The sequence below is a fragment of the Lissotriton vulgaris genome, chromosome 6, assembly GCF_964263255.1.
Source record: "Lissotriton vulgaris chromosome 6, aLisVul1.2, whole genome shotgun sequence".
In the NCBI taxonomy this organism is placed as follows: domain Eukaryota; kingdom Metazoa; phylum Chordata; class Amphibia; order Caudata; family Salamandridae; genus Lissotriton; species Lissotriton vulgaris.
This window is the reverse complement of record NC_141694.1, coordinates 402514530-402658708: the sequence shown is the minus strand read 5'-3', so window position 1 is coordinate 402658708 and position 144179 is coordinate 402514530.

Sequence of the window (144179 nt, the reverse complement as noted above, 5' to 3'; positions counted from 1 at the left end):
GGTGTGTATTTGTTGGTAGAAGGTCAGTTCAAATTGTGTGTTGATCAAGTCATTTTTAAATATAGTTACAACAAATTAGAAGGAAATAAAATGCCAGCTAGAGCCGCACATAACAATTTACAGTTGGTACTTATTCCTGAAGACCTGCCAGATTTAAATACCTATGAGTCTATTTTTATTCAGTCTGTGCACCCAGTTCAGGCCATAGTTCGTGTGGAGCCTAAAACAAGTAAACTGCCACCAAAGGATTTACAAAAAGGGCTGAAAGGAATAGTTGTCTACTTACCTTTAGCTTTTAAGAAAAACATTGAAACTGTTGTTGTAGACAGAGAAGAAAATGAGCCAGTAGTTATTGTAGTAAATTGTGTACCAACAAAGAGTCGAATAATCTGGCAAGAGTTTGTAGATGCTCGTAAACTTAAAAAGGCTACAGTATACTTGAGACACAATACCATTTATTATAAGAACGTGAATGTTGATGAAGACGTAATATACTTACAAGATGAAACAGTAATTTCAGCTGGACAAATTGAAAAAGTGGAAAAGTGCAGAAATGAAGAGATTTATGAACATCATACAATACATCCTCTGCAATCAAAAGAAATAATTGGGAACAGTATTGAATTATTTCAAATGAAAATGGCAAAGGGAAGTCCCATGAGTGTATGGGAAAAAAGTGTAATAGCTCGTTGTTTTCCCCAGCTGTTTAACACTAGAGAAAGTGGACAATTTGATGAGTGACATGTACAGATTGCAACTTCAGAATACAGATCAACAAGAATATTTTGTGAAGATGCAAGATTTCTGTAGTGTATTCCATATATCTTCTGTTTCAAAGGGATTTGTCTGTACTTTCATATGCAGTGAACCACATATTGAAAACAGGACTCCTTTTCAACATGTTTCCGCAAAAGAGTTCATGGACAGAGAGGAGTTGGCCTAACGGCTAAGGTGGTCAACCTCGAATCTGCTGAACTAGGTTTGAGCCTTGGCAATAACGCTGAACATCCCGTGATTATGGGCAAATCACTCAATCTCCTGGTGCCTAACAAAAACATTAAATGTGCCCTCATGTAATGCAACTGGTGGAATGGAAAGCGCTATGATACCCATTACCTTCGGGTCAAGTTTGAGCTATATAAAACAGAGATGAAAATTAAAAATCTCAGTTAATCATTTTGATGGCTTGCCAACATGGTACCAATGAGTATTGGTATCGTCATCATGGAGAACTTAAATGCATGTTAAGAAACTTAGGTACTCCTACATGGTTTATAACACATAGCTGTGCTGAGTATGCGTATGAAGATTTACTGGACTTTCTACAAGAAGCAATTTCAAATGTTAAAAATATTGAATTGAAGACAACTGGAGAACTGTGTTCCTTGGATCCTATAAAAGTGTGCAGACATTTTATTCATAGGTTTCAAGCTATGATGTCATTTATATGCAATAAAAACAATCCACCTCTTGGAGAGGTAACATATTTTTGGGGGGGAAAAGGAGTACCAAGCCAGAGGTGCTTGTCATATACGCATGCTAATATGGATAAAGAGTGCATCAACATTTGGAAATGATACTGATGAAACCGTTTTGTCTTTTATTGAACAGTATGTCACATGTGCCATTCCAAGAGATGGAGGAGTAAAGAGCTTCAAACAACACATTTTTTGGTTTCAAAGTCATCAATGTGGTAAATACTGTAAAGGGAAATTTTATTTAAAAAATAGTTTTGGAGTCCCGAGCCGTTTAATTTCTAAAGGAAGATAAAATAGTGTTTTTTTCAGCAACTACTCGTAAATATCCCAAGAAGACATCCAACTTAAAAAGAACAGAAGCTTCAAAGTACATTAATGACTACAATCCAGTTTTTCTGAAAATGTGGAATGCAAACATGGATATCCAGTATGTTGCAGATAATTCAATTGCTATATCTCACTATGTTACATCATGTATAACCAAATCTGAAAAGACAGAGATGAAAGAAATGTGGGTAGACATTTCACAAGAGAAAAGTCTTAGCAAAATATTGTACAGCCTCAGTTTGAAAATGCTTTCCCATTGGGAGATTGGATCCTATGAATGTTCGGATCACTTGAGGTCAGCCAGTTTATATTCAAAATCACGAGGAATCTTTTGGGTAAGTCTAGGTCTCGCTGTCACATGAAGTAGAGTGTTAAAATATTTACAAGAAATTGAATACTTAGCACAGAATGAACTAAAAAGTACAGATATTGTTATAACTAATATGTCGGATATACACTATCCTAATAGGAGTGCACATCTCAAAGACCTATGTCTGTATGAAATACGTCAACACTGCAGCTTTAAAAGAAAGTTACAAAAAATATAAAAATATGCAGTAATTGGATGTGACAGATGTTTGGTAAAACATGCCAAAGGTAAATATTATTAACCACCTTTTTGTAGTGAAATGGAATTACCTGGAGATTTCGAGTGCTATGAAGATTTTTTTAATGCAAGTGAAGATATTATTCAGTGCACAATGTTCCCTACATATGTACAAATGTTAAATGATGAGATTGAACAAGAAAGTACAACTGCAGCTGAAATAGCTAGAGAAAGTCTCAAGCTAGTCAAAGTTCTTGTCCACTGAGTCATGCTCTACTTGGACAACCAATTATCGAAAAGGAAGCAGCAATAGCCACAAATGAGGTAGAAACTGCAATGCAACAAGTACAACAGAATATTATTCAGTTAGAAAAGTTAGAAGAACAACTAAATATATCTACATGTCAAAGAACAGATTCAACATGGTTTGCTGTATGAAAAAAAGAAATACCATTGTTCGTCATTTAAACCTATCCTAACGTACATCAGCGGTCAAGCTGGAAAAGGAAATGTTTCTTAATTAAAGTTTTGACCCGCTATCTACATAAAACTAGAGAATCACAATTATCTTGTGTTGTAACAGCTCCATCTGGATTAGCAGCACAAAACATGATAGGGATTACTTTACATTAATTACCTATGCTACCACTTGAACATGACAGTAAATTGAAATATCAGAAGCTATCTGGAGAAACTTGTTGTGAAGTCTCAAGAGTACTGGAAAAAATGAAACTTTTAATTATTGATGAGGTGAGCATGGTCTCAAACATAGGGCCCTATTACTATGGCAGGAGGACACAATAACGGTGAACGGGACTGTCCGCCATAGGTGCGGCAGTCCCAATGTGGCGCTTAGGATGCTCACAGCACCGCCCACCACAATGCTGTAAATGCAATTTGTGCATTGGCATGTGCAAGGTGACAGGCACCACGTGGTGCCTGCCACCTTGTCCATGCCAAAGTAAGGGGGTACCATAGGTATTCCCCCAAGTGCACCGCCACCCCCATACTCGGGGGGCCCACATATGGCCCCCGCAAGCAGAAACTGCATGCCTTTCCATAATAATGTATTATATTTATATTATACATTCTGTAATATATTATCATTAAATAACAGTTTTTCTTCTTTATAGTAGCTACTGTTGAAGTTTGAAAAGAGTTTTAATGCTGTTTAAGACACTACTACTCTAAATTATTTCTACTGAGTAATGTATCTAAATTTCTTTAAAGTTAAGAATACATAATATCATATGCATGATAACGTGAAAAAATGTTTAAAGTTTAATCATATGTTATTTGTTTTTAATATAAATAAGGTCGATCCTTTACACTATTTGAAAACAATCATGATGTTGCTTATCATCAGGCAGGCAGTCTTCCTTTCACGTAGACAATACCCATGCACTCATCCATTCTGTCAAGCACAACTCTTGCACTAATAGGATAACCCAGGCATTATCCTTGGAATCTTCCTTTCACAAAGGCACTACCCGTGCACTCATCCAATCACCCAGGTACTAGCCTGCACTCATGCAATCACCCAGGCACTACCCATGCACTCATACCATCACTCAGGCACTACTTTTGCACTCAACCATTTACTCAGGCAGTACCCATTCACTCATCCATTCACTCAGGCACTACCTATGCACTCATCCAATGACTTAGTCGTTACCATTGCACCCATCCTTCCACTCAAGCACTACCCATAGCCTCATCCAATCACCCAGGTTCTACCCCTGCACTCATGCAATCACTTAGGGACTACTCCTGCACTCAAACATTCAATCAAGGACTACCTGTGCACTCATCCAATGATCCGGGCATTAGCTTGCACTCATACTTTCACTCAGGTACTTCCCATGCATTCATACTCATTTTAACTCATTTTCTCTCTTTCTCCATCACTTTTATTTGCTTCTGTACCATACTTGCGTTTTTTTACAACTGTTTGCTATTCTTGCACTTCTTTTTCCTCTTTTTGCACCTATCTTTTTTCTTTTTGTTCATCTGTTGCTTCTTTCTGCATTTCTTAAATTTGTTGAGTATTTCATTTTGCTGTTTGTGAGCCTTTTATTTCCTTTCTCCTTTTGGCTGTGTGACCACCTATTCTTGTTTTTTTGCAGATGTGTTGCTCATTTTTATAATTTCTCTTTTTATGAGATATAAATTCAATAAAAATATAATTGTAATTTTGCATTTAGTTGTTATTTTCAAAGTTGAAATATAATTAATTTTGAAATTTTAATTAAGTACTAAAATAATTCAACTAATATTTGTTTTTTAGGAAGATATTTTATTTGGATTAGAAATAAAAGATGGCAAGACAACATGAAAAAAGAAGAGAACAAAGGAAACAGAAGTACTTAATGAAAATTAAAAGGAGTGGAGTAGAAAAACACCAAAAAGATAATGAGGTTAAAGTGGCTTCTGGTAAAAGAACTAAACAATGTGTTTCAAAAATTGAGGAGAGATTGAACCATCAAAATACTAATCAAAGGAGAAAAGACATTTATCAAAGAAAGGTGAAGCAAATTGTTAGATATGGGGTTCTCTAGTTGGCAGAGGTAGGTACCTTTGACCAAGTAGGGACTCTTGCGTCTAGTAAGGATAATGGGGTACACTCCTACAATAAACCCTGCTCACCCCTTGGTAGCTTGGCACGAGCAGACAGGCTTATCTCAGAGGCAGTCTGAATACATACAGTAACCCAGTGGCAATACTACAGATGGACACCACACAAGTTGTAGTATAAAAAATACGTATTTTTATATAGACTTAACACAAGACCAGAAACGACAAAAATTCACAATACAGTACTTTAAAAATGGGAGAATTAGCTTAGTACTCTTAAGATGTCAAATGCAACACTTTGAGTTCAATGTACCTTTAGATGCCTAATGCTGTACAACGAAAGTGTTGCAGGGAAGTAGATGCATCAGTTCCTTACACGAAAGAACGGTGATGCGTTGGGTCCCTACTGATGCGATGGGGATGTGTTGGTTCTTTTCGGTGTGGGGAGGACATACTTCGGTTTCTTACTGCGCTTCCGTGGCGATGCGACCAGCAACACCGTGACGTGATGAAGATCCGAGGCAATGCGACAAAAATGGCATCTTCTCCATGATACAACATGATGCGTGCACGCCCGACAGCCGCGCGGTGACTTAATGATTCTCCTGAGCCACGACAGGCCCTGCGACATTCTTCCTGGTGATTTGCAGTGTCTGATGCAACGTTGATCCTCTTCTCTGGTGATGCGAGGCACTTCGGCGACGATATAGCAGCAGCGGCACGCTTTCCCAGCGATGCGAGGACAGTGACTGTGGCAGCAACATGCTTCTCCGATGATGCAGTGGCGTCTGGTGCAACGTTGATCCTTTTCTCCGGTGATGCGAGGCGCTTCTGCATTGTAAAGCGACAGCAGTAGCAGCGGCAACACGATTCTTCTTCGTAAGTCGCGCTTCCATCTATTTGCGAAACACAGTCCCTCAGAATGCCCAACACCACTGCAGGCACTTCCAAAGAACTCTTGGGGAGCTTGTTGGGTAAGTCTGTTGTGCCTCCAACAGATTTACTAAAAGGTCTGAAAGGAAGAGTTGTGTACTTACCTTTAGATTTAAAAACAATATATATTTAAACTGTTGGTATAGAGGGAGAGGAAATTGAGCCTGTAGATATTCTAGTTAATGGTATACCAACAAAGAGTCGGAAAATATGGCAAGAGTTAGTAGATGACAGCAAATAGAAAAAGCAGACAAGAGCAGGAGTGAAGAGATTTACGAACACTACAGTATACATCTTTTACATTCAAAAGAAGTAAATGGAGACACTATTGAATTATTTCAAATGAAGAAAGCAAAGGGAACTCCCATGGGTGTATTGGAAAAAAGTTTAGAAGCTTCTTGTTTTCCACAACTGTTTTCCACTGGAGGATGTGGACGATATGCTGAATGAGAAGTACAGATTCCAGCTTCAGAATACCGGACAACCAGATTGTACACAGAAGATCCTGGATTTCAAAAGTGTATTCCATATATATTTCATCTTTTATTTGAAAGTGACTTGTCTGGACTATCATATGCAGTGAATACAATATTTACAACAGGAGTACATCTTACACATGTTTCTGCAACGGAATTTATGGACAAAGTTCAACAAAGAGATGACCATTTGGAATCTAAGGTAATTAATTTGATGGTGTGTCAACGTGGTATTGGTATTGTCATCACAGCAAACTTGAATGTATGTTAAGAAACTTAGGTTATCCTTTGTACAAAAAAAGCAGCAGCGGACCTTAACCCTTTCGATGCTGATGACGAGCTCAGCTCGTCATCACCCACGGGTGTCGTGTGCTGATGACGAGCTGAGCTCGTCATGAATAACTGACATCCTGAATTTTTCAGCACAGGACGGGAAAACTGCCAGCAGCCATGTGGTTAAAGTGCCGCACCTAAACTCCAGTTCCAATAAATCAGTATTTAAATATATTTTTCTCTGTGCTGTCAACCCCGACACCAGCTGCTGTTTGGCGTCGCTGTGCTCTCCAGATCAGTTAAACAATTTTTTTAATGCTCTTGGGGGCGCACCAAAATAGAAGTCCAAGAAAAAATAAGTAGAAAAAATGTTCTTTATTTATTTTTGTCCGTTTAAAATACACATCATCAGTAAAATATGCAACGAGTTCAGCCAACGCGTTTTACTCCCTACCAAGGAGTTTCTTCAGGGCTTAAGTTCATGCAGTTTCTGTCTTCCCTTATTTTTTCACGTTTTCAAAAGCTTGATATATCTTGCCCATAGGTCGATTCAGGTGGTCCACTGTTTTTCCATCCCTGGCCGTATTAGTGCAAGGTTATTGTGGTACTGTATTATTAGACATTCGGTGTCAGCGTATCGGCATGGCTGGTCCCAAAAAATGTAGGTTATCCTGCCTGGTTTCTAACACTTAGCTATGCTGAATATGCTTGGAATGATTTACTTGAATTTCTTCGACAAGCAAATTCAAATCTCAAGAAAATTGAATTGAACACAGCTGGAAAATGGTGTTCTTTAAATCCTGTGAATGTGTGCAGATATTTTAATCAAAGGTTTTAAGCTATGATGTCTGTTAACTGCAATAAAAATAATCCACCTCTTGTAGAAGTTACTGATTTCTTTTGGAGAAAGGAGTACCAAGCCAGAGGTGCTTCTCATATACGCATGTTATTATGGATCAAGGATGCCCCTAAATTTGGAACTGATTCTAATAAGACTGTTTTGTCTTTTATTGAAGAGTATGTTACCTCTGCCATTCCAAAAAAAGGAGATAGAGCATAAGAGAACAAGTTTTAAACTAGTTCAGGTATCAACTGCTATGATAATATAATTGTAATTTTGTTTCTTTTTTCTAGAGGATCTTCATCATGAAATTTTGAAAATCGAGAAAAAAGATTCTGACCTATATTGCATTTTTTTTTTAAAGTTGGTAACTGATAGAACTAAAATCCATACTGCTTCTGGCATTCTGCATCTTTTGGATATATGTACTGGATCATTTAAGTTTACATTGAATGTACAACAAGATGCACAAGAATTTCTTATGTTTATGCTTGGAGTATTGGAAGATGAAGGAATAGAAATTTAACATTTATTTGGATTAAGTTACAAATGGGATCATAAATGTGAAGTGTGTTCATTTTCTTCTACTACTGAAAAAAACAATGAACAATTCATATACTTGACAATACCAGATTGCAAATCAGTGTCTTTTAACAAATTAGTAAAAACAGCAAATCAGGATATGAAATGTTCTCGTTGTAAATCAGACATATTGTCAACATTACTTAGAGACATATATGTAAAATATGTCATTCTAATGCTACAATGTTGTTGAGCAAATGGAACAATATTGGAAATCAAAATTAAATGTTTTGTGGCAAGTCAAGTATCAATGATAGGAAGAACTTTAAAACGGTGGCTATTATTTTCCATGATGGACCTACTACAACATTTGGACACGATATTGTGTATTTAAAGTGCAATAAAGTATGGACATACTGCAATGATGCTCATTTGAAATTCAAATGTAGGCTGCCTTATGAATTACCAAATTCATATCTCATATTTTTGATGCCAAAGTATTGAAAACATCATTCAGCCTATTGGGAAGATGTGAACACAAATTAACGACTTTCTGTTGGATATTTTCAACTCAAATAGATTTGGAAACATTATTCAGACTATTAGGAGGATATGAACAATTTGTGTTTGGATTATTGTTTGTGCTAATTCATATTGCACTTGAAAAAGACTTAATGTGGTTGAAGAATGTAATTCAGAAGCTGTGGATAGGTAAACAGATAGTGATACTTGTACTAAATAACGTTCTTCACTGATTTTTTTTCCAATCTCATTGATTGTTTTTTTCCCTTGCACTCCTTCAATCATGAAGGCAGTATTCATTCACTCTTCCAATAACCCGGACATTACCCCTCCGCAGATGCAATCACCAAGGATTACTCATGCACTTCTACAAACACTTAGGTAGGACCTATGCCTTTTTACAATCAGCTACACATCATCTCTGTACTCATGCAATCACCCAGGCATTATCCATGCACTCCTAGAATTACCAAGTCACTACCCATACACTTATATAGTCACCCAGGCACTACCTCTGGAGAGTACTCTTTTGCAGAATATGTATGTGACCTTTCTTGCATTTACCTTCTTCTCACCCTGCGGCAAAGTGAAGAAGTCCCAAACAACACATTCTTTCCTTTTCTTGACTAGATCCACTAGATCATCTTCCTCATCAAGTGGGTCTTGATCTGGATGACTGGATGCCATTTTTTGATAAAAACGTCAACAAACACACTAAAATCAAAAATTGAAGAAAGATACAACAAACAGGTCTTGCCAGGAAGACAGACAAAAAAGTAAGAGGAATAAAACAAGTGTTGGATCCTCCCTCTACAGAATGAAAATGTTTTAAACCAATCAGAAGCTTACTTTTCAGGTCACATGGAGTTGTGTAGGGTCCAGGCACCCGTGTGCACACGTCGCGTTCCTGCAAAATTGTGTATACATTAATATAAAGTATAAATAGGTGTTCATAAAATATGTACACCATCAGGGTTCGCGCACCCACCCATTGAGTAGGTTTGTGTAGGGTGCACAACTCTTTGAAAAAATACATATTTTTAAAGAAAAAAGGAAGCATAACAATACAATAAAACAACTTAAAAATCATTTATCAGCAGAATTTGTGCTGAGTGCACTTTTCCAATCACCCAGGCAGTAATACTACAGTCATGCAACTACCTAGACATTAATCCTGCACTCATATAAGTGGAAAGACATTACTTACGCACTCCTCCAAATTACCAACACATTACCCCTGCACTCATGCAATCACGTAGTCATTACCCATGCACTCCTCCATTTACCCAAACATTACCCCTGCACTCATGTAATCATCAAGCTATTTACCCATGCAGTCCTTCAATCACGCAGACACTACTTATACAATCATCCATGCAGTCTAGCTCTACCCATGTACTCATCCAATCACTAAGGCAGTACCCATACAGTCATCCAATCACTCATGCACTACTATTATACACATCCATTCCCTTAAACACTAGCCATGCACTCATCCATGCATTCAGGCACTAGCCAAGCATTCCTTCATTCACCCTGACTGTATCCATGCACCCATCTATGCACTCATTTAATCCCTCAGACACTACTGTTGCATTCATCCATTCCATCAAACACTATGCATGAACTCATTCATTCACGCAGGCAGTATACAGGCCCTACTGATGCACTCCTTGATGCATCTACGTATTACCCATGCACTCTTCCAATCAGCCATGCTCAAACCATGCACTCATCCAATCACCCCAACACTACCCCTGTAGTCATATAATTAACCAGACAATACCTATGCACTTATAAAATCACAGACGCACTACCTCTACACTCATGCAATCAGCTAGTCATTACCCCTAGACTCATGCAATTAGCTAGGCATTACATATGTATTCCTCTAATCCCTCAGATAATACCTCTGAACCCATGGAATCACCAGTGCATTAGCTAGACATTGATTCAATCACCCAGGCACTACTCTTGCACTCCTCCAATCACTCAAGCAACCATTGAAAATCACTGAAAAAAACACTGGTTTCAGAGATGTTACAGTTAGAAATTAGCATTTAAAAAACCTATGAAATTCACTGAAAATACTGTATTTTCAGGGACGTTAAAGTTAGAAAGGAGCATTTAAAAAACATTTGAAATGAACTGAAAAAAACATAGGTTTCAGGGTCTTCATAGTTAGGAATTACCATTTAAAAAAAAATTTGAAATTCAAATTAGTTGGACATTTCACTCATACAAAAGGAGAGAAATTTGGCCGTTTCAGTTGGTTGAGCTAACTATAACTCACACCCCACAATGCACTGTTGATGACATCATATATGACATCACATATTACATAACTCATGACATGATCAGTGATGTCACTGATGACAACTCAAATGACATCACTGATGATATCACTGATGACATCATTCACGTGGTAATCTGATGCACCTCCTCACACCCCAATATAACCTTTGATACACCCACTCTAAAATACAGACCGCCATTCTCAAAACCATGGACACACCAATGCCAATTACTACATACCCACTCCCTGATTCCTAGGTCTACACACACACCCACTCACTCACCCATACAGTCAGTCATAAATGCAGTCACTCATCAATACACCCACTATCATGTGCACTCATACACCTATAAAGACACTCACACACCGCCACTCTCCTATAGAGTTACTCACACAACTAACCATTCATGCAGAGAATCAATCACATTCCCATTTACTCACCTATACAGTGATACACACACCACCTCACTTATTCATACAGATATTAAAACACATACTTACTGTCTTATACAATCACTGACACAAGCACACATTCATCCACGCAGCCACTCCACAATCACTCACTCTCACATATAGTCATTTATATACTCCAATACTCACATATACTGCCTTTCACATATGAAGTTATTCACACATGTACTACTGAGACATCCATTATCTCACCAACACAGCCATATACATACTCACACACCCATACAGCCCCTAATAGACACAATCTTGAACCCATACACCCAGTGAATCACCCACTCACACATCCATGTAGGGAGTCACATACATCCCACCCATCCACAGACACTCATTCACCCATACAGATACTCAGACAACCAATTAATAACTCATATATAAACTCATGTAGCTACTCACCAACCCATGCAACCGCTTACATAGTAACTGACTTATACAGACATTCAATCAGTTTAGTCACTAACCCATGCATTCAGTAAGACACATTGTTATGAAAGAGGTCTCTAGTTCGCAAGGGCTTGCACCATTGTCGAAGTAGGAACCCTTCTTCCTAGTCAGGATCAGGAATTTATACTCCTAAAATAACCCCTGTTCACCCTCTTGGTAGCTTGGCACGAGTAGTCAGGCTTATCAGAGGCAGTGTGTAAAGCATTTGCACATAAACAACAGTAATACAGTGTAAGCACTACAAAAGGACACCAAACCAGTTTAGAAAAATATTCAATATTTTTATATACTTAAAACAAGACCAAATACAATAAAAATCCACAATACAGTACTTTAAAAATAGTTAAATCGCAAGATGTCTTTAAACTGCAAAAATAAGTTGGAAAAAACAGTTCGTACTAGTCAGTAGCTCGGTTCAAGTCTACCACGATAATGAAAACAGTCTTGCAATTCCAAAAGTGTGAACAGACTCGTTAACAGTACCTTTCGTAGTGCAGCTCACACGGAGGTGCGAGTCGGTCTTGGCATCCATCGCGGTTGCTTTGCAAAGTGGAAGCCGTGCACGTGCGTAGTCCTCTCAATGCAGTGCAAGCAGAGACTCGGTGAAGATCGTCCAGACGGCGTCGGTAAGAACTGCGGTGCATGGTAAGACGGTGCTCGATGCAGTGCTGGCAGGTTGCGGTGCAGGTTACTTGATTCCAGCGAGTTCTAAAGTCTTGAGGTCTGGGCCCCAATATTTATACCAGCAATTTCTTTGTCCTCTGAAGGCAGAGAGCCCTGTACCTAGTCCAAAATAGGTCTGGTAAGTCTTGGGGCACTTTGTTTACAAGACTCCTGCTTTTCCTTTGACACTATTGGCCAGGGACATCAGACACACCACAGGAAGTGGAGCCAGCATTGTGGGAGGCAGGTAAAACACTATTCAGACCCAGGTGCTACACCTCCCACCCATCTATGTGCAGATAGGTCTATTCAGCCCTGTGCTGACTCACCCTGTCACTTGGAGTCTCCCTCAGCCCCTGTCACTCCCAAACCAGACAGACAATACATAACCTTGCAGAGGCAGGCTGGCTGGTTAGGCAAGAAAATACCTACTTTCTAAAAGTGGTATTTTCAAACACAGAATGTTAAAACCAACTTCACTAAAAGATGTAGTTTATCATTCTGAGCCCAGGAACACTAAACTCGAATTTCTACCATGCTCCCTGAGTCACTTAGGATTATAGGATTTTATAATCAAACTGCCCACACTGGCCTATGGGGAACAGGTAGCCTTGCAATAGTGAAAAATGAAGTAGGCTGTAATTCACTATCAGGACATGCCATACACACTAGGGCCTTTCCTACCTTCCACATACAATGCACCCTGTCCAAGGGGGTACCTTGGGCCTACCTTAGGGGTGACTCACATGTGGAAAATGGAAGGTTTAGGTATTGGCAATTGTGTGCTCTTGTCAAGTCAACCTGGCAGCCCCAGGCTGCACACAGTCTCTGCAAAGGCAGGCCGAGATTACCCTTCATGGTTGTTTGCATGGGTGGCACTTTCCAGTGCTGCAGTCCACCAACAGCGTTTGATTTATAGGCCCTGGCACTCACAGTGCACTTTACTAGGGACCGACACATAAATAAAATAAGTCAATCGTGGAAATACCAAGTCATAACACATTTTACACAGAAGCACTTGCACTTTACCACTGAAATAGAGTCAAAACCAGGAGGTCAGGAAGCAAAAACTCTGGGGAAACACGCCAAAAGATGCCAAGTCTAACAAATTTCCCCTCCAGCTAAAAGTAGTGAGAACTACCCAACCTCTCAGGAGTCCCCCCTGCTAAGCAGAAAAACCTGGACAGACCATCTGCCTTTGCGTGTTCTGTGCCAGGGCGGTGTTCCACTGTAAAGTCCATTCCCAGTAGGAAGATGGACCACCTCAGCAGTTTTGGATTCTCAACCCTCATTAGCATCAACCATCTGAGGGGCCTGTGGTCTGTCTGAACCCAGAAGTGAGTCCCAAACAGGTATGGTCTCAGCTTCTTTAGTGCCCATACCACAGCAAAACCATACCTTTCTATGGCAAATTCCTTGGAGAAGTTGAGTGGCTTGAGCACGGGCCCCGTGCACATGGCTGCCTTCAGGGCATCAAAAGCTTTCTGGCAGGACTCAGTCCAAATCACCTTCCTGGGCTGCTTCCTGGAAGTCAGCTCTGTTAAGGGAGCAACAATGATGCTATAGCCCTTAACAAATCTCCTATAGTAGCTGGTGAGACCTAAGAAGACTGTCACCTCTATCTTGGTCTTGGGGGGCTTCCAAGCCAAAATGGTGTCAATCTTGGGTTGTAGGGGCACCACCTGACCGCTTCCTACCTTGTGTCTCAAGTACTCCAGAACCCTGCCCGATCTGGCACTTACTGGACTGGATCATGAGGCCTGCCCCTTGCAGAGCCCTCAACACTTTACCGAGCTGCTATAAATGCTCTTCCCAGCTGGAACTGAACACAGTAATGTCATTCAAGTAGGTAGCACTGCAATCCTCCAGTCCAGCCAACACCTGGCTGACCAACCTCTGAAAGGTGGCAGGGGCATTCTTCAACCCAAAGGGCATCACACGGAACTGGTAATGACCTTCTGTGGTCGAGAATGCTGACCTCTCCTTGGCCCCATCAGTTAAGGCAATCTGCCAGTACCCAGATGTTAAGTCAAACATGCTGAGGATCTGGACAGCTCCCAATGAGCTCATCAGCTCTGGGGACGGGGTGTGTGTCAGTCTTGGTGATGGCATTGAGCCCAAGGTAGTCCACACAAAACCGCAGTTCTGGAGTGACACCGGGTACAGCAGCCTTTGGGACCAAGACTACTGGGCTGGCCCAAGGACTGTTGGAGGGCTCAATCGCCCCTAATGCCAACATCTTAGAGACCTCCTCCTTGATGCTGGCCCTGACCCAGTCAGTCAACCTGTAATTCTTGTGTTTCACAGGAGGGCTGATCCCTGTGTTCACGTCATAGGTGCACCAGTGAGTAACCCCTGGAGTCAGAGAGAACCGTAGGGCGAACTGTCCCAACAACTGCTGACAGTCTCACTGCTGCTCTGGACTCATTGTAGGGGAGAGGATCTCACCCTCCACTGGTCCATTGTGCTCCTTGGTAGACAGGAGGTCAGGGAGAGGCTCACTCTCCTCTTCCACCCCATTATCTGTTGCCAAGAGCATACTCACTTCGGACCTCTCGAAGTGGGGCTTGAGGCGGTTCACATTGAGGACCCTCAAATGATTCCTTGGAGTCTGCAAATCCACCAAGTAGGTGACATTACGTTTGTGCTCCACTACCTCAAATGGTCCAGGCCACTTGTCCTGCAAGGCACAAAGTTCCAATGGGGTCATGATACACACTTTTTGCCCAGGTTGAAATTTGACCAGAGTGGCATTCTGGTCATTCCAACCCTTGATTTCTTTATGGCTTGCTTCTAGGTTCGCCTGAGTGAGTTTTCTGAAGTGGGCAGTTTGGTTTCGGAAGGCCAGCATGAAACTAAACACATCCTGGGGAGATTTCCTGGGAGCTGCCTCCCAGCCTTCATTTATCAAACTCAGAGGTCCTCTGACAGGGTAGTCATACAGGAGCTCAAAGGGGCTTTACCCACTTCTGAGGCACCTCCCTGTATCCAAAGAAAAGGCATGGCAAGAGGACAGCCCACTTACATCTCATAGGTTCTGTTAGACCCTTGATCATATATTTTAAGGTCTGGTTAAGGAGCAGTGAACTTGTAAGTTACACCACACTCCTTCCACAGGGATGTTATATACTTGGATATGAAATTGGTCCCCCTGTCAGAAACCACCTCTCTGGGGAATCCCACGAGGGGAAAAGATCCCCATTAATGCCCAGCCCACCACTGGCGCCATTGTTGTCCTGAGGCATGGTCCACCAAGACCAGGATGTACATGTTGCCCATGGCTGTCTTGGGATCCAGTGGCCCCACAACATCCATCCCTACCCTTTCAAAGGGTGTTATAACAACAGGAAAAGATGTGAGAGGAGCTTTGACCTTCCTCCCACTCTTGCCACTTGCCTGTCAAGTTTGGCAAGACCTGCAGTGTGCATCTGACTCCCTTCACATTTGGGACCGAAAAAGTGGGTGACAAGCCTGTCAAAGGTCTTGTCCTGCCCCAAATGTCCTGCCAAAGGCACGTCATGAGCCAGACACAGTAGGAATGTCCTGAGGCACTGGGTTACCACCAACAAACAGGCTGTTCCGCGCTCAGCAACTTTAGGCTCACTGTATAGGAGACCATTCTCCCAGTAGATCAGATGTGACCGGGAATGATCACCAGCTGCCTGGTTTGCAGGCTGCCGCCGCAGACCCTCTTTCTGCTACTTACAGAATTCCTCCCTGGTGGGATCCCCTTTTTGCTGCCAATGGGTCAGCTCAGAGATATCCCCCAGTTTGACGACCTGCTCCCCTGTATGCACCAGCGCATCCCCTCAAGGTCAGCCTCCTCCCGTTCCAAGGAAACTTCAGGGGCTGTTTTCGCACGCCCCCTGCCCTCTCTCCTGGCAGGGACTTGGGCCACTGTTTTAGCTCCAAGACCTCTTGATCACCCTTTCTGGCTGCCATTGACCGTGTAGACACGCATGCTCACCCGTCAACCCAGGCATCTCCAAGTGAGACCTGAGCTCAACCTCCTTTCATAAGGACTGCTCCAGGTCGTTACCTAGCAGACAATCTACAGGCATGGTAGAGCTCACAACCACCCTCAAGGGACCTGAGACCTCCATTCAAAGGGAACCTATTGCACCTTACACTGGTGCTCACAGTTATTGATAGCAACTACTTGGTGGAATGCCCCTGTGATGACCTGCTTCTCAGAGACCAGGTGACACCAGACAGGTATCACAATGGCTCCAGTATCTCTGAGAGCCTCTACCCTTTTCCCATTGATGGTCACCCAGGTGCTGTATTTCTTTGATTTAGGGGGCACCTGGTTTCCTGGGACCATTTCACTGTCCCTCAGTGAGACGAGGGTCATTTCTGTAGGATCCCCACCCTCCTGTGGGTACCCCTCTTCCCCAAGTGCTACACTAACCAACACCTTGGCGTGTCCACCGGTGGGTGGCTGTGTCCCCTTTGTGCACTTGGGTTCCCCCTTCAAGTGACCCACCTGGTCACAAGCAAATTACTTGCAGTGCCGGTCTCAGCAGGCTTTCCTGTAGAAACCCCTTTCTTCTTATCACCTGGGGAATGGGAACCTTTACCCTGGGTACTAGTTTAGGGCCCTTTAGAGAACTCCTGTGCTTTGCCCTTTCCCCTCTACTTTTCAGCTGGGGACCCTGACTGTGCCCACCTTTGGCTGAGTCTCCCCGATACGCTTTCTTGTGGACCCTGATACTCACCCAGCAGTCTACCTCAATAGCAAGCTTTCTGGGGTCATTCAGCTTACTATCAACTAGGTGCTGGCGCAGATCTGCAAAACAGAGACTAGAGAAGTGCTCCCATGCAATCAAATTGTAGAGCCCCTGAAAAGCTGATACATTACTGCCCTTCACCCAGACATCCAGCGACCTACAGAACATATCTACACATTCCAACCAAGTGTTGGCCAAAGAATTTTTACTGGACCTAAACTGATCACTTTGCTTTTCAAGAATGAGCTCATACCCAGTGAGGAGAGCATCTTTCATGTCAGCATAGGTGAGGTCCTACCCCCTACCGAAAGTTATCAGAGTATCCCTAGCTTCTTCCGGGAAGAGAGGCCAAAACCCTGCCCCCAGTTCCTCTTGGGGACCCTATTCATATGAAAAGACAACTCATACCCTTGAAACCCCCTTTGTATGTCATCCCCCTTTTTGTACTCTTTACTTACGTTCTTGGGGATGTGCACAATCCTGTCTGTGTGTGCTGAAGAGTTGCTGCAACCATCTGAGCTGGTTCTACTCTTTAGCTCCAGCTCCTTGAAAATTCTCTCATGATCTAATATCATCTTCCTTTCCTCCATTGCTATTCTTTTGTCTTCCTTCTCACGTTCTATTCTGAGTTTCTCCACCTCAAACTCACCTTTTGTAGCTCATCCTTCCTGGTGAGGACTCTGAGCTGGACTTTCAGGTTTTTGCAAATGGTTTTCAATTCCTATAGGTTGTAGGATTCCAACCTATCCTCCACAAAGGCAATTTCCATTGATGAAATTGATGATGCTCTAGAGTAGCAAGTTCAAACTAGAAGGATCAAAAATAGGCCAAAAGAAAAAAAGAACAAGTATGTGGTACGTAATGGTCTGTGATATGGTAGTTGTGCACACCAATCACTGTAAGCCAAGTGCAAACACAAGTACTATCCTCACCGCTGACAACCAATGTTAGAAAGGGGTCTCTAGTTGGCGTGCACCGTTGTCCAAGTAAGGACTCTTCTTCCTAGTCAGGATAAGGGAGTTACACTCCTAAAACAGAGTCAGTTGCGGTTTCCTCTTCTCTGTGGCAACTGAAACAGCGGTTCCAGGAGCGGTACCCAGAGGTTAGTGAAGTCTTTGCAGTCCCTGAGACTACTTAACAGGAGGCCAGCTCCATTTCAGGCCCTTGGAGCAGGTCAGCAGAAGTAGAAAAAGTTCAGTCCAGTCCTTTCACTGCCCAAGGCAGAAGCAGCAGCTGCAGGCCAACACAACAAAGCAACAACACAGAAAAGGGGCAGTACTACTCCTGGCAGCTCTTCCTGGTCTTCTTCTTGGCAGGTTCCTTGATTCCAGCAAGTTCTAAAGTCTTGGGGTCTGGACCCCAATATTTATACCAGTAATTCCTTTGTCCTCTGAAATCAGTTGGTCCTGTACCTCGTCAAAACAGTTCTGGTCAGTCTTGGAGCACTTTGTTTACAAGACACCTGCTTTTCCTTAGACGTGTAGGCTAGGGATATCAGACGCACCACAAGAGGTGGAGCCAGCATTGTGGGCGGCAGGCACAGCCCTATTCAGATCCAGGTGCTACTCCTCCTACCCATCTATGTGCAGATAGGTCTAATCAGCTCTGTGCTGACTCACCCTGTGTCCTGAGCATTTGATGTATAGGCCCGTCCATGGCCGTCGTAGCCCAGAAGAGACCGGGCTGGGCCACCTCCCTAACTCTTGCTGCAACCCAGTGAAGACTGTAAGACTGTTTTTATTTATTGTTGGGACATTAATTGTCTATTGTGTGGTCATTTGATCATTTATTTAGAGGCCATCTACCTGTGTTTAACCCCCAAGCAATGAGTAAGAGGAAGGTTGGGGACAGGGTGGTGGGCACACTGGATGCATTTTTGAATCGTGCAGACATGGTCCTGATCCACGAGATCCAGGCCGCCGTGCGCAGGGTCTCATTGGAGCCTGCAGCTTTGCTGCCCTGTGGTCAGCCCCCTGTAGCAGTAGTTAGTACTGATGGGAATTGCATTAGTGACAGTAGCCTGCCTGACCCTTTGGGTGTATCCCAATTGCCAGGCAATTCTGATGTCTCCCTGTTAATGGGCAGCCCACATATTCCAGCTAGGGTCACAACAAGGGGGAGAAAGGCCTTCAAAGGGACAGTTCTGGAACCACCAAATAAGAAAAGGAATGCAAATGGTCCCCACGGTTGCACCCGGCTCTAAGGGGGTCCACGCTTCTGGGAATGTTACTACCCCTAAGGGTAAACCCCCATTGTGCTCTGCTGTTCCTCTTAGTTTGGAAAATCTGTGTATGACCCTCAGGGACCAGTTTGTAGCTCTCCTAGATCCCGTCCTGGCAAGGTTTAACCGAGTAGTAGAAAGGCTCAGTAATATTGAAGCTAATCTTAATGGTAGCAGGCAACCTACTGAAGCTCCAGTAGTTCAGTCTAGTGGGGATTCGCTAAGCAATCGTGCCTCAGTGGATTTCCATGCTAGAAACAATGTATCACCACAGGCCACAGTAGGTACTATTCAGGCCCCCGTAGTTATGAATGTATGTCCAAAAGCTAGCTCGGGCCCCAATTCAGCCAACAGGGTACCACCACAGCAGCAGATGGAAGTATTAGGTAGCAGGTTGGGGTCAGAGGAGGGGGCGGTGGGAGTCATGATATGCTACCCAGCTTGCACCTCCCTCCGGAAGCCACTCGATACACAGTGATATTAGCAAATGTCCCCCCTGTATCCGATGGGTCCAGAGAGCACGGGTCTAACCTAAAAAATAAAGCCTTGCATTGCCTTGGGAAAGGAATTGGTAATAGTAGGGCATTGTTTGACGAATTTAAAATGGTAAGGCGCATCAACTGCATTGGTCACTCCCACAAGTCCCTGGCTGGGGATTGTGTGGTGTTGAGCTTTAGGTCCCCATCTTTTGTTGAACACATTCTAGAGTTAGCCTCCCATCAGGCCCCTGTATCCAATGAGGTTAAAATGTTATCCTTGGGGTTTTTTTACAAACCGGGGAGGGTTTCGCATTTTAGGGAAAATTGGGATGTGCCAAGAGCTTTTACCCGGGCCAAACAGCCCATAGTGACTAGTAACCGATTTGACCTCTTATCTACCTTGGTGGACAATGATTGACTGGGTGTTGGTAATGCCCCTCCTTGGATAGAGGTATCGGGGGACTTGGCAAAAGCTGGTCAGGAGGTCCTGGTCCAGAATGCATTGTTGGGCAGTGGAGAAATCCCTATGCAGGCAATAACCCCCATAATTGTTGGTTCGTCCGGAGCACCCCTAGTTCCTCATCTCAATTCTATCAAAAGCGTGGTTTGTCCAGTGGCAAGACCACGTACTAGTAGCCCCTTTTTACGTCTCCTCTTGGAATATTACAGGGCTAGAGGCAAAGTTACATCTACCAGACTCAGTAAGCTTCATAGACCAATCAGATATATGGATTTTTCAAGAAACCTCGGCGGTTGAAGTGTTGTTTCACACAGGTTACTTGAATTTTTTTAAATCAGCAGCTAAGGGCCCAAGGGGTAGTCCGGCTGGTGGCCTGACCATTTGGGTACGTCAGTGTGAGGGTGTCTCTGTGGTCGAAGTCCCAATTTACAGTCCCAATATTATGGCTATGAGGGTCAGTTCCTCCAAGGGCCTTAATATCCTGATTGTTTACATCTATGCGAGGGGTCTTCCGGGTTTGAGGTGTTCCCCAAAAATTTCATGTTTGGAGTGCCTCCTCAGTCTAATGGTGAATGCTGGCCATAAGGTAGTGGCTGGGGACTTTAACACCACTTTCGAGCCCTTGGATGAGGATGATGGAAAGCTTACTGAGGCTGAGGATGCTTTGTGGGGCCTTCCACAGTTGGAGTTAAAACCAATAAGGAAATGGACACAGGCGGCCCTGCAAGTGAAGGGGTTATGCCTAGACAAGGGTATGAGGGCAATAAATGGCAGATCAAAGTCTGATAGGCTAGGTGTAATGACATTCGACAAAGGCAGAGTTGGGAGTCGAATTGACAATATCCTAGCTAGCGTTGAGATGTGGTCGACCATTATAGATATGGTGGTGGTGAAAAGGCCGGAAAGTGACTACAACCCCCTAACCCTGACCATATCTGATAACAGCTTTATTAGCTCTCCTATAGCTGAAGGTGCCCTTATACAGGAGATTGTTACCCTAACTAATGATGAAAGAAGGGTTCGGTGGCCAAAGGTTGCCACCAATGAAAGATCACGGGCTGCCATTAGAGACATGGTTAGCAGCTCTATGGACAAAATTTCTAACTGCGAGTCCCAGGATGTGCTTGATGTTAAAATGTTGGGCATCCATGATGATTTATTTTTGGAGCTCAAGTTGCTTTTTATTAAAAACATACCAAAATCCAAGGGGAATAAAGTACAGAGCCCATGTTCCTGGTACGATAATGACTGTAGACAGGCCCAAAGATCCCTGATAACTGCCATTAAATCTAGACTACCCGATGCTATTCAAAGCTGTAGGGCCACATATAAAGCTGTACAAATAAAAGCCAAGAAAAACTGGGATGAGGACCACTGGAGAAAGCTACTTCAGGCCTCTGAGGGACAAAATATGACTCATTTTCGGAATATTCTCAAGTTATTAAAATAATCCCAAGTGGTAAAGCGCCTGGTCCTGACTGGATCCCCGCGGACCTATTTAAGCAAGAAAAAGCATTGTGGGTGCCTTATTTAACAACTCTGGCCAATGCCCTTGCTAGAGGATCACCGTCCCCGATTCTTGGTTTGGGGCAGAGATATTGCCAATCTATAAGAAAGGCGATCGCTCTGCCCCGGCCAACTATCGGCTGATAACTCTCCGATGCAGTTCAAAAGATCATCGCTCGCCTGGTATTGGGTCGTATTCAGTGCTGGAAGTCCGAAACTGACATTTTAACGCCCTTCCAGGCGGGTTTTCGGCCATATATTGGGACCTTGGACCAAGCACTGAGATTTGTGCTCCTGTATTGGAAGGAAGTATTCCTGGGGGGTGGTATGCTCTTTGCGGCCTTTGCGGATTTAAGATCTGCATTTGATCTTGTGCCCAGGGCTAAACTATGGGAAGTTCTGCTGAGGATGGGTATGCCGACGGTGGCGTTTTTGGTTAATCTCCACGAACATACATATGCCCAAATTCGTTTGGGTAAAACAGGGGAGGTAACATCAGGAATTGAAGTGTCTAAAGGGGTTATACAAGGGTGTATATTGGCCCCCACCCTGTTTTCTTTGTTTATTAACGGGGTGGTTAATTATTTTTCTAACCATCCGACAGACGCACCAACCCTAGCTGGTATGAAAGTGCCCCTGCTCATGTTCGCTGACAACACTCTTTTAATATCTAAGACGAGACAGGGATTGAGTTGATTTTTAGCAAACATGAGCTGGAGGTCAACGTGGGGTAGACCAAGTTTATGGTTCTCCACGGCACACGACCAGTTAGGGCAAGAGTTCATATGGGAGGAGCCACCTTGAAACAGACATCTGTCTTCACATATTTGGGGGTTACCTTCAGCGATAAGCTGGGTTGGAAACCCCAGATAGATTTGCTTGCCTTGAAACATTCCCAACTAGGTGGAGCTCTGCTTAAAGAACATAAGCTCTCCCTAACTAAACCATTGGCCCTCCTGGTTAAAATGTATGACCTAAAAATCCTCCCTGCCATCTTGTAAAGTCAGAATTGTGGGGTTTTAGTAACTTGGCCCCATTAAAGGTCACTCAGAATAAATTCCTTAGGTCTGTGGTAGGGCTTCCCCAATCTATCCCACATATACCCCTATTGTATGACCTCGGCTGCCAACCTGTTGAGGATGTAGTAAGGTTTAGATCACTGGCATTTTGGCGGCGCGTGTGGACTACGCCGGAACTCTCCTTATATGCCAAGGCTGTGCTAGAATTCAAGGGTACAGGGTGTTCTCATAGGATCTCATGGTTGACTGAAATTAAATCAATATTAGCTGATATGGGGATGGAGGAGCTATGGGTTAACCCCGACACTGCTGTATTTCCCCCTAAAAAGATCTTTAGGGATATATACTGGGCGAGGGTTAAAGCCAAGAGACACGAATCCTTGATAAGTGGTACTATGACTGCAGCTTTTCTTGTGATCAAGGATGTTTCATTCTTGGAAAAATACTGGGATACAATAACAAAGCCTCTAGAGCGTAAATTGTACCACCAGCTTAGAGTAGGTTCCCTGCCGTTACAAGGGCTAACAAGCAGATGGAACCCCTCAGGCAGTGACAAATGTCCTTTTTGTGTGGATCAGGTCGAGACGGTTGACCACTTCCTGTTTGTCTGCCCGACGTATCAACATCCCAGACGGCTGTGGTTAAGTCCTGTTCGTCGAGCAATGGGCACTAGATCTGCGCTGGTCGCAAGTAGAATCTTGAAATCAGATACCACTACTCTAATGGTAATAGGTGTAGCCAAATATATGAGTTGGGCATGGGTACTCCGGACAAGTAAGATTAGCCCCTAATTATGAGGTGTACATGACAATATTGACCGCTCCTGGTGTTGGAGGTATCACCCATGGGTCTCGGGATTTGATTGGAGCTTACCCCTTTCCTTTTCTTTCTCTTTTCTCTTTTCTGTTTTTAGAGGACTAATTCTAGATGTCTAAGTCTTTTGCTAATTGCACATTTAATACCTTTTAGTATTGGTTTACGCATCCTTTTATCTATTTATATTTTTAAGTGCATACATACTGTGATACACAATTTTACTTTGTATGAAATGGTTGTCACGTTGGATTTTTCTATTGTATAATATGTATTTTATGATGACAATTCGCAAGAAAGACTTATCGACTCGATATATATATATATATATATATATATATATATATATATATATATATATATATATATATATATATTTTCACTGAAAAAACCATAGGTTTCACACCAGTTATAGTTAGGAATTAGCATTTTAAAAACCTATGACATTCACAGAAAAAACCATAGGTTTCACACCAGTTATAGTTAGGAATTAGCATTTAAAAAACCTATTAAATTCACTGAAAATACCATAGGTTTCACACAAGTTATGATTAGCTGGAAATTTTACTGACATAAAACCATTGAAATTCCCACGTTATAGTTAGTTGGACTCACTATAACTTGCACGCCTGCAATGCACTGCTGATGACGTCACATATTACATCACTCATGACATGGACAAAAGAAATAATGAAGGAGTGAGCATGAGGAAAGGGGACAGAGAGAGTGGTGTTAAGAGGAAGAGAGCTAGAGGGAGGAACACAGAGGGACTGTGTAATAGATACTAAGACAGAGAAAAGGTGTTACAGGAAGTAACTGAGAAAAGGAAAATGAATAAGGGAGCGAAAGAAGAGAAGAAAGAGGAAGAAGACTAAAGCAGAGGTACTGAGAGAATGTGAGTGGGTGATGAAAGTAAAAGGAAGGCGAGTAAAGGATGGGGAATGAGGGGTAGTGATGGAACCAGAGAAAAGGAACAGCGGTGAGGGAGGGTAAGAAAAGAGCAGTGAGTGTAAGTAAAGAGGGGTGAAAGAGGGTGGATAAAAGTGAATAAGGGTAAGACATGGGGAGTGACAGAGAGAAAGGACAGAGAGAGTAAATGAAAGAGTGACAGAAAGGGACTGTGTAAACCAGAAAAGAAAGGTAAGTGAGGGGAGTGTGGGTGAGCAGGGGGACTGAAAGAAGTTGAATGTGGTAGGAAAGTAAAGAAAAGAGAAGTAAACATGGAGGATTAGAATAAGTGAGGGAAGCAGAGTAAGGAAACAGGGGTGAGTTAGGGTGAGAGAAAAGTAGTGAGGTTAAAGCAAAGGGTGATGACAAACTGCATTTGTTTAGTCACACTTACCATATAGTTAATGTAAACTTCATTACATATTTTTTCTAAACTTTGTATCTGTGAAAGAGAGAAGAAAAATAAGTTATAATTAGTAAAATATATATTTTAAAATAGAAGAGACAGGTTAAGAGGTAAACAATCATAAAAGGGTTCTAAGAAATAAAGCAAGAGTGAAGGATACAGAAAGGGAAATAAAGTAATGTAGAAGGACAAAAAGAGGGAAAAAGAAATATAAGGATAGCAAATTACTAAGAGTAAGGCAGATAAATTCAGTGACAGAGAGGAAGAGAAGAAGAGAGAAATGAACTGAAGGTAAGTAAGATACTAAAAGAATGTGAGTTAGCAAAACTAAATCAGGAAAGAGGAGTAAGTAAAAGGGGAATGAGTGGGAGGGAAAGGAGTCTGATTGAGGATCCATTTACAAGAAAGAGGAATGGAAGATGACTGAGAGTGAGTGAAGGGGAGTAACAGAGTGAAGGGATGAAGGAAGGGAGTGAGGATAATATAGAAGGATAAAGGGAAAAGGAGTGAGGAAGTAAGTACACAGAGGGACTAAGGGAAGTACTGAGTGAAATGAAGTACAATGAGTGAGGAAAGGAAAATGAGTAAGGGAGCAAAAGAAGGAAAGAGAGGGGAAGAGGACTAAAGCAGTGGTACTGAGAGAATGTGATTCGGTGATGAAAGTAAAGAGAGGGACAGTGAAAGATAGGAAATGCGGGGTAGTAATGGAACTGGAGTAAAAGAACTGGGGTGAGGAATGATGAGAGAGGAGCAGTGAAGTTGTTGTAAGAGAAATGATAGAAGGTAGATAAACACAAGTGAGCATAACACAAGGAGAGTGAGGGACTGAGGACATAGAGGTAGTGAACAAAAAAAGAGGACAAAAGAAAGAAGCAAAGAAAGATAAGTGAGGGAGAATGGGTGAGTTATAGTGACAGAGTGCGACAAAAGAGGTGAGTGAGTAAAGAGGAATTAGTAAAAGTGTAAAGGAGTAAAAGACAGAAAAAGGAAGTAAAGTAGAGAGACTAAAAGCTGAAAAGTGGTGCAAGGGACAGAGGGGATGCAGACAGTTGAAATGGGATTGAGGTGTTGTGAAAGAAGTGGAGTAAAGGAACGGGGATGAAACAGAGTAAGAGAAAGGCAGTGTGAGTGAGTAAAGAGAGCTGAAAAAGGGTGGAAAAAGGAAAGTGAGTGTGAGACAATGGGAATACAATATAAATGACACAATACAAACTATAGAATAACTTGTACAACATGTTAGATGTTCTCAGAATATATTGAATTTCACTAAAAACAGTGAGTTCAAACTATTCATCATATGACAGCGGGAAAAAAAACACAATCTAAAAGATTGTGTTTAAAAAAAAACATATAAACTTACAAATCATATATGTACACTAATCTTTGATTCACTTACTTTTCCTTGAGGCCAAATTGGAGATCGTGAAGGTCCTTTTCGTTGGAAAATACTCTGCTGTTCTCTAAAACCTCCATTTCATCGACTTTCTATAAAAAAAGCTCTTAGAACATCTGAAATATATCTCAACGTTTTCATTTCCTCCTTGTGTTAAGTCATGACTCTTTTCTCATTCCTTCACCTTTCCTTACGACCAAATAGTGTCATATATATTAGTATGTTTTCAAATTATTCAAATCAAACTCTGAAATTACCGTTTATCCGATGTTCTAAAAGAAAAGCTCATGCAGCATTTTCACAATGTTTAAATATTCATATTCCCATCTTTGGATCATTCATGTTCAACATTTCCTATAATACTAATATCACTTACTATGAGATCCACTTACAGTACTTATATGAAAACTGGATTTTTTATATTATGTTCATCACATTTACTCACAATATAATTTTAAACAGTAGACTAACTTTTATTAACTGATACCGTCTTTACTTAAATTTTGGTTCTAAAAATACTAGGTAAGAATTTTTTAAGTCAAAAGGCAAACGTTGTTTGAAAGTCAAATGAGTATCATTGCAGTAAGACCAACCTTTTAGACATTTTAAATAAGCTGTATAATGCCCTGATGTTGTCGAAGGACCGTCTTGATAAATAATAGCTACAGTTGCAAAGGTTCTTCTTGAAATTGATAACTGAGAAGCCACGAAATTTTTAATACAAGTTCTCAATTTAGTTCCATCAGGTCTACATCATTGGAACATTAAAATGACATACTTACCATATGTTTGTATAAATAATGTGGACAGCATTGGACACTTACATTGGGTACACGCCATATTATGATCAGCTGCTTTAACCCTTTCGATGCTCATGACGAGCTCAGCTCGTCATGATGCACAGTTGAGCTGTGCTGATGACGAGCTGAGCTCGTCATGAATAAAGTAATAAAGCATTTTCCAGCACAGGGGGGGAAAACGCCTAGCAGCCAAGGTGTTAACTAGATTATTAAAAGACACTGATTTGCAGTCTGGTAAAGTTAAATATATAAATCTTTCAGTGTCTATTCTAGTACTACTTGATAAACTACAATTGTCGCAGTCATGCTGCCATTGATAAGAAAGGCTAAAAAGATTTTCTACATCTACACCTTCATCTTCCAAAACACCAAACATATACATTAAAAATTCCTGACAATCCTGCTGAATGTTCTGTGAAATTTTTTTTGACCAGAACATATGTCTAAAAGATTTCGAATTTCTGTAACACTTTCTATTCTTGCTCTATCACTACTACATTTCTCAAACACAGAATTCAATAAACCGCAGAATCTTTGATCCCGATTTTCAACAATCTGTTCTTGTAAAGTTTCAAGAAAAAAACAACATTAACCACTACATTAGCATAGCAGGTGACACCAGAACTGTTTTCAAACTGAAATTCAACAACATCTTCAACAGAATCCTTTATATTTCTACTTACAATTACAGTTTCATCTACTTTTTGTCTTTTTGCTACTACCTCACTGCAATTATTCTCATTTCTTATTTTTGGGTTTTTGGGCCTTCCACACGTTTTTCAAACAGAGGATATTGAAGCAAATGTGGAGCATACTCTCTTCTTAACCTATTGTATTCTTTAACACAATCTAGGTCTGCACAAATCTTTGTCTCATCACACTTAATCAAGTACAATCCTGATAATGCCACATATGCCATACCCTCTTTAAACACAGGACTTCCAATGTTCACCAAAGCACTATCTACACTTAAACCTTGAGATTTATGAATTGTCACTGCATATGCCAAACAAACAGGAAACTGTTTTCGGCGAACATATAAGTCTTTTACAGCAAAAATCTAGCAGAACAACGACTGATTTGTTGTACTTGCTCAATGCCATCAAATTTAATTTTTAAAAATTCAATTCCATCTCTATTTCTATAATTCACAAAATCAACAACATGACCCATTGCTCCATTTACCAGACCTCTTTCAACATTTAAATTTCTTCTCAAAATGATACGACTATTTAAACACACATTCAGAGTCTTTTCAAAACCAGCAATTTTAGATATACTCTTATCTAATGAATCCAATTTTGATTTCAAATTTTCTGACAAAATAAGTGTTGCTCCCATATGCTCTATTTTATCTATTGCTTCCAGTTTCACAATCTCTTCATTTTCTAACTTTAACATTTTGTTGTTGAAGATGGAACATTCTTGCAGAGTTGGCATCAAACATATCCCAGATTTCTTCTCTGTAATTTTCTCAAAAATATTCTCTGGAAGAATGTTTTCATTTGGATACAAATTTGAAATTTAATCGTGCCTGTAAATCTTCTTTCCCATGCTCACTTACTTTTCCGATTCTTACATCTTGTAGAATATTTTTATATTCTTCATCCTTTGCCTGTCGCATATTTTGAAGCAGTTCTGCATATTTGAAATTTAACCGTATATTAATGTTTCTAATGCTTCCTAGGGACTTCCTGGTATCTTCATGTGTGAGCATTTTAAACACTGGTTGTCCTTTTACTGGAGTCAACTGCAGTAGATCTCCAAAAACAATGATGTGTTTCCCTCCAAATAACACATCATTGTCTGTTCTAAGAAATTCTTGCATTCTCAAATGCAGAAAAGCAAGCATTAGATTTGAGACCATGCTTACTTCATCAATGATAAGAAGTTTCATTTTCTTCAGGACTCTGGAAACTTCAGAACACGCATCTCAAGATAGCTTGTTGTAATGCAATTTATTATCATGCTCAACTGGTAGCATCAGTAAACGATGTAGAGTAATCTCTTTAATGTTATGTGCTGCCAGTCCAGTTGGAGCGGTTACAACACAAGACAGCGGTGATTCAGTCCTTTTCTGCCGGTAAGTAGCAATTGCTTTAATCAGAAAACTTTTTCCAGTTTCCGCTTCTCCACTTACGTACAATCGGACAGGCTTAAATGATGTATATGAGCACTCTTTTTTCTCATTACTAAATCCATGTTCAATCTGTTCTGTGACTTCGTCCTATATCTTTTTCTGCTCAATGTTTAGTTGCTTCACCAAATCTTCTACATAACTACATCCTCTTGAGCTTGTTCCATAGCTCTTTCCACCTCATCCATGGCAGTGGCGGCTTCATTTTGGATAATTGGTCCTCCTAGTGGATCCTGACTCAATGAAGTTGAACTCTGACTGTCTTGAGATCTGTTTTTAGCAATCTCTTCAGCAATTGTTGCTTCTTACTCTATTTCTTCGTTCAACATTTGCAGATAATTTGGAAAAACAGGACATTCTATGGTATCCTTGGTTGCAATAAAAGAATCTTCGTAACAGAGGAAATCTCCAAGTAGTTCCTTTTCTGTACGCCATGGCTTAAAGAGTTGCAAAAGAGCTAAATAGTAAAATTCCCTTTTGTCTGGAGATTCGCAACTCAATTTTCGATGATTAATCAAATGGCATTTTCTCTGCTTCACTAGACATCCTTCATACCCAATGACAGCATATTTTCCAATATTGATATCTTCTGTGATGTTCCTCTTATAACTATAGTTTTGCAGAACTTCATACAAACAAGTGTTCTCAAGATGACTACTTCTATTTGGATAGTATGTATCCAACATGTTTGTCTTCAAAATATCTGTACTGTTTGGTTCTTTCTCCACCAAATACTCAATTTCTTGTACAGATTTCAAAACTCAGTTTCGTGTTGCAGCAAGACCTAGACTCACCCAAACGATTGTTCTAGATTTGGCATAGAGACTTGCTGATAATTACCGATCAGAACATTCATATGCTCCAATTTCTCGATGTGACAACATCTTCAGAGTGAAACTGTATAATTTTTTACTTATACTCTTTTCATGTGAAATGTCCTCCCACATTTCCTTCGGTTCTGTCTTTTCTTTTTTTGTGATGTAAGACGTCACATATCGAACCACAGCAATAGAGTTGTCAGCAACGAACTGAATATCCATGTTAGCATTCCACATGGACAAAATCACTGGGTTGTAGTCGTTGATGTACTTGGACTCTTCGTTTCTTTTTAAATTGTATGTATTTTTTGGTGATTTCCTCGTCACAGTATGTCGCAGAGAAGACATCAAATTATTTACTCTTCCTTTAGAAATCACTGGTCGTGGAGACGCGAAACGACATTTTGTGTAGAACCTGTCCTTGTTTCTGAATTTTCGACGACAGTACTTTCCACAACGATGGGATTGAAAGCATAAAACTTGTTGCCGTAAACTGTTTTCTTCAGTAGTTTTTGGAACAGCACATGTTGAATACTCTTCAATGAAACTCATCACTGTGTCATCCGAATCAGTTCCAAATTTGGGTGCATCTTTAATCCATAACAACATATGTATGTGAGGAGCACCTCTCGCTTGATACTCCTTCCTCCAAAAGAAATCCAAAACCTCTCCAAGGGGAGGATTTTTTTTGTTGGTAATAAAAGACATCATAGCCTCAAATCTATGATTAAAATATCTGCATACATTCACTGGATCCAAAGAACACAGTTCTCCAGGTGTTTTGATTTCTATATTTTGTATGTTTCCATTTGCCTCTCGTAGAAATTGAAGTAAGCCGTCCCATGCATACTCAGCACAGCTAAGAGTGAGGAACCATGTAGGAGTTCCTAAGTTTCTTAGCATACATTTCAATTCCCCATGACAACGGTACCAATGCTCATTTGTACCACGCTGACATGCCATGAGATTGATTAGCTGAGATTCCAAAATACTGTTTTGCAGATTGACTTTCTCCATAAAGTTCCTCGCCGAAACATTTTGCAGATGTGCTCCACTTTTCAGTATATGATTAACTGCATAAGAAAGCCCAGACAAGTCACTTTCATACAGTAGATGAAACAAATACGGAATGCATTGACGAAACCTTGGATCTTCAGCATATAATCTTAAAGTCCAGTATTCAGCTGCAGGAATTTGAACTGGTCGATCGTCATATCGTCCACCTCGACCTGTTGGAAATAACTGTGGAAAAGAACGAGCTTCCAAACTTTCTTCCCATACACTAATAGGACTTCCTTTTGCTGCTTTCATTTGAAACAAGTCAATTGCATTCCCCATTACTTCTTTCGAATGCAAAGGATGAACAGTATAATGTTCATATATTTCTTCACTTCTAGACACATCAACTTTTTCAATTTGGCCGGCTGAACAATCACTGTCTTCTTCTGTAGCCATTTCCTCTGCTCCAACACATACATGTTTGTAGTACTCATTGTTTTTGACCAAATACAACGTTGCCTTTTTGACTTTCCTAACATCCACTAAATCTTGCCAGATTTTCTTACTCTTTGTCGGAAACCCCATTAACTAGAATAACCAGAGGATCCTCTTCTACTCTTTCTACACCAATTGTATCAATATTTTTCTTGAAATCTAGAGGCAAATAAACAACTCTTCCCTTTAATCCTCTTTGTAAATCTGAAGGAGGCAATTTCCCTATCTTAGGCTCCATGCGAACAATAGCCTGAAAAGGATGGACACATTGAATCAAAATAGATTCATAAGTATTTAAATCCATCAATTCAGAAGGGATATCTACCAACTCAAGATTATTATGAACAGCTCTAGCAGGCATTCTGTTTTCATTTAATTTTTTAAAACAATATTTACAAATACGCTGATCAGAACTCAAATCAAAAGAATTCTCCACCAATAAATAGTTACAAAATCCTTCCATTCACTATTAATTTCCATTTCACTTTTTGCATATAAATCAACTAACCTAGTCTGAATCTAATAATGAGTCCGTCGACAACACACACAAGTAAAATTAGGCCTTTCACTTGATTTCACCTTAAACTTGGTAATTTCCTCGTCAAACTTTTCTATACTTGAAATCTGTACATTGTCGTCCACATTACCATCTATTACTATATCAATTTCTACACTGTCCTCTTTGTCCCCAAAATAACAAAACTCAATTTCTTCACAAATGCTCATCACATCTAAATCAGATCCATGCAAAAGAGTACTGTTTAACTGTTTAAGCTTAAGTGCTGGACTTTTTGCATAATACAGCCTTCTCACTAATTTCCTCACTTTATTATGATGCACTGCTAACATCCTAAAATGGTGAAAAACACTCTGACATACTTTTCTAGAAAGACAAGCCAGTGAATGCCCATGCAAACTTGTGTTTTCTCTCACTCTGTAAGGATCTAAGTCTTGCAACATCTTCATTTTTTGTTTTAGACTTTTCTTACTATATGTACGTAAGAAATTACGAAGCAAATCGATTGAATCCTGTCGCACACTACAAATACTACTACACTTCCATGTGTACACTGGACCCTTAGTACGTCTCCCTAAAACTTCATCAGCTAACACCTCTTCTGCATCTCTAGACACAAGTTTCTCTTTTTCCATCGGACAACCATCTTTCACCTCATATGCTCGACCACTGGTATCAACTGCATGCACCAAAACATTCTCCTGGAAGTAACTCTCCTCATAAAAAAATGGCTCAGAACTTGAACTATGCATCCATTCTCCAGAAACAACTTCACAAAAATTAGTCTGATTAATTATTCTTTTCCATCTACTGTTCGATTTGAAAACATCAATTGCCTTGTTTAGTATCCTAATTCTATTGATTACTAAAAAAATTTCAACTTTGAAAGCCTGATCAACAATCTTCTCTACACTTTTCTTTTTCATGTACAAAGCAGCTCTCTGTTTACCTTTCTTTACATTTTTTAACAAATTTAAAACTACCCTATTGTGAAACATTCGTCTATGAATGTCCCTAAATTGGTTTTGCCTTCTATTGCTATACATACTGTTCTCTCGTGGTCCAGTAGTAACATTTTTGGGGGCCTCTCCTTCCTTTTCAAAATTTCTCTCTCCTTCTGTATATTCACATTCACATTAACATTTTTTTTTGGTCTACATATATTCCGAAAAAAAGACTTAGTTTTCTTACCAGGAGCTTTTTTTGTGTTTTTTGAAGTACTCATTGTAGGGGAGTGCTTTAATTCCGCTGCTGTTTTTGATTTGTTCATATGGCATCTTTCCTTCTCCTCTGCCTTGAGGGCATATTTCCTTACTTTTGAATTGTTGATTTCAATCTTTGGTAAAGAAAGTAATATCACATTATAGACCACTATTCGCAAACAACAAAGGAATGACAATAAGCAAACACTAGTTTACAACATATCTAAGTTTATACCACAGCAACTATATAACTAGGAGTAAGACAGAGAAAAACAGCTAGACGGAGTAACACAAAGAGACAGAGAGAGTCAGACAAAGAAACAGGTAGAGGGAGTAAAACATAGAGAAGGAGTAAGACAGAGAGAGTGTATAATATGTTGTAAGACAGAGAAAGGATGTAATAGGGAGAGGGAGTAAGTCAAAGAAAGGGAGAAAAAGAGTAAGTCAGAAAAAGGGTGTAACAGGGTGTAAAACAGAGAAAGGGTGTAAAAGGGTGTAAGACAGAGACAGGTTGTTAGAAGGGAAGAGGATGTAAAAGAGACTTAAACAGAGAGAGCCTGTAAAAGGAAAAGAGAGAGAGTAAGTTTGAGAGAGGGTGTAAGAGGAAGTAAAAAAAGAGAGAGGATATAACAAGAAGTAGGTCAGACAGAGGATGTAACAGGAAGAATGGAAGAGAATAAAAAAGTCAGAAAGAGGGAGAGAGGGTGTAAAACCCACAAAAAGTCTATTAGGGAGTAAGACAGGGAGAGAATGTTACAAAGAGAAATGTTGTAAGACGGAGTAAATCAGGAAGAAGATGTAAGACAGAGTATGATTTAGAATTTGCTGAAAAAAAACCAAAGAGAGAGAGGGAATAAATCAGAGACAGGGTGTAACAGAAAGTAAGTCAAAGAGAGAGTGTAAGAGAGTGTAACACAGAGTCAGGATGTGAAAAGGAATAAGTCAGAAAGAGGGTGTTAGAAGGGGACAGGCGTAAAAATAATAATAATGCTTGGTAAAGAAATGTTGATGCATAAAGGAATTGTATTTTGAAAATAAGTGACGTTTCAGTAGTGTAATAAAATGCTTGTACATATGACCTATGCTCTGTTTTTTTTAACTTTATTTAAAAAAAGATTTCTGGCACATGAATTGGTTTTACATTATTGACAAAGATTAGATAGTATCTGCATGATTAAAAAAATATTTTAGCACATTTCACAATCATGTCACCTGTGTTTCCTCAGATTAGTAAACAGATTGTGCAGATGAGGTGAGGCCTATCCAGGGGTGCAGAGGAGCTGAGGACTGTGTCCAATAGTGCAATGGACAGGACTCACCTCCTCTGACCCTTGGGCAAGCCTCACCTCCTCTGTGCCCCCTGGACAGGCCTCAATGTATTGGGTATAATTGATGGTGACAGGGTGCAGATGAGGTGTGGCCTGACCAGGAGTGCAGATGAGGTGATGCCTGTCCAGGAGAACAGAGGAGGTGAGGCCTGTGTCCAAGTGTGCAGTGGACAGGACTTCATAAAGCCTCTCCCCCACTGCACTCTTAGACATAGGCCTCACCTCCTCAGCACCTTTCACAATCATAAAAAACATTTGCGTTTTCCTCACCTTCTCTGCACCTTTCACAATCATGTCAGGTGTATTAGGAATCAGATTGTGTTTTTTTATTGTTGCTTTCTGTTATGTTTTTTGTTAATGCTTGATCAATTTTTTTACTGTATTGAGAAATTGTATTTTGTAAAAAACAGAGGTTTCAGTGGTGAAATGGATTGCTTGTAAATATGACCTGTACTCAGTTTTTCTTAATGTTAATTTAAAAATGATTAAGGGGCAAATGAATGGCTTTAGCATTTTTCAAAAGGATTAGAAAGTGTCTGCATGATTAAATGAATATATTTTCACTTTTCACAAACATGTCAGCTGTGTTTCCTAAGATTAGCAAGCAGATTAAGCTTTTTTATTCTTCCTTTGTGTCATATTTCTTGATAATACTTGGTAAAGAAATGTTAGTGCATAGAGGAATTGTATTTTGTAAAAAAGTGAGGTTTCAGTAGTGTAATGAAATGCTTGTACATATGACCTGTGCTCTGTTTTTTAAATGTTATGTAAAAATTGATTTACAGCACATGAATTGGTTTTACCTTATTCACAAGATTTAGATACTGTGTACATGATTGCACATTTCACCTGTGTTTCCTCAGATTAGGAAGCAGATTGTGCAGATGAGGTGAGGCATGTCCAGGGGTGCAGAGGAGGTGAGGCCTGTCCAGCAGTCAGAGAAAATCAGTCCTGTTCAAGGTTGTAGAAGAGGTGATGCTTGTGATCAAGAGTGTAGTGGGAGAGAGGCTTATCCAAGGATGTAGATGAGGTGAGGCCTGTCCAGGGGTGCAGAGGTGGTGAGGCCTGTCTCTAAGAATTCAGTGGACTGGACTTCATGAAGCCTCTCCCTTACTGCAATCTTAGACACAGGCCTCACCTCCTTTGCACCCCTGGACAGGCTTCTCTCCCACTACACACTTGAACACAGGCCTCGCCTCCTCTGTACCCCTGTACAAGCCTCACCTCATCTGCAACCCTGAACAGGCCTCACCTCATCTGCACCCCTGGACAGGCCTCACCTCATCTACACCCCTGGACAGGCCTCACCTCATCTACACTATTTATTCCTTCTCAAAAATGTAAAAGCCATTCATTTGCCCCAAAATCGATTTTTCGGATCACATTTAAGAAACACAGCATAGGTCCTATGTACAAGCATACAATTTCACTACTAAAACCTCACTATTTCACAAAAGACAATTCATCTATCTTGCATATGTTGATATCAAGCATTTCCAAAAAACATGCCACAAACCAACAAGAAAGAACCTCAAAATGCTTCCTAATCTGAGGTAACGCAGGTGACATCATTCTAAAAGGTTCAAATATATTTATTTGATGAGACAGACACTAATTATTCCTTCTCAAAAATATAAAAGCCGTTTTTTACCCCAAAATCGTTTTTTAAATAACATTTTAGAAACACAGCACAAGTCCTATGTACAAGCATTCCATGTCACTACTGAAACTTCTCATTTTTAAATAATACAATTCCTCTACGCAGCAAAATCTTTTTACCAAGCATTATCAAAAAACATGACACAAACCAACAAGAAAGAAGCTCAATCTGCTTCCTAATCTGAGGTAACACAGGTGACATCATTGTGAAAGGTTCAAATATATTTATTTAATGACGCAGACACTATTAATTCCTTCTCAAAAATGTAAAAGCCATTCATTTACCCCAAATCGTTTTTTAAATAACATTTTAGAAACACAGCACACGTCCTATGTACAAGCATTCCATGTGACTACTGAAACATCTCAATTTTACATAATACAATTCCTCTATGCAGCAAAATCTTTTTACCAAGCATTATCAAAAAAACATGACACAAACCAACAAGAAAGAAGCTCAATCTGCTTCCTAATCTGAGGTAATGCAGGTGACATCATTGTGAAAGGTTGAAATATACTTATTTAATGATGCAGACACTATTAATTCCTTCTCAAAAATATAAAAGCCATTCATTTACCCCTAAATTGTTTTTTAAATAACATTTTAGAAACACAGCACAGGTCCTATGTACAAGCATTCCATGTCACTACTGAAACTTCTCAATTTTACATAATACAATTCCTCTATGCAGCAAAATCTTTTTACCAAGCATTATCAAAAAACATGACACAAACCAACAAGAAAGAAGCTCAATCTGCTTTCTAATCTGAGGTAACGCAGGTGACATCATTGTGAAAGGTTGAAATATATTTATTTAATGAGGCAGACACTATTAATTCCTTCTCAAAAATATAAAAGCCATTCATTTACCCCAAAATTGTTTTTTAAATAACATTTTAGAAACACAGCACATGTCCTATGTACAGGCATTCAATTTCACTACTGAAATCTCACTATTTCACAAAAGACAATTCCTCTATGCAGCAAAATCTTTTTACCAAGCATTATCAAAAACATGACACAAAGCAACATTAAAAAAATACAATCTGCTTCCAAATCTTCTCCATAAAGCATACAAGTATCTATCTACATTAAATGAATCGTTACTCACCTTTACAAATGCTTTGGGAGATTGAGAACAGTGTCAGACACACACACCAATTTTTCATTAGCAGAACAAAAGGTATGCACTCCAGACACTGCAACCATGACTGTCACAGAAAACCTCTAATTCTACACATATATGCCTCATTTCAACCAATTAAAACTCTTCCCTCACTATTTTCAAACCAACACCCTTCCCCCCTAAGCCCTTTCAACCTGTTACCATAGTAACTCTCTCCTCACTGAACTCTCAGGTTCAAAAGTTTATTCTACAATGTTGCAAATGAACTCAGCAAGGATGTTTGGCCCCTTAATACACCAGCTTATCCGGTGCAATGTTTCTTTAAATGACTTTTTCTTAACCATACAAATTGCTTCTTTCACAGAACACAACCATGCACCCTAACTTTCAGTTTTCAACTATCTGAATCCACCAATCATTGCTTGTGATTCAAGAGCAGTGAAACTTCACAGTTATTTTCTTCTAAACTCCTACTGTTCCAACTGCCATTTCATTCCCACACTTCATCTGACTGCACCAGAACCTACTCTCACCATGTATTCTGTCTGGATTATTGGACATAGCTACATCCACTGGGCTCAAAGGTATGCAGCTATCAGAAATTTTCACAACCTTGATTTACCAAATATGGACATCAAGTGGATTGGCCAGAGAGGATTGAGATGTCACCGATTGATACCATTGGTGAAAACCTTTTTGCATCTGCCACACCCTGACCTCTTAATTGTGCACTGTGGTGGAAATGACTTGGGCACTCTGGGGTAGGTCTGGAAATTCTTTTAAAGGACACCTTTGGTCAATTTATGGCACTTTTTCCACAAACTACCTTGGTATATTCCAATATATGTCAAAGACAGAAATTGAAGTGGTCCAACCAATTTTGTCCACAATTTGAGAAATCACGGAAACATGTGAATAAAACTGTTTCTGCTTACATGAGAGACTATGGAATGGGTTCAATATACAACAATAACTTGCGTTACAACATGCAAGATATCTGCAGAGGAGATGGTGTGCACTTCTCAGATGAGGGGAATAGAATATTCCTCCTGAACTTAAAACTGTGCATTGGAACATACTTGTAGGTACCTAAGTCAGCCACAGAACCCAAAAGCTCTTTTCAGGGCTACCCTACCTCTGATCACTCAAAGTTATTATCTTTTTCTAACTTTTTCCACTATTTTTCACCAAAGTACGCTCCCCGGTGCGCGTACCGGGCGCACCCCGCAATTTTTTTTGTTTTTGGCATATATGTACCTCCTTAACTCCCCTCAGAAAACCTAGAGGGTCAGGGTGTGTCTACCGTGCCCCCTTTTACCCATTCACAATGTTGTTTGTCCTCGATCTTGTGTCTCAATTCTACCAAAATGGCGGACACCCGTAGCGCTCCCGGTGCTCGTACCAGAGCGCGCACCGGTAAGCGCTCCCAAAAAAATGTGGGAAGTTAATTTACATAAAAACCACTGTAGACACTTTCACCAAATATAGAATAGGCCCTACTACATAGCAGTCCCTACCATTTTCCCAAATTTGGTGGTATTCCATTGAGCCATTTAGGCTGTAGCCCTGTCTAAATATCCTGAGGTAAATTACATGACAAAAACACATATGAAAGTGTTAGAATTTACAACCAATTAAAATGTTACTTACATTTTGTACTTTTATGTACTGGCATTTGATTGTTTATGTACATGAATATATATGAAAAATGAGAGGGAAACACAGCCATTTTGACTACTACTACCTGAGGTACATTTGAAAAGGATTTTCACTGAAAACTTCAACTACTTTGACAAAGGTAAGTTGTTAGTTTGGAAGGGGAACTATGTTGTGCACTTTAAGTTAATTTGGGAAAACGTTTTCTGATAGTTATATACTGTCCCTCTGTAATAGGTATAGATTGAGATAGGCTTCTCTGTTATAGTTATGGATTGAGTTAGGCTTCTTTGGTATAATTATGAATTTACTTAGGCTTCATCTCATCCACTTTTTAATAGTTCTTCTTCCTGCCTGAAACCATACACTGCCCAAAAATTACTTCACTGCTAAAAACTCAGAAGTACCTGTCTGAACTTAAACCCAAAAGTACCCTAACTCTACTGATATAGTTATTTTTTATGCAATTTACAGAAAAAAATGGAAGGAAAACAACAATCCAATGTTATTTCTTTCGAAGTAAAGGTTGAAAATCCAGAAGAAAAAAAAGATGAGTTGGATTTCATGGATGACTCTGTGGACCAACAATTAATAGACTGCTTGGAACAAATTGAATCATGCAATGATAATTATGAGGAAATTCCGGACAATATAATGTTAGAAGTTTTATTAAATTTAGAAAAATAATCAGAAGAATAAATGTATATTTAATAATCAAAAACTGTTTGAGACATTATTCATTTTTATATATAATTCATGAAGTAGTACCAAAATGATTATAATATAAAGTGAGACTTATAGTATACTGTGCAACTTTTTTGTGTTACATAGTAAGTTTGCTCATAGTTACTTAGTTTCTCCCACTATATTATCTCCAATGTGTATTTTACATCTCTTTTTCATCATAAGGGAGCAGGATAGACTATCAATGATCCCCTAGGCCTTCTCAGGGAGTGCTTAAAGTATCTGTTTCTGCTTTCCTGACAGACTATGGTATGGATTCCATATACCACAATAAGTTCTGTAACAACATACAAAATATCTACAGAGGAGACGGTGTACATTAAATGTAAGTCCCTGCATTGGTACCTACATGTAGGTACTTAAATAAAAAAAATAAAAAAACAACAAAAAGAACATTTTTTTTTTAAAAACAACAAAAAGAACAATTTTTTTTAAACTGTCATTTTTTACCCCCAGGGTACGCTCCCCGGTACGCTCCCCGGTGCGCGTACCGGGCGCTCCCCTGGCGCAAATCAAAAAAATATATATGTTTTGCCCCGCGGGGCCCTTTTATGGCCCCCACATCAAACCTAAGGGGTCAGGGGGGGTCTACTCTGCCCCCTTTTGGTCATTTCCCCTTTTTGTTTTTGCAACCTCTTGTGTCTCGATCCTACCGAGACACAAGATGGTGGCTGCTCCGGACTGTTTGGAATGTTAACAGACACCCGAGAGCCAATCAGGTTTCCGCGCGCGAACTCGCGTAGCGCGCTGGTTCGCGCCCCGGTGCGCGTACGAGGGAGCGCTTATAGATATATATATTTTTTTTAACCTAAATTACTCAAAATCCACTGGAGCACATATCTTGAGACATAGCAAAGGCACATCGGGCTACCAGTCCCTACAATTTTGCCAAGTTTGGTGGAAATCCATTCAGCCGTTCGGGCTTTAAGTGAGGTCGACTGCCCTATGGAAATTAACATGGGGAAAACACGTTTTGGGATCCCCCTGTTTTCTCCGCCCCCGCTTGACGAACCCCCCCAAACTTTCAGGGAAGGACCGGAGCGCCGCGAGGCAAAATTGAGGAAATTTTCAACCGGCGCCAAAGTTATTCACAATAGAATGTTGCGATTTCCCTATTAAAAATAATCCTAACTATAACTACCTACTGGCGACCGCCAGTAGGTAATATATATATATATTCACTGAAAAAACCATAGGTTTCACACCAGTTATAGTTAGCTGGAAATTTTACTGATATAAAACCATTGAAATTCCCACGTTATAGTTAGTCGGACTCACTATAACTTGCGCGTGCAATGCACTGCTGATGACATCACATATTACATCACTCATGACATGGTCAGTGACATCACTCATGACATCACTGATGACAACATCCTTGTGACACAGTGACAGACCTCCTTTCACTGTAAAGTAACCTTTGAAACACATATTCAAAAATAGAAACTAACATTAACAAAAAAGTGGATATACCCATACCAGTTACAACAACCAATTCAGTAATTTCACCATCTATATACAAATTCACACATTCACCAACAGTTTTATGTATTCACTCATACATATACTCACTCATCATATGTAGTGATACCCCTATTCATTCTGTTACACACCGACAGTCATCAAAAACTTACTCATACATATACTCACACATGCAAATAAACTAATAAACATCCATTTATTTGCATATACAACTATACACACATTAGCACATTACTTCTAAGGAAACTTGCACATACTTACTCTCTTAAACAATCACTTATAGAAACACATACTTATTTAAACAGGAACTCTTTCAATCTCTCACTCTCACATATACTCACTTATATACATCAATTCTCATATATACAAGATTAAAACATATGTAGTTACTCATAAAGACACTAGTGAGAGAGGCATTCACTCTCTAACACACACATATACACACTCATCCACCCATACAATCCTACACAAATGCTGTCTTCAAAACACATACAAACAGTGAGTCAGTCATTGATGCATCTATGTGCTAAGTAACAGCCCCACCAAACCATACAGACACTCATACTGATACTAAAAAAGCATCTAATAACCCATATACACACACATGTAGCTACTCACCAACCCATGCAGCCACTTATACACAAAGTAAAACACTGATACATATATTTAAATATTTAAACATTACTCGCTAATATATGTATTCACTAAGATACACTTAATAAGCCAGTTAACCAATCAATTTTTTTTAAAAAAACATCCATTTAGACACTTATTTAAACATTTATTCTTCCATCGACCTTAACATATACATATATAAAATATATTTATTTTTCAGAAAGACACACATTCACTGGACGATGTCATGAGTGATGTCATTTGAGATGTCATCAGTGATGTCATGAGTGATGTCACTGACCATGTCATGAGTGATGTAATATGTGATGTCATCAGCAGTGCATTGCACGCTCAAGTTATAGTGAGTCCGACTAACTATAACGTGGGAATTTCAATGGTTTTATATCAGTAAAATTTCCAGCTAACTATAACTGGTGTGAAACCTATGGTTTTTTCAGTGAATTTAATAGGTTTTTTAAATGCTAATTCCTAACTATAACTGGTGTAAAACCTATGGTTTTTTCAGTGAATTTCATAGGTTTTTTTAATGCTAATTCCTAACTATAACTGGTGTGAAACCTATGGTTTTTTCAGTGAATTTCATAGGTTTTTTTAATGCTAATTCCTAACTATAACTGGTGTGAAACCTATGGTTTTTTCAGTGAATTTCATAGGTTTTTTTAATGCTAATTCCTAACTTTTTATACAGACTCATACCTATGTGTTTTTTAGTGAATTGCTAAAGTATGTTTTTGTAAAAATGAACACTATAATGTATATTGAGATAATATTTTTAATTTAAAATATTTTTTTTTTATATTTCACTTTGGTGCGCTTTCGGTGCGCGCACCGGTGCGCGTACCGTCAGCGCACTTATAAAAAAAAAGAAAAAAAAATAATGAAGGAGGGACTGTGTAATAGATAGTAAGACAGATAAAAAGTGTAAAAGGAAGTAACTAAGAAAAGAAAAATGAATAAGGGAGCAAAAGAAAGAAGAAATAGGAAGAACACTAAAGTAGAGGTTAAGGGAGAATATAAATGGATATTGAAAGTAAAAAGAAGGACAGTTAAGTATGAGAATGACAGGTAGTGACGGAATCAGAGGAAAAGAATAGCAGTGATTGAGGGAAAGTAAATATCAGTGAATATAAGTAAAGAGGGGTGAAAGAGGGTACATATAAGTGAATAAGGGCAACACATGGGGAGTAATAGAGAGAAAGAAGAGAGAGAGTAAAAGAAAGACACAAGGAAGAACTAACTGAACTACAGTACAATGAGTGTGAAAGAAAAAAAAATGGAGAAAGAGAAAGAGGGTTAGGACACTAAAGCAGTGGTACTGTGAGAATATAAAAAAGATAAAAAGTGGTGGAAGGAACTGAGGAAATGCAGATAGACCCTATTAGATTAAGAAGTTGTGAATGAAGTACAGTAAAGAAACAGCAATGAAAAAAGAGTGTAAATTAGTAAAGAGAGGTAAATAAGGGTGAAAAAGAAAATGAGTGCATAACAATGTGAACACAATATAAATTACATAATGCAAACTACACAATAACTTCTACAATATGTTACATTATTTATTTTTGCTGTTCTCAGAATATATTGAATTCCACTTAAATTAGTGAGTTCAAAGTCTTCATCATATAACAGCGGGAAAAAAAAAAACACAATCTAAAAGATTGTGTTTAAAAAAAACCATTCAAACATACATCTCATATATGTACACTAATCTTTGATTCACTTACTTTTCCATGAGGCCAAGTAGAAGATAGTGAAGGTCCTTTTGGTAGAAAAAAAGTCTGCTGTTCCTTATAAGTTCCATTTCATCGACTTCCTATGAAAAAAGATCTAAAAACATCATACCATACACAATCCTCACGGCCAATTTGTGTCTGATATATCGGTATTTTTTACTTTGAGATCCACTTAAAGTATCTACATGAGATAAATAATTTAAAATATTAGATTAACTAACTAACTAACTAACTTTTATTAACTATTCCCGTCTTCAAAGGCCAATTCCCTTTACTAAAACTTTGGTTTTAAAAACACTAGATAAGAATTTGTAGAGTCATAAGGCAAACGTTGTTTATAAGTTAAATGAGAATCATTGCAGTAACTCCATCCATTTTCAGATTTTAAGTAGCATGTATAATGTCCTGAGGTGGTCGAAGGTCCATCATGATAAATAATAGCTTCAGTTGTAAAGGTCCTTCCAGAAATTGATAACTGAGAAGCCACAAAATTTTTGATAGAAGTTGTCAATTTAGTTCCATCAGGTCTACATCGTTGGAAAACTAAAATGATATACTGCCCATACCTTTGTATAAATAATGTGGACAGCATTGTACAGTTACATTGGGTACACACCATATTATGATCTGCTGCTTTAACTAGATTTTTAAAAGACACTGATTTACAGTCTGGTAAAGTCAAATATATAAATCTTTCAGTGTCTATTCTAGTAGTACTTGATAAACTACAATTGTGGCAGTCATGCTGCCATTGATAAGAAAGACTGAAAAGATTATCTACATCTACTCCTTCATCTTCCAAAACACCAAACATATACATTAAAAATTCCTGACAATCCTGCTGAATGTTTTGTGAAAATTTATCTTGACCAGAACACAAATCTAAAATATTTCGAATTTGCGTTACACTTTCTATTTGTGGTGTACCACTGCTACATTTCTGAAACACAGAATTCAATAAACCACACAATCTTTGATCCCGATTTTCAACAATCTGTTCTTGTAAACTTTTAAGAAAAAAAACAACATTAACCACTACATTAGCATAGCAGTTGACACCAGAACTATTTTCAAACTGAAATCCAACAACATTTTCTCCACAATTCTTTTTCTTCCTGTTTTCAATTACAGTTTTCTCTACTTTTTGTCTTTTTGCAACTACCTCACTACAATTATCCTCATTTCTTCTTTTTCGGCCTACCACACGTTTTTCAAACAGAGGATATTGAGGCAAATGTGGAGCATACTCTCTTCTTAACCTATTGTATTCTTTAACACAATCTAGATCGGCAGAAATCTTTGTCTCATCACACGCAATCAAGTACAATCCTGATAAAGTTCTGACTCGAGATAATGCCACATATGCCATACCCTCTTTAAACACAGATCTTCCAATGTTCACCAATGCACTATCTACACTTAAACCTTGAGATTTATGAATTGTCACCGCATACGCTAAACAAACAGGAAACTGTTTTCGGCGAACATATAAGTCTTTTACAAGTAAAAATCTAGCAGAACAACGACTTATTTGTTGTACTTCTTCAATGCCATCAAATTTTATTTTTAAAAATTCAATTCCATCTCTATTTCTGTAATTCACAAAATCAACAACATAACCCATTGCTCCATTTACCAGACCGCTTTCAACATTTAAATTCCTTCTCAAAATGATACGACAATTTAAACACACATTCAGAGTCTTTTCAAAACCAGCTGTTTTTGAAATACTTTTCTCCAATGAATGCAATTTAGTTTTCAAATTTTCTGACAAAACAATTGTTGCACCCATATGCTCTATTTTATCTATTGCTTCCAGTTTCACAATCTCTTCATTTTCTAAGTCTAACATTTTTTGGTTGAAGATGGAACATTCTTGCAGAGTTGGCATCAAACATATCCCAGATTTCTTCTCAGTCATTTTTTTAAAAATATTCTCTGGAAGAATGTTTTCATTTGCATACAAATTTGAAATTAATCGACTATGCAAAGCTTTTTTCCCTTTCTCAGTCATTTTTCCAATTCTTACATCTTGTAGAATATTTTTATAATCTTCATCCTTGGCCTGTCGCATATTTTGAAGCAGTTCAGCATATTTAAAATTTAGCCATATATTAACATTTCCAATGCTTCCAAGGGACTTCCTGGTATCTTCATGCGTGAGCATTTTAAACACTGGTTGTCCTTTTACTGGAGTCAACTGCAATAGATCTCCAAAAACAATAATGTGTTTTCCTCCAAATAACACATCATAGTCTGTTTTAAGAATTTCTTGCATTCTCAAATGCACAAAAGCAAGCATTAGATTTGAGACCATGCTTACTTCATCTATGATAAGAAGTTTCATTTTCTTCAAGACTCTTGAAACTTCAGAACACGCATCTCCAGATAGCTTGTTGTAATGCAATTTATTATCATGTTCAACTGGCAGCATCAATAAACGATGTAGAGTAATCCCTTTAATATTATGTGCTGCCAGACCAGTTGGAGCAGTTACAACACAAGACAGTGGTGAATCAGTCCTTTTCTGCAGATAACTTGCAACGGCTTTAATTAGAAAACTTTTTCCTGTCCCCGCTTCTCCACTTACATACAGTCGGACAGGGTCAAATAATATACATGAGCACTCTTTTTTCTCATGTCTGAATCCATGTTCAATCTGCTCTGTGACTTCATCATATATCTTTTTCTGCTCAATGTTTAGTTGCTTTACCAAATCTTCTAAGTTAACTCCATCTTCTTGAGCTTGTTCCATAGCTCTTTCCACCTCATCCATGGCAGTGGCAGCTTCATTTTGGATAATTGGTCCTCCTAGTGGATCCTGGCTCAATGAAGTAGAACTCTGACTATCTTGAGAACTGTTTCTAGCTATCTCTTCAGCAATTGTGGTTTCTTGCTCCATTTCTTCATTCAACATTTGCAGATAATTTAGAAAAATAGGACATTCTATGGTATCCTTAGTTGCATTAAAAGAGTCTTCATAACACAGAAAATCTCCAAGTAGTTCCTCTTCTGTACGCCATGGCTTAAAGAGTTGCAAAAGAGCTAAATAGTAAAATTCTCTTTTGTCTGGAACTTCACAACTCAATTTTCGATGATTAATCAAATGGCCTTTTTTCTGCTTCACTAGACATCCTTCATTGCCAATGAGTGCATATTTTCCATTATTGATATCTTCTGTGATGTTCCTCTTATAACTGTAGTTTTGAAGAACTTCATACAAACATGTGTTCTCAAGGTGAGTACTTCTATTTGGATAGTATGTATCCAACATATTTGTCTTCAAAATATCTGTACTGTTTGGTTCTTTTTCCACCAAATATTCAATTTCTTGTACAGATTTCAAAACTCGGTTTCGTGTTGCAGCAAGACCAAGACTCACCCAAATGATTGTTCTTGATTTGGCATAGAGACTTGCTGATGATAACCGATCAGAACATTCATATGCTCCAATTTCTCGATGCGACAACATCTTCAGACTGAAACTGTATAATTTCTTGCTTAGACTCTTTTCATGTGAAATGTCCTCCCACATTTCCTTCAGTTCTGTCTTTTCTTTTTTGGTGATGTAAGATGTCACATATCGAGCCACAGCAATAGAGTTGTCAGCAACGAACTGAATATCCATGTTAGCATTCCACATGGACAAAATCACTGGGTTGTAATCGTTGATGTACTTAGATTCTTCATTTCTTTTCAAATTATATGTGTTTTTGGGAGATTTTCTCGTCACAGTATGTCGTAGAGATGACATCAAATTATTTACTCTTCCCTTAGAAATCACTGGTCGAGGAAATGCAAAACGACATTTCGTGTAGTACTTTTCCTTGTTTTTAAATTTTTGATGACAGTACTTTCCACAACGATGAGATTGAAAACGTAAAACTTGTTGCCTTAAATTGTTTTCTTCAGTAGATTTTGGAACAGCACATGTTGAATACTCTTCAATGAAACTCATCACTGTTTCATCTGAATCTGATCCAAATTTGGGTGCATCTTTAATCCACAACAACATATGTATATGAGGAGCACCTCTCGCTTGATATTCCTTCCTCCAAAAGAAATCCAAAACCTCTCCAAGGGGAGGATTTTTTTTGTTGGTAATAAAAGACATCATAGCTTCAAATCTATGATTAAAATATCTACAAACATTCACTGGATCTAAAGAACACAGTTCTCCTGGTGTTTTCAATTCTATATTTGGTATGTTTTCATTTGCCTCTCGTAGAAATTGAAGTAAATCGTCCCATGCATACTCAGCACAGCTAAGAGTGAGGAACCATGTAGGAGTTCCTAAGTTTCTTAGCATACATTTCAATTCTCCATGATGACGAAACCAATACTCGTTGGTTCCACGTTGACATGCCATGAGATTGATTAGCTGAGATTCCAAAATACTGTCTTGCAGATTAACTTTCTCCATAAAGTCCCTTGCACAAACATTCTGCAAATGAGGTCCACTTTTTAATATATGATTAACTGCATAAGAAAGCCCAGACAAATCACTTTCAAACAGTAGATGAAATAAATAAGGAATGCATTGACGAAACCTTGGATCTTCTGCATATAATCTTAGAGTCCGGTATTCAGCTGCAGGAATTTGAACTGGTCGATCATCATATCGTCCACCACAACCTGTTGGAAATAATTGTGGAAAACAACGAGCTTCCAAACTTTCTTCCCATACACTAATGGGACTTCCTTTTGCTGCTTTCATTTGAAACAAGTCAATTGCATTTCCCATTACTTCTTTGGAATGCAAAGGATGAACAGTATAATGTTCATATATTTCTTCAGTTCTAGACACATCAACTTTTTCAATTTGACCAACTGAAGAATCACTATCTTCTTCTGTAGCTGTTTCCTCTACTCCAACACTTACATTTTTGTAGTACTCATTGTTTTTAACTAAATACAACGTTGCCTTCTTGACTTTTTTAACATCCACTAAATCTTGCCAAATTTTCTTACTCTTTGTTGGAACCCCATTAACTAGAATAACTAAAGGATCTTCTTCTACTCTTTCTACACCAATTGTATTAATATTTTTCTTTACATCTAGAGGCAAATAAACAACTCTTCCCTTTAATCCTCTCAGTAAATCTGATGGAGGCAATTTCCCTGTCTTAGGCTCCATGCGTACAATAGCCTGAAAAGGATGGACACATTGAATCAAAATAGATTCATAAGTATTTAGATCCATCAATTCAGAAGGAATATCTATCAACTGAAGATTATTATAAACTGCTCTTGCAGGCATTCTATTTTCATTTAATTTTTTCAAACAATAATTGCAAATACGCTGATCCAAACTCAAATCAAAAGAATTCTCCACCAACAAATAACTTACAAAATCCTCCCATTCACTATTATTTTCCAATTCACTTTTTGCATATAAATCAACTAACCTAGTCTGAATTTTATAATGAGTCCGTCGACAACACACACAAGTTACATTAGGCCTCTCACTTGATTTCACCTTAAACTTGATAATTTCCTCATCAAACTTTTCAATACTTGAAATTTGTCCATTATCTTCTGCATTACCATCCATTACTATATCTATTTCTACACTGTCCTCTTTGTTCCCAAAATAACAAAACTCAATTTCTTCACAAATAGTCTTCACATCCACTTCAGATCCATGCAAAAGAGCACTATTTAACTGTTTAAGCTTAAGTGCAGGACTTTTTGCATAATACAACTTCCTCACTAATTTCCTTACGTTATTATGATGCACGGCTAACATCCTAAAATGATGAAAAACACTCCGACAAACTTTTCTAGAAAGACATGCTAGTGAATGCCCTTGCAAACCTGTGCTTTCTCTCACTCTGCAAGGATCTAACTCTTGCAGGATCTTCATTTTTTGTTTGAGACTTTTTTTACTATATGTACGTAAGAAATTTCGAAGCAAATCAATTGATTCCTGTCGCACACTACAAATACTACTGCATTTCCATGTGTACACTGGACCCTTAGTACGTCTCCCTAAAACTTCATCAGCTAACACCTCTTCTGCATCTCTAGATACAAGTTTCTCTTTTTCCATCACACAACTATCTTTCACCTCATATGCACGACCACTGGTGTCAACTGCATGCACCAAATCATTTTCCTGAAAGTAACTCTCCTCATTAAAAAAAGGCTCAGAACTTGAACTATGCATCCATTCACCAGAAAATACTTCACAAAAATTACTCCGATTAATAATTCTTTTCCATCTACTGTTCGATTTGAAAACATCCATTGCCTTATTAAGTATCCTAATTCTATTGATTATTAAAATAAATAATTTTTTCTTAACTTCAAAAGCCTGATCAACAATCTTTTCTACACTTTTCTTTTTCTTGTAAAAAGCAGCTTTTAGTTTACTTTTCTTATCATTTTTTAGCAAATTTAAAACTACCCTATTGCGAAACATTCGCCTACGAATGTCCCTAAAAACATTTACCCTTCTATTGCTAACCATTCTCTTCTCTCCTGGTCCAATGGAAACATTTTTTGTGGGCTTCTCTTTCCTTTTTACATTTGTTGACTTTTTCTGTATATTCACATTAGCAATTTCATTTTTTTTCCTACGACATATGTTGCGAAGAAAGGACTTAATTGGCTTACCAGAAGCTTTTCTGGTGTTTTTTGAAGTACTTGTTGAAGAGGATTCCATAAAGTCTGTTGTTGATGTTCTCCTTTTCCGTATGGTATTTTTGATATTTCTTTGCCTTGATGGCATTTTTGCTTCCTTTTCAGAAGTTGATTTGAATCTGTTGTTCTGTTAAAAAAACACATTAAAGACCACTATTAGCAAACAACAAAGTAATGTTAAAAAGCAAACAATATAAACAATAAATTGCAACATATTTAAGTTTATACAATAGCAACTCATGGCTTTATTTTTAAAGGCCTTGCGCCACCAGTGCGTCACTTATTACCCATGTTTAAAGTGATGCATCAGCTGCACATGGCATTCATAAATAAGGGCCAAATGCAAATACCAATCAATTGCACCCAAAAATCGATTTTTGAATAACATGTAAGAAACACTGCGCAGAACCTATGTACAACCACTCAATATCATCAAACAAAGTCAGGGCCTTATTTATGAAAGCCTTGCGCCACCAGTGCGTCACTTATTACCCATGTTTAAAGTCATGCATCAGCTGCAGATGGCAATCATAAAAAAGGGCCAAATGCATATACCAATCAATTGCACCCAAAAATCGATTTTTGAATAACATGTAAGAAACACTGCACAGAACCTATGTACAACCACTCAATATCATCAAACAAAGTCAGGGTCTGATTTATAAAGGCCTTGCGCCACCAGTGCATCACTTATTACCCATGTTTAAAGTGATGCATCAGCTGCACATGGCATTCATAAATAAGGGCCAAATGCATATACCAATCAATTGCACCCAAAAATCGATTTTTGAATAACATATAAGAAACACTGCGCAGAACCTAAGTACAACCACTCAATATCATCAAACAAAGTCAGGGTCTGATTTATAAAGGCCTTGCGCCACCAGTGCATCACTTATTACCCATGTTTAAACTGATGCATCAGCTGCACATGGCATTCATAAATAAGGGCCAAATGCATATACCAATCAATTGCACCAAAAAATCGATTTTTGAATAACATGTAAGAAACACTGCGCAGAACCTATGTACAACCACTCAATATCATCAAACAAAGTCAGGGTCTGATTTATAAAGCCCTTGCACCACCAGTGCATCACTTATTACCCATATTTAAAGTGATGCATCAGCTGCACATGGCATTCATAAATAAGGGCCAAATGCATATACCAATCAATTGCACCCAAAAATCGATTTTTTAATAACATATAAGAAACACTGCGCAGAACCTAAGTACAACCACTCAATATCATCAAACAAAGTCAGGGTCTGATTTATAAAGGCCTTGCGCCACCAGTGCATCACTTATTACCCATGTTTAAAGTGATGCATCAGCTGCACATGGCATTCATAAATAAGGGCCAAATGCATATACCAATCAATTGCACCCAAAAATCGATTTTTGAATAACATATAAGAAACACTGCGCAGAACCTAAGTACAACCACTCAATATCATCAAACAAAGTCAGGGTCTGATTTATAAAGGCCTTGCGCCACCAGTGCATCACTTATTACCCATGTTTAAACTGATGCATCAGCTGCACATGGCATTCATAAATAAGGGCCAAATGCATATACCAATCAATTGCACCAAAAAATCGATTTTTGAATAACATGTAAGAAACACTGGGCAGAACCTATGTACAACCACTCAATATCATCAAACAAAGTCAGGGTCTGATTTATAAAGGCCTTGCACCACCAGTGCATCACTTATTACCCATGTTTAAAGTGATGCATCAGCTACACATGGCATTCATAAATAAGGGCCAAATGCATATACCAATCAATTGCACCCAAAAATCGATTTTTGAATAACATGTAAGAAACACTGCGCAGAACCTATGTACAACCACTCAATATCATCAAACAAAGTCAGGGTCTGATTTATAAAGGCCTTGCGCCACCAGTGCATCACTTATTACCCATGTTTAAAGTGATGCATCAGCTGCACATGGCATTCATAAATAAGGGCCAAATGCGTATACCAATCAATTGCACCCAAAAATCGATTTTTGAATAACATGTAAGAAACACTGGGCAGAACCTATGTACAACCACTCAATATCATCAAACAAAGTCAGGGCCTTATTTATGAAAGCCTTGCGCCACCAGTGCGTCACTTATTACCCATGTTTAAAGTCATGCATCAGCTGCACATGGCAATCATAAAAAAGAGCCAAATGCATATACCAATCAATTGCACCCAAAAATCGATTTTTGAATAACATGTAAGAAACACTGCACAGAACCTATGTACAACCACTCAATATCATCAAACAAAGTCAGGGTCTGATTTATAAAGGCCTTGCGCCACCAGTGCATCACTTATTACCCATGTTTAAACTGATGCATCAGCTGCACATGGCATTCATAAATAAGGGCCAAATGCATATACCAATCAATTGCACCCAAAAATCGATTTTTGAATAACATGTAAGAAACACTGCGCAGAACCTATGTACAACCACTCAATATCATCAAACAAAGTCAGGGTCTGATTTATAAAGGCCTTGCGCCACCAGTGCATCACTTATTACCCATGTTTAAAGTGATGCATCAGCTGCACATGGCATTCATAAATAAGGGCCAAATGCATATACCAATCAATTGCACCCAAAAATCGATTTTTGAATAACATGTAAGAAACACTGGGCAGAACCTATGTACAACCACTCAATATCATCAAACAAAGTCAGGGCCTTATTTATGAAAGCCTTGCGCCACCAGTGCGTCACTTATTACCCATGTTTAAAGTCATGCATCAGCTGCACATGGCAATCATAAAAAAGAGCCAAATGCATATACCAATCAATTGCACCCAAAAATCGATTTTTGAATAACATGTAAGAAACACTGCACAGAACCTATGTACAACCACTCAATATCATCAAACAAAGTCAGGGTCTGATTTATAAAGGCCTTGCGCCACCAGTGCATCACTTATTACCCATGTTTAAAGTGATGCATCAGCTGCACATGGCATTCATAAATAAGGGCCAAATGCATATACCAATCAATTGCACCCAAAAATCGATTTTTGAATAACATATAAGAAACACTGCGCAGAACCTAAGTACAACCACTCAATATCATCAAACAAAGTCAGGGTCTGATTTATAAAGGCCTTGCGCCACCAGTGCATCACTTATTACCCATGTTTAAACTGATGCATCAGCTGCACATGGCATTCATAAATAAGGGCCAAATGCATATACCAATCAATTGCACCAAAAAATCGATTTTTGAATAACATGTAAGAAACACTTCGCAGAACCTATGTACAACCACTCAATATCATCAAACAAAGTCAGGGTCTGATTTATAAAGGCCTTGCACCACCAGTGCATCACTTATTACCCATGTTTAAACTGATGCATCAGCTGCACATGGCATTCATAAATAAGGGCCAAATGCATATACCAATCAATTGCACCCAAAAATCGATTTTTGAATAACATGTAAGAAACACTGCGCAGAACCTATGTACAACCACTCAATATCATCAAACAAAGTCAGGGTCTGATTTATAAAGGCCTTGCGCCACCAGTGCATCACTTATTACCCATGTTTAAAGTGATGCATCAGCTGCACATGGCATTCATAAATAAGGGCCAAATGCATATACCAATCAATTGCACCCAAAAATCGATTTTTGAATAACATGTAAGAAACACTGCGCAGAACCTAAGTACAACCACTCAATATCATCAAACAAAGTCAGGGTCTGATTTATAAAGGCCTTGCGCCACCAGTGCATCACTTATTACCCATGTTTAAAGTGATGCACTAGCTGCACATGGCAATCATAAAAAAAGCCAAATAAAAATACAATTCATTTGCACCCAAAATCGATTTTTGAATAACATGTAAGAAACACTGCGCAGGACTTATATACTAACATACAATTTCACTTCTAAAACATAACTATCTGCTTCCAAATATTCTCCATAGAGCAAATAAATCTCTATCTAAATTAAATGAATCATTACTTACCTTTACAAATGCTTTTGGAGATTGAAAACAGTGTCAGACACACACACCAATTTTTCTTTAGCAGAGGAAAAGGTGTGCTCTCAATACACTGAAACCAAGACTGGCATAGAAAATCTCTATCTTTGTACACATATGCCTTAATTCAACCAATGAAAACTCTTCCCTCACTATTTTCAAACCAACACCCATCCCCCTCTCAAACCTTTCTATCTGTTACCATAGCAACTCCCTCCTAACTGAACTGTAAGGTTCAAAAGTTTATCTTACAATGTTGCAAATTAACTCAGCAAGGATGTTTGACCTCTCAATACAGCAGCCTATACAGGGTATTTTTGCTTTTGGTGACTTTTTTTAAACCATTCAAATTGCTTCTTTCACACAACATAACCATGCACCCTAACTTTCAATTTTTAACTATCTGAATCCATCAATCATTGCTTGTGATTCAAGAGCAGAGAAACTCCACAATTATTTTTTTGTAAACTCCTACTGTTCCAACTGCCATTTCATTCCCACACTTCATCTGACTGGACCAGAACCTTCTCACATCATGTACTCTGTTTGGATTATTGGACATAGCTACATCCACTGGGCTCAAAGGTATGCAGCTAGCAGAAATTTTCATAACCTTGATTTATCAAATGTGGAAATCAAGTGGATTGGCCACAGAGGATTAAAATGTCACCAATTGATACCATTGGTGAAAACCTTTTTGCATCTGCCAGAACCTGACCTGTTAATTGTGCACTGTGGAGGTAATGATTTGGGCACATTAACTGGAGTAGGTCTGGAAATGCTTTTAAAGGACACCTTTCATCAATTGATGATACTTTTTCCCCACACTGCCTTGGTATATTCCAATATATGCCAAAGACAGAAATGGAACTGGTCCAACCAATTTGGTCCACAATTTGAGAAAGCACGGAAACATGTAAATAAATCTGTTTCTGCTTACATGAGAGACTATGGAATGGGTTCAATATACAATAATAACTTGCGTTACAACATGCAAGACATCTACAGAGGAGATGGAGTGCACTTCTCAGATGAGGGGAATAGAATATTCCTCCTGAATTTAAGAATGTGTATTGGAACCTACTTGTAGGTACCTAAATCAACCACAGAACCCAAAAGCTCTTCTCAGAGCTACCCTACCTCTGATCATTCAAAGCGTTTATTTTTTTTCTAACTTTTTTCACTATTTTTCACCAAAGTACGCTTTCGGGTACGCTTAAGGGTGCGCGCACCGGGCGCGCCCCCCGTGGAAAATTAATTTTTTTTTTTTTTTTTTTAACGTTTATGAGCCTCCTAAGCCCCCCTCAGAAAACCTAGAGGGTCAAGAAGTCTCTACAGTGCCCCCTTCTACCCATACCGAACATTGTTTACCCTCCATCTTGTGTCTCGATTGTACCGAAACACAAAATGGAGGACTCCCGTTACGCTGCCGGTGCGCGCACCGGAGCGCGCACCAGTAAGCGCACAATAAAAAAAGGTGGGAAAGTAATTAACGGAAAACCCAATGGAGACACTTTCATCAAATATAGAATACGCCCTACTACATAGCAGTCCCTACCATTTGCCCAAATTTGGTGAAATTCCATTGAGACATTTAGGCTACAGGCCTGTCTAAATATCCTGAGGTAAATTACATGACAAAAACACACTTGTAATGTTAGAATTTACAACCAATTAAAAAGTATCTTTCATTTTCTACGATTATTTCCTGACGTTTGATTGGTTAAGTACAAGAATATATATAAAAGAAGAGAGGGAAACACAGCCATTTTGACTACTGCTTCCAGAAGTACATTTGAAAACAAATTTCACTGACAACTTCAACTGATTTCTCTAAGGTAAGTTGTTATTATGGAAGTATATTGTACACTTTAAGTTAATTTCTGAAAAAATATTCTGTTAGTGATATGCTATCCCTCTTTAATAGTTAGAGATAGAGATAGACTTCTCTGTAATAGTTATGGATTGAGTTAGGCTTCTCTGGTATACAGTACCCTAACTCTACTAATATAGTTAATTTGTATGCAATTTTCAGAAAGAAAATGGAAGGAGAAAATCAGGCAAATGATACTTCTATCAAAGTAAAGGTGGAAAAACCAGAAGATCAAAAAAAAGAAGTTGATTTCATGGATGACTCTTTGGATGAACAGTTTATAGAATGTTTGGAAGAAATGGAATCATGTACATATAATTATGAGGAAATTCCGGACAATATTATGTTAGAAATTTTATTAAATTATGAAAAAGAATCAGAGGAATAAATTTATCTTTAATAATTTCAAATTGTTTCAGACAATATTCTTTTTTATATGTAATTCATAAAGTATTACCAAAAATGTTTAAAATATAAAGTGAGACTTATAGTATACTGTTCAACTATTTTTCTGTTACATAGTAAGTTTACTCATAGTTACTACCTTTCTCCCACTATATTATCTCATATGAATATTTTACACTTCATTTTCATAAGTGAGCAGGATAGACTACTCATGATCCCCTAGAAATTCTCAGGGAGTGCTTAAAAGATCTGTTTCTCCTTTCCAGACAGACTATGTTATGAATTCCATATACCACAAAAACATACAATAACAACATGCAAGATATCTACAGAGCAGATGGTGTACATTAAATAAAAGTCTCTGCATTGGTACCTACATGTAGGTACTTACATAAAATAAAAAAAAACAATTAATAAACATACAATTTTTTAAAGTGATTATTTTTCCATAGTACCCTCCTTGGAGCGCTTCCCGGTGCGCGCACCGGGCGCTTCCCCCGCGAAAAACGCAAAAAAAAAATTTTTTTGGGAGGCCCCGCGGGGCCCTTTAATGGCCCCCATATCAAACCTAGGGGGTCAGGGGGGGTCTACCCTGCCCCCTTATAGTCAATTCCCCCCTTTGTTTTTGCCACCTCTTATGACTAGATTTTACCGATAGACAAGATGGCGGCCGCTCCGGACTGTTTAGAATGTTTACAGACAACTGACAGCCAATCAGCTTTCTGCGCGCAAGTCGCGTGTCGCGCCCGGTGCGCTCCCCGGTGCGCGTACCGGAGCGCGGCTACAGATATATATATTTTTTTGAACGTTAATTACTCAAAATCCACTGGAGCACATATCTTGAGACATAGCAAAGGCACATCGGGCTACCAGTCCCTACAATTTTGCCAAGTTTGGTGGAAATCCATTCAGCCGTTCGGGCTAAAAGTGAAATCGACCGCCCTATGGAAATTAACATGGGGAAAACGCGTTTTGGGACCCCCCTTTTATCTCGGCCCCCGCTTGACGAATCCCCCCCAAACTTTCAAGGAAGGACCGGAGCTCGACGAGGCCATTTTCAGGAAATTTTCAGGCAGATTCGTCAACCGGTGCCAAAGTTATTCCAAATAGAATTTTCAGATTTAACATTGAAAAAAATCCTAACTATAACTACCTACTGGCGACCGCCAGTAGGTAATATATATATATATATATATATATATATATATATATATATATATATATATATATATATATATATATATATAATCACGGAAAAAACATAGGTTTCAGGGGCGTTATAGTTAGCTGGACATTTCACTCGTACAAAACCATAGAAATTACCCCGCTATAGTTCAGCTAACTATAACTTGCGTGCCGGCAATGCACTGCTGATGACGTCACATATTACATCAATCATGACATGGTCAGTGAATAACTCATGACATCACTGATGACATCTCAAATGACATCACTGATGACATCATCCAGTGAATATGTCTTTTTCTGAAAATTAATATATGTACATCTCAAGCTCAATGGAAGAATAAATGGGTAAATAAGTGTCTAAATGGATGATTGTTTTGTAAAATTGATTGTATAAAGGACTGATTAAGTGTATCCTAGAGAATACATGGGTAAGTGAGTAATGTTTAAATATGTAAATATCTGTATCAGTCTCTCACTTTGTGTATAATTAGCTTCATGGGTTGGTGAGTAGCTACATGAGTGTCTATTTGGGTTATTAATTGTTTTTTCAAGTATCAGTATGAGTGTCTGAGTGTCCAAATGGTTCGGTGGGGGTATTACTTAGCACATAGATGCATGAATAAATGACTCGTTGTTAGTATGTGTTTTGAATACAGCATATGTGCAGGACTGGATGGGTGGATGAGTGTGTGTATGGGTCTGTTAGGGAGTGAATGGCTGTCTCAAAAGTGTCTTTATGAGTAACTACTACACATGTTTTAAACTAGTATACATGAGTATTGGTGTATATAAGTGAGTGTATGTGAACCAGATCCGGGTTCGGGCTGTCGGCTGAACTCAAATAAATATGCTGAATTTGTGCTAACTGAATTTGCTGAAAACTGGATACATTCTACAGCACCACCACATTGTCTGCTCTCTGTTTCGCCATTCAACCTAAAGTCGGTGAATTGAGAATCTTATTTTTATTTTCAGCTGTACCCAAAACAATACCTTATTTAAAAACCCTTCATATTTGCTAGTATCAACCGGGCCGGGTGCTGCCTGGAGCCTATTATCCAGATGTTAATGCAATAGGAGAAAAGAAAGGCACACAGCTTGGTATCACTTTCCAAACACTTAAGAGAAACTATGATTTAGAGGCAGGTTTTTCACTTTGCTCAACCACTGTCTTCATGCACTATAGGAATGTCACATGTATCTGCCTGTCTAATTACACAACTAGCCCATCAGGTATCTCTAGTTAGCACCACAGAGCTGCTTTGCAGAAAAAATGGGCACGGCCAACACCACCTCTCTGTAACGCAGCACAGTAGCGCTTACTGGAAGCACCTGGTGGACTACTTGGTACCCATGGGCTCTCAGTATTGAATGGGAATATTTTCCCTAACTTAAAACCCGCCATAGGGCGTGTTTGCCCACATCACCTCAGGCCCCATCCCCTCCCTCCCTTCCCCACTGTATAAACATGCCCTGTGGCCGTTTTAAGTTGGGAGATTAACTCTCCTTGTATCCTGAGGGTCCCTTGGGGCAAATTAGCCAACTGGGTATGTCCAGTAAGCACCATTGCAGAGAGGTGTAAAAAGGGGCACAGCCTGCACCACCTTTCTTCAATGCAGCGCAGTGGCACTTACCGGAAGCACCTTGTGGGCTAGTTGGCCCCAGGGACCCTCAGGATTGAAGGGGAATTATTTCCCCAACGTAAAACGCGTCCCAGGGCTTGTTTGCACATGTCACCTTAGCCCCGTCCCCTCGAATCTTAAGGGTCCCTATGGTCAAACTAGCCCACTAGGTACCTCAAGTAAGCACCACAGAGCTGTGTTCCAGAGAGGTGTAAAAAGGGGCGTGGCCTTTGAACACCTGTCTGCAACATGGCTCCCTGGCGCAGACTGGAGATACCTGTTGGGCTAGTTGGCCCTCAGGGATCCTCAGTATTGAAAGAGAGTTAATTCCGCAACTTAAAAAGCACCACGGGGTGCGCTTGCTCAGTGGTGAAGGAAGGGGGCGTGGCCTGAGGTGACATGTGTGCACACACCCTGTGAAACGGTTTAAGTTGGGGAATTAATTCCTCCTCAATTCTGAGGGTCCCTGGAGGCCAACTAGCCCACCAGGTACCTCCAGTATGTGCCAGAGAGCTGCATTGCAGACAGTTGTTCAGAGGCCATGCCCCTTTTTACAACATTCTGCAACGCAGCTCCGAACACAAATCTGTCCACTAAATTCTAAAGTTAATATTTGAACAGAGTGATGGGACTGCAAACCATTCCTCATTGCTGCTCTCCTTCCATCAGTGCTGCAGTCAGAGAAAGACAAACGCAATAAATTATTTAGCCTTCTAAGACACTTTTACAGCATTACAATACCATGTGGGTGCACCTGAAACTTAAAATGCTGGCAGTTAAATTAATTGCCAAAATGATCACAGCTGCACATACTTTTTTTTGGAAGCACACAACTCAAAACATGTACATCTGGCCTCCAACATGTGGGTGGAACCAAATCCCCTCTATAGTGGTGCTCACATAAATGGCTGGTGACAACTGTGCTGTCAAGCAATACCATAAAAGTAGTCAATTCAATTTCAATTCAAGAATCTTTATTCGGTGATTAAAAAACACCATAAAAGCACACATATATATACATAGATAAAAAGTCATTAAACATTATTCAAGATCCATTATACACAAAGTTAATACAAATAGAAATACCGACATACAGGTCCTAATTTAAAAATATAAACTCCAAAACATTTCATTCCTCTCCCCTAGTCAGCCTCAGTCGGACCGCAACCTTAATAAAATTCATAATACAGCACAAGGTTAGGGGGTCAGAGGCTTTTTGCAAAAAGACTAATGCATCCCTGGCATGTTCCTGTTGGGCTTTTTTTAAAATATTTACAAGAAATCTGCGCCTGGGCATAGAAAAATAGGGACAAAGCAAGACAAAGTGAAGGGAATCCTGCGGAGACCTGTTGTCGCAGCCGCAGGGTCCCTTCTGCTCAATTGATGTGGTGAAACCTGCTGGTGAAGCCAACATAAAAGGAAGTAGATTCAATCTGAAACGACACATTAGAAATCTATCCTGTGCGTTATGCACGAGGTACAGATAAGGCTCCATACCCTCCACACTCTTCACCAGATTATGATCCCTCACAGTCTTTTTAGTTCCTTCAGCCTCAGCTCTGCATTGGGTTTTCCGCGCTAGGAAAATTTCCCCTACTTGTTTCTTGTGCTGGGCTGAAATTGTTGTAGGGTTCGTGAAGAGGTTTCCAGAGCCCAATTCTTCAAGGGTGTTTTTTACGTATTTAAGCCAGGGGATGCGCATACAGTTGGCCCTATCCAAGCAGTCCAGTAAAATTTCTCTGCTGAGATGCGCATCTGGATTAGCCCATATTTTTAACCAGGCCACAATTGGCCTAAGTTTTATCAGGTCATCCAAGTATGGCCTCCCTAGCTCCCTATGAGCTATAAATCCAGCGGTACTGGGTGGTGCCCTCAGGATAGATTTCAGATATTTGTTTTCTTCCTGCTGGATTCTAGTGGTGTTCAGAAAGCCCCATACTTCTGCCCCATAGATTACTTTAGAGCATGATACGGAGCTGTACAAGTTCATCACCTGTTCCGGGCTCCATCTACCTAGCCTCCTGCCATATCCAGCTATTGCCCCATTGGAGGCAATCATTTTGCTACAACGTTCCGCCACCAGGGAGTTAAACAGCAGAGCGCCGTCAAAGGTTACTCCAAGATAAGAGAACGTTTTAACCTCCTCTAAAATATGGGTGCCTATTGTATAAGTAAATTTAGAGGAAGGTTTTTTGCCAGCCAGGAGCACGTACGATTTACCCAGGTTAACAGAAAGATCCAGGGTACCCATGAACTTAACAAACCCATCTATCAGGATTTGTAAGCTTCGGGGTGTACGTGCAAGCAAGACCGCGTCATCTGCATAAAGCAGAACAGGAATATGACGCGGCCCGACCCTTGGGGAATCTGCCTTTAAACCCAACAAAAACTGCTCCAGGTTGTTAATATAAAGGGAGAACAAAAAAGGGGCAAGGATGCAACCTTGTCTGACTCCGCTCTTACAGGGAAAAGAGTCAGACAATCCTCCCTCCCTATTGAATCAAACCTTGGCCGTGGTATCGCTGTGCAATTCCCTTAATATGGTGATTAGACCACTCTCAATCCCCATACTTGACATCATGTCCCACAGTTTTCCTCTATTGACGTGGTCAAATGCTGCTGCCAGGTCCATGAACCCCATGTAAATTGGTTCGTCACTGGCCAAAGTATATTTGGCAGTCAGCATATAAAGGTTCAGGCATTGGTCACTAGTGGACCTCCCTGTCCTAAACCCGTATTGAGTGTCCGAAAAGGTGTTGTTCTCTTCGGTCCACTCGGACAGTCTGTTAAGGATTGCCCTACCCAAAAGTTTGGCCGATACGTCAATCAGGGAAATAGGCCGATAGCACTTGGGGTCGTCCCTATTGCCCTTTTTGAAAATTGGCACAATAATTGCTTTAGACCAGGATGGTGGCAGGCCACAGGTGGTAGCAGTATTTAGGACCCTGGTCATCAGAGGGGCCCATAATTCTATGTTGCTTAGAAACAGGTCAGGGGGAATTCCATCCGGGCCCGAGGCTTTGTTTTTGGTCAGACCCTCCATCCCTGCAGTAATCTCCTTGAGGGTAAATACTACCGGGGGAACCTGACTTGGGATAACCGGTAACTCTACGGGGGTACCGGGCTCATGGTTATATAAACCCCTAAAGTGGATGACCCAGTGCTCCGGGAGGATGTTAGCCCCTATCTCCGGGGAATCATTTTCTTGAAAGGTCGGTTTATTAATGATTCTCCAAAAACCCGCTAAATCCTTTCTTTCCCCAGCCTCTCTTAACTCTGCCCACGCTTCTGCCTGCAGGGCAAGTTTCCTCCTTTTGGTCTCTTTTTTGTATTTTTCTCTGCACACTTTGATTTTTTGAGGGTCCCTTGGTCTTAGTTTAAGGCAGCATTTCAACTCCCTCAGTGCTTTAGAACAGTCTTTATCAAACCACCGGGGGTTAGCCTGGTTACGTATGGGCGCACTGGTCTTAGGAAGGCCGTCGATCAGATTAGCAATCTGGTCAAATGCTTCCAATAACCTTGAACCCTGGACTTCTAGGTCTAGACAGTCGTTGATGGCCGATTTACCCTTGTCACCCAAGGTTTTATAAAACTTTACCCCGTCTATTTTGGACCATTTTAGTCTCCTGCCTTGGTCTGTGACCCTCTCCTCGATTGTACGATGGACTCTGGTTCCAGCGCCCACCCTATACGTGAGCTCCATAACAAGAGGGTTGTGGTCGCTGAAACAGCTCCATTCTATCCCTACACTGATCATTTTATTTATCAGGGATCTCGAAGCCAGAAAAAAATCTATAATAGATGAGCAACCCCTGCCCATGAAGGTTGGTGGAAGTATGCCATCCTTCTGGGGATCTATCATATTAATGGTGTGCTCTAAGTCATACTTAAGCCGAAGCAAACTGAGAGCAGACCCAGTAGGCGTATGAGAAAAATGCAGCCCCTTCTTCATAGGGCATTGTGACCAGTCTGTATTTACCTTGACCAGTGCCGGACAAAGATGGCAGTTAAAGTCTCCCATTAAAAGCAGCCCATGAGACTGCCCCTTATTTTGGAATGTAGTTTCTCGTCCCAACCTATGGTCCAGTTCAGCTAGTAGCGGGATATGATTGTCCGCTATCTCAGTGTTATAAATGTTAAAAACAGAAAATCTTAACCCCTTCCCGAGGAACCGAACTGCCTGAATCCCATGAGAGTACCAATCTGGGGCAGACCAGGTGCCTGGGAGGTCTAAATCTACGTAAATGGACAAACCGCTCATTGCTCTCCCTGATCTGGTTTTCCATGCGGGAACAAAAAAGCACTTGTACCCCTGTAAGTGATAATTATTCACCGGGGCCCATGTCTCCTGCACACATATAACATGAAATTTTCTAATAAAGTCAACCCATTCCTTATTATTAAATTTGCCTGCCAGGCCTGCTACATTCCAGGAGATCAATCTCACTCCCTCCCCCCTCCGTTCTGAATCCCCCTGGGGCCTTACTGGTATCTCCTGCATTGATCCTTGCGTGTCCAGCCCATGTCCCCCTCCTATACATTCTATGTCTGTAGCCTTAGGTTCAGCATACACGGATTTCCCAACACCACTCGGTGGAATTTGCTGAGCCTGAGACCTTTGGTCCTCCAACACCTCTGCCGAAGCGCCCTTTTCCTTGTCACCCTGGGGGGCATTATCCATTTGTCAATCTACCCCCTCAAGGCCATTCAGACAGTTAAACCGGTTGTAGGTGCGAAAGGGTGGTTCTGGTCGGCCAAATAATGGCCTGGGGTTAAAGTCCTGGTGTCTCCTCCTCCTTCCAACCCTCTCCCAGTTATCATGAGTTTGCGGCAGCTGCAATGGGACTGGGATAATGGGAAAAAAGAAAGACACACGAAGGGTTTGGATAGTGGATTCCCTAGATCTATTCTTCCCTTGGCATGGCATATATAGGAAACCGTTCCTGTGTCCCTAAAGCTCACCAATATGCAGTCCCCTATTATGGATTTTTGTGTTCTCCCCACCCATGGCACCCTTCTTACCATTATGATTTCATTATTAAGGTGTATCAGGAGGGGTCTATTTATGTTTAACCACTAAATTACCCTACTTTTCAGAGAACAAAAGTCCTCAGTTTCACCTACTTCGAGTGGGGGGACACCCGCCATGACTACAGTGAAGTCATTAGTCTCTGGGGGTAGGTTAGGCCTACGTGGTCTCGGGGGAAGCTTCATTAGAGGAGTTAATGTGGTACTATCTACCGGCTGTGCCGGAAAAACAGGACCTGCAGGAGGAATGGGCATGTTGGAGTCAAGGGACTTGGTTGGTGCAGGCTTGGTCCTCAAGGGTTGTTGCGAAACCGCCGCGTTTGCGGCTTGTGGAGGGGCTAGATTTGCTGCACTATTTGCAGGCTGATGGAGGGCTGATGTAACGGGGGTGGGATCTAGATGCCTTCCCTGGTGACCAGCCGGAATTTTCAAGCTACTTAGCGTGGCCTCCAGAATGGTTAGTCTGATCTCAATCTTTTTTATGCTCTCGCTAATCGGTAGTATTAGGGACCTTAGCAGGAATTCCAGGTTTCCCAGTGGGACAACAGAGAGGGGAACATTAGCGATATTAGTTCCTGGATCTTTTGTCGGGGTGGGACTAGGGCCTCCTGAGCTGTAGGTTTGGGATGTGATTCAGCCGTTAATTTCACTGCTAATAAGGGAGTTTTTAAAGGCTTCCCAAAATCTGAGTGAGAGACTTTGGGTTTGCTCTTCCCCCTGGCTCCCTTCGATTTCCTCCTACGTTTATTAGGAGGGGGCCCAAATACGCCTTGCATAGTGGCTGGCTTGGGTTTGGCTTTCCTAGCCTTGGGGGCTGGAGGGGGTTGGGAGTCTAAATCAATGGTCACCCTAGTAGGACTTGGGCTGATAGCTGGGGCTATACTCATGGCTACAACTGGTGAGGCGTTCGTACAATCCCTCAGCAGGAGTGGGACATCATCTATTGGGGTCAACTCCTCCCTGGACATGGTGGGGTAGTCTCCAAGGGGAGTATTTTTCAGGTTATCTATTGAGCGTCTCCGTTCTGCCCTTAGCCGGGATAAGTTGTTCTCCTTGTCCCCCTCCCCCACCGCCCGTGAGAAATAGTTCTCTAGGGTCCTGTTTTTAACACCTCCCTGCCTCAATGGGGTGCTCTCCCTTGCCGGGGACGGCATAACAATTAATGGTAGGATATATACGGCGGGGGGCTATAATAGTTGATAGGACCAGGTTTCAAATAACAAACACAAGAGGGTAGGCCCAGCCCAGCCTAATCCGGCCTATGACGGCCTTAGACGGTCCCGCCCTTGTCCCGGACTTCTCCCGGCGCCCTCCCGCGCAGCGGGATCCTAGTGCAAATATAAATGAGGAGGAGGTGGGGCGGGGGGCGTTGCAGTCAGGGAGAGCAACCCAGGTGTTGTGGGTTGACCTCACGCAGGGGCTCCTGGGAGTTGGAGTCCCTGCGGGTCCGCTCACAGCCCTGTACTTGCCTGCCAAAGCCCAGAGTCCGGTGTCCAAGATCAGAATCCCTCTATGCTCAAGGCGCCTCTCTCCACACCGCGAAGCGGGACCCGCGGAGCGGGTCCGGCAAGGAGCTGCGGCAGAAGAAAAACACCACAGGTGCAGGGAACAGCCCACGGCGAAGTCCAAGCAAACAAGGTATCCCACGTCGATCAGGAAGGAGGCTGCTTTCAAATGCTAGGGCGGGGGCGTGGCAGTCAGGGAGAGCGACCCAGGTGTTGTGGGTTGACCTCACGCAGGGGCTCCTGGGAGTTGGAGTCCCTGCGGGTCCGCTCGCAGCCCTGTACTTGCCTGCCAAAGCCCAGAGTCCGGTGTCCAAGATCAGAGTCCCTCTATGGTCAAGGCGCCTCTCTCCACACCACGAAGCGGGACCCGCGGAGCGGGTCTGGCGAGGAGCTGCGTCAGAAGAAAAACACCACAGGTGTAGGGAACAGCCCACGGCGAAGTCCAAGCAAACAAGGTATCCCACATTGATCAGGAAGGAGGCTGCTTTCAAATGCTAGGGCGGGGGGCGTGGCAGTCAGGGAGAGCGACCCAGGTGTTGTGGGTTGACCTCACGCAGGGGCTCCTGGGAGTTGGAGTCCCTGCGGGTCCGCTCGCAGCCCTGTACTTGCCTGCCAAAGCCCAGAGTCCGGTGTCCAAGATCAGAGTCCCTCTATGCTCAAGGCGCCTCTCTCCACACCGCGAAGCGGGACCCGCGGAGCGGGTCCGGCGAGGAGCTGCGGCAGAAGAAAAACACCACAGGTGCAGGGAACAGCCCACGGCGAAGTCCAAGCAAACAAGGTATACCACGTCGATCAGGAAGGAGGCTGCTTTCAAATGCTAGGGCGGGGGCGTGGCAGTCAGGGAGAGCGACCCAGGTGTTGTGGGTTGACCTCACGCAGGGGCTCCTGGGAGTTGGAGTCCCTGCGGGTCCGCTCGCAGCCCTGTACTTGCCTGCCAAAGCCCAGAGTCCGGTGTCCAAGATCAGAGTCCCTCTATGCTCAAGGCGCCTCTCTCCACACCGCGAAGCGGGACCCGCGGAGCGGGTCCGGCGAGGAGCTGCGGCAGAAGAAAAACACCACAGGTGCAGGGAACAGCCCACGGCGAAGTCCAAGCAAACAAGGTATACCACGTCGATCAGGAAGGAGGCTGCTTTCAAATGCTAGGGCGGGGGCGTGGCAGTCAGGGAGAGCGACCCAGGTGTTGTGGGTTGACCTCACGCAGGGGCTCCTGGGAGTTGGAGTCCCTGCGGGTCCGCTCGCAGCCCTGTACTTGCCTGCCAAAGCCCAGAGTCCGGTGTCCAAGATCAGAGTCCCTCTATGCTCAAGGCGCCTCTCTCCACACCGCGAAGCGGGACCCGCGGAGCGGGTCCGGCGAGGAGCTGCGGCAGAAGAAAAACACCACAGGTGCAGGGAACAGCCCACGGCGAAGTCCAAGCAAACAAGGTATACCACGTCGATCAGGAAGGAGGCTGCTTTCAAATGCTAGGGCGGGGGGCGTGGCAGTCAGGGAGAGCGACCCAGGTGTTGTGGGTTGACCTCACGCAGGGGCTCCTGGGAGTTGGAGTCCCTGCGGGTCCGCTCGCAGCCCTGTACTTGCCTGCCAAAGCCCAGAGTCCGGTGTCCAAGATCAGAGTCCCTCTATGCTCAAGGCGCCTCTCTCCACACCGCGAAGCGGGACCCGCGGAGCGGGTCCGGCGAGGAGCTGCGGCAGAAGAAAAACACCACAGGTGCAGGGAACAGCCCACGGCGAAGTCCAAGCAAACAAGGTATACCACGTCGATCAGGAAGGAGGCTGCTTTCAAATGCTAGGGCGGGGGGCGTGGCAGTCAGGGAGAGCGACCCAGGTGTTGTGGGTTGACCTCACGCAGGGGCTCCTGGGAGTTGGAGTCCCTGCGGGTCCGCTCGCAGCCCTGTACTTGCCTGCCAAAGCCCAGAGTCCGGTGTCCAAGATCAGAGTCCCTCTATGCTCAAGGCGCCTCTCTCCACACCGCGAAGCGGGACCCGCGGAGCGGGTCCGGCGAGGAGCTGCGGCAGAAGAAAAACACCACAGGTGCAGGGAACAGCCCACGGCGAAGTCCAAGCAAACAAGGTATCCCCCCCATAAAAGTAGTCAATGTTTGGCTTTTATGTAAAACACTCAATGCCCTTTGGCCACGTTAGCACTATATAAAACTACAAAAAGAAAAACACAGATGACAGGTCCAAATGAAGCAGTGTCATTCATATACTTGTTCCCATCATTGGCTTTTGAGATCTCTAAAATTATTATCTTGTGCAGTAATCTGTGCTGCTATATGTACTCTTTCCACCAAATGCTCACTACATAGACTTATGAATGATCATTGTTGTTTTTGTGTTTTACGTCTCACAGTCCTGACACCATGATGTATGTACACACTTCTGAACAAGGCATTTTATTGCCACTCAAAAAATAAATGTTCTTATTTTAGACCTCTAGGCTTTAAAAACAATTTTTTAACAATCACCTCTTTTTTCGCCTACAAGAGCGTCTGCCAAAACACTTTTATTTACTATTTTCATATATCCAGTTTGATTCTGGTACCAAAAGAATAATTGCTCATGTATTGCAACATTTAAATATATTCTACTGTGGATCTTATATATTTCAAAATGTCCCCTAATGATTGTGTGTTGAAAAGTCATCCTCTGTCCCCTGAGCAAGCCCATTTTTTGCTGACTCGGCCTGGTGGTAACTGACGCTGACTGTACCTGGCCTCTGTTTGACCAGGCACAGGGCCAGTGCTACCTGAAAAAACACATACATACAGGAGGGCACATTATATATCTGGGTACACTTATAATTGGCATGACCTACCCTATAAATCCCTAGTACATAGGCAGGGAGATTTAGATTACCTTTAGGTTCCTAGTATGTAATAGGGCATATCACTTTAGCTGCCAGCACTGATTTTAAATGTAAATTGCGCCCAAACTCAACTTTGATGGTAAGACAACTTAAAAAGTGACGAACTACAATATTCTAGACTAGTGGGTACCAACAAGTTGTACCCTAGATGTCCCAGGGGTGGGAGGTCATGTAGTAATGAGAAGGGCCCTTATAAAAGATGTTTTGTATGCCCTGGGGATAGCAAAATTGCAAATGTCACTTCCCCTATTGAAGTAAAGTGCTTCTCAAAATTGACATTTGTGCTAGGAGCACTGAGGAGTGAAGATCTACGTTTGCATAGTTCAGACCCGTAAAGTCTCCCCTAGGTGTCTCAGGGGTGAGGGCTTATGTACCTATGAGCATTATAATATTGTATTAGTTTATGAACTCATAACTATCTATAGGAATCCACCAAAAATATTGTTTCAGGACTTAGGAGAATGCTATTCATAAATCCAACAATATGCTGAAATATAAAGAAACAAAGTTATTAGACTTTCTTATCTGTTAGCCAAACGGCAGCCAAAATTCAGCCTTCCTGTGGTCCCCCCTGATTGGCAGGTTCCTTGATTCCAGCAAGTCCTGAAATGTTGAGGTCTGGGCCCGATAATTATACTGAAAATACATTACTTCTCTCAGGCAGAGAGTGTCTGTGCTTATTCCAAACCTTTTATGTCCTCTCAGGCCCAGCTTCATGTAAGGAGGTGGAGACAGCATTGTGGAAGGCAGACCAGGCCCATTCAGGGGAAAGATACATCTCCTCCACCTACTATAAATCCAGCTCAGGTCTAGTCAGCCCAGCGTGACTTATCCAGACTCTCTGGAGCCACTGCACATCCCCAGCCCCTGTCACTCCAAGGCCAGTCAATACACATCCTAGCAGAGGCACACTGGAGGGCTATCGAAAAAAATACCTACTTTCTAAAAATTGTATTTTCAAACACAGAATGTAAAAATCTCTAAAAGATACAGTTTAACATTCTGAATCAGGCATACTAAACTTTATTTTCCTACCTTGTTCCCAGGGACAGTTATGTTTATAAGATGTTATATGCAAACTCCCTATTCTATCCTATGGGAACAGTTAGCCTAGCAATAGAGAAAAATGAAATTGACAGTATTTCACTATCAGGACATGCCAAACACACCAGGGCATGCCCTACCTTTCATATACATTGGACCCTGCCCACAGGGGTACCTTGGGCCTACCTTGGGGTGACTAACATGCAATAAAAGGGAACGTTAGGACCTGGCAAGTGGGTGCACTTGGCAAATCAACGAGCAGTTCCAGACTGCACACATGCTTTGAACTGGCAGGCTTGAGTTACATTGTCAGGGCTAAACATATGGGTGGCACAACCAGTGCTGCAGGCCCACTAGTAGCATTTGATTAACAGGCCCAGCACTCTCAGTGCACTTTACCAGAGACTTACCAGTAAATCAACTATTCCAATCATGGAAACACCAATCCATAAGAGCACTTCACAACAGGAGCACTTGCACTTTAACACTGAACAGTAGTGAGAATGTGTGCAAAGACACTAAACCAGCAAAAACAGAGTCAAAACCTTTGAGGTCAGAAAACAAAAAGACTGGGGAAACATGCCAAAAGATGCCAAGTTTAACACGTGATGTGTTTTTGCTTAATTATTTATTGAATTGGTGTTTTAAATGCTTTACCTTCCTGTCTCCTAAGTTAAGCCTGTCAGCTCACAGTCAAGCTCCCAAGGGTTGAGCATGGGAATAATTTATTGAGGCCTAATCTGTGTCCTAGACTGTGTTAGTGGCCTCATTGCCACTGGTAGATGCATACTTACCACTACTAATAACCCACTTTCTGACATTTTATAATCATACTACAGAGATCTGTAGACAAATTGTGGTGGGGCTTATGGCATGCCCAAATAGGCTACTCAAGCTAGTTTGGGAGTTTAGGGACTTAAGTAACAGGGATTCCTCTTTAGGTACTCTGTGGCACTTGTATTGTCATTGATATTTCAAATCACAAGGAGAACTGTGGTTAGTTTCAACATTTGATTACATAGTGCCTTTTCAATTCCTGTGGAATGTAGGAGGAAACATTCAATGCTTTTCATCCACATTGCCGGCTGCCGATCAACATTGCTGGAAATGGAAAACAATTACACATGACACCTATAAATTGGGGGCCACGGTGTGGCAGCAGAAATTAATTGAAGTCTTAAGGTTCACAGTCAAAAAAAGGCAGGGCTTTGTCAACAACATACACGCTATTTTTTTAAATGTCTACTGCAAAGACATTTGCAAGAATGACAAATGTGATATTAGAACTGTTCTGGTTTCATTAATTTTTCACCAAGGGCTGTATTTTAAAATATCTGACAGGGTAAAGATCTTTGTGTGGGCAGTACTTTTCAGTGGATAATAACTGTGGTGGTTAATGCACTTCCTGGACAGATCTGCTAGTAACCGACTCACAAAATAGCATGGAGGGTAATGTGTCTGCTGCAAAGCACATAATGTAACATGCAGATCATAGAGTTGTATTTTATGTAGATAGGCAAGTGGGTTTCTGCTTTTGGCTCGGAGGTAATTTTATTATTTTCTGTTCATAAATTGAAATCCTCCTAACATAGGCAGTGAGATATGAACAGGCTTCAATAAAGAAGCCGCAGGCAACTGCAAAGAATGGGTTCAGAACCTTCTTTTAGAATCCTTTTGCCATTTTTAAGGTGCTAAAAAGGGTTTCTTTAGGTAGTAATAACATCTTAATAATACAGACAACCACAATCACTGCATCACGTCTTAAATTCTGGCATTGTGTTTCTCCCAACCATTCACTCCTAGCATATAATGACTACCAGTATAGAAGTATAGACGAAATGTGACTCCTACATTGTAACCTTCATTGTCTAATGTAACAATTTCTGTATGTTGATTTATACACTTTTATCATTTTTTGTCTCTGCTTAATGTGTCTGTGTTATGTAAACACTCTGACATGAGTAGGGCTGGAAAATAATTAGAAGACAATTAGTAAGTGCTATTTAATTCGTGATTAGCGTAATTAGACAGACAGATACATGTGACATTCCTATAGTGCATGAAGACAGTGGTTGAGCAAAGTGAAAAACCTGCCTCTAAATCATAGTTTCTCTTAAGTGTTTGGAAAGTGATACCAAGCTGTGTGCCTTTCTTTTCTCCTATTGCATTAACATCTGGATAATAGGCTCCAGGCAGCACCCTGCCCGGTTGATACTAGCAAATATGAAGGGTTTTTAAATAAGGTATTGTTTTGGGCACAGCTGAAAATAAAAATAAGATTCTCAATTCACCAACTTTAGGTTGAAGGGAGAAACAGAGAGCAAACAATGTGGTGGTGCTGTTGAATGCATCCAGTTTTCCGCAAATTCAGTTAGCACAAATTCAGCATATTTATTTGAGTTCAGCCGACAGCCCGAACACGGATCTGGTTCAATACCACCTGCAAGATCTAGGGCCTGGGTGTATACCAAAAAATCTTGGACTACTGCTCATGAACACATTCATTCCATTGTGAATCACAAGAAAGGGCAATAGCCTTAAACCATGAATTGTATTGTGATTTGCAATTCATGTAAACAATGCCATTGAACATCAGTGCTTTCACAAATGAAAGACACATTCATACTTCATTTGGTTTTTGGAGACACACATGCAAAAAACTCGCCTTTTCCACGTCTTTATTTTCAATCAAGAGTCTGTGTCAAAATGTATATCGAAGTCAGTCTCACTTTCGTTGGCAATGTCAGTGTTTTTTACACTCTCGTAGTTGGCATGAACTACATTTCCTGCATTCCGAATGCATTATCTGGTGATTTGGCGGTATTTGTTTCAAATACAGCCTGCATCCAAGAGCAACGTTGATGAGTTGAACCGTAGAATGTGTAACTTAGGTGAATATCGTAATTTACAATAGAAATGTTAACAACAAATTATTCATTAGGGGACCTACTGGAAAAAAAAGTGTATTACTAAGCAAAGTTAATAGGCATCCGAGGCGAAAGACTTCATAAAACTAACTTTGCGAATGCTGTTCACTGCGTTCTGGAAAAATCTCCTTCTATCAGATGTTTACATACATTTTTATGCGCATGAATGTATCTCAGGGCTAAAGCTTTCTCGGAGAAACTCAGCTGCGTCGACTAGAGAGTGTGGGCGACCGACAAGCAGTGACATTTTGATTGCACAGTAAATCATTGACGGAGCTTTTGAAATAATCTTTACTTATGGGAGCTATTTGTCATTGGATTTCGTATCTACGTAAGGGTTTGAAAGGTGCTGTAAGTTATCATTTATGCGAATGAAACAGGATGATGATCCCGAGTTCAGGCTGACAATTGAAACAACCATTACACAGCGTTTTAAAATGGTGTCAGGTGAAACGTTGCCTTACATTATCAGCCAATAGACATTTATTTATTTGAGAACCGCTGTAACACATTGGCTGTAAAGTACAGATTTGAATAGTTAGTGGATTAATTGCTACAATTTAAAGAAGCTAAATCACACAGCACACTTTGTTTTGCAAACTCTCTGTAGTAGCGTTTACAACAGCCAGGACTAGACATAACATTAATGAAGTCATTACATATTCCCACAGGGATATCTCGGCACCTGTGCACCACAGGTAGAAGGTTTGAAAGCAGCACTTAAAATTATCACGTTTTCAGGTGTTTTTTGAAGTCAAAGGAGGAGACACCATGCTCCGTTAGGCCTTGGTCGATTCATGTAACGACTGAAGGGCTGAATCGTAAAGGAGGACTCACATCAGGAGCCTTTTTTCATTGTTTCATGAACCTCTAAGCTGGTAGGCGACACAGTGGATTATTGAGGTTTTTTAGAATGACATTCCAATCTAGGTGTTGTGGCGAAAAGTCTGGCCCTGACGAATCTGCCTAAAAAAACGAGAGGCAGAGAAACATGTTGGCATTCAGTAATGGTATGCATAAATAGCATCCTACTTGGTTTTTACTTTTGATTGGGCTCACTTGGTAAAGAATAAAGGGGCATATTATCAAGGGGGTTTATCTCCGCTTTTTTGGCTTTAAAAGCCAAGAAAGCAGAGGTAAAATTATCTCCCTATTACCAAGCTGTCGCTAACACCAGTTAGTGACAGCTAATAGGAGATAGCGACCAACTTGGGCCCCGCTTTGCATGTCAGTGATATTTATCACTAATGACATGCAAAGTGGGCGTGCCAAGATGTTAGTGACTGGAAACAGTCCCTAACATCGCTATCTCCTATTACCAACTTTTGGAGATATTCGCGCTAAGCGCAAATATCTCCAAAAGCTAACACCTGCCCTGAGCAGTTCTTAGCCATGTTATCCAATGGGAGGTGGATAACATGGCTAAGAGCATTTGCTCGATAATGCATGAATATCGCTGACTTTTCAGCGATATTCATGCATTGCGGCCGTTTTTTATCGCATTTGCGATAAACCTTGCTAATAGCAAGGTTTATCTGCGATAAAAATCGCCGATGTGCGGCGATAATTTTTGTCTCTAAACAAGTTAGAGACAAAAATTATCGCTAGCTGTTGGTAATATGCCCCAAAGTTGTTGCGAGTTCAGTGAATCTTTTCCATTTTAACCACTTATTGCCACAACGTGGAGTGTGATTGGTTGTCACTTCACTGCACGCACTTCTATACACTTTTATTTGTTTTTGGACACTTTTTCTTTATGAAAAATGACCGCCAATGATGAGAAAAATTGGCTTTTCTGGTGAGTACCTCCAGTTACCCTATTGGTGGTGCACCCGTGAGGGGTCATTTTGCCTTTTCACATTTTTTCACAACAGTCGTGTGTATGGGACTGTATGAAAGAGGATTCTAATGAGTATATGTTGTATGAGTCCCATCTTTCTTTAAAACTGTCAACAAAGTTAAAAAGGGTTTTTATGTAATATATTGGAAATTTGTCACAAACTTATGCTGAGTGAAGGTTATGCAGAAGACTACAAAGCTTCACATAGACTGCAAGTTAAAATACAATAAAAAGGTTTTTTTGTAGTCTCAGGAGCCTGGTCACTTTTGTTTTGATGGTTTTTTGAAGTCAGACAGGCTAGTGCATGCAGAACCGTGCAAGGGGAGCTTGTTCCAATGCTGCCGTCAAAGATAAGGAAAGGCTCTGCGCAATATTTAACTGTGCTGTACACCAAGGACAAAGTAGCATTTGGTTGCTGGATTGTAGGTTCCTGTTCGGAAGATAGAGCGTAAGTTTGTTCTGAAGATATCTTGGGCCGGAGCGTGCCAGTGCTTTATAGGTCAGGCAGAGTTGTTTAAATTATGCTCTCTTGTGAATAGGGAGCCAAAGTAGAGCTCTGAGTGCAGAGGTTGACGATGTCCTTGGAAGCAGGTTATTTACCCTCCGGGCGACGGAGTTGTGGACAACCAGCAATTTTAAGTTCAAATTAAGTTTATTAAGTTAAAGGAATAGGTTAGTGGAGAAAGTACAATAACAATAAAGAGAGAAAATTACATACAATAAAGCAATTCAGTTTTGATAAACACAGAGGGTATCAATGTAAGTCAGTTAAACATATCATATGCAAGAGAAATAACAATGTCTTATAAAGAATCGGTGGAGAAGAGGGGATAGCATTCTATGTTAATATACATATTACAAAGTGAAATATAGATAAACTGTATAACATCAACATGGAAGAAGTCATGGAGGTTAAGTCACTTCTTGTTGGAGGGGAGTGAAAGACAGAGAACTTCGGGTACTAGCATCAATAAACAATGTACCAGGCAACCATATATCTAAACGTTTTGGTGCCAAATGCATCGAGTATACAAATGTTGTGTCCAATCTATGATTGTAGCAGACAGCATACCACTATGCTTGATACGATAATTTTGTAAAATCTTTCCAGTTCTTGGTTATTTGCTGAAAGGCAACTGCTAACAACAAGTCTATTATCTTTACATTGTAGTCAAATTTCTCCTAAATAGGAGATACATTTCCTTAAAAACCTATGTGAAACAGAGATAGGATGCCAAAAATCTGATTAAATTGAAACCATACCTTTTCCCAAAAACTATGAACAGATTTGCATGTAAAGAGCCGATGATGTAAATCAGCATGTGTCGAGGAACAAGTCCAGCATACATCTGAGAGTTCAGTGTGTCTTGCATTGAGAGTGAGTGGAGAAAGTAGGAGCCTATTTTAGATAAAGAAGAGTGTCTGTGTGGTATTCGCAGCTCTAGAGGACTTCCTGAGTTTAACTCCCTTTCCGCTCCATTCTGAATGCTGGGCACCGACGGACAGAGCGGGGCCTCAATTTCTCGAGCGGTTGCCGGGCGAGGTGAGGCTTTCACCCACACAAAGCTGGGGAGAAGACTTCTTTCCTGTGGTTAGAGGACACAGGGGTTCCAAGTCTTAAGGGGGAGACATGACTTTCCTAAGTATACTGCATGATGTTGATAAAAGTATATCCCTTTTACATGTGTATACACCCCTTCCTTTCAGTTGCAGTAGCTTTTCTTTTTCATGGTCCTGATGAAAGCTGGAGCAATACTCCTTCTAGCTGAAACTAGTTGACCACCCTGCACAGCGCCATCATGTAGTCTTACTCACCCACTACTAGGCGTGTTTTTAATCTTGACACATAGACTAATTTCCACGAGCAATTCTTGTAGTCTATGTAGCTAATTTTAGCAAGCACTCACTTTATAGCACTGCACTTTTTTGCTACATTATACTTTGAGCATGACTGTGGCTAAATGGGTCGCCTTTTATATATATTTTTTGCACCACCACTTGATGGTATAGGTGGTGCCTGGAGCGATCTTCAACCCCCATATGATGATATGCCGCCACATGGGTGGTCTGATGGGATTTTTTCTAGCCAAGCATGACTTAACACGCATTTTCACACTTGCACCCGCACGATTCCCGCTCACTATCTAGACAGCACACCACCCTGAACCTGGTCTTCTCTTTCTTGTTTCTTATCTTCCTGAGTTTAAGCCAAATTATTTCCCAAACCTCCACAGACCAAGAGGTTTCTAAATCCTTTTCCCAAGATATCTACTTTGTTTTTTTTGTCTTTTTTGTCTTGTCTATATAGCGGAAGCCCTAGAATTGTTAAGTAGGAGACCCTGTAGTTTATCCACAGGGACAGGTGCAGGAGGAGTGGAGCGATGGGAAGTTGTGTATTGCAAGAGGGCAATTTGAATAGCTTGTGTTAAGAGGGAATATTTTGAGTGGAAAGATGCAGGCAAGCCAAAAGAGCTGCTGGCATGTGCAAAGGACACAATCTTGTCTTGGACATATAATTGCCATACCCAAATCAGACCTCAATGCCTCCAAGATTTCCAAACAAGAGTTTTATTATTTATTAAAATATAAATGTTACGCCATACAGCAGAGTTGAGAAATTAGATCCAACCATTGGAGTTCGAGGAGGAGACAGATGGTAAAATCTTAGAGGTATGTTTAATTATAGGAGTGGACACAGATTGCGGTTTACGTGTAAAAGACAAATATTCCTAAAATGAAAATGGGAAAATGAAGGACTGTTCAAGTGTGGCCCAAAGAGAACAGTTTATAGGAGATTCAGAGAGCCATCTCGAAGCCTGATGTAATAAAAATGATTTATAGTAAACGGGAAAATCAGGGAAATTTGCCCCACCTTCTGATTTTGGGCGGATCAATTTTGATATAGACATACATGATTTCTTGTTACTCCATAGAAAGGAGGATAGGTTGGAATTACATTTTTCACAATATGTTAAGGGGATAGAAAGTGGAATATTAGAAATTGTATATAAAATTATAGGAGAAAGCATCATCTTTATGGTATCCAGGTGACCCCACCAAGACAAGTATAGAGGATGCCATTTAGTTGTTAAAGAGGACAATCTTTTTGTACAATTTTCCATACATCATGATAGTGTTCCTGAAATGGAGGGTGTAAAATGGAATCCTAATTACTTCATTAACTGCAGGGAGAGAGAATTGAGGTTGTGAGAGAAATAGAAGAACATCATCAGCATAAGCTGCCATTTTGATGTTACTCTCTTTAAAAGTAAAACCATGAATATTACCATTTTGACGGATTCTTAACAAAAAAGGTTCTAACGCAAGATTGAAAAGAAACAGACAGTGTGGATCGCCCGTTTGAACAACTCTACCAAGTTGAAAATAGGGAGATATACCAGATCAGCCGCTCTCGTGTTGGAATACAAAATAGATATCAGAGCAATCATTTTTGGACCAAAGACAAACCACTTAAGTGTATGAAAGAGGTAAGGCCATTCGACTCTGTCAAATGCTTTCTCTGCTTACAGAGCTATTGCTGCTAAGGAGTGAGGAATATGTGAAGCTTTGGAAAGGACATTAAAAAAATAAGCTAGTTTTATCTGTAATGAGTTGTCCCTTAACAAAACCAGATTGTTCTGCTCCTAATAAGTCAGGCAACTGAGATTCCAAACGTGATGAGAGAGTTTTGGAAAAAATATTATAATTGATGTTGACCAGAGAAATGGGGCGGTAGTTTTTGCATTGTTTTCGATCCTTGCCATCTTGAGGTATAAGGCAAATAAGGGCATCTGAGTAAGAGCCAGATGATTCACCTGATTGTAAAAAAGCATTTATGAGGGTGTGTCATTTAGGAAAAAGTAAATGTGTAAAGTTAGTAAAGAAATCAAAGGTGAAATCGTCCAGGCCAGGGACCTTATCCTTTTTGAGTGTTTGTAAGGCAGTGAGAAGCTCCATCTGCGTAAGGTCAGATTCTAAAAATGAAAGATCTGGGCGTGTGTCGGAGGTATATTGGATATTAGATAAAAGTAGAGAAATGGAGTGGTCAGAAGAGAGATTTTCAGATGTGTACATTTAGGATGTCTTCATCTTTGAACTTCAGTGTATGGTTTCTATTAAAAATAGATTCTATATTGAGTTTGTTGTGTTTAACCTTTAAATAGTTAGCTAGTACTTTTCCAGATTTATTCTGGCCACCATAACATTTTGCACTAGACTTCAGTAAATAGTTAGAAGCGTTATTAGTTGTATCTTGGTTAAACTCAAATTTAGCCTTTATAATTTCAGATAAACAGACTTTCGATTTTGAAGAGTAATAAGAGTGCTCAAATCTCTTTATTTTGGCCAAGAGTGCATTGGTGATTTCTTGTGCCCTTTTTCGTTTTCTACAGACAAATCTAATAACACAATCTCTAGCTGATGCTTTGAAGGCATCCTAAATCACATGAAGAGGTAGAGTATCTGATTGGTTGAAGAGGAACAATTCATTAAAAAAAGAAACAAAGGAGGACATGAATGCCATGATCTAGTAGTAGGGCATTATTAAAATGCCACTTTTGAGACATATTAGGTTTCTGCAAAACATCACGGTGAATAGTGATGGGAGCATGATCAGATATTAGGATAGATCCAATATCTTCCACAACTAATGATAGAGGTATATTACGTGAAATAAAAAAATAATCTAATTGTGATTGAGTGTGATGTGCTGGGTAATATTAAGAGTACTCCCTCAGTGTAGGGCTACAAAGTCTCCAAGCGTCCTGTCCTGCACAGAAGCGGCCGCTCCCCGCATTCCCTCCTGGTATCGTAGCGCTTCTTGCTCCACGCTGCCTGGGCTCTGCTTGCAATCTTTTGGGGTCGCATTCCATCTAATTTCATAGCGCCGCATTGTGCCTCATGTTTAGATGCTACTTGTGCTTAATAACTTAACTTGATTTGCCACATGTATTAGAGACGCATTGTGCCTGTGAGTAGACGCTACTTGTACTGCATTTCATTTTTGCCATATCCCATAGCGCTGCACCCTGCTTTAACGCGCTGTAACCATAGCGCTGCTGTGTATTTTAATTTTGTACTCACTGCTCGCCCCATCCTCTCCCTGATCACCGTTGTTTACTGCTGCTGCCATCTTGTTGTTTGTGCAGTCCCAGCCCCGTCCCTCCAATCACGCTCCCGCCTCCCTGCTGACCCTCCCTCCCACTAAGAGTAGAGGCCGACCCCACCCCCCCTGTGAGCTGTGACCATCCTGTCCTGCACAGAAGCGGCCGCTCCCCGCATTCCCTCCTGGTATCGTAGCGCTTCTTGCTCCACGCTGCCTGGGCTCTGCTTGCAATCTTTTGGGGTCGCATTCCATCTCATTTCATAGCGCCGCATTGTGCCTCATGTTTAGACGCTACTTGTGCTTAATAACTTAACTTGATTTGCCACATGTATTAGAGACGCATTGTGCCTGTGAGTAGACGCTACTTGTACTGCATTTCATTTTTGCCACATCCCATAGCGCTGCACCCTGCTTTAACGCGCTGTACCCATAGCGCTGCTGTGTATTTTAATTTTGTACTCACTGCTCGCCCCATCCTCTCCCTGATCACCGTTGTTTACTGCTGCTGCCATCTTGTTGTTTGTGCAGTCCCAGCCCCGTCCCTCCAATCACGCTCCCGCCTCCCTGCTGACCCTCCCTCGCCCCTCCCCTTCCACTATCCACTTATGACAGATGTTTTTGCGCGCAGCGTTCACGCGCAGCGGTCGTGCCCCATTCGCACCGAAGGTGCGCCAAAGGTAAGCCCGTCTACGCCCGTCCGCGCCTGGACCGCGCCCAGCGCCAGACCCCCTGGCCCCCGCTCCACCCACCCCACCCGCATTACACACGATGCCACCACCCTCTTAGCCCTAAACTCCGGTCGACTCCCCAACTGCGCCCAAGCCGCTCCTGGACACACCCATGGACCCTTCTCTTGCAACTCCTGCAAGTTCGACCGCACCAAGAAAAACTCCTCACCCACGAACACACAACAGACATCTGACTCCAACCACCTAAAATGCATCCTACTCAACACCCGCTCGGTCCATAGACACGCCATCGACCTCTGGAACCTACTAGACACCATTTCTCCCGACGTCGCCTTCCTAACAGAAACCTGGATGAACACCTCATCAGCACCAGACATCACCATTGCCATCCCGGAAGGATACAAGATCATCTGTAAAGACCGCACCGACCAAACAGGAGGAGGCCTCGCTATCGTCCATAAGAACTCCATCCGCATCTCTACCAGCTCAGACATCAACCTTGCCAGCGCAGAACACCTTCACTTCCAGATCCTCACCGACCCCAAGACCACACTCAGAGGCACCCTCCTCTACAGACCACCAGGAACCCGTGCACAATTCAGCGACGATATCACTGACTTTATCACCCCACACGCCCTTCCCTCCGAGGACTACATTCTACTGGGAGACTTCAACTTTCACCTGGAAAAGAACAATGACAGCAACGCCACCTCCCTTCTGGACAATCTCACCAACCTCGGACTCAAACAACTTGTCACTACGCCCACCCACATCGCAGGTCACACACTCGACCCTATCTTCACCTCCAGCAAACATGTCTCCTTCAGCCACACCACAACTCTCCATTGGGCGGACCACAGCTGCGTACACTTTTTCTACAATAAGACCACAACTCACAACCATCCTCAATCTACTCTGCGAAGAAACTGGAACAAAATCACCATCGACCAGAACTCCTCATCGCTTCTTCAAAACCCCCCTACCCACTCCTCAAACCCCGACCAAGCAGCCACTAACCTCACCCAATGGCTATCCAACAGCGCCGACATCCTAGCACTGTTGAAAAAACGTCAAATCAAACTAGGCAGCAAAAACGCCTCCTGGTTCAACGACGATCTTAACAAATCGAAGAAACTCTGTCGCACCCTCGAGATGGCCTGGAAAAAAGACCCAAACACCGGCACCAGGGACGCCTTCAAAAACGCCACATGCGTACACCACCAACTAATCCGGTCTGCCAAGAAAACCGCATTCAAAGACCGACTAGATAACAACGCCCACAACAGCAAGGAACTATTCAACATTGTCAAAGAATTTACCAACCCCTCAGCCAACTCCAACGACATCACCCCCTCCCAAGCCCTCTGCGACTCCCTAGCTTCGTTCTTCCACAACAAAATTGCAGACATCCACAACAGCTTCGACAACCGACCCGGAGACCAACCCACCCAACCCTCTGCAGGACCTTCACCCCCCTTGAACATCCTTAATAACTGGAACCCAATCTCCACTGAGGACACCATCCGCCTGATGAACTCCATCCACTCAGGATCCCCCACAGACCCTTGCCCTCACCACATCTTCAACAAAGCAGACTCCATCATAGCACCGCACCTCCGAGACGTCATCAACTGCTCCCTCAACTCCGCCACCTTCCTGGAAAGCTGGAAACACGCAGAACTTAGCGCCCTTCTGAAAAAACCCACAGCGGACCCCACCGAACTCAAAAACTACCGTCCCATCTCGCTCCTGCCATTCCCGGCCAAAGTCATCGAGAAAGCCGTCAACAACCAGCTCGCCGCCTTCCTCGAATCCAACAAATCCCTCGACTCCTCACAGTCCGGCTTCCGAGCCAAACACAGCACGGAGACCGCCCTCATCGCAGCAACAGACGACATTCGAACTCTACTGGACAATGGAGACACAGTCGCCCTCATCCTCCTCGACCTCTCCGCAGCCTTTGACACAGTCTGCCATAGCAAACTCATACAGCGCCTCAGAAACATCGGAATCCAGGTAAAAGCACTGGATTGGATCACCTCGAACCCAGAGAGTCCGCCTCCCACCATTCAAGTCAGAGGCCACTGAAGTCATCTGCGGCATACCACAAGGATCCTCACTCAGCCCCACCCTCTTCAACGTATACATGAGCCCCCTCGCTACCATCGCACGCCAACACAACCTCAACATCATCTCCTACGCCGACGACACTCAACTGATCCTCTCCCTTACCAAAGACCCTAACACCGCCAAAACCAACCTACATGAAGGAATGAAAGAAGTAGCCGAGTGGATGAAGTACAGCCGTCTGAAACTGAACTCAGACAAAACAGAAGTCCTTATCTTAGGTACCTCCCCCTCCGCCTGGGATGACTCTTGGTGGCCAGAGGCCCTTGGAAAAGCACCCATCCCGACGGACCACGCACGGAACCTGGGCATCATCCTGGACTCCTCACTCTCCATGAACAGACAAGTCAACGCCGTTTCATCATCTTGCTTCAACATTCTTCGCATGCTCAAAAAAACATTTCGCTGGATCCCCACCGAAACCAGAAAAACCGTCACCCATGCACTGGTTACAAGCCGCCTGGACTACAGAAACACCCTATACGCCGGTATCACCGCAAAACTCCAGAAAAAACTCCAACGCATCCAGAACGCATCAGCCAGACTCATACTAGACATCCCGCGTAAAGACCACATCTCTAGTCACCTAAAAAACCTCCACTGGCTCCCCGTCAACAAGAGGATTACTTTCCGCCTCCTAACCCACGCACACAAAGCACTGTACGAACTAGGACCCGAATGCCTCAACACACGACTTTCCTTCTACACCCCCTCTCGCCAGCTACGATCCTCCAACCAAGCCCTTGCTACCGTACCCCGCATTAACAAAACCACCATGGGAGGTATATCCTTCTCCTACCTCGCAGCTAAAACCTGGAACTCACTCCCCACTCACCTTCGTCTCACTCAGAACCACCTAGCATTCAGAAAGCAACTTAAAACTTGGATCTTCGACAAGTAATTCCCCACCCTTCTACAAGCGCCTTGAGACCCTCCGGGTATGTAGCACGCTATATAAATCCTTTGACTTGACTTGACTTGACTAAGCATGTGTTGCTTAATTGTTTGTGTAAAAATTTTAGAATATTTATGAGGAACAAAGGGGATTGACGAATTTCGATCTAGAAAAGGGTCAAATATTTCATTAAAATCTCCTGTGAGGATACAATTATCATCAAAACATTGTGTGATTTGTTGGGCCAAGGAAGTCAAGAAGGAGGAGTCGCCAGCTGTGGGCGCGTAAATATTCATCAAAGAGATTGGAGCCTCATCCACCATTACTTTAACAAATATCCATTTACCATCTTTATCTGCACATTGCGATTACATTTTAAAAGGAAGGGATTTGCGAAAGAGAATGAGAACTCTATTATGTTTACCATCGCCCGGGGAAAAAAGGACCTCCCCCACCCATCCTCTTTTTAATTTTGCAGATTCTTCAGCCGTCAAGTGAGATTCCTGTAAGCATGCGATATCTATCCTAATTTAGCTAAATGAGTCAAAACTTTCTGTCTCTTGATAGGTGAATGTAAACCTCAGACATTCCACGAAACAAGTTTTAAAGGCATAGATTAAGACTGTAAATAAGTAGTAAACACCAACTGAGATAATTCTCTAAGCAGGTTAAACTGTACCAAATAGCAAACCAACTTTATGTAAAATGAATCAACTGAGATGGAAAAGAGAAACGAGAGGAGAGAAAGATAAGACGAATAGGCAACATTTGAAACGGCGGAGAGTAGCATGAAAAAGAGAATAGTGTTAAGGTGATAAGATATTGAGACAGACAGAACTTTTAGAATAAAGGAGAGATACAAGAGAAAGAGCATTGAACAAGAGAGAAATAGACTGAGTAAGTTCAAAGACTTACATATAATCCAGGACATACGAAGGATGGAGGGGTGTGATGCCACACGGAACAATGACTTGTCCAAAGCTCATGCAGGAAGGTGGGGAGGAGACCAGAACCGACGGACGAGGGAACATAGAGGAAGGAATGGCACGAAGATATAACATGCTAGGAGAAAAAGGAGATTAATTATATAATTGAAAAATTGTTAATGAGAATTAGTTTTACTTACTAATTATCGATACATAAGCAAACAATTAACAGAATTAAAGCTTGTAACACGTGTAAAAGCATGCCAGGATCCAAAATGTCTATTTGGTGCTTGATGAGGAAGTATCCATAGAGTCAGTGTGATAAGAGTAGAGGAAGCTCTTTAGTTTTACTGGGTCTTCATAAGTACTAGTTTTGTTATTGATGGTGACTTTAAATAGGCAGGGATGAAAGAGGACATATTGTGCACCTATTGAGCGGAGTTGCAGTCTTAGTGCAAAAAAACTCTGCATCGCTATGGGTTGATTTAGCATAGTCTTGAGAGGAAAATAAGTAGTTCCCTGACCAGGTAATTTGATTCATTGCCCTAGCCACAGATACAATTTTGAGCAAGTCAGTGTACTCCAGAAAATATAAGATCACTCCCCTCGTTTTTTTTATTGAGGAAGAAAACGTCAAAGATAATGTCCGGCCCAACCGATGAGCTCTCTGAATATTAGGAAGAGTACCTTCCGGTACCTTGAGGATTTTTGGGATGAAGGATTTAAAGAATGCAATTGGGTCCATACCTTCCGTTCCTGCAGGCAGACCATAAATGCAAAGATTATTTCTCCAATTACTATTTTCAAAATTTTCAATTTGCTTGTGCAGTGTTGACACTTGGGCGCATAAGGAATCCACTTTGGAGCTAGAAGAATTTAGGGAATCAACATTTTGTTCTAATGCAGTAACTCGTTCTTCCACATTTGACCATCTATCAGAGAGAAGCTGTAGCTTAGAGTTAGTTTCTTCAACAAACAGCCACAAGGCCCTAATCTCTTCTAGCAGTAAGTCCATTGTGACTGAAGTAGGTTGTTTAGGAGGAGATCTTTCTTCAGCCTTTTTCTCAATACTGTGGTAACACCAGAGGATAAAGTGGTAGAAGATGTCGACACACCCTTAGGTGAAGCGTTGGTTGAGTCATCCATGGAGAGACAGCTAGAACGTGAACTGGTGCTGATTAAGAATCTATGTGTTGAAGATTTAGTATTAAATCTTTTTATTGAAAGCCAATACATCGACCAGTGCTTTTGGAAGCAAGGTCCGAACAAAGACAAAACAGTTGCTGCGCCAACGCCAATGCAGGTGTTTCACGATGTAAATTAAACACGGCAAGTCGCCTACAACCCAACTGGGCCGGCAGCGGTTGAAAGACTGAGAATCAGTCGGTCGCAACAACAATGCAGTCATTATTTGAGAAAAGGAAAAACCCCCACCGTCCCTCCCCCACCCCTCCCCGCCTCCCTCCCCCTTGTCCGCTGAGGTAAAAGAAAGGAAACACTAAAGAAACCAATAGCAGTGGCTAGGACCTCACGGATGGAGCCCTACTTCTGGGATGTCTTTTTGCAGGGTTTTGTCTTAGGCTCTGTGAGAGGTGTGTCTGCCAGATGTAGCAGTCGCAGGTATCTGGGACAGCTCAATTCCCTGTATTTCCCTGTAAGAAGCATCAGAAAAGGCCGTCAGAGGTCTGCAAATTCGTCTCTTCTGCCTGCCATGGTCAGAGAAAGCTTCTCCATTCCCAGAATGGTCCAGAGTCTATGCAGCCAGCCCAACTGCACAGGCGGTTGAGGATCTCTCCAGCGGGCCACAATGTTTTGCACCGCTGCCCCTAATGCAAGCGTTATTAGCCTCCCTCTCATAGACTTCAGGGGGTACATCAATGCGTTGGGTAGTCCCAGTAATACATAGGCAGGAAATCGGGGGAGCTGGGTGTCTAACTGGAGGTCTATCAGGTCTAGGATAGGAGTCCAGTATTTCTGCAGGTGCTCGCAACTCCATAGCAGGTGTTCCAGGGTGCCCAACCCTCCACAACCCCTCCAACAACGGTCACTGACGTGGGGGTCCCAGCGGTGTATGCGTTCGGGGGTGTGATACCAGTAGGTGGCCACTTTTGTGAGTGTCTCAGTCAGGCCCGTTTGGTAGGCCGAGTGCCCGGCTCTGTGGTAGATCCCCTCCCATTCCTTGCGTGTAAGCTGCCTTCCTAGGTCTTTTTCCCATCTAGCCTGCCCCGCGCTGTAGGTGTATTTCTTAGTGAGAAGCAGGTGTTGGTATATGTCCGAGAGCAGTTTCTTTTCCGACGTGCGTGTTAGCAGCCATTTTTCATAGGGAGTATGAAAGCGATGCGCTCCTAGTTTGATCGGCGGCTGTAAGACCCAATGTTGAACCTGCAAGTAGGGAATGCGGTCCACTTCCGGAATGCCATAGGCCTCCTTCACCTTCTGGAATGGAAGGATGCCCTGAAGATCAAACATGTGGCCTATCTCCCGGCAAGGCGTAGTCCTCTAAGTCGCGAATGCCTGTGCATCCAGGCCTGGGGTGAACTCAGGGTTGTCAAATATCGGTGTTAGCAGGGAGGGAAAGGAAGTGAGATCTCTCCGGACTGCCACTTTATCCCATACTTCCATGACCGTGCCAATGATATACGACGCATACAGGTTGGGCGGCCTATGGCACCGTGGCAGGAAGGGTACACCCTGGTGTGTCCGTCCCACCACCGCCTGGTCCTGAAAAAGCAAATGCTTGCTGGACTCCAGCTGGTACCACTCTACAAGCGTGCGTAACTGTGCCACTTGAAAGTACAGGGCTAGATCAGGTAACCCTACTCCCCCATGTGCCGGAGGAAGCGTGGCGATTAAGTGCTTAAATCTGGGGCGACGACCATTCCAAACAGAACGCGACAAATCAGCCTGCGTTTTCTGGAGCCAACCTGCTGGTGGGCGCAGCGGCAGCGTCTGGAAGACGTATAGGGTCTGTGGGAGCAGCGTCATCTTAATAGCAGCGATGCGGCCTAGCCAGGACAATGTGAGGTGTTTCCACTTCCTAAGAGTCTCGGTAAGGCGTGCGCCAAGTCTGGCATAGTTGACCTCCGCTGTGGCCTGTATCGTGGGCGCTAGCAAGACTCCCAGGTAGGGAACTGTAGATGTAGTCAAATTTGGCTTTAGCTTCTGCTAATACCGCTGGGGGTAGGGACACATTCAGCGCCTCCGATTTATCCACATTAATTTTAAAGCCTGAGGCCTGGGCAAATGTATGCAGCTCAATAAAGAGCACTCTCAGGGATTGCATTGGGTCCATGAGTGACAGCAGAATATCATCTGCGTACAGGCTGATTTTGTGTGTATCTCCACCAAAGGGGATGCCTCTGATGAATTGGTTTTGCCTAATCCGCTGTGCCAATGGCTCCATGTAGAGCGCGAACAAAAGGGGGGAGAGCGGGCAGCCCTGCCTGGTCCCCCTGCTAATCGGAAATCGTGGTGAGGTGTGGCCATTTACTCGGACCGCATCGTTAGGTTGCCTATAGCAGTTGAAGATGCGGTTTCTGAGAGTAGTCCCAAAGTTGAAACGCTGTAACGCCAGGTCGAGATAGGGCCAGTGCACTCGGTCGAACTCTTTCTCAGCGTCGACCGTGAGAAGCATGCAGCCCGGCTTTGTCCGGGAACTGGCCTCGATCAGGTGAAGGACGCGTTTAGTGTTATCACTCGTCTGTCTTTGGGGGATGAATCCGGCCTGGTCCGGGTCCACCAGCTGTTGCATATATGGGCCCAGTCGGCTAGCTATGATACTTGTATAGAGTTTGAGGTCAATATTTAGTAGGGATATTGGCCGGTAGGAGCCGCATCTGGTCGGGTCTTTACCAGGCTTGGGTATCACCGAGATTGCGGCTTCCAACAGTTCCGGAGGGATGGCTCCGGGTTGATCAAAGGTATTAAACAGATCTCGCAATAAGGGGGCCACCTGTTGACAGAATTTCTTATAGAAAGCCGCCGGGTAGCCGTCTGGTCCCGGGGCTTTTCCGAGCTTGAGGCGAGATATCGCCGAGATGACCTCCTCTAGACCAACGGGCCTATCTAGAAACTTCGCTTGCGCCTCATTCGAGGATGGGAGGGTCGCCCCATCTAGATAATCGCTGCCTGCTTGTATGTTTAGAGTGTCTGCATCATATAGGTTGGCATAAAAGTTACCGAACTCTGCTGCTATAGCCGCATCCTCAGTAATCGGGTCTCCCATGCTAGGTTGAATAGTTCGAACGTGTTGCCTCTGACGCTGCTTCCTCAGCTTGCTCGCCAGCAGCTTCCCACATCGGTCCCCCCCCGGTGTAGTAGGCATGTTTCAGGCGCAGGGCTGCAAATTCTGCCACATCCTGATCTAGGGCCGCTAGCATCTTCCTCTCCGCGCACAGTTGGCGCAAGGCCCCTGGCTGCCCCCGTGCGCTGGTGCATTTGCTCAGGGGTTGAGTCATCCCGGGCATGCAGCGAGGGCTAGCGCGCTAAGTGCGTGAACTGTCAGTGTGATAGAAAAAAGGGGAAAAAGGGACAAACGGTTTCTCTCAACACTAGTGGACAAGGAGGTCCCTCCCCCCACCCCACCCCAACTCCCATCCCCAAAAAAGAGCCCCTCCCGGCAACCCCAACTGTGCCATTCACCCTTCTTCCAAGACCCACCCACCGCCCCCTCTCCCCCGAACCCAACCAAGGAAACCCAAGAGAAAGTCATAGTCACAGGTCAGTCAAAAGTAGCGTAGACCTGTAGAGTGACCAAAGTCAGATTAGACCCAAACCTGTGGAGCCAAAAATAGACTGGGGATGTGGCTTCAGCGACCCTCGTGGACCCCCGCCCCGTCCCCTTTAATGTCGCGACTGACCATGAATGCCCCCTCAGTGGCTGTCCTAAGAAGGCCTCGAGGTGTCCTTTGCCACTTCCTGGACCGCTGCAGCATGTTCCTTTGCAATCGTCGTCCGGTCCGGGTGTGCACTTGACTTGGGTCTTCGCCATCTGTAAACTTTCTGCCAGCCATCACGTCGTGTCTGTGACTGATTTTCTTGTGACGACTCCGTGTTAGCGTTGTCGCTCTGATCTTGATCAGGCAGCTCGAGCCCTAGGAGATCGCAGGTGTCCTGGAGGGAGCGCATCTGGTGAAGGGCTCCGTCCCACTGAAAGATGAGTCAAAACAGGTGGCCCCAAGAACAGGGCACCCCCTTTCCTCTCAGGAAATTGGTGACAATCCTAAATTCTCCTTCTCTTTTGGAGCGTTATCACAGAGAGGTCTTGAAAGAGTTCCACTGATGCGTCTCTGAACCGGAGAGGTTGGGACTGGCATGCCTCTCTGAGAATCCTCTCTTTGAGTGGAAAGTCCGGGAGGAAAGCTAGTATGTCAGGAGGAGGGGCCGGAGCCCGTCGTGCCAAACCCACTCGTTGCGCCCGGTCTATGCAAATGGGGAAGTCTGCGGGTTCCTTGAGAACTTCCCTGAACAGATCTTGGAGGTACATGGTGACGCTGTTCCCTTCCGCTTTTGATGGTACTCCCCGGACCCTTATGTTGTTCCACCGGGAGCGGTTCTCTAAGTCCTCATTATGCGCTTGAAGGTCCATTTGCTGATCGCGGAGCCGCAGGACCTCCTGTTGGAGATGCACCAGCTCTTCACAACGGACATGGTTGGAGTCCTCCATCGTTGCCACCCTCTCCCCCAGTCCTTCCAAGTCCCTGCGCAGCTCCCTCTGTTCGCTCATCAGCTTCTGCTTTAGGGTTTGGAAGTCATCCCGCAGTGTGCCGAACAAGGATTCTCGGAAGGACCTCGTGACAGGGGCTTCTTCCTGGGCCGCATCTTTGCTGGTGGCGGGCGTGGATGACGGCGACCGTGTTGAAGATTTGAGTTGAGAAAAATCTTTAGTTAATCTTCCCATATATTAGGATAAAATTTAAATTAGAAGATCAATAACAGTGGATTGTCAATTTGCAATACCTCAATAATTAGCTCCTTAGTATAAAATAGATAAATATATATGCAGATAGAATGCAGAAGGTAAGGTGCAACTAGATAGAATAGTCACAGCGTTATAACTATTCCTCAGTTAATACTGCAAGAACAGAGAAAATAATAAATAAGGAGTCAAAGGGTACAAGCACCATTGAGGAAACAAAAGAGGGCTGTCATAAATTATATAGAGTCAGCTCTAAGCCATATGGAGGTGCAAACAAGGACATGACAAAAGTATATCTTTCATTTGTTGGAAGATGCTACATGCAGGAGTAAGATATACATTTTCTGTGTGAGGAAACAAGCCACAATTAAAACAGAAGAGAAAATAAGTCATTAAGGCAAAGGCAACCTCATAATTGGATCAAAACAAGGCCCGTGTGATAAAGCGCACTGAGGGTAATTTGTCCACAGAGTAGCATAAAATGGTGGTCATTAAATTTGCAGGCTGCATCATAGCGAGTGAATGAGCTGCAGTTACAGGTTTGAAAGTCACATTGAAGAAATAAATAGATCGCTATCATAACATATCTAGGTGTCTGCAGGCAAAACTATTTGGCAGCGTAACCAGCAAGTTGGAAAAAATTCCGTCAGCGGGGATACATAAAATGGTGGTCGCGAGCTCAGCAGGGCCGCGCCGCAAATCGCAAATGAAATAAAATTGCCTGCAAGTCTTCAGAAGATGTAGGAAGCAGTTCTCTCAATGCTCTCTGTTTTCGCATGGTTACGCTCAATAATCATTGCATCCATGCCGTTTCCATTCCTGTCAGCCTGGGAGAGCTACGGACCAGCCACCATCTTCTTCGGGCACTAGCCACGCCCCCCCCCGGCAACCTTCAATTTTGATAAAAGGAATTTGTTAGAAGTGATGAATTTGGCATTGCCATAATCCAGATGACTGATTATTGAAGCTTGGGTGAGTGTCTTCCTAGAGCTTAGAGGAAGCCATCATAAAATGTTCTTGAATAGGCGCATCGTGCCCAGAAAGTACCACAGTCGGCAGTCATCTGGTTTCTCATGACTGTTTATCATGTACGAGTATGCCCAAGTTTCTGTCTGTTCCACTGGGCAAGGGGTGAGACCGAGTTCTGCTGGCCATGAATCATCCACCCAATAAACATGGGCTTTTCCAAACAGCAGAATCTCTGTTTTCTCCCATTGAGCTGGAGAAAATTCAAGGACATCTAGGTAGCAATTTTTCTCATGCAGGTGACAAATTGCTGTTTAACGTTTTCTGTTCCAAGAGAAATAAACAACTGAATGTCACCTGCAGTACTTAACTAGATGGGTTAAAGGGGCTACTTGTATATTGAAAAGCATGGAGTACAAGTGGGACCCCCTTTTCAAGATGGTGGTGTTAGAATGGAACGTACCCATAGAAACTGTTTGAGTCCTATCCTTGAGGAAATCAGTCAGCCAGTCAAGAGGCGTATGTGGTATATGAACAGCACCAAGATGGATTGAAAATTAGTTTTGATTGCTGTCGATAGGTCGAGCAGGATCAGTATAGCGTGGTTACCAGCATCCAACAATAACCTTATAGTATCTACCACTGTGAGCAGCACTGTACAAGTACAAAGAGAGCTGTTTGTTGACATGGTCCTCCAAAACTTAACACAACACTGGAAGAAGACACATATGCCGGTAGTTAGTGGGATCCTTTGGGTCTGAATTTTTCAGGATAGGTGTTACATTGGCTGCTTTTCAGAGCCGAGAGACAGAAGCTTGGGTCAGGAACTGATTACACAAGACTGTAATTGCTGGTGTGAGAAGAGGAGAGAAGATTGCCATGATCTGAGGAGGAACGAGATCAGAAGTGGAACCAGATTTAGTCCTTGCTAGCAAATTGAGCATTTAATCTTTGAGTACCACCAAATTAGATTTTTGTGGTAGATCCATAATGCAAGAGTCAGAAAAGGCAGTAGTCGAGAAATTCAAACTACAGTAAATTATGCTGATTTTGGTTTTGAAGTAGCTGGACAGAGTGTCATATAGAGTCTGGGAAGCAAAAATGACAGAGGAGCAGGCTGGAGGTTTAAAAAAGGTGTTTACATTTTTGAATAGCTCCTTAAAATAATTAATTGCCCCATATATCTTGTTAACAATGTATTGTCTGCCTCTGTCCTGATTTTACTGTGGTACATACGTAGTGCAGATTTTAATGATTGTTTGCCAGTATTGGTTTTGATGCCCTCCATTTACACTTTAGCTTTTTACAGCATGATTCATCATTTTTCAGTTTAGCTGTATACCAAGGAGCTTTGAAACTAAGTTGCTTAATGGAGGGAGTCATTGAACAGTGCTAGGGATGCATTCATATCAAGTAATGTATCTGGCGTAGGGTTGGAAATTATAGATTGAAAAGACTCCAGTGTAATCTATTGGCCTTAAGATGGATTGGTTTGGGGCCATTGGTACTACAGGAAGGGTCCTGATAGGGATTTGGAAGTTTATCAAAATATGATCAGTTCAGGTTAGGGGGAGAGGGCTGTCCATTTGAGGTAGCATAAAAGTAGAAACCATGAGATCTAAGGTATGGCCTGCCAAATGAGTAGGGCTGTTGCTGGGAATTCCATTAGAAATATTATCATCTCTAGCCAATCCATAAGTAGGGAGTCAAAGATTTCTACTCTAAGGGAATCAAAAAAGGCTATAGCTATTCCACCTCCAGGTGTGGATTTCCTGGCCTATCGAACCAGTTTATAATTTTCTGGAACTATGATGGGGATGCAAGGCTGACAGGCATAGACATGTTTTAGTAATAATACATACATTTGGCTGTACTGAAGTAAGAAGATCACAGATTTCCACTAAATGCTTAGGGGTGGATCTAGTGTTAAAATATATGCCTTAAGGACAGTGGTGAAAGGCTGTAGTTTAGAAAAAGGAATACCTGCCATAAGGATGTGATTTGTGGATGGATTTTTGTACGGTTAGCAGAATTTTCCTAAGCCCCATCAAAGGGTAGAATTGGACACAGAACATGATAACACACATGTGTAGCAAGAAACAGGTAATTTGATCTACAGGCCCAGGGCATACATGGTGCACTATACTAGGGTCTGACAGGTAAATTAAATAAGCCAATCATGGAGTCGCTAATCCATTACTACAATTAACAATATGAAGCACTTGCACAGTAGCACTGAATAGCCGTGGCACAGTGCCCGAAGCATCACAAACCAAAAAAACATATTACAACAGAGGAGATAACAGCGAAAAATGGAAGGGAGACTCATGCCAATGGTACAAGGTCTAACAGGGGCAATTTAAATGTAAACCAGTTAAGTCCCCATCGCAGGTATACCCTGTTTTAAAAAAATGCTATTTAAATTCTTCTAGCATGACATGTCCCTCGATTGATACTTAATTTATCGAAAAGTCTGCTGTTACTTTGGTCAATGCGCCCCTTGGGGAGGTTCCCCTCTTGAGAGAAAGCAATGACCTACAAAGTCGGAGGGGGAAGAAGAAGAACAGGATTTGGCGTATCATTTGAACGGAGCCGACAGCTGCTTCCAGCTTCCTGGAATCAGCACTTATTGGCCCTTATCAAGGAGGCCCACACAGTCACATTAATTTGTGCACCTGCAACTTTACTGTGCCACGACTGCACTTTCTGGACAGAGCCCATACTTTTCTCACAGGAAACACCAGGGGAAACACAGGACCTTCAGCCCAAAGATCGTACTTCACTCATTGCCCTGAATAAGTTCATGGTATATGAACAAAACACATTGCTGGTAACTTTAACTGTTTCGATGCTTATGAAAATAAAGGATTTAGCAAGACAAAACAAAGAAGACTATATGACTTATTGAAAAACAAACTTTGCTTCAGAGTAGTGCACCACTCCAACTTTTGGTAGGATTTGGTGTATCCCTAAACGGAAACAGAAAAAAACTGTGGTTCCCCACTGTACTTGAGGAGCCAGATAGCACAACTCTACCACAAGCAGAAAGGTCCTTGGGCCCTCTGGGCCATCAGTATTGACTGTTGGCCATAACTTAAGGCCGGTTAATGGAAAGCAGCTGACCTTCTTGGACCCCTCGCCGAATGAGCGGTGGAGCTAAGAAGGTCAGGAAGATAGAAAGTTGCCTAAAGTCACTATGGGTGACACGGAGATTCAGAGATTTTCTGCAATACTGCTCCAGCTTATCAAGGAACCAGAAGAGATCCTACACCAAGAAATGTATTGACAAATACATATGCTACTGTGTTATAAGAGGGTTCGGCTAGCAGAGGTGCCCCTATTTCCCCTTCCGGACAGGATTCTCTCCCATTACAGTTTGATCCTGGCCAGGGGAGGCTCAGGAAGAAGAGGGGGGCTCAATCGCAGCTTGTAGCAGTAAAAGGTTTAGGTCAGTAAGGGGATCGGACCTCAGTAAAAGGCACATAGGGCCGGGTATCGGGCAAGTGAACAAAACTTTGTCTTTTATCTCCCTGTTTGATACTGACTCGACCCTACTGAATAGAAGTGCCCTTTTGCAGTTGATTTTAGAAATATAGGACTTGCGACTGGTAACTGGCAAAGACATTGAGTTGCTTTATTTAGACCTTAGGCTTGGCTCAACAAACGCTAGTCACTTTTAGGTCAGGGGTAGTTTCAATGCTAGTACTGGCCAATGTAGATTCCTTTAGGAAAAGAGGGATAATGTGTTTTCTTTTGAGAATCTCTGTATTGTCCAGTTTGAAACCTTTGTGAAAACCAATCAGGAGCCATGAAGCAGGTTTCCCACTCCTATGGGCGTCATAAATCTTAAAGACATTTAAATATCAGTAGGGAGTAGTCTAGGAAAAAGAGAAATTAGAGTATAGACCCCCAAGTTCAAAGGCCCAGTGGTCCCATAGTCCCATAGTGGAGGATGAGATGGTCCAGTGGAGCTGGGTAGCCGGTACCCTGAATGGCTCAAAAGAAATTACAAAATTGCCCTTATTGCGGAGGTCGCCAATTGGGAAGAATTATATCCTGGAATCTAGCGGGGGTAGGAAAAATGGATTGTAAGCTTGACTCTAAGTATGGGCCAAAAAATGTGTTCCGCTCGCGGAATTTGCGGATTTTCCACAATTTCGCGATCCGCAAATATGGCGAAATCGCGGCAAAATCAGCGAATCCGTGAGCGGGACAAATTCTGTTCAGGAAGCACTTACAGGGTTACAGCAGGTGCCCAAGTTAAAGCTAATTTCTTTGTAACCATTTACAAAATGGTTACAAAGAAATTAACTTCAACTTGGGCACCTGCTGTAACCCTGTAAGTGCTTCCTGAGCGGTGCCTCATTGCCTACTTGCAACTATTCTCTGACCCTGCTCTGACCCTCGAAGCAGGGTCAGAGAATAGTTACGAGTAGACAACGAGGCTCCTGGCACAAAAATTAAACATGAACAGGAAGCACTTACAGATATACATAAAGCAGGTGCCCGAGTTTAAGGACAAATTCAGTAACTCCTTAATCAGCCCCAAAAAATTGTGTGCTTTGTCGAGGCTGATCAGGTGTGCTTTCTCCCCACATCTAATGTCGAAAATTAGCTATGATGCTTGATGGAGGCCTTTGCATCCTTGACTTTCACGGGCGCAATCCCCGTGCAGTTCCTGTGACCAGGAGCTTCTTTCTCCCCATCTGCTGCTCTGATCAGTGCCTGACCTTTTATACACACAAGAGGCATGTGAACTCGCAAAGAAGCCCCCCGTTTGCCCCCATACACTAGCGGTGTGCACCGTCTTCCCGCCCTTTACCCACTATGATGGACAGCTCACTCGAGGGACCCCGGTGCCCTTCGGCGCAATGGCAAAGTTACTCAGCCCAAAACAAATGTGCGTATGTCAAGGCTGGGTAGGTGTGCTTTTTCCTCATATCTACCATCGAAAATTAGCTATGCTGTTTGATGGAGGCCTTTGCATCCTTGACTTTCACGAGTGCAATTCCCGTGCAGTTCCTGTAACCAGTAGCTTCTTTCTCCTCATCTGCTGCTCTGATCTGTGCCTGACCTTTCATACACAAGAGGCATGTGAACTCGCAAAGAAGCCGCCCCGTTTACCCCCCCACACACTAGCGGTGTGCACTCTCTTCTCGCCCTTTACCCACTATGACGGACAGCTCACTCAAGGGACCCTGGCGCCCTTCGTCGCGATGGCAAAGTTAATCAGCCCCAAACAAATGTGTGTTTTGTCGATGCTGGGCAGGTGTGCTTTCTCCCCATATCTACAGTCGAAAATTAGCTATGATGCTTTATGAAGGCCTTTGCATCCTTGACTTTCACGAGTGCAATCCCCGTGCAGTTCCTGTAACAAGTAACTTCTTTCTCCTCATCTGCTGCTCTGATCTGTGCCTGGCCTTTTATACACACAAGAGGCATATGAACTCGCAAAGAAGCCCCCCCGTTTGCCCCCCCACACACTAGCGGTGTGCACCAGCTTCCCGCCCTTTACCCACTATGATGGACAGCTCACTCGAGGGACTCCGGCGCCCTTCGGTGCGATGGCAAAGTTAATCAGCCCAAAACAAATGTGCATTTTGTCGAGGCTGGGCAGGTGTGCTTTCTCCCCATATCTACAGTCGAAAAGCAGCTATGATGCTTGATGGAGGCCTTTGCATCCTTGACTTTCATGAGTGCAATCCCCGTGCATTTCCTGTAACCAGTAGCTTCTTTCTCCTCATCTGCTGCTCTGATCTGTGCCTGGCCTTTTATACACACAAGAGGCATGTGAACTTGCAAAGAAGCCCCCCGGTTTGCCACCCCACACACTAGAGGTGTGCACCGTCTTCCCGCCCTTTACACACTATGATGGACAGCTCACTCGAGGGACCCCGGCGCCCTTCAGTGCAATGGCAAAGTTACACACACATGGTCACCGGAGGCAACTCTTCTGGCCCTACGCAGCTGTAGTGCAGGAAAAGCACTATACATTTACCCAATGAGGTAGCACTTACTGATTAGCCAGTAGAAAGTACTCCAGTTTAGTATGGTGCAAATCGCAAAAAACTCTGCGATTTCGTGGGGAAATCCATAAATTCACTGATTTTTTTGCGATTTCGTGTGAATTTGCATACAGCTGATTTGCAAAATTCGCCCATACTTACTTGACTAATTATTAGAACACAACCTAAATTAATTGGTCTTCAGGAAACCTGAAACTGTGAGGATTTTTATTTGGAGAATTGTTGTGTGTATTGTGTGCTCCAAAAACTTCCTTAAAAGGGCACACTAGCAGTGGCTTAGCCATTTTACTTAGCTGTACTATAAAATGGAACCCTGTGATAAACATTCTTCCCTCCAAGTGCTGTATGAGAGTGAAACTGAGCATAGATAAAGATAAATTTGGGCAAACCGTTTCCCTTTTCCTGGTAAATGTGTATATTTCCCCAGGGAGAGCATCCAACTGAATGGTTAATTCCATTTGATCCTATGTGCAAAGGATAAGTAGCTCTGAAGAGTACTCTTGGATGATGATGGTGGGTGATTTCAATGCTACAATTTCCAATGGTTCTGTCATGTCTTTTTCAAACCTTGAGTTGGAGTGAAGTATGGTTCATTCCAGAATCTTTACTACCTTACCATTTAAAGCGAGATAAACGAGGCTTGTCATTTTTGCATAATCTGAGAATGTTTGACCTTGTGATGTTGAATGGCAGCTTTCTAAGGGACTCCCCTGTCTCTAATATATACTGGGGCCCACATGGTCCTCTATTAATTCATTACATGGTATTATCTTACCCATTTTGGGGTGTATGTACACAATTCAAGGTACTACAAACAAGCATGAATGATCATGGAGTTTTGGCTCTAGATGGTAACATGTAATTGGAGAAGCCTGAACTCAGGAATCATAGGGATACATATATTTTATGTAATTGCAGTAACAGGGAACTTTTTGGTCAAATATTTTGCTCCCAAATTTTAAATGTGGCCTCTATTCACATACAGGAATCCCCCATGGCCAGGTCCGAGAGAATCCTGGCTCTAATTTGATCATTTGGAAGTAAAAAGCACAATGCCAGTTCTGCACCTCCTGTGATTAAATCCTGGGAGATTAAAAAACTAAATAAGGAAACGAATGCCTTGATCAGAGAACAATTCAGGCTGTCCTCAATACCCAGGCAAAGGGAAATGAATTGACTAAAACCGGTATGGAAAAGAACGTGGTATCTGAACATAGAAGGGTGGAAGACCCAAACTGGGTTAAACTACGAGAGGTCGCTCAATCCAGTGACACCAGGAAATACTGGGCGCTAATAGCCAACATTTGTGATGGGAAAGATAAGGCAAAGCCCATTTTGATATCAGATGAAGAATGGTCTACATATATTTCCCAGCTGTATGCTTTAAATTCCTCAGTCGGATGGAATCTTGATGTTATCTCTGCCTTTACCGTGGGGAGTGATTATGGAGCCCCCCTCGTGCAATGAAATAGAGGGTTATATAAAGGGGCAAGATACTCTAGTGCGATGGGTCCGGACGATGTACTAATAGCCATAATTAAACAGGATGGCGAAGCCTGGGCAACATTTTTACATCCACTGTTTATTCACTGTTACACTCATGGTGACATTCCACTATACTTCAAGGGAAGCATAGTTGTTCCATTATACAAAAAGGATCCAAAAAATTCCTGTGCCAGTTTTAGACAGATCTCTCTTCTGGATACGACTGGTAAATTGTTTGCTAAGAGCATTCTTACCCATCTTCAAACTTGGGCTTTCAGAAATGGTTTCATTCCCGTAGAGCAATCAGGCTTTAAAAAAAACAGTGGTACCCTTGATAACATCACCGCCCTGCAAACTTTGATTGAAAAATGTCCAATCAGCGGAAGAATGCCATTTTATTTGGCTTTTATAGCTTTCTCTACGGCCAGGTAGATCAGGGGACGTTGTGAAGAAAATTGGTTACCATGGGGATACCAGGGAATTTACTATGACTGATTATTGCACTGCATTCTTCCACTTGGATGCAGGTTTTATTAGCGGGAACACAGGGCTTGTCAAGAAAAATAGAGACCCTTAATGGCCCCTCTTCTTTTTTCTCTTTATGTTAATGATTTGCCAAGTAGAGTGGGGCTTAGCAAAGGGGATTCCCCTAAATTAGGAAATTTAAAGTTGAGCTGCCTGTTATATGGAGATGATGCCATATTAATTGATCTAACTCCTATTGGACTTCAAATACAACTTGCTGAGTTGACTAGGTTTATAGAGGAATACTACTGAAAAATAAAAATTTTGAAGAGCAAAGTGATGGTTTTTAGTTACCGGGATGTAGAGTCAGAAAGAACATTCACTGGTTCTTGGGGAATGAGAAACCTGACATAGTAAAGCTGTATCCATATTTAGTAAAAATCTTTACAAACAGGTGTCCCAGCAGCAACCATATGGATCAATGTTAAGGCAAGGCAATTTCACAGGCCTCTGCAATCAATTGATTTTATACACACCGTGGGAAAAGACATTTCGCACACATTTTATCAGTTTATAAAATAAAGATACCGCCAGCATTGAGCTATGCCTGCGAAACAGTAGATGCACAAGAGTGGGATAAATTTGAGAAAGTAGAGGGACGGATTTGGCACCAAATCTGTAATTTGAATCGTGCTGCTCCCATTGCAGCCATTTGGCTAGGATTTGGTTTATTCTCCACCTATGGGCTCTCTATGGCTGCGTGCTGAAGATGGAGCAATGCATTAGCAAATAGCTCTGAGAATGCCTTACGGGTAGCATTGTGCGAGGAAATTGTTGTCATAATGATAGGAAAAAGTGCTCTTCTTAGGAATCATCAAAAAGCGAAAAATTGTTCGGCCTCGAGATGGACAGTGTGTTGGTGCTTTATAATCATGCTCTGAAGATCAGAATTTAAAAAACAATCTAAGGGGTATCTCGTAAAACAGATATATTTCATTGTGCCCAGAGAATAGTAAAAATAACTGAATAGCATGGAGTAGTATCCTCAAAAAACCTGAACCTTATGTTTCATGGAATTTCAAACAGAGTCAGTAGAGCTATTTTGTTGTTTAGGCTGAATTTTGTACCTTTATTAATTGTAACTGGAGCTTGGGAGGGCCTTGCTCGACAGGAAAGACTCTTTGTAATTCCTGTGTACAAGACTTAAATCATGTCCTATTTATTTGTCCCACATTACAACCTTTACGTCGTGGATACCTAAGGATTTTTTACTAAAGTACAACATCTCCACAGCAGAAGAGGCCCTTAACTGTCTGCTGCCCCCCTTCTGAACTAGTCTGTTTTAAAAATGATAGCTTTTTAAAAAAATCTTAAATATATTTTAGAACAGTATTGGTTTATTATGTATGTTTCCGAGCACATGCACTTTTTCTACTCAATATGCTGCTAGTTATCGAGTACTGTATTCTGAAATTGTAAATCCTTGTTTTAATAGGAGTTTTAATTCCCATGTATTTGTATTACGCTGCTAGCTATGGTGTACTTCACCTAGAATTGTACTACCCTGTTCTTATTATGAAGTTTTTTTTATATCTTTGCACTGTCATTATGCTGCTGGTTATTGTGTACTGTATCTTGAATTGTCAAATCCCTGCTTTTATGATATGTTTTTAATCTTTATAGTTCTCACTGTAGTATTGGATATATAGATTTCTGTAATTATCGTAAAAAAATTAACCACAGTCCTCTAAGTATTCAATGGTGGTAATCTGATTTGTTGATTTGTTATGGATCAATTTACTTGACACTTGAAAGGTCCCTTGTACATATGCTTTTTCTCTGTTTTTATATGAAATGAGGAATTCTGTAGCGTAAAATTTAGGGCATTAATCTTTTATAGGAGCGATATGCTGATTGTGGAAGTATATTTTCTATTTTATGTGGAACTCTTCGGAGTCCCAAATCATAATAAAATAAAAACTTGAAACTTATGTATCACAAATTGAAGTTTTCACAACTATTTCAGTTTCTATATTTGAAGAATTGTGAGTTATGATGGTCTCCGGGTTCTATCATATGCAGTGAATTGCGGGGGTGTGAGCTATAGTTAGCTCAGCTAAATATAACTGCTAAATTTCTCTGGTTTTGGAAAGTGAAATATCAGCCTAACTATACCGGCCCTGTACACTTTGAGTTTTTTAAATGCTAATTCCTAAATATTACTTACCTGTAACCTTTTTTTTTTTAATTGAATTTCCATTGTTTTTTTAAGTAACAATGGCCTTTACAGAATGGTGTGGAAAAGGGATGGAGTCTATGACCAGCTCTCTGAAATCCCACTGAGTAGGAGTTAGAAAGAAGTACCAGGAGGGCTTCTTGGTCTTCAAAGTCTTTTAGCATCTAAGACCCCAACCAGTAGTAAGGTGACATGTTTGCAGAGTTTTGCGGAAAGTGGGTATGGTTTCCGAAGACCTCTCAGCAAACTGACTGTGTGGAACTTGCTAGAGGTAAAAATAGAGATACTTGACCCCAAATACCCTCACTAGCCAAGGAGGCTTCATCCCCCAACAAGTACTATGCCATGAGGCCTGTTTGTAGAGTGATGGAATAAGGACATCCTTGATGATTGCACAGGTAGTGCCTGTATGAATCTATGAGACCCATTGCCAAGGACAGAAAGCGAATACGGTGTAGAACACATATATAGACATATTTTATATAAGATTTCAGAGTTGCTTTTTAGTAAGATAGTAGTTTAACTTTTCGCTTTGTATTCATTTGTCAAAAATAACTAAATAAAAAATGCATTTTCCTTCTTCACAGCAACACCGGAAGTCGCAATGTCATCAGTAGTCACCAATACGAATGACAAACTAAAAACAGATATATAGACATATTTTACACACTGTTTTTTTGTTTGATTAACTTTGTTTTATTAATTTTCAAGTGCATTACGTACGGTACAGTACAATAATCACTTGCCCCTTTTGAACATCCATCATTCAAATACCCCGCCCCCTCTGGAGCGAGGGTTGCACCGGCTCGGAAGTCTGGAGGTAGGGTGTCCATGAGAGCATTTTTGGGGCATGCCTTAGAAGTCAATGTATCAAACCTCCCCACAAATTGACAATATCCCGCTCTCCCCAAGACTCCCAAAACCCTCAACTCCCCTTGACCCTCCATCCTCCCCCTCCCCACCACCCGGTGTGTCGCTTCTGTGCCTTGTAAAGGTGCAAGAACATAGTGACTGCCTTTAACCCAATATGTGGGGATGTCCTTTGTGGTGGGCATGTCAGTAAGCCGCAGCAGGCGTAGATACTTTGGGCAAGAGATTTCATTGAATTCTTTGGTTAGTAGGACCAGGAAAGGCTGCCAAACAGTAGAAAATGATGTTGTGGATTGAAGGAGAGTTGCCTGAATTCGATCCATGCCCAATATATACCAGAGTCTGTTGAGCCATCCTGTGTGTGTGGGATGCCTTGAAGTACCCCAGAGCGAGAGGATGTGCTGGACTGCCCCCCCATTGCCAACCCCATTTGCTTTCCTCGAATGGATTTTAGTGGGAAGGTGAGTGTGTTCGGGAGACCTAGTAGTGTGTATGCTGGAAATCTAGGAATGTGTGTGTCAAAGTGTGCGTTTATGTCGTCTAGAACCTCCGTCTAGTAGTCCCTCACTTCTACACAATCCCAAAGTAGGTGAGTTAAAGTCCCTGGTTCATCACAGCCCCTCCAGCATGTGGGGCTCCGGGGTGAGTTACGTTTGTTTAGACGGGCTGGCATCAGGTACCATAAGGAAGTGACCTTAACTGCTGTTTCTCTACTGGCCGTGTTCCTGGCTGTGTGGTATGCCCCGTAATATATATTCCTCCACTCCTTATCCGTGAGGCTTCTCCCAAAACTCAGCTTCCCACCTTCTCTGGCCCACTGAGCGGTGTGGAAGCGGCTCAGGGCGACCATTTTATAGAGGTTTGCAATTGTTTGTCTATCGGGCTTTTTCGAGAAGAGCCATTTCTCGGAGCCCGTGAGTCGCCTACCTACTATGTCAGGCTGTGTCAACCAGTGCCTGATCTGAAAATATTGAAAGTGCCATGGGGCAGAATGGTTATACATTTCTTTTAGGTAATCGAGTTGGATGAAGCCATCCAGGTCGAAAATATGTCCCGCTGACCTGCAGTCAGAAACCCTCCATTGCTGTTGGTTGGAAATATCTTGGAAATATCTCAGCAAATTGGGAATCCCCAAACCCACTTTTTGTTTCGCTCATTGAGCGAGATCTCTGCGCATCCGTGGATGCTTCCCGGCCCATATGAACTGCTGTATGGCGTCTTTCAACTTCTTTAGCATTCCTTATCGGAGTCACGGGCATGGTCTGGAATATATTTAGAACTTTGGGCAGCAGGGTCATTTTGATCACCGCTACCTGACCCAACAGCGTGAGCGGTTGTTGGCGCCATTTCCTCAGGTCTCCCTGAATTTGGGAATAGAGATCCAAATAGTTTTGGTCGACAGTCTAAGGAAGCAGCGCCCATCTCATAGAGCGCCGTTACCGCTGGCTCGTTGAGTTAAGCTGCCCCCTCGGTGTCTAGAGATGGATCTGCACTGTAGAGCAAGTCGTAGAAGGCCCGAAAGGCTTCTGTAATTTAAACGTCGTTGTGGAGCTCCTGCCCTTGGATGCCCTGTATATTGGTGACTTTAGACCTCTGAACTCACACCCTGAGCTTTCTCGCTAGCAGTCACCCGGTTTTATCGCCTCCCACGTAGTAAGTATGTTACAGCCAAAAGGACGCGTATTCCGCTTGATCTAAATCCAGTCCCGCTAGTTGCGCCCTGGCCGCGTTTAGTTGCCGCCAGAGCCTGGGGGCCCCGGTGCGGCTGTGTACTCTCTCTAGTTCCGACACTTGCACCGAAAGCGCCTCCCTTTTATCCCTATGGTCCTTAGCTTCAGCTGCCGAAATCGCAATGAGAACTCCCCACACTACCGCCTTTAGTGCTCCCCCTAACGCTGTCACCTGTACATCAGGCATGCCATTAAGTGCTAGGTATTCCGTGATGCATTTGTGCAGTTGTTGGGTAACCCCTTGTCAATGTAGGAGGGCTCCCCACAAGCGCCATCGGCATCTCTGAGTTGATATACATTGTGAGCATTACCGAGTCATGGTCTGAGCGGGGCTGAGGGGACTATGTCTACGTCCATTACCGTTATGGCAAAATCAGTGGACCCCACAAAATTATCTAGTTTAGCATATGTGCGGTGCACATGAGAATAGAAAGTGTATTGAGTAGTGAGGGGGTGTGCCTCCCGCCAGATGTCAGAAAGGCCTCTGCCAGCCAACCACTTCCTTCTCTCCAGGGAAATAGCCCCAGTGGCGCCATATCGGTGACCTGATCTTTCCTTGTCTTGGTCCATCACCAGGTTGTGATCACCACCCGCTAGTGTGTAGCGTGTCAGGAATGCAATTGTGTGTGACAGGGCCCCTTTGAGGAACAACTCTTGCCCGGAGATTGGGAAGTATATAGATCTGATGACCATGGACATGTCCTCCACCAGCACATTATAAGCTAGGAGCCTGCCCTTAATTTCAGCGACCCTTTCCCCCACTTGTCCTTTAAAGTAACCAGCGAAAAGAATGGCAACCCCCGCTTTTTTCTCACTAGTGGAAGAGTAGAATTTGCAAGGGAAAGCTCTGAAGTGCATTCTGGGCCAGTCCCTGGAGAGGAGGTGCTTCTCCTGCAATAAGCAGATCAAAGCGCCTGAGTTCCCCAGTTAAGATAACACAGCTCACCGCTTGACAGGGTTATTGAGCCCCTTTACATACAGGGTAATGACTTTAAGGTTATTGGCAGACATGGTTCCCGTTAATGTGAAAGTTGTCGCTTCTCAGGGGCACTGTCTGTTTCTGGCGGTTTGCCGAATCCCCCATGTGTGCGACCCACCAGTGCACTCCCCTCCCCCTCCCTTCCTGCCCCCTCCAACCCCCTACCCCAACAAACCACCCCATCCCCTTCTCCCCAACATGCCAACTTTTGAATCTCACCCCTCCAACCCCACCCAGGGCACCACCAGCCCCCGGACCCCCTGCGCTGGCCCCGACATCTCCAGCACCCTGATGTGACTGGAGGCTCCCGTCCCGGTGGCTCTCTCCTATGCTGGTTCCACCTTGCCTGCCACCGGCTCACTTAGGCCCAATGCCTCTTCCTACCTGCACCCCTCACTCTTGGGTATTACCCGGCAGATCCCGCCTCCGCCCCACATCCGTGCTGCAGGCCTACTGCGCTGGCCCCGCCAGACCCCAGGTGTGGGGCCCCTAGGGCCCGTGTTGCTACTGCTATCTCTCGTAGATGGGGCGCCCCAGTAAAAGCACCCCGCAGTGCCTGGCCCGGCACGCCGCACCTCCCAAGGCCTCAGTGTGTATAAAAATGGCGCTTCTCGCTCTAGCTGGTGTTAGGATCTACACTGGGACCCTGTCCCGGCCTCCCCTCACCTCCTCACCACTCCTGTAGGCCACAGACGCTGCTCCACACCCACACCATCCAGGATGGTGACCTCTGGAATCAACGCCTGGAACTATGTCTCTCCGTCGTAGGCCTCACAGCCCCGTCCTCGATTTCTGTACCTCCACGTGCACTGCGGCCCACCTGCAGCTCGCTGCTCTCCGGGGGCCGTAATCAGACTCCTGCTGCTCCATAGGGTCACTGCAGTTTCCTGAGACAGTTGGGTACTACTTTGACTTGGAGAAAGAGAAAAATTCAATTTAATGCCATTGTTCACCAGATTCACCATGATTGCTGTGGCTGCCTCGCTGACAGACATGGGCTCGGTTTTAGTTTGGAGTGGTGCCATTGATGCAGGAGTGTTTCTCCCAGCTTGCACCCTGGAGGTTGGTACAACAGGCACGCGTTGCCAGAAAAAGGTTGTGGTCAGCATGCCACTGGGGAATAGCTGTGTCTTCTTATTGGCACATAGCTGCACAACTGGAAGAGATTGAAGGACTGAAGTCATGTGTTATGTGGTCGAGCAACTTTGTCTAGGCCTTCTGTCTGGCAGAACTGTGGGTGATGTCTCTTTTGCACCTAAAAGCAAACATTTAGTGAAATGTGGCATGGTTGTAGTTTGAATTAGTACAGACAAAGACAATATCAGTTAGTGTGGTTACTTAAGTTATTATCCTTGGTAGTTAACAACAATAGTGTATCAATTCTGAAGCCAAACCACATAATCAAACTGTTTGTTGTATGTACATCTAAAGTAAACATCTGTGGCAGTCAGGGACGTGCATAGGAAAAAGGAATAATCCTTAAAAAATGTATGCCGGTGAAATGGAATAATCCTTAAATTAATGATGGTTGTCTGCACTTATCACAGGGAGGGGGTACAGGGCAAAATGGAAAACCATTTAAATAAATGAATGCTGTTGAGGGGCTGCATGCCAATGGCAGGCAGAGGAGGCTGGATGGTTGGGAAATATGAAAAAAACAATAGAATATATATAAAAAAATACATTTAAAAAAAACGTTGGTGAACTAGGCGACTATGAGAAACCGAGAGGGAGGTGAAAAGATGCAGGTGGAAAATGTTAAATAAAAGAGCATATATTGTAAAACACTGTTCATAATCATAATATGTATATCCTACAATTATTCTCAAGCATATAAGTAAACAGATATCAGAGAAAAGTAAAATAATTGCAAACACGAAAAGGCATTGCCCTCCGCTAGAAAATGTCTTTGAAAACTGGAAAAATAGTGGTGCCACAAAATGGATGCAGGACACCTGGTCAACCAACAACAGAAGGAAAGGCAGCATGGCAGCAACAAAGAACACAAACACACTGGTTGGTTACACAAAATGGCCACCAGCCTCATGATCATACAACAACAGCAAACAATAAGGCATTGCCACAACAAAGAACATCAAAGAACACATGCAGATTTATTGCAAAATCACACTGGCTGGCTACAAAAAATGGCCACCTGCGACATGGTCGAAAGCAACATCAAGCACGGAAGCATATCCACAAAAAAGAACACGTGCAGGTGCTATTGGAAAAGCATACTGGCTGGCTGGGCTACACAAAATGGCCACAGCAACATGGTCAACCAACAACAGCAGGAAAGGAGACATGACCGCAATAAAGAACACACACAGGTGTATGGCAAAAGCACACTAGCTGGCTACACAAAATGGTCAACAGACACTTGGTTAAACAAGGGAGGAAGCATTGAAAACACATGCAGGGCTATGGACACTGACTACACAAAATCGCCCCTGGCCATACAGCATGAAGAAAAAAGCAAAGGTGGCCTGTTCTCAGGACACCCCCGGGCTGCACGGCCCCCAGCTTTGTGTGTGCCCCCTCTTGTGCCCTAGCCGCTGCTCGCAGCCTCATTTTGCCACTCTGCCTGCCTCCCTAGCTGCCGCCTCACTGCACTGTCCCCCAGCTGTGTTGATTTAATTCTCTGTTTCTTGCTGCATTTTGTGCTTATTTCTGTCAATATTGTTGTGTTTGTGCCAGTTGTGCCACCTGCCCGCTCTCCGTTTACCGCCGCCATCCTCGCGGCCACGCCCCCTTTTTTCGTGTCCTCCCCGCTCCCGCCTCCCAGCTGCTCCTCCCTCCCACTTAGTCATAAATGGCGACCGCACGGAAGCACAGCGGTCACGCGCAGCGGGCGCGCCGATTGTGCGCCGAAGGCGCGCCAAAGGCAAGCCCGTCAGCGCCCGTCCGCGCCTGGACTGCGCCCAGTGCCAGAACCCCTGGTCCTTGAGGACCACTGCCCATGCGACGGACTTTCGACGCCGCCACCCACAACGCACTCAACGCCGGCCGAACCCCCGCCTGCTGCCGAGCCACCCCGAAACGCACCCACTGACCCTTCACCTGCCAAGCCTGCAAGTTCACTTGCATCCGGACCTGCACCGCACCCGCCAAGCCAAGCACCCGCGGCAACCACCTAAAGTGCATCCTGCTCAACAGCCGCTCCATCCACAGACACGCCGTCGAACTATGGAACCTGCTTGACACCTCATCCCCTGATGTCGCCTTCCTCACGGACACCTGGATGAACGCCTCCTCAGCGCCCGACATCGCCATCGCCATCCCAGACGGATACAAGATCATCCGGAGGGACCGCGTGAACCAGACTGGAGGAGGCATCGCCATCATACACAAGAACACCATCTGCATCACGACCGACTCCAGTGACACCTTCCCCGCCGCCGAGCACCTCCACTTCCAGATACACACTGACCCAAAGACAACCCTCAGAGGCACCCTTGTCTACAGACCCCCGGGACCATGCACACAATTCAGCGAAGACATCACGGACTTCATCAGCCCGTACGCCCTCCCCTCCGCGGACTACATCCTTCCAGGGGACCTCAACTTCCACCTGGAGAACAACAAGGACCGCAACACCGCCGCCTTGCTGGACAACCTCGCAAACCTCGAACTTAAGCAACTGGTCAACACCCCCAGTCACTACGCAGGCCACACGCTTGATCCCGTCTTCTCATCCAGCAAGCACATCACCTTCAGCCACTCTACCAGACTTCACTGGACTGACCACAGCTGCATCCACTTCAGCTTCCAAAGAACAACGACCCACCACCACCGGCAACAGGTTCCTCACAGGAGCTGGAGCAAGATCACCTCCGAGCAGCTCACCACTCCCTCAGCCAGAACCCGCCCGCAAGCACAACGGACCCCAACGAAGCAGCCCGCAACTTCACACAGTGGCTGATCGACTGCGCAGACGGCCTTGCGCCACTGAAGAACCCTCCCAGCAGACCCAGAAGTAAGAAAGCCACCTGGTTCACCGACGAACTCAAGGATTCAAGAAAGCCTGGCTCCTCAACCAAACCACAGACAACATGACCACCATCAAACAAGCCACCCGCAATCACCACCAGCTCATCCGCACTACCAAGAAGAAAACACTGAAGGAATGACTGGACAACAACGCCCACGACAGCAAGGAACTCTTCAGCATCGTCAAGGAGTTCTCCAACCCCAGCACAGGCAACAATGACATCACTCCCTCTCAAGACCTCTGCAACTCTCTCGCCTCGTTCTTCCACCGCAAGATCGCCGACATCCACAACAGCTTCGGCGCACCATCCACGCACCCTATCGTCGAACCAATGCCCCCTACCGCCAACCTCCGCACCTAGACCACGGTGAACACCGAAGACACAGCCCGCACGATGAACACCATCCACTCAGGTTCTCCGACTGACCCCTGCCCCACCACGTCTTCAACAAGGCAGACTCAACCATCGCACCCCAACTGCGGGACATCATCAATGCCTCCTTCAACACTGCCACCTTCCCGGAGAGCTGGAAGCACGCCGAACTCAGCGCCCTACTGAAGAAACCAACAGCGGACCCCACCGACCTCAAGAACTTTCACCCCATCTCGCTTCTCCCTTTTCCTGCCAAAGTCATCGAGAAGACCGTCAACAGACAGCTTGCTGCCTTCCTCGAGACGAACGGATCCCTTGACCCCTCGCAGTCCGGTTTCCGAGCCAACCACAGCACCGAGACCGCCCTCATTGCTGCCACTGACGACATCAGAACCCTGCTCGACAACGGGGAAACAGCGTCCCTCATCCTCCTGGATCTCTCCGCAGCATTCGACGCGTCTGCCACCGCACCCTAGTCCAATGCCTGAGCAACACAGGTGTCCAAGAGAAGGCTCTGGAATGGATCATCTTGTTCCTCGCCGGAAGAACACAGAGAGTCCGCCTCCCCCCGTTTCGATCCAAGGCCACCAAAGTCATCTGCGGCGTCCCGCAAGGATCATCACTCAGCCCACCCTCTTCAACGTCTACATGAGACCCCTTGCAGCCATCGCACGCCAACACAACCTCAACATCATCTCCTACGCCGACGACACCCAACTGATCCTCTCCCTCACAAGTGACCCTGCCAACGCTAGAACTAGCCTACGCAAAGGGATGAAAGACGTTGCCGAATGGATGGAGAACAGCCGCCTGAAACTGAACTCAGACAAGACGGAAGTCCTCATCCTGGGACCATCGCCCTCTGCCTGGGATGACACCTGGTGGCCCTAGGCAGCGCACCCAAGCCAACAGACAACGCGCTCAACCTGGGCTTCATCCTGGACTCCTCCCTCTCGATGACCAGACAAGTCAACGCCGTCTCCTCATCATGCTTCAACACCCTACGCACGCTACGGAAGATCTTCCAATGTATCCCGACCGAAACCAGGAAGACGGTCACCCAGGCACTCGTCACAAGCCGACTGGACTACGGAAACACCCTCTACGCCGGAACCACAGCCAAGCTACAGAAAAGACTCCAACGCATCTAGAACGCCTCAGCCCGACTCATCCTGGACATCCCCCGACGCAGCCACATCTCCGGACACCTGAGGGACCTGCACTGGCTCCCCGTCAGTAAGAGAATCACGTTCAGACTCCTCACCCACGCACACAAGTCCCTCCACGACCTGGGCCCCAAGTACCTCAATGACCGCTTGACCTTCTACATGCCCACCCGCCAACTACGTTTGACAAGCCTCGCCCTCGCCGCTGTACCACGCATCCGAAGAGCCACCGCCGGAGGAAGATCCTTCTCCTACCTGGTGGCCAAGACATGGAACTCCCTCCCCACCCACCTCCGGCTGACCCAGGACCATCTCGCCTTCAGGAGACAACTCAAGACCTGGCTGTTCAAGCAATAGCAGACCCCCCCTTCCCCTAAGAGCCTTGAGACCCTCCGGGTGAGTAGTGCGCTATACAAATGCTATGATTGATTGATTGATTGATTGATGGCAAACACAATCACATATACAATGGCCAGACAAAGGATGCAAAGTAGCACTGAAGAAAACACTACTGTTAATACAGCAATGCCAAAAACAAAAATTAACACATACTCCATAGGCATCAAATATTACTCCAACTACATGCCTTTTTCCGAAAAAAATGTGAAATACCCAAAAAACATTTACGCACATATTTATTAGGGCTAACAACGCTGTTACATTACTTATTGTGATGCTGCGAAACGAAACGAATGCGCCAAACTGCACCATATTTACAAAGTGATTGATGTAGGCAGATGCATCACTTTGGAAATCCCTTGCTGTAATATACCTGCGGTAGGTATAATGTATGCAGGGTGGGTGTTTTAATACATAAAAGACACGTAGAAGTGATACAGTGAAGTTTATGAGATTTCACTGTACTACTTCTAGGGTGTATTTACGTCAAATTGTTATGCTTGCTTCACAACAGGTGTAGGGACTGATGTAGGCCCTTTTACATGAGACTTTTGCAACACAATCCAGCAATGTGTCATTACTGCACCGCCAGATACATCAGGATTCCGGATATGTCTGGTCAAACCTTGAGACATGGAGCGCCATACTGTAAATACGGCGCATCCAAGGTGTCAAAAGGAGGGTGGAGAGAGAAGTGTTATATCACTGTTTTTAACCAGCGATGCAACACTTTTCATGAATGAGGCCCTTATTATTCAATCTAATGCCATCCCTGACCTAAATTATGTTTTAATACAACATATACGACAGAAACATTTGATTCATGCACCCATGACCAGTACTGGGCCAATTAGTTGGATGGCCTATTTGCAGACTAGACCACATTGTAAAATAAATGAATATTGCAACTTTATCAGACATGGAAAAAATGTATTAAACTGTGCAAACTTTTTTCTTTACAAAAGATGGCAAATTAAATGCAAAAACACTTGACCCCTACTGAAACTGTATGCCACCCACCAGAATAAACTTTAAAAAGTAGAAAGAAAGCACAAATAAATACTGGTGCATGCTTTCTATCATACAAAGAACCTCCTTATACAAGAGTTTTGGAACTTGTGAGATCACAAAAACAAAGTTTTTAAATGCTATGGCAAATTTGCAGCAGACAAAGAGAATGATTCTTCAAGTTCCAAATCCAAATGAAGAGTGACTAGGAGATGGATAAAGCACTTGGAGGAACCTTCTGGACAGAAACAGAAAGTTGGAGTCTCTGAAGCACTTCCTTCTTGCTAAAAACAAATGTTAAATTAAAAAAAAGGTTCTCACATTAAAAAACCTTCTTGCAAGGTCAGTTGGAGTTGACTATTAACTTGGAAATGTATTTTCAAGTAGATTTAGCAGTTTCTCAAGTAGAGAATCTGCTCGAGGTGCAGCCATGGTCGCTCACACTTGCCATCATCATGAAAAAGGGGCCATCACAGCTGGAAGCTGTGTCCCAATGGGGTGCCAAATCTCACGCGCATGCTCTATGGGCCAGCAAGTCTCATGGCACTCACTAGCTTGTGCCAGAAATTCAATGAAAAAAACACAGGTTTCAGGGACATTTTAGTTAGTTGGATATTTCACTCGTACAAAACCAGAGAAATTTGGCCGTTGCAGTTAGTTGAGCAAACTATAACTCGTGCCCCTGCAATGCACTGCTGATGAGGTCACATATTACATCACTCAAGACATGGTCAGTGACATAACTGATGACATCATCCAGTGTCTGTGTGTTTCTGTAATTTTTAAATATGTTTTATATATATGTATAGGCCCAGGTGTATTGAAGAATGAGTGGGTCTTTGACTGTCTGAATGAATGATTTAGTAGATGTGTGACTGACTGTATAAGTGAGTGATTTTCGTGCACAGATTGCGAACTGAGCTCTAAAGATGCAAATATAAGTGTGTTTGGTAAACACATCCGTAACGGAGTGCATTTCATCGCAATTAGGACACTCATACGACTCTGATACAGTAGCATAAAAGGTCACTTTTATTTACTAGGACTGCCAAAGACAGACACCGCAACATTATCTTTATTGAACAATACCTTGTACGATTTCCTTAAAACCTTTTTCCAATTGTATACATTTCCATTCCCCAATGCTTTATTCTTTTCCATCAATCCATAACTTGTTTTCCATATCACCAGATTATTTCAATTTTTCCTTTTTCTTTCCCACCTACCCTCCCCATAGAGAAAGGATGAATCCGCTCTAGATTATCCTATCCCTTAAAACACGCCAACAACACAGAACAAAAGAAGTCTGTCCTGAGTGCCCTAAAGTGACTTTTTTTTGTGTCTATATCCAGGACAAATTGCAGCAGAACATATAACATGTACACCGTTCCCGACTTCTTTCAAAGCCAGGGTGGGTGGGTGGCTAAAAACACGACGCCACCGCTCCTTCACTCGCATCGAGTGACGTCGCCCTCCCTCTCCCTCCCCGCGCCTGGACAGCCCCTCCTACCCGCCCGAACATCCAATCAGGTCTCCTGAGGATAATCCCATTGCGCGAAATACCCCAGGGGAATACCGGCTCATGCCAAGTTCCCCTGGGACCCATCAGGCAAATAAGGACACTCATACGACTCTGATTCAGTAGCATAAAAGGTTACTTTTATTTACTAGGACAGCCAAAGACAGACCCCGCAACATTATCTTTATTCAACAATACCTTGTACGATTTCCCCAAAACCTTTTTCCAATTGTATACATTTCCATTCCCCATTGCTTTATTCTTTTCCATCAATCCATAACTTGTTTTCCATATCACCAGATTATTTCCATTTTTCCTTTTTCTTTCCCACCTACCCTCCCAACCCCTCCCCATAGAGAAAGGATGAATCTGCTCTAGATTATCCTATCCCTTAAAACACGCCAACAACACAGAACAAAAGAAGTCTGTCCTTAGTGCCCTAAAGTGAAATTTTTTTGTGGTTTTTTTTGTGTCTATAAACAGGACAAATTGCAGCAGAACATAGAATATATACACCGTTCCCGACTTCTTTCAAAGCCAGGGTGGGTGGGTGGGTCAAAAACACGACGCCACCGCTCCTTCACTCGCATCGAGTGACGTCGCCCTTTTCTCTCCCTCCCCGCGCCTGGACAGCCCCTCCCACCCGCCTGAACATCCAATCAGGTCTCCTGAGGATAATCCCATTGCACGAAATACCCCAGGGGAACACCAGGTGTAACGTGAGTGCAAACAAGCTTCTATTAAAATGGTGCCGTTAAGAATGCAAAGTGTCCAAATGTGAGTGCGTTCATGAAAGAAACTGACACTCAGTAAAACTGTAACTTTAATTAAGAAAGGTGCTGCGCATGCCGTTTCTGCAAGAGTAAACGGCCCAGTGACATTTTTTCTTACCGCATAGGGAACTTCAAGCTTCCTAGAATTCTTTGTGCCCGTGAGTCATGGTAGGTTTTATTATGAGAGTTAACGCTGATGCCAAGTACGCGCTATTTGAGATTTGGTGTCCTGGGAGAAACTGACGATGAACCAACGTAGTCTGCCATCTTGTAGTAGTGGTTGGTGTTGTTCAGTTATCCTGCAGTCAAGTAAAGGATAAAAATAACGGGTGCCATCATGTGACGTGAAGTGAATGGTGTAAAAAACGGTCAAATGCTCCTCATTATATGGGCGCATCAAGGGAGTGTAATCGTTCGATTCAAGGATATTTACCGCTAAAAATAAACAAAGGACTGGAAAATGGGCCGTCTTTCGATTGTAAAGATTGGATTATAGTGAATATATATTACCAATATTAAACAAAATTCTTGTGTTGAAAGGAGAAAAAGAAGAATTACCACCACTTTGGCATATGTATAAATAAAGCTTACTGCAACAATTAAAGTTAAAATCGGTCAAATGCTCCTCATGATACAGGCGCATCAATGGGGTGTAATCATTCGATTCTAGGATATTTTCAGCTAAAAATAAGCAAAGGACTAGAAAATGGGCCATCTTTCAATGGGATTCATACAATTGTAGAAATAGTATTGTAGTGAATACATATTACACACATTAAACAAAAATCCTTGTGTTAAAAACCGAAAGAGAAAAAGAAAAATTACCACTACTTTGGCATATGTTTACGTGAAGCTTACTGCAACAACAGAAGTTCTTGGAAAGGGGCGACCAACTCGGTCCCCCCGAACGTATGGCCGAGTGCCTCGATCCCCCCGGGAAGCCATTTTTGGGCGGGAGGCGCGCCTCAGCTGGTATGCCCGAAGCGGCGTAGCTGGGGCGCGCTCGTTCCCGCCCTAGAGTGGGCTGGCCTAGACACCGACGCAGCCAGCCACGCCCTCGGGGCAGGCAGGGGCGGGTATACGCCCGCCCTGAAGACGGATAAAAAGGGACGCAAGACCAGAAGACATCCTCTTGTTCTTGTGCTCTGAAGCTGCACCTCCTCGCTGCACGTGAGCTCGGGACAGAACGAAGAGCCAATTTTGAGCGTTTTAATCCCTCTTTTTGTCTTCTAGATACTTCGTCTGAAAAGATGCCCAAGAAAGGCGCGAAGAGAATGTCGACTGACCAGTTGGTTCGGGCCCTCATGAAGGACATGTCCGAAATTAAGAAACGGTTGGCGGAGCGAGACGGTGAGGAGGGATCGGGGCGTCCACCGGCCGGAGGGAAGCCAAAGAGGCCGAGAAGGGGGCCGGTCGGGGGAGACGTCCCGGTTCCCTGTTCCCCGCTCGAGGCGCCAGCCCCGGTACCGGCCCCGGTACCGAAGGAGGGGAATCCGATCCCCGTAGTAGTCACCCCGACATCCACTGAAGATATGCCTCCCGAGTTGGCGGCACAGTTAGCGGCGTGGTTGGGGGACAGCAGCGAGGGCGCCACGGCTGCCGAAGCGCAAGCACTCATTAAACAGTTGCGCGAGAAACGTGATACAGCCAAGGTGCCCGCGTCGGATGCGGTGATAGACAAGCCACGAGTGGCGGAGGCAGCGTCCGGTGCAGGTAAGCGGCCATTGCCGATCGCAAGGGATGAGTCAACACCCTCTCGTAGAGAAAAGTTGGGGCAACATGTTCCTTTGGCAATAAAGGAAAAGATTTGGGCGGGGGAATACGTAAACATTTTCTCCTTGCTCGTTGATCATTATGAGGTGGAAACTGTTAAGGGCCAAAAGGATCTGATGCACCCAAGTGTTTGGTGCGCAAAAATGGCCGCCTTTAAAGTGAATGAGAATATTGGCAACTGGGGTAATGCTTGGGGAATATTTACGTCAATTTTGGGGGAACGTAGGCCTGAATTGCTCCCTGAATTTCCAGTATATCAGTCACGGATTATGGGGTACTCGACATCGCACCAAGGTAACCAATGGTTCTGTTATGACAACCTTTTCAGGAAAGCGATGGAGCATAACAAAAGTTTAACCTGGGACTGTTACGATTCTTTGACATGGAATAAAATGAAAGAGTCGGGGATGTTGAAAGTGCCGTTGGTGGGGAGTTCTGTTGGTGAGTCCTCCCGCCAAAATGGGGGGACGCCCTTTCAGTCGGGTACGGGTACAGACGATTATCCGAGACCCGCCGGAATTACAGGGAAGAGGGGTTTCTGTTTCAATTTCAACAGAAGTAAATGTACTAGGCCCCCGGGATCTTGTAAATTCAAACACGAATGTAGTGGTTGTGGGGCACCCCATCCTGAGTCCTCGTGCAGAGCCAAATCGGGTGAAAATGGGGGTAGAGGAGGCGCCAAACAGGTCTAATATAGTCCGAGGGGCGCCTTTACCAACCCCGATTGATACCCTGGCAATGATTCCCTGGCTCAGCGAATACCCGGATCGTACTTCCGCTGGGGTGCTACGAAACGGTTTTTCATACGGTTTCCGCATCCCGGTGGGGGACTTTCAGGGTATCGGGACGTGCAAAAACCAACTTTCCGTCTTGCAGCATACGACTGTAGTACAGGATAAGATCCGGAAAGAGGTTACCCGAGGTCGGGTTGCCGGCCCGTTTAGTGTTCCCCCGGTACAGAATTTTGTTTGTTGTCCTTTAGGGGTGGTCCCCAAGAAGGACCCAGGTGAGTTTCGATTGATTCACAATTTATCAGCGCCTCATGGCCTTTCTGTAAACGACGCAATTGATCCAGAGATATGTTCGGTGCGGTACGCATCATTCGATGAGGCCGTAGCCATTTTGAATCGCCTGGGGCCCGGGACGCTGATGGCGAAATCAGATATCGAGTCAGCGTTCCGTTTGCTCCCGGTATACCCGGAAGACCAACGTCTTTTGGGATTCATGTTTCAAGGTTCGTATTACATGGATAGGTGTATGCCGATGGGGTGCTCTATATCTTGTGCATATTTCGAGAAATTCAGTAGTTTTCTACAATGGGTTTACACGAAGAAAACGGGTTTTCGGAATGTGATGCATTACCTCGATGACTTTCTGTTCCTTGGGGCCGCTGGGGATGATGAATGTGCCCGGGCCTTGACTGAATTTTGTGTTTTAATGAATCAATTTGGCGTGCCATTGGCACCAGGTAAAACGGTGGGTCCCACGACTTGCCTCGAGTTTCTCAGGATCGAGTTGGACTCTAGTGAGGGTTGTTTTCGTTTACCAGCTGCCAAAGTGTCGAAATTCAGGGCAGCCCTGCAAATGTGTATTATTGCATCTAAAGTTACGCTGCATCAATTGCAGCAATTGGTGGGGAAGTTGAATTTTGCCCTAAGGGTGATCCCGATGGCCCGCCCCTTCTCCCGTTCAATTGCCCAGGCGATGGTTGGCCTAAGAGAGGGTCATCATCGCACGAGATTATCGGCCGAGGTCCGCCAAGACATGCGTATTTGGTTAGCATTTTTGGCGGATTTCAATGGTCGAGTCGTCTGGAACAAACCGGCCTTGTCCTCTGAAGAGCTTGGTCTATGGACAGATTCAGCGGGAAGCATGGGTTTCGGCGCCATCTTCGGCACAAAATGGTCGGCACAAAGGTGGCCAACATGGTGGCATGAAGAGGGGCTGACGAGCAATATTGCTTTCCTTGAACTGTTTCCCATTTTGGTGGCCCTCAGAACCTGGCCCGATGGATTCAAAAATCACTCTGTCATATTTTGGTCTGACAATATGACCGTTGTAGAATGCATCAATAGTCAGGCAGCACGTTGCAAAATGATTTTAAGGCTGCTTAAAGAAATTGTCTTACTGTGTATGCAACTGAACGTGGTATTCAGAGCAAAACATGTCCCAGGGGTGATGAATCAGGCTGCTGATGCACTGTCTCGTTTTCAAATGCAGGCTTTCTTGGGTTTCCTTCCCTCAGCGGACCCAGAGCCAGCACCCTTTCCCGAAGCTCTCTGGTCTCTCGGTGCCCCGAACTTCGTTACCTCGTGGGAGAGAGTCTAGCACCAAGGACGAGGAAGGCATACGAAGGGGCGTTTCGGGCTTATTTAGCCTTTTTGGGGACTGAGAGAGGGGGGCTTTGGGGGCATGAGGATTGGGTAGTACATTTTCTGATGTCCTTGCGTAAGGCTGGGAAGTCGGTGGCTACAGCCCAGAGGCATCGTGCTGCCATTTCCTTTGTTGCCAGGGCGCATAATATCCAGGACCCGACAGCGTCTTTTGTGGTACAGAAAGCGCTGCGTGGGTGGCAACGCCTTGAGGGTCGCAAAGTAGATGAGAGGCGCCCGATAGGTCTGGATAGGTTGTCCCAGTTGCTGGCCACACTCCCCGCCACATGCTCGTCTCAGTTCGAGGCCTGTTTGTTCCGAGCTGCTTTTACGCTTGCATTTCACGGGGCAATGAGGATAAGTGAGCTGGTAGCAAGGAACAAGCGGGATGTGGTGGGGGGTTTGTGCCGGGAACACGTTCAGATCAGGGGGGAGACGATGACTGTATCCTTTGTCAAGTCAAAAACCGATCAAGGTGGGGTGGGTGACTGCATAGTCATTCGCAGGATTTCAGGGTCTCCCATGTGTCCGGTGAAGTGTTTAGAAGATTACCTAGCACAAAGGGTGGCATCATGGGGGGGGACATTGTTGAGACACGCGGACGCCACCCCACTGACGAAGTTTCAGTTTCAGCGGGTGCTCGCGATGTCAATTACCGCAGCGGGCTTGGACCCGGGTGAGTTTGGGACCCATTCCTTTCGGATAGGGGCTGCCACTGAAGCTACAGCCAGGGGTCTTAATGTGGAACAAGTAAAACGAGTGGGGCGTTGGTCCTCCAATTGTTATAAGAGGTATGTGCGGTTGCACATGTTGTGAAGCTGTAATAATGTACTCACGCTTCTTGTCTTTTGTTTGGTTTTCAGTTACGCAAGCCTTCGAGGCGGGGCGGACTATGCAGTCGACCCAACACCAGGCCAGCGGTCAGACATCACCGGCTGTGAGAAAGGAGGTGTGGGTCGTGGGCCACTCATACGTGAGGCGTGCCGCTGACGTATTCGAAGCAGGTGACATGATTCACGTAGCTGGGGAATACGGGTACAGAATGTCCTTCTACGGAAGGGGCGGTCTCTGTATTGACCAGTTTCAGGCATTCTTTGAGGGTTTGTTAGGGCGGACGAGGTCACCGCCGTCTATAGTCATAGTACATTTAGGGGGCAATGATTTGGTCACCACCGGTAGACGACTTCTCCTGGAGGCAATGCTTTCCACTGTAAGTTGGTTGGCGAGGAAAGTTCCGGGGTGCATAATTGCGTGGTCTCATATGATCCCACGAAAAGTGTGGCGGGGGCTGTTTCGATCCCTGCTTTGAACCATTCTGTTAGAAAACTTAATAACAAAGTGAGTAGGTTGTTTCGTTCCAGGACATTGCATTCTATCTCGCACGGTTGTATTAATGATGACAGTATGTATCTAGGGGATGGTGTGCATTTGTCTCGGGTGGGAAATGAGTTACTCATAGGGGACTTCTTAGCATGGTTAAAAACGTTGGAACATGACCTTTAGCTAGGAGTTTTGTGGGGGGCCCGGATAGCCGGTCAACTATCCGGGCCTGTGGCGGTAAGGTCATGATCGGTGAGCACTAATTAGTAGATCCCTATGAGTGGGCGTCACCCAACACGGATGGGAGCGCTCGGGAGAGGTGGCCATTGGCCCCTCAATGGGGAGGCGGTCCCTTCTAAGGATGGGTCGCCGGAAGTAAAGGAAAGGCGGTCAAGGCCCCTTCCTTTGTAGGAGGGGTTACAGCCCCCTCCTGGGGAATTTCCCGGGGCCAGTGACATCTGCGACGGCAGATGCGGTAAGTAGTGTGGGGTTGGGATAAGGTCTACGGTACCTTCTAGATACCTCACACGAGTATTCGAACGACCTTTAACTGGCGTCGAGTCTTTAGGTGCCCCCGTCAAGTCAAGGGAAATTGGTAATAGTTGCACTTGAGGTACGCCTCCGTGCTGTCGCCCAGCCCAAGTGGGAGGGGTAAGTCTGGTTAGGGATCTTGACACCGGTTATGATCTTGCCGTTGGCCCTTAAACGTTAGGTTGTACAATTTCAATATGTCAAGAAATGTTTTGTAGGATGCTAGTTCGGCTAGGAGAACCTCTGTATTAGAGAATCTGTTAAGGTTAGCCAAACATCGTAATATGGTAATGAAATTGTACATAACATGAAACGTTTAATGTTTTAATTTTGTTTTAATAAATACGGCCGGGATGGTCACTCCATCCCACTTCCAAAAACTTCAAGAACTGTTTCCGGTTTCCCTCCTTTTGGGGATTGATTGTGTTGAGAGGGGGTGGCGGGTATCTCGGCCATATGGAAAGGGGCGACCAACTCGGTCCCCCCGAACGTATGGCCGAGTGCCTCGATCCCCCCGGGAAGCCATTTTTGGGCGGGAGGCGCGCCTCAGCTGGTATGCCCGAAGCGGCGTAGCTGGGGCGCGCTCGTTCCCGCCCTAGAGTGGGCTGGCCTAGACACCGACGCAGCCAGCCACGCCCTCGGGGCAGGCAGGGGCGGGTATACGCCCGCCCTGAAGACGGATAAAAAGGGACGCAAGACCAGAAGACATCCTCTTGTTCTTGTGCTCTGAAGCTGCACCTCCTCGCTGCACGTGAGCTCGGGACAGAACGAAGAGCCAATTTTGACCCACCCACCAGCCCCTGAAGACAGCCAGTTGTGTATAATAAAGTTGATTAATTTTTGCTTCGGTTTTCGTATACAGGTTGTAGTGCCATGTTGATGAGTTAATAAAGAATGGTTGTTTTGAGTATGTTTGCCATTAAAGATATTCAGTTTAATGTTGAATTTTTAATGCATGCTCTTTCGGTCATAGTGGCCAATGGATTCGTAGGTTAATTTGCACTGTCGTATTTATTTTGGTAGGCGGTAAGGTCATGATCGGTGAGCACTAATTAGTAGATCCCTATGAGTGGGCGTCACCCAACACGGATGGGAGCGCTCGGGCGAGGTGGCCATTGGCCCCTCAATGGGGAGGCGGTCCCTTCTAAGGATGGGTCGCCGGAAGTAAAGGAAAGGCGGTCAAGGCCCCTTCCTTTGTAGGAGGGGTTACAGCCCCCTCCTGGGGAATTTCCCGGGGCCAGTGACATCTGCGACGGCAGATGCGGTAAGTAGTGTGGGGTTGGGATAAGGTCTACGGTACCTTCTAGATACCTCACACGAGTATTCGAACGACCTTTAACTGGCGTCGAGTCTTTAGGTGCCCCCGTCAAGTCAAGGGAAATTGGTAATAGTTGCACTTGAGGTACGCCTCCGTGCTGTCGCCCAGCCCAAGTGGGAGGGGTAAGTCTGGTTAGGGATCTTGACACCGGTTATGATCTTGCCGTTGGCCCTTAAACGTTAGGTTGTACAATTTCAATATGTCAAGAAATGTTTTGTAGGATGCTAGTTCGGCTAGGAGAACCTCTGTATTAGAGAATCTGTTAAGGTTAGCCAAACATCGTAATATGGTAATGAAATTGTACATAACATGAAACGTTTAATGTTTTAATTTTGTTTTAATAAATACGGCCGGGATGGTCACTCCATCCCACTTCCAAAAACTTCAAGAACTGTTTCCGGTTTCCCTCCTTTTGGGGATTGATTGTGTTGAGAGGGGGTGGCGGGTATCTCGGCCATATTAAGTATGCTGAATACGTTCATAATAAGTTACTATAAGAACCAACTGTACTCCATACATTCATTGAGACCCTTTGTGTGGCAAGAATCCAATTTTTTAATCCAATGCAGGTCACGTTGTAGGAGTCTTTTCCTGTTATCTGTACTCTCTTTTACAGGGATAACCTCCAGTATCAAAAAACTTAACTGGCTGAGGTTATGTTTTTGGATGGTAAAGTGTGCAGCTACTGGTGCTTTTGTGACTTGATTCCTTATTGTAATCTTGTGCTCTGTCAATCGGATTTTTATTTTTATTTCCGTCTTTCCCACATACAGAAGCCCACATGGGAATTTAATCAAATATACAAGATTTTTTGTGGTGCAGGTAGCATTTGTGAACATTTTAATACTTTTGGCTGTTGTGGGATGATTTACATTATTGCCCGAATGATGGTATTGTAGTGACTGCAGTTGTGGCATGGTATAGTTCCTCTGTATGTGGTATCTCTTACATGATGTGTAGTCTCTAGTAGGTCCTTGATGTTTCTTGAACGTTGATATGCAAACAATGGTGTGAAATTGAAGATGTCATTAAAATCAGGTTCATTCTTATATCATGGGCCAATTCTTCAGTATGATTTTTTTTATCTGATGACTTCTGGGTGAATATTTTGACACGAAGGCCGGTCTGTTACTGGTCGTTTCTTTTCCATGAGGAGTTAATAGGTCTTCCTGGTTAGTTGCTTCAACCCTTGCTTTGGCTCTGTTGAGAACCACGTTCGGATACTATCTATTGTTAAATCTTGTGAGCATCCTGTCTTGGTTGTTAATGTATGCACTCGGTTGTGGGAAGATTCTTTTCATTCAGTTGCAAGTATGGAAGATGTCTTTTTAGAGGCATCGGGGGACAAAATGCAAAGTGTTGTTCCTGTCAGTGGATTTAGTGTATACGTCTGTTTCCATCTTGTTATTGTGACAGGTGACCAGAACATCAAGGAATGCTATGCTCTCCATACTAACAGAATGCGTGAATTGGATGTGATCATCGATGTCGGTGATGAATGTAATGAATTCTCTGAGTTATTAAACATGTCATACTGAATGAATGAGTTAGTAACTAAACTTTGAATGTCTGTATCAGTCTGTCTGGTGGTGTGTAAGGTGCTGCATGGGTTGGTGAATAGCTACACAAGTATCTAAATGGGATATTGATTGCTTGTTTGAGTATCTGTATGGGTACCTGAGTATTCATGTGAGTAGATGGGGTCTGTGTGACTCACTGCATGGATGTGTGAGTGGGTGATTCACTGGGTCTGTGGGTGCAAGAGTACATCTGTGAGGGGCTGAATGGGTGGGTGAGTGTATGTATGGCTATGTTGATGAGTGAATCGATTTCTCAGGGCTACATGTGTGAGTAACTATATATGTGGAAGGCTGTATATGTGAGTGTTGGAGTGTGTGTATATTCCTTCTTTTCTTTAGCTTTTTCTAGAAGAAAAATTGTGAGAGTATTCTATGAATTAAAAGATTAGTTTATAGTAAGCACGATAGATATATTTATTTATTTATTGTAAATATGTAAATATGTATATATGTGATACTTTGCTTAATGTATTATAGTTGTGCAATTGTATATACTCACTATGAGTTTAATTGTATTTTAACTGTATAGACTTTGGGGCGTAAATATGTAGTCCCTTGTTTGTTTTTTTGTAAAAGCTCATGATACTGGTTAAGGGGGCGTGATAAACTTTGTCCGCCCTCTATTTTGATTATAAAAATCCAATGTTAGGTACTGTGACCTTACCATGTGATCAAGACTGTAGGAACAGTCTAAACGCGTTATGGCAGACAGGCTCAGCAAGACACTTAAATAAAACACCCTGTTATTGCACAGAAGTTGGGTTCAACTCTTCGTTCTTTCCTTGCCGATTGATTGGAATAATTGGTGGCACAGGCTTGTGCCGGAACGCGTTCTGTTTCATACGTCGCACTGGGAAGGCTTTCAGCAGTGCTAGTTGAACCCCTCCCCCTTTCTCTGGGCTCGGCGGCTGAAAGCTTTCAGTTCCTTTCGGGAATTGAATCTACATTTCTTCGGCAAGAAGTTGGCTGCCTGGAGCCCCCGGACAACTACAGAGTCCTGCCTTCATATGAGAGTCGGAGCCTTCAGTTTCAAGTGAGGCGTTGGCGTGCAAGACAGCTCACGAAGGTAGGAGACGTCGGAATCTCCGGAGGGGAGTGTGTTTGAACATCGCGGCGTCTACATGAGTGCGTAACTCAAAATTGACTGCGAACGTTCGAACCAGTGGTGTTTTGTCAATTTCATTGCTACACCGGAGTCATGTCCGTGGAAGAGTTGCGGAGCAGAGAGGAGGCGGCTAGCCTCATTTTCGTGCAGCCCCCGGCTGGGGGCACCGAAATCCCAAAACAAACAGCACAAGGAAATACTAATCCTTCAATACGGGAACAGTTTAGAAAATTGGAGAAACTCAGACTTAAGGAACAGTCCAAATGGTGGGAGAACAAGTCCCTAAATATGTATTTACAAGAGCACAGGGTACCGAGAGGTCTTAGGATCAATTTAGCACCCAGCTATGAGGCACCTGACCCCAACATGCTTACTGAGCGGGCGGAGGCTAACTTGGAATCATCTGCTAAAGCAGCCCTACTAGGGTTCCGTGTCATCTGCAAGCGACAGGAGGCGCATATAAACAACGTTCCCACTGTTGTAAGTGGGTTGCTCCTTTCAGATCGCCGGTTTTTGAAACTGCTGCCTGTGTTGCCGCCTGTGTTCCTGGAGACCCACACAGACCCTTAGAGCTCTTTTGAACCCGCCCACCAGTCTCCCGCTGCTCAGCCGCCTTCTTGTCAACTAAAGCGGGAGCCGCCGAGTGGAGACCGGCGAGGGGCTGGACTACGTCTCCCAGCAGCCCTACTGGGGTTCCGTGTCATCCGCAAGCGCCAGGAGGCGCATATAAACAACGTTCCCACTCCCTCGCCGGACGCGAGCGGGACGTCCGGGGCGAAGCCCGGGCAAAGGGCGGGCCCTCTTAGGCCTGAGGAGGCCTGAGGAGACTGGGCTGGGCCAGATCCCTTGGGTGTTGTCTACCCAACGAGTGAGTAGTGCACCCTCTTACATTATTGGCGCTTTTTTGACATTATATTATTATGGCTGCAATTGCTAACAGTCCTGCTACTTCTGGTCCAGATAAAATTGGGGGAGCATCAAACCGAACCCTGGACAATTACTTTACTAAAGCCATGTCCGAGGGATCCAAAGATCAATTCTTAGATGAGCGACGGGCAGACCGCCGTCGTTCTATTGAACGCATCAAGAATAGGACTCTTTCTGAGCCCATCCCTGCTGTCACCCCGGATAACAAGCATAATAGTACCATCTTGGAGGTTACATCGCCAGCTTCCAGTGTGCCCGCATTACTGAGGGAATGTTTAGCACCCGCTATTCGCTCTACATCAACACAATCAGAAACCCTTTCTGGCACTCATGACTCCCCTAGTATATTTAACTCGTCAAAGGTCATGATCTCACCCACAGCTAGGCCGGGGAAGGTAGTAAGAGGCAAAAGTATGAGGCCCTTGCATCATAAAATCCATGGCCCTCCACCATCAAAGAAGAGACGGAAGAGGATGGACCCTACCAAGCCAAAATTGAGTCATACTGAGTTTGGTAAGAAGTCCAACCCTACTACTAATGAGACAACGGAAGAATTAGCTGTTAAAGAATCAATAAGAACAGCACTAGTTCCTTTAACACCTGTACCATCATCTCCCCATCTTGCTACGGAGCTTGATACCGACCATGTTATAATGGTCGAAGGGTCTCAACCAGACCCCCCTAAAACTCTTTTGGATAGCATTGAACTCATTGTGAGGAGTTACACGTTGGCTATAGCCGAAAGGTTAAAGGGAGTAGAATTAAGGTTGGGGTAAATAGAGGTGGATTTGGTAACATATGGGAACTCTATCAGGTCAACAGGGCCAACAACAGTATCAAAACCTCCTAAAGCCTCTACCATGGCCTATACCTCCTCAACAGATGTAGTGGCAGTAACCCCCTCCACCTCCGCTATAAATAACAACCTGAAACCAGATACTCCGGTTGTTATCAACCACTCGCCTGCAAGAGTACTACCTGCAAGCAAATATCCCCCTAACCCTAATCCAAAACAACCAAAAACAACAATGGCCAGACCAACCATAATACCAAACAGTACCTCAGACATCACAGCTAACACTCAAGTAAGGGAAACAAGCATCCCTCCAAGTAGACCTACAAGACTGGAGGAGAATGAAACTAGCCATGTGAGAGTGGGCCAGGGAAGGAGACCACCCATCGAACTCCCGCCAGAAGCCGTACAATATGTGGTGGTACTTACTGGTGTTCCGGAACTGTCAAGTAGTAAACGGGAAGGTTTTTTCCAACTAAAAAATAAAATAATGCATTCGTTGTCATTATATAGACCTAAAGCAAGCAATATAAATGGCAAAATAGTTCATGTCCGACGCCTGCCATGGTTGGGTGGAAGATCCAAGGACATAGGGGGAGATATTGTAGTCGTAAATTTCAGGGATAAAAAAGCTGTACAATAAATCCTGAACTGGCCTTATGGCAACGAAAATAACTGTATTGTACCGCGCCCTTTGACATACTTTTACCCAAGATCCATAGTATTCCCTCCCCAACATGCAACTAACAAAGTCCCTTTTGTTAACTAGTTTTTCTAATATGGAAATTGCTAGGAATCCCGCCTATATGCATCAATTAGCTCCAACTCCTGTGACACCGGGGTGGAACACCATACCCCCTAGCCACAACACAGGGGAATACAGAAAAATGGCTCATTTTATGCCATTTACACCTTTAGAGTTATCAAACAGGTTTGATGTATTTAGTGGTTTGGAGGAGTGCGACTGAAGATTAAAGATCAGGGAGGATGTTAAGGGGGATGTAAACACTACTTGTACTGAAGGGTCTAAGGAGGAAGAAGGGTCCAGACCTGCAAAGGTAGACTACCATACTACTGTAACTGGGAACGAGGCTAATAGTAGCCCGTCTTTATCTATACCTTCAGTGCCCTTCGGGACAATCGAGGGACCTCCCCCACTTTCACTCGTTTCATGGAACTAAGCAGGGGTGCGTGCTAAACTATGTGACCCAGACTGGAACAATTATATGAATACTTTTGATATCTGTGTGTTGCAAGAAACTTGGGCCACGGTTCAGATGCATAGGGCTGGTTATAAATCTTACCAAGTAGAGGCTGTGCCTTCATCACGAGGCTGTGCTTCTGGAGGTCTTCTAATATGGATCAGTGTATCCATTAATATTGGTGTAAAGATCCTTAATATTGATTCACCAGATATCCTTGGTCTGGAAATAACCACAGTGGATAATAGGGTGATCTATCTTCTCAACGTGTATAATAGTCCTTACCCATCCCATAAGGAGTCACCATGTATCGGGAAGTTGGAGACTTTCATGGATACATTAAAACCAGACGCAAGTGTAATCCTATGTGGGGACATGAACTGCAATTTTGAACCAATTGTAGGTATAGCACAATTGTTTGAAGATGAGGATGCTGCTAACGGGATACCTGCCCTGATTGAAGATGGAATTGTTGCTGGTACTACATTAGCTCTCCAGATTACAAGGTTGTTTACAGCCCATGGACTGAGGGCATGCAACGGGCGTATGCCATCTGACAGTCCGAAAGCACCCACTTTTAAGAGGTGAGAGTACGAAAGCAAATTAGACTATGTCATTGTCTCTTTCGATCTTTGGCCATTCACAATTGACTTAAAGGTTAAGGAGAGATTTGACAGTGACCATTATCCATTAGAAACTGGTTTTCTCCAAAGTCTGATAAAGGGTCCGGGAGATATTGAGGGAAGTCATAGTTTAGTACCTCTACCTACTACAGAAAATATCATCCTCAGCAACAATCGCAGGGCTGTTAAATGGGCATACATATTGGAAAGAGAGGATCTACTGGCTAACATTTACTGTACCTTCGTAAATACATTTGAATCATACTGCCCATACAGATGTGATTCTAAAGAATTTATCAAACTACATAAATCCCTTTTTAGTAAATTACTAGAACTTCTTACAAAAAAAACCAAAAAAGGGACAGGTACGGTAAATGCAAAACCGGTAGGAAAGCCCTGGTACAATAAGGAATGTCGTCTTGCCAAAACTGCACTGATTGATGCCGTTAAAAGGAAAGGTCCAATAGAAATTAGAGATAAAAGGAAGACATATAATAAAATAATAACAAAAGCAAAATCCTCTTGGGACGAGGAATTATGGCTTAGTATGTTAGCAGCAGCTAAAAATTAGGACCAGAGACAATTCTGGGAACTAGTGGCCAAGGGGAACAAACGCAAAAAAGGTTCCAGAGAGGTTTTCCTGGATGAGGACACGTGGGTCAAACATTACACAACGTTGTATGCAGCCAAAACTTCTACTGAAGTTTTGATATAAGAATCCATGGTTGCATTGTCAGAGAAGACCTACCCGTTGGTAGTTTTTGACTTACAGGAAACAGAGACAGCAATTGCTACGGTAAAGCAAGGGAAGGCGCCGGGGCTTGATAAAATTCCAGGTGATCTTTATCTGTATAATGTTGATGTTTGGGCACCCTATCTTAATCATTTATTTAATATTATTGCGGCCGGTGACCAAATTCCGGACACATGGAATGGCGCAGAAATTATTACTATTTTTAAAAAGGGGGATCGTGGCGATCCAGCCAACTATCGTCCCATTAGCCTTTTAGATATAACACAAAAGATTTATGCCAGGCATATTTTAAATCGAATAAATACGTGGTTGGAGGATGAATCAGTTTTATCCAAATATCAGGCGGGGTTTAGGGAAAAAACTGGAACCATTGACCAGGTATGAAGGCTATGCTGCTTGTACTGGAAATATGTTATCATTCGCAAAGGTCACTTGTATGTGACCTTTGTAGACCTGCAAGCAGCATTTGACCTAATCCCTCGAGATCTACTCTGGAAAACTCTGGAAAGGCAGGGGCTCCCAGGTGAATTGCTAAAACTTGTGATGGGGCTGCACCAGGAGAACTATGCCAAGGTCAGGTGGGGTCCAAATGGGGAACTTACAGACCCAATCCTCATAAAAAGGGGAGTACGCCAGGGATGCGTACTGGCTCCCACACTTTTCTCCCTTTATGTTAATGATATTGCAGCCTATATGGAGAATTGTGATAACGATTCACCTCGATTGGGGGGGAACGAGTAGCGCCCTCCTCTTCGCGGATGATACGATTCTCATTTCTCAAACACCACGGGGTCTCCAGACCTTACTAGACAGGTTCCAGCAATATTGCACTTTAAAAGGATTAGAAATTAATATAAAAAAACTAAATACATGGCACTAAACCCGCACAAAAGTTTTTAAAAAAACATAATGTTAAACAGCCATAAATTATATTACGAACATAGTTTTACTTACTTGGGGGTCCTGCTAGATTCGTCAATGGGATGGAGCCCACAGTTGGAAAAATCAAAACTGGTGTTTAAACAAAATTGTTTTCCAATACTACAAAGATACAATAAAAGTGTGAATAAGGCAGTTACCCCAGCACTAGAGATTGTTAGATACAAGGTTCAATCAGCTGCCCTGTATGGGGCAGAAATATGGGGTCCAGTATGTAGAAAGATCTTTGAAGTACAGGAGAATAAGTTTATCAGGGGACTATTAAAAACTCCTAACAATACTCCACTGATACCTTTTTTTCTTGACTTAAATATTAAACATACTGACCATCATGTAATGCTGAGACCACTACTGTTATGGGTCAGATTATGGACAACCCCTGAACTGACTGATTATAAACATGGCTTGAAAGAAGTCCTGGACCTAGATAGTGGCAGTAAAATCTTCTGGTTTAAACATGTTAAAGATTGGTTAACTAAGCTTGGATTAATCCATTTTTGGAATGAACCGGAAACCTTAACTTCTGCCTCCAAGAAAATAGTTAAATTGTCTTTCTGGTCCTATGTGAGCCATGACTCGGTGTATATAAGAACACATGGTCCTCAAACTGAAAAATTTTTAATGGCAAAAAAGTGAGGCTTTTTTTTAATCATTTCTCTATGAGATCCAGCCACCTTTGGCCAAAACATTGTATTTAAAATTTAGATATGGGACTCTGAGGACAAAGACCACTGAGAAACGCTGGGGGAAGATAAACAACGACTACTGCACCTTGTGTACTAATAACCAAAGGGAGGATGTTTCTCATATATTGTTCTTTTGTCCTAGTTATGGTAACACAAAGAAAAAATGGATAGCTCCCTTGTGTTACAACATTGGCTCCACTTCCCACAAGGAAGCTGGCAGAATCCTAAGTACGGACACTAGCCAATTAATTGTGTTCGGATTTAGCAAATTCTTATTGGCTGTAAACTTTTTTAGACAGAAAGTATCTCTTTCTTTTTAAGATACCGTTTATCCCACGGACTTGTTTAAACCACGAATTATGCCTAGTCAAGTTGTGTGATTTTAAGTCCTTTTTGCCTTGGCTGTTATAAATTCAATTTAATGCTTTTTTAACTTGAATTTTAAACTTTTTAAATATTTATTTAAATGTATGTGATAATTTACATCCATAACAGTGTGTCCAAAACATGATGAAATGTAGAATTGATAACAAGGTGACCTATTATGATGAAATGTAGTACTGATCTATGATTTTGATGTGTTATTTGTATTTTATTGTACATCTTTTATGTTGTAAAACAACAAAATAAAGATTATTGAATGAATGAATGATTTAACTTTGAAAAACATTTTGACTGAACGAGTGGTCTGTGGGAATGAGCGACTTCCAGCTCATTGCCCTTGCTAATTTTTGAATTGTTGCACAGTACTGGCAATCTCTTTGTTTATTATAATCTTGGCGCAGCCTTACTGTGCTCTAGCCAAAACCCTCGTTGTTCTTTATTTCTCTGAAATTAAGGCACAGGCGTACCTGAACGAAATGAAAGATCAAAGGAAACAAGGAAACACCTCCGCAGTTGCTCAAAAGCCATGATAAAAACATAAGACAGGATAAAGACATAGACTACGTCTGTTAAAACAGGAGCATACTATGTATAGATGAGAACGCTAAAATATTGGAGGGGGGTTTCACCCTTCTATCTACACGGATTTAAGGCTCTTAGGCATTGTTGTGTATGTATTTGTTTAGAATGCAGCTATTTTGACACAGATGGGAGGGAGATAGTAGCTACGCTCTACGGGCAAGGAAGCACCTACACATAGGTCAGGATTGACCTATTTGCCTGTAAAGGGGGAAGACCGGGGAGGGGGTTGGAAATGGGGAAACAGGAGAGCACAGGACATCAGGGATTGTTAAGGATACAACAATATAGAAAGATAGAACAGGAAAGTCAGTCTCTAAAGGATAAACATGAAAAAAAATTCAAATTGAGATGGGATAAGCATTACACATGGGAGTGGGGTGGTGCATGGCAGGAAAAGGAAAAAATAAAAAAATTCTGACGGACATTAAGATTATATCATTTAATGTCTGCAGGTTAAATGATCGATTAAAACGGCAGAGAGTGGCAATACTACTGAAAAAAACACAAGCCGACTTTATATGTCTCCAAGAAACTCAAATAGAAGGGAATAAACCGTTCCTCTTAGAACAATTAGTGCTGCGACTATTAGCATATTCGACACAAGGAGCTAAAACATGAGGGGTCGCTATTTTAACCAAAATGCACAATGGTAGCACAAGGAAAAGGTTGGAGGATGAATGGGGAAGATGGGTCCTAAAAGAATGTTAAATCGGTGAAGAATGGATTACGCTGGGTTCAATTTATGGTTCAACGGAGGATGACCCAGAAGTGTTTGATTTTCTGGACTTAAAATTAGCCACCTGGGCACCAAAGATTATATTAGCCGGTGATTTAAATATAGATGGAGCTACAGGTTCAGGCACAGAGCCTTTGAGGCAATATCAAGGAAGGAAAAAAAATCTGTAGAGCTATACTCAATATGGCTGACAATAATGCGCTGGGAGATATATGGGGGTTATTAAGAACAGGAGAAGCTGGCTTTACCTACTATTCAGAACCACATAAAAAATGTGTCCGATTAGATTATTTTTTTACCACAAGATCAATGATAGCGAATATAAAGGTCGAGAGATTACCACGTATTCTATCAGATTACAACCCAATTATTTTAACAATTATGTCAGGTGGGCTTAAAAGATAGGTGAGATCATGGACATTCGAAAGGGAGCTTTTGGTAGATCAGGAATATCTCAGTCATATGTATCCATGGATAAAGGATTATTGGGATATTAATAGGGGGAGTACCTCAGTAGGGAATGAGTGGGATGCTTTTAAGGCGGGGTACAGGGGAAACTCTCAGCTTTAGCATCTCGAAACAAAAGAAAGAGAAGCTCAAGATGGATCAACTAAATAACTCCCTACTAGAAGCAGAGTGCAAGTTAGAGCAAGCTACACTGGTTGGGAGTGACGTGGAACCACTATTTTTGGAACTTTTGATCGTCAAAGCTGAGGCAGACGAAGGGATTGCAGAAAAGGCAGCTAAAATTTTTACTGTTCATAAAGAACAGTGTTATGAATACAGCGAGAGAGTAGGACGTACATTAGCTGCAAGAACTAGACGGAGGGCTGCTAAAGGGGCAATTAAAGAAATAAAGGACTGCAATGGTAATCTGATCACAGACACTAAAGGTGTTATGGAAGTTTATAGGGATTTTTATACCAAATTGTACAGGGAAGACCAAGAAAGGGATTGTTTAGACATCCAGAGACACTTACAGGATATACCCAGTAGAGTGTTACAGGAGGAAGACAGTCTGGCCATGGATAGTCCCGTGGGGGCCGTGGAAATTATGGAGGCAATGTTGAGTTTACCCTCAGGCAAGGCAGCGGGTCCAGATTTGATACCTGGTGAATTTTATAAGGGTTTCTTTACATCTATTAGGGAGGAATTAATCAGAACAATCAGGGAGGCACAGCTAGGAGCATCTATTCCAGTCTGTTGGGGAGGGGCCGACATCGTAATAATTTTAAAGAAAGGAAAACCCCCAATAGAGCCAGGCTCATACCGACCAATTACGCTTAATAATTCAGATTCAAAAATCTTTTCCAAAGCACTATCTGTAAGACTATCAAAGGTAATAGAGAGTTTGGTCAACAAAAATCAGCATGGGTTTATACCACAAAGGGGCACCATACAACACATTAGGAAGATAATCACTTTATTCGATTTACAAGGGGTAATGGGGAATCCTATGGCAGCCTTGCTGCTAGACGCTGAAAAGGCATTCAATCGAGTGGCCTGGGAATTTCTTTGGGCAGTACTCAAAAGAAGTGGGGTTGGGGCAGGTTTTACGACAGCAATTAAATCGCTTTACAAGGCCCCGACTGCATATGTTAGGATCAATGCTGGACGCACTGCACCTTTTACAATCAACAGGGGAACCCGGCAAGGGTGTCCGTGTTCCCCTCTCCTTTTTGCAATGTACATAGACCCTTTGATATCCAAACTCGAGCAAAATAATCTAATAAAACCCTTAGATACAAAAATGGGTCCTATTAAAGTCCTGGCGTACGCAGATGACATTGCGGTCATCACACCTTCACCCACTGAAGCAATCAAAGCAATAGAGCAGGAGGCAGTACAGTTTGGGGTAATGTGGCAGGATATGCATTGAATAAGGCAAAGACGCAGATTATAAAGAATGAACATGCAATGTGCACGGATGCACAGGTCTGCACTGAGGGGACGTATTTAGGGGTGGTCATTACTCCAGATTTAGATAGTCTGGTAGAAATTAACATAAGTCCTATAATATAAAAAGCAAAGAAAGACCTAGATAGGATACACAATCTACATATGTCAATAGTAGGTAGGGTCAATTACATAAAAATGAATTTACTCCCAAAGTTTTTATATCTATTTAGAACGATCCCCCTATTCTTCAACTGTATATGGTTCAATTCAATAGAGACAATGATTCATCGATTTGTTTGGTCCCAGGGCAAGACAAGGAGAGCATTATGATTTATGTCATTGCCAAGGGATAGGGGGGGATGGTCCCTCCCTGATATGAGATTATACTATTGGGACGCGGCCCTCCAGCAAATGATAGGCCTTATAAAGGAGGCTGAGACAGACTCGGAGATACACTTGGGCTCACTAGCAATATATGGTTTGGTCTTTGGGGAAGAGGTTCAGAATGTTTTATTGAAGTTTACTGAACCAAGTTACTTCAAGAGAACAAGATTTAAGTCAGTAGATGCGGCATTCCGGGTATGGAAGGCTTTTAAAAAAAGCGCTGGACTCGGGAGGCTTAACCAGTATATTAGACTAGATAATAACCCTGCATTACCACAAGAAATTTTCGCGGATCTAACCTTTAAGGAGTGGAACCAGATGGGAGTGAAAAAAGTGGGAGACTTATTAGGATCAACGGGGGTGCACCAGTTTTCGGAAATACAACAGGAATTCTGTATTACTTCCAGGAGTTTCTTCAAGTATCTACAAGTGAGAAGTTTTCTAGTCAGTAAAACAGGAGGATTGCGGGGATTTGAGGATAACACAATTCTGAAGCTCATTGAACAGGGGTATGGCTGTACAATTAAAAGGATTTATACGGAACTTATAGAAAATGGAAAGGACGACATAGAAATTTTTTAATTGAAATGGGAGAACAAGATAGGGATACCAAAGGGTCTCTTTGTAAAATCATTGCGATTTGGAAAAGAGATACTATGTTCAGCAGCATTACAAGCTCAACACTACAAAACACTTTACAGGTTGTATTACACGCCAGCAAGAATAGCACAGTGGGGAGGTACACAGGGGATCACATGTCCACGTTGCGACAGTATAGACAGGGATATTGTACATATCTTTGCAGAATGCCCTAACTTGTTCCCCTTGTTAGGAGCTATCGAAACCTTTTTTTTTAGATCACTAAATTGCAGAGTTAAATTGACAACAGATGTGATCTTACTAGGATTGGGAAGCGAGCCAATACAACCACAGTATCAATACCTCTTGTTCGTCGCTATGGCAGTGTTAAGGTTGTGTATCTCCTCTGCATGGCGGGATAGAGCACCTCCCACTATGCAGCAGTGGATAGCAAGATTACTATATATCTGTAACTTGGAAAAGGAAATGAAAGAGCAGAGGTATAATCATCTTAATTGGTGTTTTTCCTTTTTTTTTCTCTCTCAGTATCTCCATTTTTTGTTAAATGTTGGGATTGTAATGAAATTATATATATATATATTATGATTTTTTTTTTTGGTTTCTCTTTCGAACGCCTCTCAAATGTGTTATATATTATTATCTAGTTTCAATACTCACTGTATAGATATATAGGACGAACTGTGTTCCTAACAGATACAACTCGTTTTCCGACTTTCGTTCTTTTCTATCTTTCTTTAGACATCTATTGTTCTAGTTGTTCTGTGCGGGGGGTGGGAAGGAATAAATCTTGTGAAAAACTTGAATACAAATATTTTTTAAAAAAAGAATGCATGCTTGATGTTTTTTGCAGACAAATAAACACATGTAGTCTTGCAGTGACACTATCCCCAGTATGATTTCCTACACCACCCAAACACCACTACAATACTGTAAACCCTTAATCTACCTCCAGCATGACTACCTACACTAGCTGGTCATCACTTTACTACCCTAAACCTTAAATCTACCCCAGCAGAACCTCCTACACTACCCAAACACCACTTTATTTCCTAGAACACTACCCAACCACTACCCCCAACACTACACAAACAACACTACACTACCTTAACACTTTCAACGCTATTGACAGAACCGTTCTGTCACGCCCCTCGGGTGGGCTGTGCTCATGACGGACGGTTTCGTCACGGCCCGCTCGCCTCGCCTGCGCCGCGCTGATTTCGCGCCTGCGCGGTGCGTTTCATTAAGCGGGCTGGGCCGTGATGGAACTGTTCCGCCACAAGCACAGCTCACCCGCGAGCCATGACGGAACGGTTCTGTCACCCGCGCAGGTGAGCCACACTCCCCCTCACGACCGTTAGCGCTGCGGCGAAATAGCCGCAGCAACAAAGGTGTTAAAGCCTAAAAAGCTATCCCTAGCATGATCTACTATGGTACATAAACACCACTGCACTCTGCTAGACACTACCCCTGTATGACTCCCCATACTACCTAATCACCATTTTACTACTCTGAAGCTTAAATCTATCACAGCAGGGCCCCTTACACTACCCAAACACCACTATAGTATCCTACTACTGTATTTATAAGAAATATTGTTATTTGTCTAGAATCACATAGTGAGTCTGTTTATTTAGGAATCACTCTAAGAGAAGCATTTTGTTAGTTCATGTGTTTCCCGACATGTAATTGGTTAAAAACGTATTGTGTTCTCACATTTTGGTAACATTAGAAAATTGCCATTGGTTATGAGTTTCCAATATGGGTTTAGAATTAATAGTGAAATGCAGTTCTGAAATATATGGAATGCATGCTTGATGTTTTTGCAGACAAATAAGAACATGTAGTCTTGCAGTGACACTCTCACCAGTATGATTTCCTACACTACCCAAACACCACTGCACTGCTGTAATCCCTTAATCTACCTCCAGCATGACTACCTACACTACCTATTCACCACTTTATTACCCTAAACCTTAAATCTACCCCAGCAGATCCTCCTACACTACCCAAACACCACTTTATTTCTTAGAACACTACCCTACCATAACCCGCTACACTACACAAACACCACTGCACTACCTTAAAGCCTAAAACGCTATCCCTTGCATAATCTCCTATGGTACATAAACACCACTACACTATGCTAGAACACTACCCCAGTATGACTCCCTATACTACCTAATCACCATTTCACTACCCTAAAGCTTAAATCGATCACAGCAGGACCCTTTACACTACCCAAACACCATTCCCGCTCTCCTCATACTTGCCCCTCTCTCCTTTTAATCTTCCCTCTCTCTTCATACTCCCTTTCTCCTCATATTTCCCCCTCTCCTCATACTCCCCCTCTCTGTCATCATACTCCCCCTCGCTCCTCATATTCTCTCTCTCTACTCATTCTCCCCCCTCTCTCCTCATACTCCTCCCTGTTCTCATACTTCCTCCTGTCTCCTCTTAGTCCTACCTCTTCATACCCCCCTCAGTCCTCATACTTCCGCCATCTCTTCATACTGCTCATTTTTTCCTCATAATCTCCCCTCTATCCTCATACTCACCCCTCTCCCCATACTCCCCCTTTCCCTTCATATTCCTCCCTCTCCTCCTATTACCCCCTCTCCTCATATTCCTTTGTCTCCTCACACTCCCCCTCTCCTTCATACTCCTGTCTCTTCATATTCCCTCTTTTCCTCATACTCCCCCCTCTCCTCCTATTCCCCCTCTCCTCATACTCCTTACTGTCTCGTCATACTACCCCCTCTCTTCTTATACACCCCTTCTCTCCTTATATTCCTCTTTTCTCCACATTCTTACCCCTCTCTCCTCATACTCTCTCTTGTCTCCTCATACATACTCCTCTCTTCTTATACTTCCCCTTTCTCCTCATACTTGCCCCTCTTTCCACATACTGCCCCCTCTCTCCTCATACTCCTCTCTTTCTCCTTATATTCTCCCCTTTCTCCTCACACTCCCCCTCTCTCTCCTTATACTCCCCCTCCCTCCTGATATTCTGCATCTTTCCATATTCTCACTTCTCTCTTCTCATACTCTCCCCTCTCTTTATATTCCCTCCTCTCTCCTTATATTCCTCCTCTCTCCTCATTCTCCCCTCTCTCTCCTTATACTCCCCCTGTCGTCATACTCTCCCCTCTCCCCTCTCTCCTCTTACTCCCCCTTCTCTCCTCATACTCCCCTTCTCCTCATATTCCTCCCTGTCATCATATTCCCTCCTCTTACTAGTACCTCTCTCGTCATACCCCCCTCACTTCTCATACTTCCCCATCTCTTCATACTCCTCCCTCTCTTCTCATATTCCCCTCTCTCTCCTTATACTCACTTCTCTTCTCATACTACTCTTCTCCCCTCATACTGCCCCTCTCCTTATACTCCCCCCTCTCCTCATATTCCCTCCTCTCCTCATTCTCCCCATCTCCCCTACTACTCCCCCTCTCTTCATATTCCCTCGTTTTCTCATATTACCCCCTCTCCTAATATTCCACTCTCTCTGCATACTTCTTACTGTCTCCTGATACTACCCCATCTCTCCTTATACACCCATTCTCTCCTTATATTCCTCTTTTCTCCATATTCTTCCCTCTCGCTCCTCATACTCCCTCCTCTCTCATCATACTCCCCCCTCTCTTCTCTTAGTCCTCCCTCTCTCCTCAAACTCCCCTTCTCCTCATATTCCCCACTGTCCCCATACTCTCCCTCTCTGCCCTCATACTCCCTAATCTCTCCTTATATTCCCTCTCTCTCCTCATTCGCCCATCTCTCCTCATACTCCCCCTGTTGTCGTACTCTCCTCTCTCTCCTCATACTACTCCCTTTCTCATCATACTCCCCCTTTTCCTCATATTCCCCCCTGTCCTCATACTTCCCCTCTCTGTGTTCATACTCCCCTGTCTCTCCTCATATTCTTCCTCTCTCTGCATTCTCCCCCCTCTCTCCTCATACTTCCCCTTCTCTTCATACTCCCTCCTCTCTCCTCTTACTCCTCCCTATCTCCTCATACCTCCCACATAAAAATTCCCCAGTTAGCACTGCTGCATACACTCTGGGGCAGATTTACAAGCCCCTTGCGCATCTTTGTTGTTCTATTGTGTCACTTTTTTGATGAAATATTGGCAAAAATAATGCAGCAAATTGCATATGTATTTGCAAAATGAGTCAGGGTTGTCCAGTGAAATGTATTAGTTATATACATGGAATGTGTGCAGTCACTTAACCGTTTTAGAATAGTAAATGTCGTTTGGTAAAGTGCATGGTCTCATATTTGTTTGTCTAGAATCCCACTGTGCGTCTGTGTACATTTAGGAATTATACTTGCCCCTTTTTCCATATTCTCCCCCCTCTCTCCTCATGCTCCCCCTCTCTCCTCATATTCACCCCTCTCTCCTTATACTTTCCCTCTCTCCTCACACTCCCCCTCTCTCTCCTCATACTCTTCCTTCTCTCCTCATACTCCCATCTCTCTCCTCATACCCCCTAACTCATCATACTCCTCCATCTCCTCATACTCCTCCCTATCTCCTTATAGTACCCCTCTCTCCTAATACACCCCCTCTTTCCTTATACTCCCCTTTTCTCCACATTCACCCCCTGTCTTCTCATACTCTCAATTCTCTCCTCATACACACCCTCTCTCCTCATACTCCTCTTTTCTCCTCATACTTGCCCCTCTTTTTATATATTCCCCCATCTCCTCATACTCTCCCTCTCTCTCCATTTACTCCCTCCTCTCACCTGATATTCCCCTCTCTCTCCATATACTCCCCCCTCTCCTCATATTTTCCTCTTTCTCCTCTTACCCTTCCTACTCTCCTCATACTCTCTTTCTTCTCATATTCCACCAGTCCTCATACTCCCCCTCTCTCATCATATTCCCCCCGCTCTCCTCATACTACCCCCTGTCCTCATACTCCGTCCTCTCTCCCCTTACTCCTCCCTCTCTCCTCATACCCCTCTCACTTCTCATACTTCCCCATCTCTTCATACTCCTTCCTCTCTCCTCATAATCCCCTTTCTCTCCATATACTCAGTCTTCTCCTCATACTCCTCTCTCCTCATACTCTCCCCTCTCCTCATACTCCCCCCGTCCTCATACTCCCTCCTCTCTCCTCTTACTCCTCCCTCTCTCCTCAAAACCCCTCACTTCTCATACTTCTCCATCGCTTCATACTGCTTCCTCTCTCCTCATAATCCCCTCTCTCCTCATACTCAGTCCTCTCCTCATACTCCTCCTCTCTTCTCATACTCTCCCCTCTCCTCATACTCACCCTTCTCTCCTCATACTCCTCTATCTCTTCTCATACTCCCCCCTCTCTCCTCACACTCTCCCTCTCTCTCCTTATACTCTCCCCTCTCACCTGATATTCCCCATCTGTCCTTATTCTCCCCCCTCTCTCCTCATATTTCCTCCTCTCTTTTCATACACACCCCTCTCTCCTTATACTTCCCCTCTCTCCTCTCACTCCCCTTCTCTCTCCTCATACTTTCCCTTCTCTCCTTATACTCCCACCTCTCTTCTCATACTTCCCCATCTCTTTCTATACTCTCCGGTCTCCTCATACTCACCCTCTACCCTCATACTCCTCGTCTCTTCATACTCCCCCCTCTCCTTATGTTTCCTCCTCTTGTCATATTCCTCCCTCTCTCCTCATACCCCCTTCACTGTTCATAATCCCCCATCTGCTCATACTCCCCCTCTCCCCTCATACTCCACCCTCTGTCCTATTACACCCCCTCTCTCATTATGCTCCCTTTTTCTCCACATCCTCCCTCCTCTCTGCTCATACTCTCCCCTATATGCTTATACACACCCCTCTTTCCTTATGGTCCTCTTTTCTCCTCATAATCACCCCTCTTACACATATTCCCCTCTCTCTTCATTCTCTTCCTCTCTCTCCTCATACTCCCCCCTCTCTCCTCACACTCCCCATCTCTCTTCTTATACTCTCTCCTTTCTCCTTATAGCCCCCTCTCTCCTCACACTCCTCCTCTCTCTCCTTATGCTCTCCCTTCTCTCCTCATACTCCCACCTCTCTCCTCATACTCCCCTTCTCTCCTCATACTCTCCACTCTCCTCATGCTCCCCCTCTCCCCTCATACTCCACCGTGTACTTATACTCCCCCTCTCCTCATATTTCCCCTTCTCTTCATACTCCCCCATCTACTCATGCCCCCTTCTCTCCTCATACTCCCACCTTTCTCCTCATATTCTCCCCTCTCTTCTTATACTCTCCCCTCTCCTCATACTCACCCTCTCCCCTCATACTCCCCATCTCCTCATACTCCCCCTCTTCTCATATTTCCCCCTCTCTTCATATTCCCCCCTCCCTCCTCATAGCCCCTTCACTCCTCATACTCCTCTATCTCTTGATACTCCTCCCTCTCTCCTCATAGTACTCCCTCTCTCCACATACAACCCCTCTCTCCTTATACTCCCCTTTTCTCCACATTGTCCTCCCTCTCTTCTCATACTCTCCCCGTCTCCTTATACACACCCCTCTCTCCTTATACTCCTCTTTTCTCCTCATACTTGTATCTCTTTCCATATATTCCCCCCTCTCTCTTCATACTCCTCCTCTCTCTCCTCATTCTACCCCCTCTCTCCTCACACTCCCCCTTTCTCTGCTTATACTCCTTCCTCTCTACTGATACTCCCCTATCTCTCCTCATACTTCCTCATCTTCTCATTCTTCCCCCTCGCTCATCTTACTCTTCCCTGTCTACTCATACTCCCCCTTCTCCTTATATTCCCCTCTCTCCTCATACTTCCCCCTCTCTCATTATACTCCTCCTCTCTCCTTATACTTGACCCTCTCTCCACATATACCCCCTCACTCCTCATACTTCCCCCATCCCTTCACACTCCTCCCTCTGCCCTCATGATCCCCCCTCTCTCCTCATACTCCCCTCTCTCCTCATACTCCCTGTCCTGATTACATCAAGTTTCAACTAAGCCTGGGCGTAGTAGGCATAGTGGGGCTACGCGAAGCTACGCGAAGTGGGACAGAAACTACGTCCACCCACGCCCTTCGCGTAGCCCCACTACGCACCACTACGCACCACCCGCCTCCCTCCCGCCCTCGCTAAATACTACCCGCCTCCCTCCCGCCCTCCCTAAATACTTAAATAATGTTTATAAAAATAATAAACACCACTTACCTTGTCGGCTGCGACTCCGGGGCTCCCTCTGGTAATCGCGCCGCCATCTTGAATACTAATGCGCATGCGCGGCCGCCCACGCATGCGCATTTCTCGTGAGAAATACACATTAGTATCCAAGATGGCGGCGCGGTTACCAGATGGAGCACCGGAGACGCAGCCGACAAAGTAAGTGGTGTTTATTCTTTTTATAAACATTATTTAAGTATTTTGGGAGGGCGGGAGGGAGGTGGGTGGCGGGCAACTTCGCTACGCCCACGGAGTGGGCATAGTGTTGCCTTCCATGCCTACTTCGCAAATGGCGAAGTAGGCAACACTACGTCCACTCTGTAGGCGTAGCGAAGTACTACGCCCAGGGTTAGTTTCAACCCACACTGCAGGAGTGAAGAAAATGCCCAGTCCACTATCCCTGCCCTGGTGACCTTCACCAAATAATACATACACGGCGAACAGCCAACAGTAGCAAAGGGAGAGGGTGGGAAAACAGAAGATGCTTCCACGTCTGGACCACCACTACTTCTTGAGGGACTGCTACCTGCACCGGGCTTCCGATCCCTGAACAAAACAAAATATACAAAGAATGTGAGAAAAACCCTCCCCAAGTACACGCCTCTGAACATGCATGAAAAAGGCAACAATGAACATAGGCCATTCCTCTTACCAGGATTGAAAAGTCATGTAGCTGTGGCAGTGGCAGTGCATGGGAAAAACACGCCAGCGTCACAAAGGATTCAAACAATGATGAGGATTGTCTAGAAAAGATCCAGGAAGAGCAAAGTCCTGAAACAATCAGGAACGCAGCTGTGTACCTGAATTCCAATGAAGAGACCACGGGAGACTGCAGCGTCCAAAACAGAAGTGGAATGCCAGGGAAAACTGAAGTTCCGCGCAAGATGCGAAGTACCTGCAAGCCTGCAGGCAAACTGGCTGAAATCCAAGAAGAGGAACCAGGACGAGGATTATCTAAAAGCCGATCCCACAGGAAGTAAGGAACCGTAAACAAGGGCCAAGCGCTTCCGGGTAACCATGACCAGGAAGAGAAACCTAGCATCTGCAATAGGTAAGACGGCTGGTTTTATACTACATAATCACGCAAAAACTAAATTGCGCGCACACTGCTCCTTTCATGCATGCTCGGCAAGGTGGGTAGACAAGGGGGTGACATCACTCAAACCTTAACACTCCCCCTCTCCCCTCATACTCCTCCCTCTCCTCTTACTCCCCTCTCTCCTTATACTCCCCCTCTCCTCTCATACTCCCCCTCTCCTCATACTCCTCCTCTCCTCATACTCCCCTCTCTCCTCGTATTACCTCCTTTTCTCATACTCCCCTCTCTCCTCGTACCCCCTCTCTCATCATATTTCTATTTTCTCCTCATTCTCCCCCCTCTCTCCTCATACTCCCTCCTTTCTCCTCATACACACTCCCCTTTCCTTATACTTCCCCTCTCCTCTCATACTCCCCCCTCTCCTCTTACTCCCCCTCTCTTCTTACTCCCCTCTCTCCTTATACTCCCCTTCTCTCCTGATATTCCCCCTGTCTCCTCATTCTCCCCTCTCTCTCCTCATACTCACCCCTGTTCTCATAGTCCCCCCTCTCTCCTGTTACTCCACCCTCTCTCCTTATTCGCCCCCTCTCCTCATACTCAGTCCTCTCCTCATACTCCCCTCTCTCTCCGCATACTCCACCCTCTTTCCTCATACACACCCCTCTCTCCTTATACACACATGTGTTTCCTTATACTCCCCTCTCTTTCCTCATTCTCCCCCCTCTCTCTTCATGTTCTCCCATCTTTCCTCGTACTCCTCGTCTGTCCTCATACACTGAAGCACTTTTAAATTCAGTCAGGCACTCTTCTTACAGAAGTGTAATAATTTAGTCAGAACTCAAGTATTGATGCAGTGAGGTAGGCCCTAGCAGATGAACTGCTTCAATCCCTTATCTAGTATATATGCATTCTTCTATCCATGTGCACTCTTGTGTTTCACATCTTCAATTCTCCATTCTGTATTTGTATCCTTCTACCAAACACTCTGTGACTGTTCTTGCAGTACTGTAGTGACCCATTTGGCAGTCTGTGATGATCCATTCAATGCAGTAATACTCATGACTATGGAGATGAACTGCTTTAAACCCCTATCCAGTATATATGCATTCTTCTATCCACCTGCACACATGTGTTTCACATATTCAATTCTTCAGTCTGTATTGTTAATCTTCCACCAAACACTCTGT